The 144,179-nt window shown below is 36.3% G+C and overlaps 1 protein-coding gene and 1 pseudogene across 1 annotated transcript; both read right to left on the bottom strand.

Moving 5' to 3' along the window:
- Nucleotides 1-60,864: 60,864 nt before the first annotated feature.
- On the bottom strand, nucleotides 60,865-124,130 carry GPRIN3 (GPRIN family member 3). Its single transcript, XM_036764282.1, is given in 7 exon segments — nucleotides 60,865-62,076; nucleotides 62,079-62,359; nucleotides 62,361-62,646; nucleotides 62,649-62,762; nucleotides 62,765-63,773; nucleotides 63,776-64,180; nucleotides 123,641-124,130. Coding segments are annotated over 6 exon segments (2,058 nt in total). The 5' UTR covers nucleotides 64,073-64,180; nucleotides 123,641-124,130; the 3' UTR covers nucleotides 60,865-62,005.
- Nucleotides 81,173-81,908, bottom strand: LOC118854633 (annotated as a pseudogene).
- Nucleotides 124,131-144,179: the final 20,049 nt, after the last annotated feature.

Genomic DNA, 144,179 nt, shown 5'->3' with positions numbered 1-144,179 from the left:
AACTGGATCAAAATAGTGGAAAAAGGCTTAAGCCTTCAAAATATGAGAAGACTGAAAAAGTGGTATTTAGAAAATCAGTAAATCAGCTTTGATGATGGTGAATGAAGAAGCTTAGATCAAAATGTCTCTTTATTGAAATTGTTTTCATCTTCACTTTTGAGGGGGAGTGCTCTTAGATTATCCCAAGAATCTTCCTTTATTTTGTCTATTGATCATATAGAATTAGTTCCTGAAATGTGGAATTGGGGATAGCACATTATGGATATAGGACTGGTAGGAGAGGAAAAATTTGTGACAAATTCATTAATTATCAAGGAACATAAGCATAAATGCTTCATTCATAAGCAGATCAGGCCAGCACAAGTTCTCTTGCCATTTCCAGGCCTCTAACTCTTTAACGTGACAGGCAACTTCTAATCGATAAGGTAGGGTAACTTGGGTAGGAAAAACCTCTCAGGAGAAAATGGTTAACAGTTGACAAATCTTAAGAGGGCTTCTACTTAGACTGGTAAAGAAGCTTAGCATTTAGTGTAAAGAGCCCTAGATTGAAAAAAAATGACTTTGAGTCCTAACTGAAAATGATTTTGTTACTAACTTTCTTGCCAAGAAAATCAACGGGATTTTATTTGAAAATTTATTTCCTGTATTAGGAAAATTGAATTTTTTAGTGATATTCACAGTTCAATAAGCTGTCTAGTTTTTATTTTATTTAAGTTCATCCAGAGCCCTGGGAACATTGGTTAAAGTTAGTTTGAGTCAAGTGGAGTGACATCTTGTCGGGAAGGCAGTAGGACTAGAGCATTACGATATGGGGAAAGGACTATGTTATGGAAGAAAGGAGCAGAAAAGAGCTTGGAAGCTAGTGGGTATGATAACCAGGGCTGGCAAAGTGTACAACTCAAGAAGCCATTTCTTCATTTTGCAATTTGAGAGTGTCACTGAGCCCCGCTTGTACAAAAAATATCTCCCTCATTAACCTGCTCTTTGTGGCTAAAATTTCCACCATTAATTTTTTGCATATTTAATGCACCAATAGCACTTAAGTGTTGGAATGAAAAAAAAAATGGAACTGCTTTCTGTATGGCCACTGGTAAAATACATGTCTGAGCACAGACATTGGCACAGTTTAGTTTAACAGATTAGTTAGCTGTTAGAAGTCTGGAAGGAATGAAGCACAGGATAGCTAAAGTTTATGGAGAAAAAGATTTAGAAAAGCCTCAAAATGTAGATATTAATGTGAAAGACCTTGAAAAGCCCAAAGGGACTGGGTCTTTGTTGTAAGGGTTATCAAAAATAAGGCATGCTTATTTCATGATTTTTCCTCTGGTAGTAGTGGCAGTATCTGACACTCTGTTGACTTTCTAGGGTTGAGGGACTTTAATGGAAAATGTTGCTATTTTTAAAGAGTTTTCACTTTGCAATTTAGTTCATCTGATTTAGAAATAATAAATGGACATAGATATTTGTAAAACAAGGAAGGTGATCTCTATTGATGGGACTTGTTCACATTTTGGATTGGGATTACTAGAAGTTTATAAGGAGAATTTCCTAAACCTAGGTTTGTGGGACTAAGGAATGTGAGATGATTTCTATTATACCTGTACCCAACTTAAGTCATAAATATTTATCATATTAGTTGAAGACTAATAAGTTAGGAAAAAAAAAAAGATAAAAATCCCCAACAACCTAAACTGTATTTATGTTTGAAGTTGGCTCTGCAGGATCATAGAGCTGTCATATGTGACCTCAAAGACCATCTAGTCCAACCCTTCATATTATAGATGAAAAAACTAAGTTCCATGATTTAAGTGACTTACATAAGGTGACACAGAAATTTTAAGTAGGATTTGAACTCAAGCCCTCTTACTGCAATGCCTGTGTTTTTTCCTCTGTAACCTTGCTCTCTAAGGAGTAATATACAGGACATTTAGAAAAGGTTACTTTGGTGTAACTGTTAATAGAAGTAGCTAAGTGTCGGTGTAGTGAAAACTAGACTTGGAATCAGGAATCAGGAAGATCTGAGTTTTAGTCTTGGCTCTGACTAGCTGTGCGACCCTAGGCTAGTCACGTAACTTCTTGACCTCAGTTTCCCCATTTGTAAAATGGAAATAATATCTATATCATAGTGTTGTGAGCATCATCTAAGATAATCTATGTAGGTCATTTTGCCATCTTTAAAGCACTGGGTGTTACCTATTAGTATTATAGCCCTAAATCTGATCTGAATTCAGTATTTTGAAAATACCATTATTTGGCATAGTAGTTAAAAAATGTCACAATCACCTATAATTGGTATATGTTTTATTATTTTTTAAATGTGACAGTTTCAATTGGCGTTGCTTGAATAGTTTATAGGACAGCAGTGCTGGAACATGAATTTCTTTAGCTAAATTATAATAAATTATATAATTATAATAATAGCATTTATATAGTGGCTTTAAAGTTTGCTGTGCACTTTTTACATACATCGTCTCCTTTGATGCTCTCAACACCCCTGGAAGGTAAGCACTACTATTATCCATATTTTACAGATAAGGAACAGATTGGGAGAAGATAAATGACTTGCCCACCATCACACAGCTAATAAGTTTTAAGTAGGATCTAATTAAAGTCTTCCTAACTCCAAGTCCCAACTCCATCTCCTGTACCAACTACCTGCCTCAAACTGAAATGCGATTCTATTTAGCTAACCTATCACTGGACTTGTAATCAAGTGACCTTAAGACTCCTTTAAACAAAAATTTACTACATAACCCTTTTCCACATTTCACATCAGTGACATCTCAGACGTAAGGTGAGACAACCAAATGGTACAACGAATAAAAATTGGGCCTGGAATCAGGAAGAACTGAATTTAAATTTGACCTCAAATATTTAATTACGTCACTTAACAACCTCTGAGAACTTCAGTTTCTTCATCTGTAAAATGAGAGTGGCAATAGCACTTGCCTCCCAAACAGGGTTGTTCTGAGGGTAAAAAGAGAATAATTGTAAAGTGCTTTGCAAACTTAAAGTACTTTTGTGTTTGATTGAAAAAAAAAAAGGTAAGTTGGACAATAACATTGTAGCCATTGAACCTTTTGTTTTCTCAGCTAGCAATATTTGTGTCAGGATAAGCAACCAAACTTTGGATATTAATATAAATTGCTAATGATGAAAGATATTTGCCTGGTTTTTTAAAAAAATCCTTTTTGGCTTAACTAAATACATACATGTGTCTGTGGAAATTCAAAGATTGTATTCTATTGACATTTTAGTGTTCAAATGATCTAATTCAAACTGCAGCATGGTATAGTAGGGTCAGGAAGACCTGTCTCTGACATATGCTAGATGTATGTGATCATGGACAAATTATGTAATTTCTCGGTGCCTCAGGCTTCTCCAATACTATGTTGTGTATAAATTGATGATCATGCATCAGTGAAGAGGGATTTCCCCACACTGATAAAACCTCAGATCTGAACACCGCTGTCCCTCCCCAACCCCTTCCCCTACACCCCATTCAAACTGTATGTGTGTAGACTTACCTATAGTCCAGCAATACAGATATTATACAATGATTTTGGTCCATTTATGTTTATTTTAATTGTGGAATTGGAGTCAGCACGGTGTAGTGGGAAGAACATTGGTTCTGGAGCCACAGGAATTGTGTCCAAGTTTTCAAGATGCTACCCCTGTAATTTGGGGAAAATCGCTTAACCTCTGGGGGCCTCAGTTTCTTTACCTATAAAATGAGTGCATTGGATTAGATAGCCCTTGGGATCCAATTCTAGGTAGACCTTATAAAGGTGCCTGATCCAGTTTTACTTTGAGCCTGGTATTGAGATAACCCACCTATAGAATAGGACTGCTAAATTATTATGTTACATTATAGTAGGATATTCACCTTACTATGAAGTAGGATTCCCCCTCTCCCACCCCCACACATGCATTAAGCACATAAATACAAATTTCTACTACAATGGCTTAAGATAGTGTAACAGTATTTGTGTACCAGTAAAAGCAGCTAGGTGGTGCAGTGGATAGAGCACCAGGCTTGGAGTCAGGAAAACCTGAGTTCAAATGTGACCTCAGACACTTACTAGTTGTGTGACCCTGGTCACAGCCCTTTTTGTCTCAGTTTTCACTTATGTAAAGTGAGCTGGAGAAGGAAATGGCAAACCACTCCAGTATCTTTGCCAAGAAAACTCCAAATGGTACCATGAAGAGTTGGACACAACTGAAATGACTGAACAACAAAAAGATATCTACTACAAGTCATTTAGATATTTAGTTTATAATAAGATAACTTTGATACAAAAAAATGTCTTACTTCATTTGAAAATAAAAAGAAACCTTAACAGAATTTTCTTTCTGCATATTCAATATGACCTGACAAAATGATTGTAGTGCTGTGTCTCTTTTCAATTTCCAGAATTAATTTATTTGTATACACAAATGTGTATGATAGTAAAGTCTGGCTAAATTAGGCTGAAGAAATTAGGAGAAATAGAATAAAAATTAATGAAATTTTAAACTTTTTAAAAAGAAATACAATTTAATTGCTTTCAACTGTATTACATAAATTAAGAACTCACAAATTATGACAGGTAGAGATGTTGCATTGTTCTTCCCCTGACACTGCCCCCTTCTGTCCCCCCCCCCCATTCTTTGTTTCATTGTCCTTGAGTAAATATCATAGCTATTTGAGACACTTCTCTCTGCTAATTCCTCAGTCTGTCAGTATTACAGACAAGTTGAGGAGCACAAAATAGTGCACCACTTTTTTTATTTTAATTTTAATTTTTTGCAATAGATACTTGCTGGGGAGGACACTTGTGAAAATCAGTAGAGGCACATGGCCACTGAGACCCAACTAATGAACCACCCTTTGTTAACAATTTCATCCATGGAAACAGAAAACACCCTTTCTCATCAGAGAAGCTAACAAAGCTTCATCCAATGTTGAGGGAAGGACAGCTGTTTTAACTACAGAGGACTGAGCCTAAAGCAAGAGGGAAGGAGAAACTAATAATCTGGAGAAGAAAAGGAAAATGGGAAAAGTAGATAGAATGAGAAGGCTATGAAGAGAAAAAAACAAATGTTTTAATTTTGTCATGGAAAGTTGCAATTAATCCAGGGTTTAAGGATCTATAACTAAAAGAATGTACACAAAGAGCAAAGATGGTTGGGAAGAAAAGGGAAGGAGGGAAGGACCCAGAGTGAGAGGAAAAAATGGGAGAGGAACAAGTACAAAAGATGAATGTGTGAGGAGGAAAAAAGGGGATCAGAGGACATGTACTTGCGTTACTTTGGAAAACTTCAGGATGTCTTAGTAATCGCCAAGCCATCAGTCTTAACATTTCTCAGTATTCTGGCATATTACTGGAAGAGCAAAGTGGTGATAAGTAGCTAGATATTGAGGAACACCCCCTTATACTAGTTGCTTATTCATCACTTATGGAGTCAATCACACTCAAATTCTGACCCTAGTTCCGACTCCAGGTAGTGGAATCAGAAATTTTCATTTTAGTTACGATGGGCGAGTCAGAAGACAGATGGGGAGAGCAGTGGCAGTATGCAGCACAATGCAAATGGAAAAGGGGGTGTGTGTTCCCCAGAAGTTCTGTTTAATTTTTGATGTTTTGTTAATATCACAATTCCTTAACACCATCTTCCATTAAAAATTGGCAAAGCAAAATCAACTGACAAGTGTCATGGCTGATAGCGTATGCAGTGTTCTGTGCAGGTAGTTACTACTTTCATTTTGAGAGGAGACAGGTGTTTAATATGCCAACCTGTTCCATACAGCAGTTGAGTTTCCAGACCCTCTACTCTGCATTTCTACCTTAACTTCAATAGCTAAATATCCTTCCCTATTTGTAGGGTCATGACCCTTGCTATCAAGATTTCTGTGGTCTAGGTAGATGCTTGGTCTCAGAGTCTCCTAGCCTGGCCTATTTTGCTGTCCCTCAATTCAAGAAGTAGTTTAAAGGATGATGAAACCCCTGCTGAAGACGCTCAATACAACTTTTTAGAAACCTAGATACATATTTTTTTTAATGGCACATTCCCTGGAAGTGATATATGGTCTAGAGAACAATTTATTGCCATTTGGTTTGAATTTCAGACTAAGAGAAAGTTTGTTACTAGAAATCAAGATACTGAAATCCAGTGCAGGTATAGAAAGACACTGAGTCATTATCCAATGAAGAATTACAGTTCTTGATAGCTGCCAATAGTGAGAATCCTGTAAAAACAAGAAGGAACCAAAAATAACTGAGAAATATGAATATATGACTAGACATATGGTACATGCTTTGAGTTTACTATTTGAAAACCAATTCACATTTGATTTATGTAGTTCTGAATGGGAAGCATAGCTCAGTTTCAAACTAAGGAAATGAAATATAAAGGAAACACAAATAAGCTAGTTGTTTTTATGCCATACTCAAGGAATGTGCCAAATTTACTTTAGTAAATTTTCGTTCCAAAACAGGGGTGGGGAACCTGTGGCCTTCCAGGTCCTTGGGTGCAGCCTTTTGACTGAGTCCAAGTTTTACAGAACAAATCCTTTTATTAAGTGTGGCCCTTTAACTGAATCCAAAATTCACAGAACAAATCCCCTTGATAAAAGGATTTGTTCTGTAAAACTTGGAGTATGACATAAAAACAACTAGCTTATTTTTGTTTCCTTTATATTGCTCTAAGTCAATAGGAGAACCCTAATTTAATTTGAGGTGTTGAAAACTTCTAGTATTTGAGATACTGAAATTCTATGTGAATATACTAGAACAGTGATTGAGAAATGGATCATTTCAATTCATGTTAGATTGCTGCCAATAGCTGGAATCCTGAAAATATTTCAGGAGAAAACAAATATATAACATCTAGAAATCAAGTATGTAACTCAAAATATACTATGGTCCTTCAGTATGATACATGGTCTAGTTTCCTATTTCATTTATTGTGCTTTCAATCAGTATGATAATTATAGGATAATTATTTTAGATTAAGGCAATGAAAGCTTAATATAAGGAAGCAGGATACTGAATTTCAATCCAGTTAAGCAAGTACATCAATAATCTTTAATTTGACAATACCCAAAATAAGACCTCCCTGTACAATGATCAGAGTGGATATATTGTTGAGGTCTTTTGGTCTGTAAGCATTTCATAAGCATTAAGTGCCATGAATTATGCTGAACCCTGATGATATTAAGGTTCCACTCTTAAGGACTTCATATTCTAATGGTAGAGACACAAACCAACTATATACAAATTAGAAATACAAAGTAATTACAGGGTGAGGCAAGGCATTAAGTTTAAGGGGGACTAATAAAGGCTTCTTGCAGAAGGTCAGATTTTAACAGGCTCAAAGGAAGCTGCAGAAGCTGGGAGGTGGAGGCAAGGAAAATCCCAACTATGAGAAATAGTGAAAATGTGTGGAGTCAGGAGAGGAAACCTTATGTGAGAGAAAAGATGAGAAAGCCAGTGCCACTAAATCATAGAGTACGTGGAGGAGAATAAAGTGTGTAAAGACTGGAAATGTAGAAAGGATTTAGGTTATGAAGGGTTGTGAAAGCCAAACAGGATTTTATATCTGATCTTGGAGGTAATAGGGAGCCCCTGGAATTTATCAAACGTGGGTTTAGCATGGTTCCGCTTGTGCTTTAGGAAGATAACTTTGGTAGCTGAGTAGAGAGTGGACATGGAGTCAGAGAGGCATTCTAGAAGGCTATTTCAGTATTTCACATGAGATAATGAGGGCCTGCACCAAGATGGAGCAGTGTTAGGGGATAGTGGAGGGACATATGCAAGAGATGCTCCGAAGGTAGAATTGATAGAATTTGTCAACAAATTGGATGTGATAGAAGGGAGTGAGAGAATGAGGAATCAAGGATAACTGAGGTTGTGAGCCTAGGTGACTGGGGGGATGGTTGATACCCTCAACAGTAATAGAGAAATGAGGAAGAGGGGAAGGATTTTTTCAGTTTTGGACATATGGAGTCTGTATGTCTATAGGCTATATGTCTACAGAGTATATAGTTTAAGATATCTAATACACAGTTGGAGATTTGAGACTGGAGGTCAGGATATAGATTAGGGCTAGGTATATAGATCTAATAATCATTTGCATATAGAACTTAATTAAATCTGTGGAAGCTGATGAGTTCACTAAATGAAATAATATAGAATAACAATTCTCAGACTTTTTGGTCATGGGAGAGGAATGGCCACACCTCTCTGCAGATCATAGCACCTTGGAAGTAAAAACAAACAAACAAACAAAAAAACAGTCCTCCACAATTAGATGTGGAAACAGCAAGCAGCTTGAAAAAGCCTGAAGCTTAGGACAGTTTTCCTACCCGCCCCCCAACTTCTCCTTCCCACTGAGCCCAACTCAATTTTAACATAAAGGAACCTGATCATAAAAGCTACTGTGGTGATGGGGAAGAGCAAGACACAAACTCGGAAGAAAACAACAGTGTCAAAAGGGCTATAAGGAAAATCTCAAAGGGAAAAAGAAACCACTTTACATGAGCCCAACAAGAATTCCTGGAAGAGCAAAGAAAGAGCAAAAAGAAAAATGATTTAAAAATTCAAATATGAATGGTAGAGGAAAACTTGGGAAAAGGAATGAGAGTAATACAAGGCAATTAAAGTGAATTACTTGCTTGGTAAAAGAAGCACAAAAAATACTGAAGAATATATCATTTTGAAAAACAGAATTGGCTTAATTGCAAAAGAAGGACAAAAATTCAATGAGAAAAAGAACTCTTTAAAAAGTAGAATTGGGGGGCAGTGCAGTGGCACAGTGAGTAAAGCACCGGCCCTGGAGTCAAGAGAACCTGAGTTCAAATCTGACCTTAGACACTTGACACACTTACTAACTATGTGACCTTGGGCAAGTCACTTAACCCCAATTGCCTTGCTTTCCCCTTCCAAAAAAAAGTAGAATTGGAAAGTAGAAAATAGAAGTGGAAAAAAGAGGTACAAAATAGGAAAACAATGCCTTAAAAATTAGAATTGCCAAAGTGGGAGCTAATGATTCCATTATATATTGAGAAACAATAAAACAATATCAAAAGAATGTCAGGAAGAAAAGTGAAATATCTCATTGGAAGAACAACTGATCTGGAAAATGGACAGAGCATAAGTCATTAAGAATTATTGGATTACCTGAAAGCAACAATAAAAAAATAGCCTGGACATTATATTATAAGAAGTTATAAAGGAAAATTGTCCTGATAGCTTAGAACCATAGGGTAAATTAGAAATTAAAAGAATCCACTGATTACTTACTGAGATACCAAAATTAAAACTCCTAGGAATATTATGGTCAAATTTCAGTGCTCCCAAGTTCAGGAGAAAATATTTCAAGCAGCCAGAAAGAAACCATTCAAGTATCACAGAGGCACAGTGAGGATCACACAGGATTTAGTGGCTTTCACGTTAAAGGAGCAGAGGGCTTAGAAAAGGATATTCCAGAGGGGGAAGGAGCTAGATTTACAGCCCATAAACACCTACTCATCAAAACAGCATAAGCATTCAGGAGGAAATTATATTTAATGAAATAAAGGACTTTCAGGCATTGTTGAAAAGACCAAAGTCAAATAGAAAATTAGAAATTCACACACAAGACTCAAGAGAAACATAAAAAGGTAAACATGAAAGAACAATTATAAGGAACTTAATAAGGTTAAACGGTTTACATTCCTTTATGGGAAAGTGATACATGTAATTCCTAAGACCTTTTCATTATTAAGAAAGTTAGAAGCAAGCTACATAGAGGGCACAGGTGTGAGTTGATTATGTTGGGATAATCTCCAAAAAATGTAGGGGTGAAAAAGAGGAATACACTAGGATAAGGGGAAAGGGAGAGGAAGAATGGGGAAAATTTTCTCGTATAAATGAAGTGTGCAAAGAAGGGCTTTTACAGAGGAGGGGAAGATGGGGAGGGTTTGTGGGTAACACTTGAACCTCACTTTCATCAGAATTGGTTAAAAAATGGAAGAATACACATATACACACAGACACACTCAATTGGCCACAGAAATCTATCTTGCCCACTTGGGAAGCAGGAAGGGAGGGGTATAAGAGAAAGGGAGTGGGTGATAGGATAGACTAAAGAGACAGTGGCCAGGTGCAAAACAGACTTGAGGAGGAAAAGGGTAAAAAAGAGGGAGAAAGATAAATAGAAGAAATTAAATGAAAATACACAGTAATCATAGCTGTGAAAGTGAATGGGGTGAACTCTCAGAATAGAAGCAGATAGCAGAATGTATTAGAAACCAGAATCCAACAATATGTTGTTTGCAAGAAACACACTTGAAACAGAGAGACACAGAGGGAGTTAAAATAAGGTCCTGGAGAAGAATCTATTATGCTTCAGCTGAAGTAAAAAAGACAGGGGTAGCATTCATGATCAAAGAAAAAGCAAAAGTAAACACTGACCTAATTAAAAGAGATACACGGGGAAATAACATTTTGGTACCATAGATAATGAAGTAATACTGATAGTAAATATTGTACACACACACACACACACACACACACACACACACACACACACACACACACACCAAATGGCAGAGCATCCAAATTCTTAAAGGAAAAGTTAAATGAATTACAGGAGGAAATAGACAGTGTACTAAAGGGGGAATCTCCCTCTCAGAACTGGATAAATCTAAACATGAAATAAGAAAGACATTAAGGAGATGAATAGAATTATAGAAAAGTTAGATATGATAGATCTCTGGAGAAAACTGAATGGGACTAGAAAGAGTATGCCTTTTTCTCATTTGTACATTACCATCCAGAAAGATTGACTATGGGCAAAGAGACAAATGCAGAAAAGTAGAAATATTAAATGCACCTCTTCTGACCATAAAGCAATAAAAATTATATTCAGTAAAGGGCCTTTGAAGCAGAGATTAAAAACTAATTGGAAACTAAATAATCCTAAAGAATGAATAGGTCAAAGAAAAAAAGTCATAGAAACAATAATTTCATTAAGGAGAATGACAACAATGGGACAATATGCCAAAATTTGTAAAGATGCAGCCAAAGCAGTACTTAAGGCAAAATTTGTACCTCTAAACTTTTACATCAATAAGAGAGTGAAAGAGCAGATCAGTAAATTGGGCATGCAAGAAGTAGTATCTAAAACAAAGAGCAAGCATTATCTGTAATGGGGATAAACCAGAAGTCTTCCAAATAAGATAAAGGATGAAACAATGATGTTCATTATCACCACTATTATTCAATATTATACTAGAAATGCTAACTATATTTTCCAGGACCAAGGCAAGAAAGAGAAATTGAAAGAATAAGAATAGGCAATGAGGAAACTAAAATATCACTTTTTGCAGATGATATACTTAGAGAATCTAGTAAAAGGCTATCTGAAACAATTAACTTTAGCAGAGTTACATGATATAAAATAAACCCACATAAAATACTTGGGAGTTTGCCTGTCATAAGAAATCCAGAAACTATATGAACAGAATTTCAAACAAGTTTTACACAAATAAAGACAGATCTAAATATTTGGAGGGATATTAATTCTCCTGTGGAGGCTGAGCCAATACAATAAAAATGTCATTTCTACCTAAATTAATTATATAGTGCCATACTAGTCATACTACCAAAGAATTGTTTTATACATCTGGAAAAAATAATGCATCTGGAAGAACAAAAGATCCAGAATATCAAGGGAGTCAATGAAAACATGTGAAGGAAGGCAGCCAAGCAGTACCAGATTTCAAACTATTACAAAGTGGTAATCATCAAAACAATCTGCTACAGACTAAGAAATAATGATGGATCAGTGGAATAGGTTAGGTACACAGTACACAGCGGTAAATGACCATACTAATTCAATGTTAGCTCAGCCCAAAGATCCAAGCTTTGGGGGCAAGAACTGAACTAGACAAAAGTTTCTAGGAAAATTGGGAAGCAGTATGACAAAAGCCAGTTGTAGATCAACATCTCACACTATATACCAAGATATACTTAGACATAAAGGATGATATTGTAAGCAAATTAGAGGAGCATGGAGAATTTTACTTGTCAGATCTATGGATAAGGGAAGAATTTATGACCAAAGATGAAATAAACAAGGTTACAGGTAGCATAATGGATAATTTTGATTACTACATTAAAGTTTTTGCACAAACAAAATCAATGTAGCCAAAAGTAGAAGAAAAAAAAACAAACTGGGGGAAAATGTTTACAGCAAGTTTTTTCTGATAAAGTCCTCAATTCTTGAATATAAGGAGAACTGAGCCAAATTTATAAAAATAAGAGTGATTCCCTAATTGATCAGATTGGTCAGAGGATATGAACAGGCAGTTTGCAGAAAGAAAAGAAATCAAAGCTATCTGTATCCATATGAAAAATGCTATAAATAACTCATAATTAGAGAAATGCACATTAAAACAATTCTGATGTACTATCTCAAACTTATCAGATTGGCTAACATAACAGAAAAGGGAAATGATAAATGCTGGAAGTAATGTGGAAAAATAGGTACACTAATTTACTGTTGTACTGCATACTCTTTGACCCAGTAATTAGATCTGTGTCCCAAAGAGATCAAAGAAAAAGAAAAGGGACCCATATGTTCAAATATGTTTAGCAGCTCATTTCATGATGGTAAAGAATTGGGTATTGAGGGGATGTCCATCAATTGAAGAATGGCTGAACAAGTTGTGGCATATGATTATGATGGAATATGATTGTATTATAAGAAAATATAAGCATGATAGTTTCAGAAAAACCCAAGAAGACCTATCTGAATTGATGCACAGTGAAGTGAGGAGAACCAGGAAAACCATTGCGTATAGTAACAGCAATATTTTAATAATGATGAACTGGGAAAGACATAACTACTCTGATAAATACAATAAGCCAGGACAATTCCTAAGGACCCATGATATAAAATACTAACTACATTCAGAGAAATAACTGATGAACTCTTGAGTGCTAATTGAAGCATACATTTTTTCACTTTTTCTTTTTGTAATATGGAAATTTTTTGCATGATTTCACATGCATAGTTGATAGCATACGGTTTGACTTCTTATTGGGTGGATCATGGGCAGGAGGGAGGGAGGAAATTTGAAACTCAAATATTTAAAAATGAATGGTAAAAATAAATAATAAAACAATGAAAAAAATGAAAGTAATACTGAAAAGATCTGGGGACTGTTTATCATCTTGTGCTATACCCAAAAGAACTTCTAGTGTAAATAAAACAGAAATGATGTGGAGATGGGATGGTTTTCTCTGATATGGTTGTTTGGATAATGATTCTATTATCACAACCCCGTATGCCCTGCTGGGGGTTCAAGGAAGAAAGTTCTCAACTTGCTGGATGGTGAAGAAAATCCTTTGGAGGATATGAAGACCACTAATGTAAATATTATGGGTACTGGGATTTTGGAGAATCAATAATGAAATCCTCAAGGGAAAACAATGGTAAATATGACTTACTGTGTCCAAATGCCCCTGTAGAATAAATGAACACAAGATTATGAAATATTGCAAAAATTCAAGAGTGAAGCATATTTTGAATAAAATTGTGTTATAGTTGTAAAACTAAAGCCTCAATGCAGTGGCAAAGGCATTTCCTAAAACCAAAATTGGTTATTTGGTTTGAAATATCATTTATACAAAGGGAGAAGACCAAGATCAAAGCCTTGGGGAAAATCCATGGCTGATGGGCACAACCTGGATGGAAATACATCGAAAGAAAGTGAGGAGTGGTCAGAAATTTAGAAGGAGAATGAGAAAAGAGTAGGTGTCACAAAAATCTAGAAAGAAGAGGGCATCCAAGACAATAGGATTGTTGACAGTGTCAAAAGTTGCAGAGAAGTTGAGAAGGAGAAGGACTGAGAAAAGGTCATTAAACTTAGCAATTGATAATTGAAATAGATTTGACTCATTGGCAACTTTGGAGAAAGCAGTTTCAGTTGAATTACGAGTTCAGAAGCCAGACTGCAGAGAGTTAAGAAAAGAGTGAGAGAAAATGAATGATGATAGATAATTTTTCAAGCAGTTTAGCCACAAGAGGGAGAAGAGAGATAGAACAGCTGTTAAGGGAAAATAGTAACTAATGGGAAGGGGAAACAGGAATAGGACCACTTAAAAAAGAATAAACTAAAGTAACTGTTACTGTGTTTACTGAAAATAACTTCAGATACTGTAGTCTCTTCCCCTCTTTACAGGAGAAGAGGGAAAAACATGATTTGGAAAAGACAATATTAGAGAGAAATGGAGGAAAGTATAAACCTAACTCATAATTTTAAATGTAAATGGATTAAACGATCTAATAAAATGAAAAAAGTGACTGATTGGATGCAATCTGTAAACAAATATAAAACATTTTTTAAAAATATATTTAAAAAACACATATACAAAAAACTGAGTCAGTGGAAACAAGTTGAGAATGCATCAAGTGAATCCAAAAAAGCAGGAGTCATAATCATGTTTGACAAAAATGAACATTCAAAAAATAAAAGGTATAAAAAAGGAAACTACATTATGGGGAAAGTAACTGTAGACAATGTGCATGCTCCAAAATGTCTTCACATTTGGATTAATAAAGGAAACATTATCTGAGTTACAAGAAGCCATAGACAGTGATACAATAGTGACAGGAGATTTCAATACATCTCTCTCTCTCCATCTCTCAGTTTTGGCTAAGTCCGTCAAAATGATAAAAAGGAAAGTATAGAACTGAGCAAATTGCTGGAGAAAATATCATTAAAATCTTATGGTGTTGTCTGAATGGCATTGCAAAAGAATGTACATATTTCTCTGCATCACATGGAGCTTCTAGAAAGTTGACCTTATATCAGAGCACAGAGATATTGAAAATTAATGGAAAATGGAAAAATAGTTAATACACCCTTTACAGAACATAACAGTAAAAATAGGCACTAGTTTAGGGACCACAAACAAAAGACACAGACCCAAATGGAGATTGAATAATGAAACCCTAATACTAAGTAGGTCAAAGAACAACAACAACAATAAACATAGTAACATTAAATAATTAACAAAGTGAAATGATCATGATGAAACAATATATATATATATATATATATATATATATATATATATATATATATATATATATATATATAATATCAAAATTTCCAGGATGCAGTTAAAGCAGTCTTCCGAGGGAAATATCATGTGTTTACAAATATATTTTAATAAAATAGAAAAAAGAGAAGATTAATAAACTCAATGTGATTTTTAAAAATTAGAAAGCCAATAAATCAACAAAATGAGCATAAATAAGGAGATATTAAAATTAGAAAAGAAATAGATAAATTGGAAATAAAAAACCAGAAATTAGAAAACTGAAAGCTGGTTCTTTGAAAAGGCTAATAAAATTTATTAATCTTTAGCTAATTTGATTAGAAAGAACAGATCAGAAAATCAAATCAATTAAAATAAGCAAATGAGCAAGATAAAATTACAACAAAGCACAAGAAATTAAAAGGATAAACAGAGTATTATACATACTTGTATGCTCACTAAACTGAAAACAGAAAAGAAATAGAGGAATAATTTCAAAAATATAAAATACCCAAAATGTCAGAAGGCCAGGAAGAAATTTTAAATAACCTAGTCTCAGAAAAGGAAATAGATCTAGCTGTAAAAGAACCTCTGAAAGAGGGGTGGTGGCACAGAACCTCCTGGTGCTAATGAATTCACAGGAGAATTTTTTAAACTTTCCAAGAACAATTAGTGCCAGTACTTCACATATTCTCAAAAATTGGGAAAGAATGAAAACTGAAAATTCTTTAATGATTGAAATATAAAGCACAAAAGGAAAACTATTGGTAAATAAAATTTTGAACAAAATCTTGTCAAAGGGACTATTGTGATATATCCAAGAAATCACTCATTATGACCAAGTGGGATTTATACAAGGAATGGATAGGGAAACTATTGACGTAATTAATAATATTAAACACCAAAACATCCTAAACTATCTTATCTCAGTTGATGCAGAGAAGCCTTTGTCAAAGTACAGCATACTTTTATGCTAAAAACTCTACAATTATAGAACGACCTTCTTTTAATACCATGACAACCATTTCACTAAGACCAAAAGCATGCTTCATATACGACATGGAGACACTAGGATCTCTCCCAAGAAATATATGATTAGAGAGGATATCCACTCTCCCAACTGTTATTTGATAAAAGTTCTAAAATCCTAGCAACAGAAATAAGAAAAAGGAAGGAAAGATTTAGAATATCAAAAGAAATGATGAAAAGAAATAAGAGACGTAGGGGGACTAGCACTTCCTCTATGTTATAAAACAGCAGTTATCAAAAGCATCTGGTTTGGTTGAAAAAGTGAGAGTATACAATAAAAGGTAGAATCAGGAATAATTGAAATCAATGAATTAGTGTTTGTTGAATTACACAGGAAAAAATCTTATTTGACTAAAAATATTGCTGAGAAAACTTGAAATCAGTCTGGCAGAAATTAAGGTTAGACAAATGCTTTTATAACATATTCCACAATACCTTCAAAATGATTTTAATCTTAAAGATCACAGTATAAAAAATTAGAAGAAAAGCAGAGCACGTACCTCTCACAGCTACTGGTAGAATGTATATTCTTAAAGAAGAGATAAGGCAATTACAAAAAATAAAAAAGATAACTTTGACTACACGAAACTGGAAGGCTTCTGCACAAAGCAAATAATGCAACTAGGATAAGAAAGGAAATAGTTGAATGGAAAGAAAACTTTGCATGAAGTTTCTCTGGTAAGAGGTTGTTATCAAACATATAGGGAGAATGAATAATTATACATAATACTACTAGCCATTTCCCAGTAGATAAGTGGTCAAAAGATATGAACAGTTTTTAAAAGAAAAATTGCAATAGTATTTGTAACCATATGAGAGAATCCACTAAATCACTAATAATAAGAGAAATGCCAATTAAGACAACTTTGAGTTATAACCTCACATCCATAAGATTGTCTAAGATGACAAAAAATGCAAATGCTGGAGAGGATGTGGGACAGTAAGTACATTAATGCACTGTTGTTGGAGCAGTGAACTAGTCCAACCATTCTGGAAAGCAATTTGTCACTATGCCCTCAAAAGCTATTAAAATCTTTCACCATAACTTTTCACCCTCCCTATTTGATCTATATCTGAAAGAGATTTTAAAAAGAGAGAAAAAGGGCAATATGTACAAAAATATTTATAGCAGCTCTTTTTTGTGTTAGCAAAGTATTAGAAACTGAAGAGATGACCATCAATTGAGGAGTGGCTGAACAAGTTATGGTATATGAATGTTATGAAATTGTGCTATAAGAAATGGTGAATGGAATGCTTTCAGAAAATCTTGGGCAAACTTGCATGATTTGATATAAAGTGAAGTGAGTAAAACCAAGAAAACAATTTATACAGTAACAACAATATTGTAAAAATAGTCAACTCTGGAAGACTTAGTAACTCTGATCAATGACACAAAAACTACTATTCTGAAGAATTCATGCTGAAACATGTTATCCACCTCCAGAAAGTGAATTGATGGACTGAGAGTGGAAATTGAAGCATATTTTCTTCTATTTCTTTCTTTTTCTTGGAATATGGCAGAAATTTGTTTTGCATGTTTATGAATTTTAATGGATTTTATTTTTCTTTCCTACTGAGTGAAGGAGGAAGAGAGAAGAACTGAAAATAAAGTTTAATTAAAAAAAAGAAAATCACATCACTATTCTGACTGGGTCCACTACAAATTTCTGTTACACAGCCTCACTATCTTATTTTCTTCACTGACTCTTCAATACCTATTCATCCTTCCTCAAACTTCCTATTGCTCCCTAACCTTCCCAGTTGAGAACTCTGCCTCATATTTTACAGAAAAAAATCAGGCTATTTGTCTGAGTTCCCTCTTCTCCCCTTTTTCTCATTTCATATCACACAGTTGCCTTCTATCACTATCTTCTCCTTTATCCCTGCCTCACATGAAGAGGTGACTTTACTCCTTAGCAAAGTAAACCCCTCAATCCATTAATTAATTTCATTCTTGCAGAGGACCAAAATGACATCCCTATGTTGGAGTCAAGGTACAGTGTGTCCAACTGTAGCTGATCCAACCAATATGAGTTCAGAAGTCTCTACTATAGGTTAGACACAAATAGCCACATGAACATTTGGAGTGGAGATGTCTCTAAATTTGCACATCTCATGTTTCTTTTGAGCCACTGCAATTTTGTTTTGTTTATAGAGCACAATGCCTTCTTTGATTCAGGTACACCATGCTGGGTAGTCCTTTACCAGTGTCTCACATGTCACACAACCCATTCCAAAGTTCTTCAGAGAGACTTTGAGAATGTTCTTGTATCATTTCTTCTGACCTCCATGTGAATGCTTGCCTCATATGAGTTGTCTGTAAAATAATCTGCAAAATAGTAAATAGCAAAATAGGCATATAGGTTTGGCATTCAAACAATGTGGCCAGTCCATCATAATTGCTCCCTGTGGTAGAGTTGGAATGCTTGACAGTTTAGTTTGAGAAAGGAACTCAAGTATATGGTACCTTATCTTGCTAAGTTGTCTTCAGAATCTTCCTAAGACAATTCAAATGGAAGCTATAAAGTTTACTGGCATGTTGCTGTTGATTCGTAGGCATACAACAATAAGGTCAGCACAATACCTCTGTAGACCTTCAGTTTGTAGGCAGTATAATACCTCTTCCCTCCCACATTTTCCTTCAGAAACTCCCAAATGCTGAGTCTAAAGAGTCTTCCTGACTCTTTAGGCCCAGACATTACATCCATTCTGTCACCTAGTTGCCTGGGAAATCCTTAATTGCACCCCAAAGCACAAGTGCTGGCATAGTGCTGGTAAGGGAGGGATTCTGAGTAAATGCCTTATGTTTTGGAATTCTCCATTGTTAATACATAAAGGTATTATCTTATTGGGCTTTTTGCTTTCTTATCCTTTGGAAACAACTGTATCACTAATGCATGATTCCTCTTTGTGTTTGTTGATAGTTATTGGGGAATGGATAAAATATTTAGTTCTCTAGCTTGTTGATTTTGTGATACAGAAATCCTTTATTGGGTTTTTAAACCATGAACTTGTTTTAGGCTTAGCTACCAAAAAAGATGATGATTCCTGTAAGAGAATACTATTAATTTGTTCTTCTTTCATGCAACTAGAATTTCATCTGATTCACACCATTTCAAAGAAATTTTTATTTTGACTATATTTTGGTTTTATTTATTTTAGGAATGTAAATAGCATGAATATTTTGCAAAGATAAAACATCACCTTTCCTAGACATGCATTTCTTGTTTTGTATTATGATACTTAAAGAAATTGTAGTCTTCATAATCATGCCACACAAGGTGGCAGCACATGACAACTTTATGAGTTTTAATATCTAATTCAGCCTAGCACTATGGATTTTATGTGTAAGATCTAAACCGTCTCAGAGAGAAAACGTCTCTCTAAATATCCTCAGTAATACCACACCAGAGTGTTTATGCTTTCTGTGTGGGGGCTCAGGAACTGCTATTTGAGTGCTGATCAAATCAGCTATGCTCAGCTTCTTTGTAGCAGCTGGCCATGGTGCTGATAAAAACAGGGCCCCAAAACACAACACAGAATTTTGCATATGAAAAGACAATAAACATTGGTTGAATTGAATAATAGGGCCTCAGAAATAATTATGGTCACATAAAATTGTAAGTAGAGAGAATCATTTCTCTTTCCACCAATGTCACTGAGTTATCAATCAACCAGCATTGGGCTATCCAGCAGGAATTATATTATGCTGTACTAGCTGATAGGATGTTGATTGTCAGCTGACTCAATTGTTGATAGGGGATGTAAGATTCATTCTCTACTTTCCTTTCTCCATTTTGTGATTCATGACAAGAAGTTCTCAGAATTGTCTTAATGATATTTTCATTCTTCAAAAAGTGGAGGAATGAACAAGTGTATATTATATATTAGAATTGATTTACATTAGCAGAATTGATCACTGTGGTGAAAATGATGGAAACACTGGAGAAAAGTGACCACTACCCCTTAGAGTTTGTGGTAGAGAAGAAAGCTGGGTATAATTTCACATGAATGTAAGATTTTGGGGAAACAGAAAGGAAAGGGCACCCAGAAAGGAAGGGAAACTCTCCAGAAAATGAAATTCTGAAGATACAAAGGGAAATAATTCAGTTGAGGAAAAGAATAAGAATTATCTGAAGAGACTTATGTGGATATAAGAGCAAAAACTAATCAATATAGATTTTGAAAATCTAAGTAACAAAGATGAATGCAAGGGAAGGTAGCAGAGGATGATAACATAAATTGGTCTTTTAATATAATGTTAAAATTCAGGATGTATTGAGGCTGCTGAGAGAGAGAACCAAAGGAGAATCAAAAGGAATTGATTCATGCAAGGGTAGGGATTATTGAATTGATTGATCGCTTACCCCATCCTAGGTGACAAGATGTTATATCCTGTAGGTGAGAATGTCTCAATTAAGCAATCAATAAATCAAAGGCTTTAGATTAAGTTTAAAAGGTCGTTGAAAGCTTTTGGATGACATTGAATAATGCTGCATGTGAAATGTGTTTGGACTGAGTGAAGAGATTTGGTCTTTCCCTTTGGAGAAAAGGTAAAGTAGTAGAGCAATTTAAAAATGAGAGATTGGAGCTAGTATTGAGCCAGGGGAGAGTGTTACAGCTACATCCTTAAAAAAGAATTATTTAGATAGGAGGTATAGGGGAGCAGGGCAATGACTCAGTCTTGACCTAGGTTTCTTCTCTTTGGTTTGAGGACTTCAGCTTTTCATTGGCATTTTCATAGTATCACAGAGTTATCAGTGACCATCAGTAGTTAGTGTATGGAAAAATTAGGATTATACTGCATGTGATAAGAAAGACAGATTCAGTGCTGCACAAGGAGCCCATCAGAAAAACTACAAGACATCTAAGCTAACTTTCCCCTGGACTCTGTATGTACAGGTAGGAGAATGTGTTACAGACATTTTTTAGGGGGTAGGGGGGAAGTTTTGTATTTGTATACCATTGTAATGAATACCTTTTTCTAAAAGCTAATTAAATCTGGCTGACTAATTGATTTCACTGACAATCATGGCAGTGGGGACACAGTAGTGGAGGCTTATGAGCTATAGTATTAGAAAACTATCCTTACCCCTCAAGGATACCCCTAGAATCTGGAGCCAACTTCTGGGGACCTGACCTACCAGTCTACAAAGATGTTGGAGAATAGCTCCAGAGTGTGCATTTAGTTTTATTTGGGAAAAGAGGACAGACACTCAAAAGGGATAGAACTACTGGAATCAATGAGAGAATCTTAATAGTATGTAAGAACTGTTTCTTCATATCCTTTTGACCACTTCTCTACTGGACGGTGGCTTTTGGCCTTGTTAACTGAGAACAAAACCAAGAACTGAAATAATTTAGAAAAAAGCTTATCAAGTCATTCAGCAGAGGGGAGAGGCAAAAAAGTAGTGGACTGCTCCCCACAGTGCCTATAATTTGTACATTATATAGGACTCAAACAAAGGAACAAAGAAACAGTAATTGACTGGCCAGCAGGGAGACAGTTTTCAGATAAGACACTTGGCTTACTTGAGACGCATAATGGGAGAAAACTCCTCATGTTCCTTGCATTAATCTTTGAATCTTACTGTGTTTCTGGTCAGCATAACCTGAAGTCCTAAGTTAAGTATTAAATAAATCTGGTCTCTAAGCAACAGGTCTGGTTTCTAAGCTGTGCAGGGCTAGGTTGAAACAATACCATAAAGTTTCTTCAGTCTCATATTTCTATATATTTTGTATATCAGGACTTTATCAAGGAAATGCAATAGAGTGTTTCCCTTCTTATTGTAGTTATATTCATTTTGTTCATGCAAAAGTTTTCAATTTAATAGATCAAAATTATATATTTAATCTTTTGTGAACTTTTTATTCCATGTTTGGTTAATAATTCACCCTCCTCCCCCAGCATAACTCTGAAAAGTGCATAATCTGCTTCTTTTCTAATTTTTATATAATATCTTTAATATTCAGTTCACATATCCACTTTGAATTTGTGATTCAGGATGGTGGCCTAAAACTAATCTATGCTAGATTGTTTTCCTTGAAGTTATTTTTGAATAGCTAATTATTTCCTAGATGAGTTATGGTTTTTGGCTTATTAGACACTGGGTTGTTGAGTTCATTATTTCTAGCTCTTCCTTGTCTAGGCTGTTTCATTGATCCACTTTTCTATTTTTACACTAATAACAAATAGTTTGGTGATTACTGTTTTGCATATATTTTGAAGTCTAAATGCTGTTCCCTAGTGCCAAGTATGATAGGTTGAATGAGTACCTCAGGTTCAAGACGGTAATGAAGTGACCCACTCATATTCCATCTAACAGTTAACAAAAGGAGGCTCACTTAGTCATAGCAGGGAAAGGATGTTCATTAAAGCAGTCGTCTTAATTCAGCTGATTGCATCTTTCCTATGCTGTTATTAGTCAGGCTACTGGCCTGACTTTAGTCAAAGACCTTAGGGAGGAGCTCTAGCCCTTTATGCCTTACCATTTTAGCACTTAGAGAAACAGAAAGTTACATCAGTGTTGTCCCTTAGTCCCTTGAGCCAATTAAATCTTGAGGAGAATATCTTTTTTTTTGTTTTTTTGGTTAAACTTCTCGCATAGCTTTTGTTTTTACATTGATTAAATTCCCCCTGTATCCATTCCCTATAACAATGAGTATTTCTGTTGAGACAAAAAGAAAAATAAGAGAAAAAAAAATCAGAATAAAACCAATACATTAAAAAACTGGAAACAATATGCAAGAGGAGGATGTGTGTGGAGGGAATCTTCTCATACCTTTCCTTGAGGGCCATGCTTTTTCTTCATAATTTTGACATCTGCTTTATTTTGCTTTTTATATTTTGGTTGTTCTTTTTCATTTACATTGTTGTAGTCAATGTGTTAATTGTTTTCTTGACTGTGCTTACTTCTCTTAGCATCAGTTCATGTAGGAATTTCTATGTTTCTGTGTATTTATCATTTTTATATAGCACAGGAATATTCCATTACATTTATGTATCACATTTTGTTTCTAATTTTTTGCTAGCAGAGAAAGTGCTGCTATAAATATTTTTGTGTATATGAAGACTTTCTTCTTATCAATGACCTTCTTATGGACATTGATAACAGTAGAATCTGTGGTTCAGAGGGGATGGACATTTAAATCACTAAATTTGCATAATTCCAAATTACTTTCCAAAATGGCTACTCTACCAATCACAAAAGGTCCAAAATTGTAATGAAACAACATTCATAATCCATCTAACAGTTAACAAAAGGAGGCTTAGCTTCTCACAACCACTCCAAAATTGACTATTCCCATCTTTTATCATCTTAGCCAATTTGCTAGGAGTGAGGCAAAATCTCAGTGTTATTTTTTTGGTGAGGCAGTTGGGATTAAGTGACTTGCCTAGGATCACATAGCTAGAAAGTGTGATGTCTGAGGCTGAATTTGAATTCAGGTCCTCCTGACTCCAGGGCCTCATTGTTATTTTGATGGGCATTTCTCCTATTATGAGTAATTTTGAGCATTCTTTCAGATGGTTGTTAAGATTTTGTAATTGTTCTTTTAAGAAATATTTGTTCAGGGGAACAAAGTCAAGGTGGTGGAGAAAAGGCAGGGACTTGCCTGAGCTGTCCCAAATTCCCCTCCAAATAACCTTAAATAATAGCTTAAAACAAATTGTGAAGCAGCAGAAGCCACAAAAGGGTGAAGTGAAGCAATTTTCCAGCCCAAGACAACTTAAAAGGTCAGCAAAAAAGCTCTGTGACACTGGGGTGAGAATGGAGTGCAGTACAATGCAGATAGTGCCAGTACAGGCCAAGTCACAGGAAACCAGTAGCAGGCCTTGGAGGTGACTGAATCAGCAACAGCAGTGGCTTCTTCAGAAACTCTCAGCCCACAGATGGTAAGGGAATTGGACAACTGATCAGAAGGAGATTAAAGAGGCCTCTTTTCTGGCACTGAGTACAGGTTTCTGATGCATTCAGGTTGGGGTTGCAGTCCTGGATCATAGTCCCAGAGTGAAAAAGAGCACTAGCAGACCAGAACTTGTGACTACAGGGGAGTAGGGACCCTGATCACAGTTCCAGGACAGAAAATAGTGCTTGTGGTTGCTCACAGAGCAGAGCATAGGCCACCTCTCCTTAGATCACACTACCTTGGAAAAACTGAAACCTTGCAGAACCTGAGAACTAGCTACACAAAAAAACCCTGAAGCTTGGGACAGTGTTCTATCTATATCAGGAGCAGAGCCCAACTTTAATATAAAGCTAAGCATTAAGAAATGACCTGGGAAAATGGCCAAAAAACAAAAACAAAAAAGAGATCTTGACCATAGAAAGTTGCTGTGGTGCCAGGGAAGATGAAAACACAAACTCAGAAGAAAACAACAGAGTCAAAAATGACTACACTCAAAGTCTCAAACAGAAATGTGAATTGATCTCAGGATCAAAAAGAATTCCTGGAAGAGCTCAAAAAAGACTTTAAAAATTAAATTAGTGAGGTAGAGGAAAAATTGGGAAAATAAATGACAGTGATGGAAGAAAATAACAAAAAGAGCCAACAGTTTGATAAAGGAGGCACAAAAAATACTGACAAAAATAACAGCTAAAAATAGGATAGGTCTAATGGTAAGAGAGGCTCAAAAATCCAGTGAAAAGAATAATGCCTTAAAAAACAGAGTTGGCCACATGGAAAAAATTCCCTGAAGAAAAGAACTCCTTAAAAATAGAATTGGCCAAAGGAAAAGGAAGTACAAAAGCTCAATAAAGAAGTAACCCCTTAAAAACTAGAATTTGGCAAGTCAAAGCTAATTACTCCATGAGACATGAAGAAGCAATAAAACAAAATAAAAAGAATGAAGAAAATGTGAAATATTTCATTGGAAAAACAACTGACCTGGAAAATAGATTGAGGATAGATAATTCAATAATTATTGAACTACATGAAAGCCATGATTAAAAAAAAAGAGCCTCAATATTGTCTTTCAAGAAATTATCAAGGAAAACTGCTCTGATATTCTAGAACTGGAAGGTAAGATAGAAATAGGAAGAATCCACTAATCACCTCCTTAAAGATATTCCAAAATGAAAACTCCCAGGAAATACTATGACTAAGTTCCAGAGCTTCTAGGTCAAGAAGAAAATATCCTAAGCAGCCAAAAAGAAACAATTCAAATACTGTGGAGCCACAATCAGGATAACACAAGTTTTCATAGCTTCTTCATTAAAAGATCAGTGTATTTGGAATATGGTATTTCAGAGGTCAAAGGAGTTAGGATTACAACCAAGAATCACCTATCCAGTAAAACTGAGCATAATCCTTCAGGGGAAAAAATGGGCACTAAATGATACAGAGGATTGTCAAACATTCCTGATGTAAAGACCAGAGCTGAATCTGACATTCAAATACAAGAATCAAGAGAAGTATAGGGCAAGAAAAATCATAAAGGATTCAATAAGGTTAGAATGTGTAGCTTTCTACATGGGTAGATGATGTAACTACTAAGAACTTTCTTTTAGGACAGTTAGAAGTAGTATACAAATATAGTGGGTACAGGTATGAATTGACTATGATGAAATGTTCTCTAAAAATAAAGTTAAGGGGTGAGAAAGAAGAATGCACTAGAATAAGGGAGAAGGAAGAGGTAGAATGAAGTAAATTACCTCACATAAAAGAGGCATGAAAGAGATTTTATAGTAGAGAGAAAGATGGGGGACTTAGGTGGGAGTGCTTAAACCTTACTTCTGTTGGAATTGACTCAAAAATGGAATAAATACACACTCAGTTGGGTATTAAAATTTATATTACCCTACAGGAAAGCAGGAAAGGAAGAGGATAAGAGAAAGGAAAGGGAGGATAGAAAGGGTGGATTGGAGAAGGCAGTAGTCAGAAGCAAAACACTTTTGAGGATGGACAAGGTGAAAGGAGAGAGTAGGATAAATGGGAAAATAAGATGGAGGGAAATGTAGTTAGTAATCATAACTGTTAAAAAATTTTACAAGAAGTTTCTCTGATAAAGGCCTCATTTCTCAAATATATAGAGAACTGAGTTAAATTCATAGAAATAAGAGCCATCCCCCTGTTGATAAATGGTCAAAAGATATGCTCAGACAGTTTTTAGACAAAGAAATCAAAACTATCTATACTCATATGGGAAAAATGCTCTAAATTACAATTTATTAGACTAAGAAATGCAAATTTAAACAACTCTGAAGTACCACCCCATACCTATCAGATTGGTTAATATGACAGAAAAGGAAAATGACAAATTTGGAGGGGATGTGGGGAAATTGAAACACTAATGCACTATTGATGGAATTGTGAACTGGTTTAACCATTCTGTAGAGCAATTTAGAACTATGCCCAAAGGGCTAGAAAACCATGCATACTCTTTGATCCAGCTATAACACTACTTGGTCTATATCCTAAAGAAATAGAAAGCAAAAGCAAAAAGGATCTATATGTACAACAATATTTATAGCAGCTCTTTTAGTGATGGAAAAGAATTGGAAATTGTGGGGATGCCCATCAATTGGGGAATGGCTGACCAAGTTGTGGCACATGATTTGGTGGAATACTATTATGCTATTATAAAAAATGATGATCAGGATGATTTCAGAAAAAATGGGAAATATTTACATGAACTGATGCAAAGTGAAGTGGGAACCAGGAGAACATTGTATATAGTAACAGCAATATTGTATAATGATCAACTAAGAATGACAGCTATTCTTAGCAATGCCATGATCCAAGACAATTGTGAAGGTCTTATGATGAAAAGTGCTATCCACCTCCAGAGAAAGAACTAATGGAGTACGAATGCAGATCAAAGCATACTTTTGACTTTCTTTATTTTTCTTGGGTTTTTTTTTGGGGGGGTCTGTGTTTTCTTTTACAATATGACTAATATGGAAATATATTTTTCATGACTGCACACATATGACCTATATCAAGTTGCTTGCCTTCCAAATGAGGAGGTAGAAGAGGTAGGGGAGGGAGGTAGAAAATTTGTAACTCAAAATTTTAAAAAATGAATTTTAAAAATTGTTTTTACATGTAATGGGGGAAAATAAAATATTAAATAATTTTTAAAATAAAAACAAGAAAATTTTTGCTTACAAGATTGGCCATTTATCTACTGGGGAAGGGCTTGTGGTCATATATAATATATAGTATATATGTATAATATCTATATATGTATGTGTGTGGTTGTTGTTCAGTTGCTCAGTTGTATCTGACTGGAGTGAATTGACATTTTCTTCTTCATTTTACAGATGAGGAACTGAGGCAAATGAAGATTGAATGACTTGCCCACAGTCATACCAATAGCAACTGTCTAAAGCTAGATTTGAAATCAGATCTTTCTGACTCCAAGCCTGGTGCTCTATCCACTGCAACACTTAGCTGCCCCTAATATGTGTATCATATTATTAGTTGTATACACACACACACACACACACACACATATATGTGTATGTAAAACATCATATCAAATTTCTCAGATAGATATTTGGTATTCTGTATGTATATATGTATGTATGTATATATACATATATATATCAAGCATATCAAATTTTTTAGTTGTTTGTTATTTAGTTCACATACATATCTACAACATATATATATATATATAAATATATACAACATAATTACATATAAAATGTAATATAATCATATGATTTATAATATCTTATACAATTATACTATAACATGTGCGAATATATTTTGTAATATATTTATCACATATTATAATTATATATCCCATATAGCTATTATATGGGTGCATGTTATATTTTATGTAGAGAGATATATATCATGTATCTAAAATATATATTGCATACAAAAGTCTTTTCTGAATTTCTTTCCCTCTTCCCCTATTTCTTTTGTTAAATAAACTTCATAGGTATCTTTTCTAACTCCATGTCCAGCTCTTTATCTCAACAGGTTTTTAAAGCATTTTATATGCATTAACTCAGTTGATCCTCACAACAATTGTATTAAGCAGGTATTACAAGTATCAAAATCTTCATTTTACAGATTAGGTCATTTAAGCTCAAAGATTTTAAGTGATTTGCCCATAGTTCCACAGTTATTACCAATGGTGGTATTCACATGTGGGTCTTCCTAACACCACAACTAATGCTAGTGCTACCTCTCCTATTGTTTCCTGTCCAATTGGTTTTTTTTTGGTAGGGTCCTATGATTTCATCAGTGTAGAGAACTCCTGATGGCAAAGTTCATTCATTAAAACAGATTAATAAGATGACTCTAACTTACAGCCTTAGAGATTTGCTGGTGGAGGATGGGATGATGGGGAGAGAGGGAGGAGTACAGTGAGGAATGTACTGGGGATCCTTGAAGAATTTGGCTTTTGTTTCCTTTGATTAATTCAGTGTATTTCATTTCATTTCTTACTAGGTGCTAAGCCCCAGGCCCAAACCCCTATTGAGTGCTAAACCTATGTGGGTGTGAATTGGTAACTAAAGTGGGGCCCCAGGTAGGGTTAACTAAGGGAGGCCTGATTAGATCTTTGCTCCTAAGTTTGCCCCAAACCCCTAATTACTGAGTGCTAAGACTATGTGAGTGTGAAGCTCCCAGGGTACTAAGGGGAGGTGCTAACTCCAGAGCCAATCTTAGGAGCCTAAGTTCTGGTCGCTCAGATGACATTTGATAATGTCTGAAACTGTATAAAAAAGGGAAGACAGAGCCATTTGCTTGGAGCTCTTACCCACAGCCATGGTGGCATGCAAGACTCTGGGCCAGCCCTTGTTATGAGCTCCCAGGCTGAACCTAGATGTTGGTAACTATGAATTGTATTTGGTCTCTCTGTTGATGTTTGTAATTTGTTTGTATTTGCTCCAAAGTTCAGGGTGCTGGCTTTTTCCCCTGAACTAAGTGAATGGTACTTGTATGCTGAATTAAAGTAAGCTTAATGTTGCTTTCCTTAGTAAATCAGATCAAAAGAACCTGGGCTTTTGCAGTGTGCTGGTAGCATGCTTGTTGTTGGACTTGTGTTGGTTTTTCACCCCCACAGCAGCTGCTAGCTGGATTGTTGAAACAAGGAGTCAAATGCCTTGTCCCTGGTCAAAGGACTTCCATGTGTCAGAAACAGGATTCAAACTGAGGTCTTCATGACCAAAAGGCTGTCCCTCTTTCCATTATGCTACACACTTTCTCTTCTTTTCTCATATATTTTCCCCCAAACTTTCTAAGCTTCCCTATCTTGCATGTCCATCTTGCACTTGTCCCTCTTTGACTCTAATCTGTTGCCAAGGTTGTTGATTTTGCCTTCATAAAGTTTCTCCCATATGCCACCTTCTTTCCTCTGACACTGCCACCATCCTACTGCAAGCCCTCATGAATTCATGCTTGAACTACTGCAACTGTAGCCTTCTGGTTGGTCTGCCTGCCACAAATTTCTCCTGCCTGCAGGCCTGACTCCACTCAGCTGCCAAACTGATCTTCCTAAAGTGTAGGTCTGATTCTTATTCAATAAACCCTAGTAGTTCCCTATCATCTCCAAGATCAAATGTAAAATCCTTTCTTTTGATACTCAGATTCCTTCATTACCTGTCCCCTCTCACCTTTTGCTGTCTCCTTACACCCTGTGTTGTCATTCAGTAGTTCCATTGTGTCCAACTCTTCATGACCCTGTGGACCATACTGTCCGTGGGGTTTTCTTGGCAAAGACGCTGAGTGAACTAAGACAAACAGAGGTTAAGCGTCAAGCCCCAGAGTCACACAGCTAGTAAGTGTATGAGGACTTAAACTCAGGTCTTCCTGATTTCAGCATTCTATTCATGGAGCCATTTAGCTGCCCTTCTTGTACCTTACATCCCTCTAGGTACTTTTCAAAACAGTGACACTGGCCCCTTTGCTGTTCCTCAAACAACATAATCCATCTTCCCACTTCAGGCACTATCATTGACTGTTCCCTATGTTCCCTGATGCTCTCCCTCCTCATCAATGCCTTCCGGCCTCCCTGGCTTTCTTCCAATCCCAGCTAAAATACCATCTTCTACAGGAAGTCATTTTTGATCCCACTTCATTGTAGTGTCTTCCCTCTGTTGATTATTTCCAATTTATCCTAAATATAGCCTTTGCATACATAGTAGTTTGAATGTTTTCTCTCCCATTAGATTATGAGTTTTTTGAAACCATGGATAATCTTTTATCTTCTTGTGCCCCACAGGGCCTGGCACATAGTAGGAGCTTCATAAATGTTGTTGATTTACTGACAATGCTTTGTAAAATCTTGTCAATTCATGCTGATTTTTTCCTCCCTCAGAATACTCCTATTTCAAATGCTCTTTAGATTTTAGAAACTGAATTGCTTCTCCTGAGTGAATATCAAATCCAACTATTTTCAGGAGCATTAGAAACATCATATGTTTCTTGTAGTCTGCTCCTAGTTTTCACTTTCCCAGACATCTAGGTCCTCTTACTAAACTTTCCATTTTCTAAGGCAGAATAAATATAGGATTGCAGATTTACAATTGTAAGGTTCATAAAAAGTCATCTAACTCAACCACCTGATTTTACATGGGAAAAACCTGATGCCCAGAGGAGTTGAGATTTTCTCAAGATCAGTTCAGTAATAAATGGTAGAGCTGGGATTTAAATCCAGTCCCTTGATGTCAAGCCCAGTGATCTTTCCATCACACCAATACTGTCTTTGAGTGAAAAGTTTGTTAAGGACTGAAACATATTTACTTTCAGTTGGAGTTGAGAAGATTATTTTAAAGTTAAGAATATAGTGGAAAAAATGAACTTTCTTAGAGTTCTTCGAACATCCAGTACTATTGAAGATTGGAAATCACTCAGTTGTACATATCCTTGAAGGTTCCAGACAGAATTTACAAGATAGAGTATTTGAGCTAAAGGATCAGCAATCCTTTGGTTCAGTATGCATATGAGGGAACTGAGGTTCTGAGAAGTAAAGTGATTCATCCAAGGTCACATAGTGTTTCTAGGACAAGTTTAACCTTCAGAAAGAAATCAGTGAATAGGTAAAAGTTATATGTGAATATTTGGGGTAAATTGGTTTACTCACGTTTCTGAAATTGTTGAGAAAAAGAACAGGAGGTCTTCATTAATGTGCTTAGGAAAATCACTGCTTGCAAATGTTATTAACATTTTCAAAATTTGAAATTCCTTAGAAACATGAAAGATGTGGGAGAGAAGCAACCTGAAATTATAAAAGAAGATATTCTCAAAAGATCTGTCATATGTGAGAAAATTCCCCTGTAGGTTATTTAAGTTCACATATACTAAATGGGGACATCTTTGGGGAAGGTACATGACACTCATTTTGATAGGTATTTTGCTGGTAAATTGTGACATTGACAGATGTGAATTGATGTATCACCATATGACCTATTTTGAACTCAGAGGTAAATAGAAGACATGAAGAACATTATCAGGATCTCAAATTCTTCATATAACCTTCCAAGGGGATCAAAACTTATTATATACTAGTATTTAGAAGACACCGAAGTTTAAAGAGTTCAACATTAAAATCAGTTTTGTTTTCTTATTTCCCCTATCCCATGAGTACTGAATATAAATCACAAATCTATTATTTATGAACTCATTTAGTATTTACAAATAGTGCAACCAACTGGGTCTTGTTGTTTATTTTGAAGATTTTCTACAAATTCTACTAAAGCAGTAAATCTAAATATGTTAAAGTCTATTTGCAGAATTTCTATTGCTGTGAACTGGAAAGAAGTCAGAGAACATAAGAATGAATGAGAAAGGATTACTCCTTTTCACTGACTAAACTACATTTGAAGGGGTTAGCAAGTGAGGATGACTGTAGCATTAAGCCTGTAGAATAGCCTCATTCACTGACAAGTTTCCACCTAGTTAAGTGTATATTTCTGAATTGTCTTATAATGACTAGATTTGGTTCTCAAATTTGTGATCTTTCCTTTTTGCCGATGAACAAACCTCTTTTCCAGGATCCTGTGTCTTACCTGGTTTTTTTAGTCACTGGATTTGTGATACTAACAGCAATAGTATTCACCATGTATACTTTTGTAGTATGCCAGGGTGAGGACATATGATACATCTGCAGAGCACCTTTGATGCTACTCAAATGTGCAAGAGGGAAGGAAATCCTCCAGGACAGTAAAGAGGAAGTGTCATGGAGGTACCTGGTAGTTACATTGAAGTACGTGTAGATATTCTGTAACTGGTTCTAGTTTGCTATCCACAAAATTAAAAGAAGCCTTTCATTTGGTTCTATAGCTAGAAATAGGGGTGTCTCCAAAAAAATCTTGCCAACAAGAGCTTCAGCCATTCTCTTTGACTACTCTCTCTTAGTTTAATTCCTTCAATGATTGCATCTGGTGAGAGACATTACCGTAGAGAGAAAGGTCTTGGGATTTCTCCCTTCTGAAGCTGCTATGTGATCCTGTGAAAAGAGGTCTAGGTCATTTTGCCTCACTGCTTGTTGTTTTCTTTTTTAGGTAAAGGAGATTAATCTGGAAACTCTGACCTTGTAAGTTTTGAAAGGTCAGGAAAGAAAACTCTGGGAGCCTGGGATTCTGTGTACAGGTGAGTTTTTAAGCCACAAAGCAAGGAGTGACTTTCAGAAATGACATTTAGGACTCTGCACAATGGTAGATGAGACAAAGACTTATCTGGAAGTCATAACATCTGGATTGAACTTGGTGATACAAATGGTATGTAGAAAATGTAAGTGTGAGACCATTCTCCCCAGAGATTAAAATGAAATCGAGGAGAGGGCAGCCTCAGGATTGGGAGGAAATGTCCTTGTTATCGCTATGTCTTAAAAGTAAATATACTTTTATTTATTGGTATTAATGGATTCAATTCAACAAATATTAAGCATCAACTATGTGCAAGGCACTGTACTAAGCCCTGGAAATACAAAAAGAGGCAAAAGACAGTTTTTACCCTCAAGGATGTTACAGTGTAAAGGAAGAGACAACATGTAAATAAATATATATGCAGGATAATAGGAAATAATTAACAAAGAGAAAACACTGTAATTGATCAGGGTTAGGAAAAACTTTCTGTAGAAAGTGGAATTTCAGTTAGGACTTATAGGAAGTCAAGCAATCCAGGAGTGAGAGCAGAGGAAGGAGAGCTTTCTAGGAAGGAGGAACAGTGAAAGAAAATGCTCAGAGCTGAGAGATGAAATATCTTGTTCACAGAACAGCCAAGAGGCCAGTGTCACTGGATTGAAGTATGAGTGTTGGGGATTAAGGTGTAAGAAGAGTGGAAAAGTAAGAGTGGTTTAGTTTATTAAGAGCATTGCAGGGTAGAGCCAAGATGGCAGAGAAAAGGCAGAGACTCACCTAAGCCATCTCAAATTCCCTTCCAAACAACTTTCAGTAACACCTCAAAAAAATTCTGCAGTGGCAGAACCCATGAAAGGACAGGGTGAAACAATTTTCCAGCTCAAGACAACTTAGAAGGTCAGTAGGAAAGGTCTGTTGCAACTGGATGAGAGTGGAGCTAGTCCAGCACAAGCTGCACCAATGTTTCCCCAGAAAACCAGCAGCTGGCCTTGGGGGCAACAGAATCAGCAGTATTAGCTGTGGCTTCTGGAGCCCTCAAGATGGTAATAAAGTTGGACAACTGACCAGAAGATTACAAGGATCATTTTGTTTGCACTGGATGCAGGACTCTATGGCATTGTCTATATCTGGATTCTGCTAAAAGTCTTGTGTTGCATTCTCTGGGAGAGGAGGAGCACCAGGACACTAGAGAGTGTAGCTGAAGTGGAGCAGGTACTCTGGTCACAGTTCCAAGGCAGAAAAGAGTGGTTGTAGTTTATCAAAGCCCAGAGCACAGTCCAGGAGAACAATGAGAACAACTCTCTTTAGATCATACCATCTTAGAAGAACTGGAAATTTATAGTTTCCAAGAACTAGCTTTGAAAATACCTGCAAAAGGTGGCGGAGCCAAGATGGCAGCTGGAAAGCAAGGACTTGCATGAGCTCCCCACCAGGTCCCTCCAAAAAACTATAAAAATGGTTCTGAACTAATTCTAGAACTGCAGAACCCACAAAATAGCAAAGGGAAGCAGGTTCCAGCTCAGGACAGCCTGGATGGTCTCTTGGTAAGGTCTATTGCCCATGGAGCTGGGAGCAGAGCAGAGCAGAGGGGAGCTGAGCCCAGTGTGGGTGTCAGCAGAACCAACCAGACCAGGAGCTGGTGGAACAGGGCTAGCACCCTGAATCAATGAGCTGTGGCAGTTACCAGACTTCTCAACCCACAAACACCAAAGACAACAGCGAAGGTTAGTGGGAAAAGCTGCAGGGACAGAGTGAAGGAGTTCGCGGTTCAGCCACCACCCTGGGGACAGCAGAAGTGGTGCAGCTACAGAACTACAGCTGCAGTTGCTTATGGCCCCAGGCCCACCTCGTGGGAGGAATTAAGTGGCTGATCAGAGCAGGAGTGCAGAGCCTGCTTAAGATTTGAGTCAGTTCCAGGTTGGCAGTTCTTGGGGAAGGAGGAGTGCTGGTGTGGCAGAGCTGGCTGTATAGAAATAACTCTGAAAACAGCAGCGCATCCCCTCAAGCTTGGAACAAAGCACTTGGAACAAGCAGTCATACCCCCACGAAAAATTCAAGGGTCAAGTAAGTTGGCTGGGAACATGGCCAGGCAGTGAAAACGCACTCAGATTCAGTCTCGGACTTTGGAATCTTTCTTTGGTGACAAAGAGGACCAAAACATACAGCCAGAAGAAGTCAACAAAGTCAAAGAGCCTACATCAAAAGCCTCCAAGAAAAACATGAACTGGTCTCAGGCCATAGAAGAGCTCAAAAAGGATTTGGGAAAGCAAGTTAGAGAAGTAGAGGAAAAATTGGGAAGAGAAATGAGAATGATGCAAGAAAAACATGAAAAACAAGTCAATGACTTGCTAAAGGAGACCCAAAAAATACTGAAGAAAACAACACCTTAAAAAATAGACTAAGTCAAATGGCAAAAGAGCTCCAAAAAGCCAATGAAGAGAAGAATGCCTTGAAAGGCAGAATTAGCCAAATGGAAAAGGAGGTCCAAAAGACCGCTGAAGAAAATACTACCTTAAAATTATATTGGAACAAGTGGAAGCTAGTGACTTTATGAGAAATCAAGATATCATCAAACAGAACCAAAGCAATGAAAAAGTGGAAGACAATGTGAAACATCTCATTGGAAAAACCACTGACCTGGAAAATAGATCCAGGAGAAATAATTTAAGAATTATTGGACTACCTGAAAGCCATGATCAAAAAAAGAGCCTAGATAACATCTTTCAAGAAATTATCAAGGAGAACTGCCCTGATATTCTAGAGCCAGAGGGTAAAATAGAAATTGAAAGAATCCACAGATCACCTCCTCAAAAATATCCCAAAAAGAAAACTCCTACGAATATTGTTGCCAAATTCCAGAGCTCCCAGATCAAGGAGAAAATACTGAAAGCAGCCAGAAAGAAACAATTTGAGTATTGTGGAAACAAAATCAGAATAACCCAAGATCTAGCAGCTTCTACATTAAGGGATCAAAGGGTTTGGAATACGATATTCCAGAGGTCAATGGAGCTAGGATTAAAACCAAGAATCACCTACCCAGCAAAACTGAGTATCATGCTCCAAGGCAAAATATGGGCTTTCAATAAAATTGAGGACTTTCAAGCTTTCTCAGTGAAAAGACCAGAGCTGAATAGAAAATTTGACTTTCAAACACAAGAATCAAGAGAAGCATGAAAAGGTAAACAAGAAAAAGAAATCACAAGGGACTTACTAAAGTTGAACTGTTTTGTTTACATTTCTACATGGAAAGATGATGTGTATGATTCAGGAGACCCCAGTATTAGGGTAGCTGAAGGGAATATGCATATATATGTATATGTGTATATATATATATATATACACACACACACACACACATATATATATATACATATATATATGTATATACACACACATATATATATACACATATATATGTATATATACATATATATATATATATGTAGAGAGAGAGAGAGAGAGAGAGGTATGTATATATGTATGTGTATATATATAGAGGGCACAGGGTGAGTTGAATATGAAGGGATGATATCTAAAAACAAATCAAATTAAGGGATGAGACAGGAATATATTGAGAGAGGAAGAAAGGGAGAGACAGAATGGGGTAAATTATTTGATATAAAAGTGGCAAGAAAAAGCAGTTCTGCAGGAAGGGAAGAGGGGGCAGGTGAGGGGGAATGAGTGAATCTTGCTCTCATCGGATTTGACCTGAGGAGGAAACACCATACACACTCAATTGGGTATCTTACCCCACAAGAAAGAAGGAGGAAGAAGATAAAAAATGGAGGATGATAGAAGGGAGGGCAGATATGGGGAGGAGGTAGTTAAAAACAAACACTTTTGAAAAGGGACAGGGTCAAGGGAGAAAATTCAATAAAGGGGGATATGTTAGGAAGGAGCTAAATATAGTTAGTTTTTCACAACATGAGTATTGTGGAAGGGTTTTGCATAATGATATGCATGTGGCCTATGTTGAATTGCTTGCCTTCTTAGGGAGGGTGGGTGGGGAGGGAAGAGGGGAGAGAATTTGCAACTCAATGTTTTAAAAACAGGCGCTCAAAAACAAAAAAAAAAAAGTTTTTGCATGCAACTAGGAAATAAGATACACAGGCAATGGGGCATAGAAATTTATCTTGCCCTACAAGAAAGGAAGGGAAAAGGGGATGGGAGGGGAGTGGGGTGACAGAAGGGAGGGCTGACTGGGGAACGGGGCAACCAGAATATACGCCATCTTGGAGTGGGTGGGAGGGTAGAAATGGGGAGAAAATTCGTAATTCAAACTCTTGTGAAAATCAATGCTGAAAACTAAATATATTAAATAAATTTAATTAAAAAATTAAAAATAAAATTAACAGTGAAAAAAAAAGAAAATACTTGCAAAAAACCCCTAAAACTTGGGACAGTTTCCAATCCACCCTGTGAGCAGAGCCAACTTTAACATCATGTTATAAGTCAAGGAATAAGTTGGAAAAGTGAACAAACAACAACAGGTTCTTTACCTGACCATAGAAAGTCACTATGGTGATAGGGAAGATCAAAACACAAACTCAGTAAAAGACAACAAAGGCAAAACTACTATATCCAAAGTTTTGAAGAAAAGTGTGAATTGGTCTCAGGCCCAAAAATAATTCCCAGAAGAGCTCCAAAAGGATTTAAAAAATGAAATAAGAGAGGTGAGGAAAAATTGGGAAAAGAAATTACATTGATGCAAGAGTCAACAGCTTGAAAGGAAGCACAAAAGATTAAAAAATACCTTTAAGAACAGAAAAGGCCAAATGGATGGAAAAAATGACACAAAAATCCAATAAAAAGAGGAATGCTTACAAAGCAGCACTGGCCACACGGAAGAAAGATGTACAAAAGCTAAATGAGGAAAAAAACTCCTTAAAAATTAGAAATGGGCAAGTGAAAACTAATGACTCCATGAGACACCAAGAAACAATAAAATCAAAAGAATGAAAAAAGAGAAGAAAATGTGAAATATCTCATTGGAAAAACAAATGACCTGAAAAATAGATACAGGAGAAATAACTTAACAATTATTGGACTACCTGAAAACCATGATAAAAAAGAGCCTCAACATTATCTTTCAAGGAATTATCTGGAAAAATTGCCCTGATATCCTAGAACCAGAGGATAAAATAGAAATGGAAAGAATCCACTGATCACCTCCTAAAAGAGATCCCAAAATAAAAACTATTGGAGCTTCCAGGTCAAGAAGAAAACATTGTAAGCAGCCAGAAAGAAACAATTCAAATATCATGGAGCCACGATCAGGATAACACAAAATTTAGCAGCATCTACATTAAAGGATCAGAAGGTTTGGAATACAATATTCCAGAGAACAAAAGAGCTAGATTACATCCAAGAATCACCTATCCAGCAAAATGGAGTATAATCTTTCAGGGGTAAAATGAATATTCAATGAAATAGAGAACTTTCAAGCATTCCTGATGAAAAGACAAAAGGTGAATAGAAACTTTGACTTTCAAATACAAGACTTGGAGAAACATAAAAAGTAAACATAAGGCATTCAACAAAGTTAAACTGTTTACATTCCTACATGGGAAGATAATACTTGAACTTTCTCTTCCTTAGGGCAGTTAAAAGGGGTACACAGAGACAGAGGGTACAGGTATCAGTTGAATATGATGGAGTGATCTCTTAAAAAAATAATATTAAGATACAAGAAAAAAATGTTCTGAGAGAATGGGGAAGGAAGAGGTAGAATAGGGTAAATGATTTCACATAAAAATGACACAAAGGAGCTTCAACAGTGGAGGTGATGATGGGGGGTGGTTTGGAAGGCAGCACTTGAATCTTATTTTCATCAGAATTGGCTCAAAGAGGAAATAACATACAGGCTCACTTAGGTATAGAAATCTATCTTACCCTACAGGAATGTAGGAGGGGAAGGGGAAGGAGTGATAGAAGAGAGGGTAGGTTGAGGGAGGCAGTAGTCAGAAGCAAAACACTTTTGAGGATGGACAGGGTGAAAGTAGAGAGAGAGTAGGATAAATGGGGAAAATAGGATGGAGAGAAATACACAGTTAAGTAATCATAACTGAAAAATTTTTACGAGAAGTTTCTTTGATAAAGGCCTCATTTCTCAAATGTATAGAGAACTGAGTCAAATTTATAGAAATGAGGCATTTCCCACTTGATAAATGGTCAAAAGATATGATCAGGCAGTTTCCAGAAAAGTAGTCAAAGCTATCTATAGTCATATAAAAATGTTCTCAATTACAATTGATTAGAGAAATGCAAATTAAAACAACCCTGAGGTACCACCATATTGGTTAACATGACAGAAGAGGAAAATTACAAATTTGGAGGGGCATGGGGAAACTGAAATACTAGTGCATTGTTGGTGGAGTTGTGAACGGATTTATCCATTCTATAGAGCAATTTGGAACTATGCCAAAAGGGCTATAAAACTATGCACACTCTTTGGCCCAGCTATACTACTATTAGGTCATTATTCCAAAAAGACTTTTTAAAAAGACAAAGGACTTATATGTACAAAAATATTTATAGCAGCTCTTTGGATGGTGTCAAAGAATTGGAAATTGAGGGGATGCCCATCAGTTGGGGAATGGCTGGTCTATGGTACATGATTTGTTGGAATAATATTGTCCTATTATAGAAATGATGAGCAGGATGATTTCAGAAAAACCTGGAAAGACTTACTGATGCAAAGTGAAATAATCAGGACCAGGAGACTTGGACACATTAGCAACAATATAGTATGATGATCAACTCTGAATGACTTAGCTATTTTCAGCAATACAATGATCTGAGATAATTCTGAAGGACTCCTGCTGAAAAATGCATTCTATCTACAGAGAAAGAATTGATGGTGATCAAAACATACTTTAAAAACTTTCCCTCCTTTTTTTTTGTCTGTGTTTTCTTTCACAACTTGACTAATATGGAAATGTGTTTTACATGACTGCCCATATATTATCATATCAAATTGCTTGCCTTCTGAATGAGGATGTGGGGGGGAGGGAGAGAATTTTGAAACCAAGTATTAAATTGGGGAAAAATAAAATATAAAACAAAATTTTAAAATAAATGAAACAAATTAACAGCATTGCATGCCAATCAGATCATTTTTTATTTGCTCCTCAAGGCAATGGGAAAGCCATTGGAGTTTATTGAGTGTGGAAGAGGAGATGACATGATCTGGCCTGTGTTTTAGGAATATCACTTTAGTGGCAGAATGGAGAATGGGTTGACATAGGGAGAGATGAGGTAGGTAGACCCACCAGCAGGGTATTAGTCAAGGTATGAGGGCCTGTTTTAGAGTAGTGGCATGGTCAGAGGAAAGAAGGGGACATATTTTATAGATATTGCAAAGGTAAATTGGACAGATTTTAGCAGCAGCTTAGATATGGGATGTGGGGTGGAAAGATAGTGAGGAGTTCAGGATGACTCTTAGGTTGTAAGTTTGAGGAATGCGATGATGCCCTCTATAGTAATATGGAAGGTGGGGTGGGGTGAGAGAGTTTAGGAGGAAAGATAATGAACTCTGTTTTGAACATATTGAGCTTAAGGTGTCTATTTGATATCTAGTTTGAGATGTCTGAAAGGCAGTGGAGATGCAAGATTTGAAGTCAGCAGAGAGATTGGGGCAAGAAAAGTATTTTTGAGATTCATCATTATAGAGATGGTATTTAAATCCATGGGACCTGATGAGATCACCAAGTGAAGTACTATACAGGAAGAAGAGAAGAGGACCCAGGATAGGACCTTGAAGGATACCCTCAGTTATAGGACATGATTTAGAGGAAGATCCAGCAAAGGAGCAGAGAAGGTGTGTGTGGATAGGTAGAAGGAAAACCAAGAGAGAGTGGCGTCCTAAAAACCTAGAGAGAAGAAAGTGTCAAGGAAGAGAGTAATCAACAATGTCAAAGGCTTCAGACTGGTCAAGAATAATGAGGAACAAGAAAAGGCCTCTGTTTTTGGCAACTAAGAGATCATTAGTAACTTTGGAGAGAACAGTTTCAGCCATCATATAGTCTTCTGCTCTTTTATGCCCTTATTAGATTTTTTTCTTGCCCTGTCTCAGTTCTTGCTCAAGGAATATGTATGTGTATCTGGATAGTGCAGTGTGTTACAAGGTAGTACTTCTGGTGCCTGAACATCTCCACCATAGCCAGAATGAGTTCTCTTACAGCAGCATTACACTCAAAGAGAAAATATCCCTGCAGGTCTCACACTGATTTAAGAAACCACAAGTTAACATCTATGTTGCATTGTATTTTTATTTATTTTGCTAAATATTGCTCAATTACATTTTGAGGCTTGTAGCCTCTGAGCTATGAGTTTGACACTATCTTACAGGAACTATGCAGCCATGGCCCTAACTGGTGACATTTCATAGAATAAAATTCTTCAAAATTTTGAAATCTTCATGACTTTAGCATGTAAATTGGCCAGTGAGGTAGAAAATCGGTTGAGAACCAATAGTAGTGAGCAGAGAAGTAGTGTCATGACAAAGTTTCTTTTTCAAAGTTCTTGTATAAGGTTTTCCTCATCATCTTCACAGATTAGAGCTGTACTGCTCATCCACTTCTAAATACAGAGCTGTCAAGTAGAGAGAACTCCTGAGCTACGTACTCATTAGGCATCTTTACATTGATGGCAGTTGAAACAACCACAGTGATAGTGAGTGATGTCAGCAAGCAAATGGCAGTGCGTAATCAATCACATATGTAACAGGAAATGGTGATAGCGAGCAACATATTACTCATCAATCACAATGAACGAAGCATATCTCTGCTTCAGATTATGCTTGAATGATATACAGGGCTAAATAAGATACTTACGTAAAAACACCAGGGGGAAAAAGACCAACATTCTTCATTTTCAATTAGCAACAAGGTCAGAGAGAGGACAAGAACAGCAGCTCTTTTGTTTCAATACCTGGTCAATTATTATTAAACAATCTCTTTTCAGAATACAAACCCAACTGCATAATATATGAAGGAAACATTTAGTGACACAACTATATTTGATCCAATTCAATAAGAAAGAAGACAATTCCATAAGCTATGGATTTACTGAAAAAAACTGTCAAACTTTAGAATTGTTTTCTTTCACCTACATTTCCTTAAAGTCTCAAGTCAGCATTTCTATTGTGTTTGTGTGTGTGTTTTAAAATTGAGGTGCATGTTCACTTGTGAGAAAGAGAGCTGCCTGGTGGGAGGCAGGCTTCCCAAATCATCCACACCCACTCCAAAAAAATCTGAAATTCATACCATTCTAAATAATGATTGAGAAATCCAGCGAAAAACTAGAAAAAGTAAGTTCTTCCACCCCAGAACTGAACAGAAAAATATCATCTAGCAGTCTTAAGGAAATAGAAAAGGGAGCAGCCAGAAAAAAATCAGTCTCAGAGTAGGCAAACAACTTACAGTCCCCCAATGCAGCCAGAGAAGGATCAGAGACAGGTATACTCTGAAGGGCTCTCTGTCCAGAGGCAGCAAGAGCAGAGGGCCTCTCATGAAAGCTGTAGAGTGCTTGTAAAACTACATCAGAATCCCTGGGGAGCATTAGCAACTTGTGCAGCTATAGCAGTGATCTGAGCAGACCTGAAGCATTTGGTTTGGGATAGCCCAAGCGGCTGAAGCTTTGCCATCCCTGGCATTGTGTCCTCCATAGAGGATCCTGACTCCTAGAAGAACACCCTAGTGCTATGAACCTCAAAGACTAAGGGGGCAGGGCTAATCCTGGAGGTCAGAACAAAATCCAAGGAATCCAAGGTGAGATCAACCAAGGCTAATCATAACACCCAAAAGTGCAGCAAGAGGCAGAGACTGGTCCTGTCACAAACCCCAAATTCAATAACTAAAGAATAAATCATAGAAAAGAATAATGTAAAAAAATTACCGTGAAGCTAGAGATTCTCCCCACTCCGCCAAGAAGGAGTAACTCTAACAACTGCAAGCAGAGAGACTGAAAGGGGAAAAAAAAGATTTTCCATAAGGACTAAATGATTAGTAAAAAAAATAGCAACAAATAAAAATTAAAATAAAAGGCTTAAAGGAAAGAATTGAAAGGAGAATAAAGAGCTAAATCAACTTTCTCTTCTTAGTAATGAATTATCTGGTTTAGTCATCTCTGTCTTAGTTAATGGACTCCATGAAAACTAGACTAGGCCAAACAGATATCAGTTATTCAATTCCTCATTTTCTTAATCTTTTTTCCAGAGAGGATTTTTCTCCATAATTCTGTCTTTCTGTCTATTCTAGACCTCTGGTTCATGCTCACTATACTTATCTAGTCCTTCTTTATGCTCTGCATTTCTCATGGAATCAAGACTTCCAATGTACCCATCTGAGGCTCTTCTAAGTCATTTCTGCCACTGTCTTATACAGCTTACTTCCACCTCCTCTTTTCCAAATTACCTCACTGCCAGAAAAATACCAATTCCTGCAGGTGATAGAGAGGATACTACCCCTTGGAAGAATATCTTGCCTCCATATCCTCAATTATTTAGCCCATCAAAGATGCTTTCCCTTCCCCAGTCACCTTCTTTCCCTGTTTGCCTCAAAATCTCTTCTTTGGGTCCAGACCCTTCTACTCCCCTCAGTTACCAGTTGCTCCCAGAAGCTCTAACTGGCCTCCTGCCAATTCTGAGAAAGCATAAGTGGTCTATCTAAGCAACACCTGGCACAACATTCCCAGCTCCCTTCAAAGAACATCTCTCTTCATCCATAGAAGCAATCATCAGTGGCACCTACTCGCATCACTGAAACAAGATCTTTCCGTCCTCCCTCCCTTCTTTTCACTCCTTCCTCTTGCTTCCTCACTCACTCTTTTGAAGGTTCTTCTCTTTTTGAGAGATCACAGGAATCACTTTCCCCTCATTTCTAGCCTTTGACTAGACCAGAGAACATCAGACACTCACCTCTATCCTCCTCCCTTCTCCTTTTGTGCATCCTTCCATTGTGTAATTTGGTCACACCCCTAAAAAAACCCATGATTCATCTGTAGGTGGGGTGACATGAAGTTTTTTCCATAATGCCCCAGGCTTGCCTCTCCACCATCACCTCTACCTGATTTCTGCCTTCAGCCCTTTTTCCTTGTATGTACTTACAAAGATCTTATTGATCTCTCTGCTGCCACTCTGTTGCTGTCCTTGATTAATGCATTTCTTCACCCCTCCTGCGTTTTTTGTTGTCTGGGATATCTGAAAAGCAAATAATCTCTTCAGGTCTGATTTTGAACACCTTTTTACCACCGAATGTCCATCTTTTTTCATTTATGATTAAGCTCAGATTTTTAGGGTAGATCACCTTGGGTAGATCATTTTGAACTCTAGTGTTCTTCAGAGGACATTATTCCGTTCCCTCCTACATTTTCTAATAAGAGCAGAAAAGTCTTGTGTTATTTAAATTTTGTGTCCTTTCCTGGTCACTTACAGAATTTCTTGTTCCTTAAGAACTTGTTAAATTTAACCATTATGGAAGAGCCAGGATGGTAGAGTAAAGGCGGAGACTCACATGAACTCTCTCAAATTCCCTTCCAAACAACTTTAATATAATACCTCAAATCAAATTCTGAAGCAGCAAAATCAACAAAAGGTTGGGACAAAACAATTTTTCAGCCCAGAACAACTTAGAAGTTTGTTGGCAAAGATCTATCTCAGTGGGGTGGAGGTCAGATCTGGAGCCCATCACAGAGAGTTTAGCATAGGCTACACCAGGTGCCACCAGCACATCTTTGAGGTAGTTTATTAGTTGTAGTAGGAGCTTCTGGAGCTCTCAACTCACAAAATGTAAGAGAATCAGAAAACTGGTCAGAAGGAGACTCTGCTGGTACTGGGTGCAGGACCCTAGTGCATTATCCATATATAATTCTGAATTGTACTCCCAGAGGTAAGAGGAGCACTAGCTCACTAATCCTAAATGTTTGTGGCCACAGGGGTGCAAGAGCCCTGGTCACAGTTCCAGGACAGAGTAGATTGCTTGGGGTCTCTCACAGCCCAGAGTATAGGCCAGAAGAGCAATAACCACACCTCTCCTTAGATCATATTACCTTGGAAGAAGTGAAAACCTACAGATCCCCAGAGCTAGCTTTGAAAACAGCATCAAGAAAGGCCTGGGGAAGCCCAGCAGCACTCAGTCTGGGATGGCCCAAGTGGCTGAAGTTCTGAGATCCCTGTCCTGCATAGAGAACCCTGACTCTTAGAAAACTCTAGTGTTTTGATCCTCTTACCTACTTCTGGGAAAAAGAGCTACCTGGCAGGCCCCCCTCCACCCAGGTAGAGCTCAACTTTAACGTAAAGTTATGTCAAGAAAAAGATTGAGAAAATGAGCAAACAATAACAACAAAAAGAACCTCACCATAGAAAGTTACTATGGTGACAGGGAAGCTCAAGATACAAATTCAGAAAAATACAACAAAATCAAATGCTACTACATGCAAAGCTTCAAATAAAAGTGTGAATTTGTTACAGGCCCGAAAAGACTTCCTGGAAAAGCTCAAAAAGTATTTTAAAAATCAGAGAGGAAGAGGAAAAATTGGGAAAAGAAATGAAATTGATGCAAGAAAATTATGAAAAAAAGAATCAACAGCCTACTAAAGGAGACATGAAAAAATACTGAAGAAAAGGACACCTTAAAAAACAGAATGGGCCAAATGGTAAAAAAAGGCCAAAAATCTAGTTAAAAGAAGTCCTTAGAAAGCAGAACTGGCAAAATATGAAAGAAGAACAAAAATTCATTGAAGAAAAGAACTCCTTAACCCCATTAGAATTGGGAAAATGTAAGCTAATGACTCCATGAAACACCAAGAAACAATAAAACAAAATAAAAAGAAGGGAAAAATAGAAATGTGAAATAGTTCATTGGAAAAACAACTGACCTGGAAAACAGATTGAGAAGAGATAATTTAAGAATTATTGGACTATCTGAAAGTCAGGATCAAAAAAGAGGCTAGATATCATATTTCAAGAAATTATCAAGGAAAAATGCCCTGATATCCTAGAACCAGAGGGTAAAACAAAAATGGAAAGAATTCACTACTCACCTCCTGAAAGAAATACCAAAATGCAAACTCTCAGGAATATTATAGCCAAATCCCAGAACTCTCAAGTCAAGGAGAAAATACTACTAGCAGCCAGAAAGAAACAATTCTGTACTTTTAATAACTTCACAAATCCCAAGAGCAGAACTTAAAATGCAGCCTGGTCTCTTATTCCTTTTTAATTCTGGATATGTAAATGAGCCTAAACTTCTACTATCATTCATTTTAATTGCAAATGTGGCTTACCCAGAGGGTAGGTGAGGAGTCTATGGGTGTCTTCTCTTCCGCCCTGAGCTAAAAAAAGGATGAAGGAATGAAGGGCAGGGAGGTCAAGAAGATATTAGAGAAGACAGTTCTTCCTCTGATCCAATTCAGTAGGTAGAGACAGGAATGATTTGTGAGGATTTTTAACCCATTCATTCATTTTCTATCTGGGAGGGGCAGGTGAAGAGAGTACAGACACCTGGCCACTACAGTGACACCTAGAAGCTATAATCTTATGTAGTATGTTTCTTGTTTTGAGATAGTGGGAATAGGAAATAGGTTGAGATGTAACCTCTTGCTCTGATGCTTTTCTATACTTTGTAAGGCCTTAATTAGTTTTAACTAGTGGTTCCATGATTAATGATCATTAATTAGTATTATTGCCTAGAGCACTGAGAGATTAAATGACTGGAACAGAGTCACATACTGTGTGTCTGAAGTGGGATTTGAAGGCCAGCTCTCAAAACCATTATGCCACACTGTCTTACTAGAAAATAAGCACAAGGTAAACTAGTTGACATGAGATTTACTCAGATTCTATGAGTAGATATTTATTGTTTTCATTTTTAATTTCTCCTACTGCCCCCATACCAACCAGTGCATAGTAATATGTTTTAATGAGGCACATCAGATGACATAGGAACTAGAATTCTTTTTGCATTCTCCCTCTGTCTTTGAAAGAGGTTTTGCTCCCATAATACATTATCAAAATGCAGATTGTGCCATGGCTTCATAAAGAAGCCCAATAAAGAAACTCAGAAGAACATCTCCTAACAACTCCTTTGCCACAAGAGATTTCTAAACTTCAGTTCATTTTTCTCTGAATTCTTTAGTTACGGGAGTTTATGTCACAGACTTTTGGGGAGATGATTTATAGGAACCATTTCTACTACCTTAATGAATATCTCTTTCTAAAAGCTACTTACAACTGCCTTACTAAATGATTCACAACTGATAATCTTGTGGGGAGAGGGAAGGAAGCACAACAGTGGAATTAGGAGCCAATGAATTAAAGAAAGTCACAACATGAAACCTCCTAGACACTAGGGGCCAATGCAGTCAGAATTGTTCTGGAAGAGTAAGGTCATACTTCCAGAGAGTCACTTAGGCATTAGCTATGAAGTCATTGAACATTGCACTAAATGGTACCTTACTGGCTTTTCTACTGGCATTTCTAAAGTACCAACTGTATTAATTTGGGTACTAGAAGAATCAGGTTCATTATCTAATCTGTATAGCTCCTACTTTAACTGATGAGGGTGAGGTCAGGTAACATTTATTTAATACATTGAGAAATAAAGGCACTTTATTTAGTGACTATTATTAATGTTTTTTTGAGAACTGAGGAAAACCAGGGCAAAATTCAGATATCCTGGCTTGCAGCCCAAGTAATTTTTATCTTCAATTTTTCTTGATAGGCAGCATTGAACAATAGGCAGAATTCTGGATTGAAGTTGGGAGGAATAAGGCTTAAATAGTGATATTCATCTGGTACATAACTACAGTCAGTCACTTAACCTCATGGAGCATTAAGGCAACTCTCCAAAGCCCTAAGTTATAAACTAGTTATGATCTGCTGCAGGATTTTCCATACTCAATTAAATCACATGTCCTTAATATACTGATGTTATTTTCTCTCTACTCACTCAGTAACTAGCATTTATTAAGTACCTACTAAGTGCAAGGCATTGTGGTGAGCACTAAAAGTGGAGCTTTCTTATCTGGGAAGTGGCTGTACTCACTTACATAAACAGTTCCTTATCTGCTAAATTAAACATTTGACATAGCCACCCTATGATGGTCTATAGTAATTTCACTGTGATAGAGGAAATCATAGATACAGCTCTATTCAAATGTATAGTCTAATAAATAGCAGTGGCACCATTTGGCATCATCTTTGGCCAATGGACAACTACCTAAATTGTGGACATACTTCTACTGTAACCCTGGGTCCCATATCATTTCTGCAGTATGGCATAGAGGATAGAGAAACAGCCTTGGCTTCAGGAAGACCTGAGTTAAGTCCTGCCTCAGACAAACACTAGCTTTCTGCCCATTGGCAGAGAGATACAGACCAATATCTAATTTTCTGATAATTATTCTGTTTTCTCCCATGTATCTTTAGATGATAGTGCTGGGTTAGGGATAGAAATTAAAAATTGAAAACACATTGACAAAAGCACACAGACTTAGGCGTGTGGATTTTTTCTTATTAACAAAATAAAAATATAACACAGAGGGTAGAAACATTTTATTTTCAACAAGAGGCAATAGCATGGGGCCATTGGTCATCTTATCTCAGGCCTCATGAATACTTGCAAAATATCCACATGAAAATAAATACATAGGATGATTAGGTGGAGAAATTCAATGGAGAGTCATAAATGCCTCCAAAGTAACTAAGCATATCCTTTGATATTTGGTAACTTCAACACAAAGATCAATCAGGTGAGGATGGTATGGTGGAAACTAGGATTCAGGAGGATGAAATCAGATAGATGCCAAAGCTGGTCAACTATGTGAATACTTTCTTTAAGAAAGGACTCAGGAAGCTCTGGGCTTCAGGAATAACACTTCATGTCCAAAAATTTAAATAGATTCTCTTTCATTAGACAGGAAATGACTCATTATTGATGAGAGTCATTCCCAAACTAGCTGTGAACAGTCAGACCATAGAATTATTAGAGCAAAGGTAAAAATTAATACAAGAAAGTATACAAATGGAAAAAAGAGATATGGCATGCAAGTTAAACAACTTCAACATGACCTATTTAAACAGTCTGCTGATGAAGAAAGATAGGAAATATGTGTATGTATCTACGTGTGACACTGCAACACACATTGTAAGCATTTACTAAGGAAGTTAAAAATTTTTAATCAATTGACATGAGGAGAGCAAAAGAGCCTGCAAACCACCTCAGCTAGTTAACACTGTTATTATCCATCATAAAGACCTGGAATGCCAGTTTAGGATGAAAACTTTATTTCACAATCTTTTGGACACACCACTGAAGAGCAGATAGGGAGCTGGACTTGGAGCCAGGAAGATCTGGGTTCAAATATTGCCTCTGCCACATGTTGGCTGTATAACCGTGGGCCAGTCACCTAACCTCTCAGCGCTCGACAACTCTAATATTGTAAGTTGCAGAGAAGGTATCAACTAATATTGGTAGAAATAGTTTATTTATCTGGGAGTTTGCTGTACCAATGAAATTTTAGATCTAGTGACTAGTCTATCCCTATTCTCTGGAGGAAGACAGTGGAAGATTATAAGTCACATCTGATAAAAATGAGAAGCAATGGAGGGAAAATTAAATTTGCAGAAAGCTTGGTGAGAGACTCATCCTAAATAAAGTCATCCTGAGAGCATATAAAGATGAAACTGGAAGGACATCTAATATGAACTAACAGAGTAGGAGGAGTTTGTAAAGTTTTTTTAAAAAAAAAACACTTCACAGTGCTTGGAGTTACTGCAGACAGTAGTTGTGTGATCTTGGCTAACCGATCTGTGCATCAGATTCTTTCCTCATCTGTAAAATGAAGAAGTTGGATTTGACGGACTCTACGGTTTCTTCTAGATCTAAATCTATGATTCTAGTAGATGGGTGGGGTTGAAACCACCCCACTATTGGAGAACACTTTTTGATTGAACTGAAAAATCATGGCCAAGTATGAACAGTGACTAGGATTCCCATAAGCAATTTGGATTTTTTTTTGTTTGTTTTGTTTTACAACAATTTATTTTATTGCTTCATTGTATTTATTTTATTTTTGTTTCATTCTGTGTTCCTAGCCATTTCCATTCCTCCCTCCCAATCCTGAACTAGAGAAGGCCAACATTTGACACAGATATATATGTGGAACCATACAATTAGAATTCCATATATCAGTTCTTTCTCTGGAAGTGTATAGCATCTTTCTTCATAGGTTCTTTGTATTTGATTTGAATATTCATACTACTCAGAATAGCTAAATTATTCCCAGTTATTCTTTGAACAATATTGCTCATATTGTATACAACATTCTCTTGGTTCTGCTTGTTTCACTCTTCTTTTTTTCATGCAAGTCTTTCCATGTTTTTCTAAAAACCAAGCTGCTTATTATTTCTTATAGCAGGGTAGCATTTTATCACAATTATATACCACAAGTTATTCAGCCATTCTTCAATTGGTGGGAATTCCTTCACGTAGCACCCTATTCATATCCCATGGGCAGTTAGCTACAAATCCTCAGGTCATTCTCCCTTCTTTCTTAAGGAGTTCAACACCTGACTCATTGTCTTCTTCATACCAAGTGTCCCATGAATGATTTCTTGGTTTGTGAAGTCTTTATTTCTCTCTCTTTCTAGAGAATCTTTGAGTCATCTTTCCACTTATATGAAACTTTTTTATGGCTTTAATTAAGGTGGGACTTTTTGCTGTTCTTTTCTTAAGTGCCTTTAATGATTCTGGCCTTTGAATGGGGCAGATAAAGTGGGATCTTTTTGTCTCTGAGTATTTCTCAGCACTGAGACAATTGGGAGTCATTGATTTGTATATGATGTGATACTGGGGATGGGGAACTTTCCCACACCTAGCCTGGGTGAGGTCAGAACCTTGGGGCTCTGACCAGGATATAATTGAGAACAGCTTGGTGTTTGGCTTTTGGGTCACACTCATGGAAGGAGCGTTGAGACTCTGGACAAGCTGCGAACTGCCCCCCAGCTTTGCAATCCAGATGTTGGTGTTTCTCTGGTAACTGTGAATTGTGATTTGAAATCAGACAAGGGTCTGTCTATTGATGTATGTAGTTTCTGTTTGTATTTGCCTTGAAGTTCAGGGGGCTGATCTTTTCCCCCAAACTGTGAATGATATTTGTATGTTTGATTAAACTGAGATTGTTAACCCCTAAAAGTTGCTTTCCTTAGAAAAAGCAGAGCAAAAACCTATGGTGGCAGCTTTCTGTGTGCTAGATTGTTGGTGGTCTTACACCCCTACAGCAGCAGCTAGCGGATTGTTGCTACATCATGTTAATTATATTAATATAAAATTATATCAACATGCCAAAGTATTATGTCAATACTTTGGTTCCTTCAGTAATGTGGTCAATTAAATAAGATTTTTTTTATCAAGAATTAATGTTTATAGATAACAAAAACCTGTGATTCTTATCACTTCCAGCCACTATCACTGTGGAAATAGAAGAGGGGTTTATAAAACTGAGGGCAGTCTTGTAATTTTGTGTTTCATGGATTTTTATGGCCAAATTTCTAGAAACACATTCTTCTATACTTTGCTAGTCTCATTGTCAAATGGCAGACACAATCTGTCTCTAAAGTTTTATGAAGCTATCATCTAGAACAAGAATAGTGACCATTTACCATTGTCAATTAGGTTTGGTGGATTGTTGCATTTAGGTCATAACCATGGACAGATATTTTTAGAGTGTGAATTGAGTCTTCGGAAATCTAACTGAGCTTATTTAGAATATCCAAGCTTATTAGCCACTACGCTTCAAAGCTTAGAATTTCTATGGAGACCAGGTCTCAGTGGGTTCAAACAATGAACCACTGAGTAGTTGCATTATGTGAATTTGCACCGTATAGTTCCATTGAGCTAAAACCAATTGCCATATTTTACAGACACAGTGTATATTCAAAATACATGCAACCTCCCCTGGCTGGGGAAGCAGAAGACCCGAGTTCTAGTTGCAGTTCTGCCGTTACCTTATGCAGGTAATTTCACCTCTCTAGGAGGGCTCATTTTCTTCACCTGTAAAATGAGCTCCTTCCATCTCTAAAATTCTAAAGATTCTAATTCTTCCTTGATTGCAATAAACATTTTAGACCATCAGGCTTTCATTTTCACATTCCAAAAACAAATTATTCATTCATTATTGGTCTTTGGAACTTTAGCAAAAATGATAATGTCATCTGTGATTCATACCTTTTAAATGAGCATTTTCTTATGGAAATGCAACTTTATGCAACTTTAACTCAAATTAAAATTGGGATTTTATTGTTGTTGTTAATATTACATCAGTGGAAGTAGCCTTCAGTAAAATTCCAATGCTTGATGATTTTTTTAAGACAATAAAGGCAATCCCTTGGAAATAAAATAAAACCATATTATAGTAATATGAACTAACTTGGAAGACCAGTCCTAAAATTACATATTCAAGGAAATAATTTTGATTGTATAAATACAGAAAGTACATCCAGATAACTTAAATTGTTCTTTTATTGCTTACTCTTATGTCCTGTTTTAATGAATAATAAACTTATAACTGGTATTTTTGCATAAAAAAGAACTATGGACATCTACTTTTGTAGATGAGTGAAGGGATAAAAAAATAATCATAATATAAATTTTAATATGGAACTGCATAGGACAGGGCCAAAGAGTCTGGTATAAGAAATTAAGAAAAGAGATACCATATATATAGAATGAATGAGGAAAGACGTCATGGAAGAGGTATGCCTGAGTTGGATCTTGAAGGGGAAGGGAAGGATTTCAACATGTGGCAATGAATGAACACACAGTGTACTAGCTGCTAGTGATACAAATCTAAAAGTGAGATGGTTCTTGCTCTCAAGGAGCTTTGATGTTGTGAAGGACCTACAGAGGACTAGGGTCAAGGGAAAGAGGTTTTTGATTTGAAATCATAGGGGAGTGGATAGTTATACTGTTCCATAGCAATGGTAGCATACATTGATGTGATTACTATTCCAGAGCAAGAGAAAAGGTGTCCTGGCATCTTGCCAGATTGTTGAATAGGGTGTGAAACATGGTCTGGGCCCAGTTGGATATGGTGGGTTAGGAGATTTTTTGCTCATTCAACTATCACCCAAAGTGGAGTGCCAAAGCTGAGTGATGCTAATGTGGTACAACCCCTTTCCATGAATAGGGGAACTGTGCACAAAGGTGAAGAGGAGGAAGGAATGGATAGGAAGATATTAAGGAACAATTAATAGTCTGCTTTCCCTAAAATGTAGGAAGTAAGTACTTTACAAAAATGTTGGAAGGATAGTAAAATGTATGATTTCAATTATATTAAATTGAAACATTTGTACAAATAAAACAAAGTGGAAAATGGGGGGGGATTTTATAGACACTTTCTCAGATAAAGGTCTAATATCTCAAATATATAAAGAATTTTGTCATGTCTATAAGAATATAAGTCATGTCACAATTGACAAATGGTCAAAGGATGTGAACAGGAGGTCTTGCTACGAAGAAATGAAAACAATTTATAGTCATAGGACAGTTTTCACATTGTAGAAAGTTTTGAGTGCCAGGGTAATAACGTACTTGCATTTTGTTTAGTTAGCAATTGGCAAATACTAGAAATTTTTAAGCATGAGTGTGTGCCCTTCAGATCTATGCAGGGGAGAGATTATTCTGATAGTATTTTGAAGGATAGATTAGAGAACAGGTGAGACAATAGGCAAGGAAACCGGTTAAGGGTTACTATTTAAGTGGAAACTGATATCCTAAGCCCAGGTCTCCTCACTACTAGTCCAGCATCCTTTCCAGTAAGTCATGCAAAATGTTTTCTTACACCAACCCACTGACCTAAGGAAAGCAAGTATCATTTATACCTATTTTGTAGATGAGGAGTGTAGGCTGTTAAATCTGTTAAATTTAATAATCTGGTAAGTGTAATAATCTGTTAAATTTAATAATTCTCAAGGGAAAATGTAATAAATGCCACATAAGCATATAGAAAAAGTGGCTACTTCTGATCAGCAGGGGACATTTTTAAACGCAGAAATTCTATCTTTTTAGGTTTCACTTTTCTCTGTGGATCCCAAACAGGTGTCAGTGGTTTGGAAGTTAGCTCATTTATAAAATATATGGCTCAAGCAAATAAACTAAGATTAATCTGCATTTGTGTAATAATGTTTATTCTATTGTATTCATCGTGTAAATCAAATACAAAACAACATTAAATTTCTTAGAGGTTTGACTGTTAGCAATTGAATTTTAAGCATTATATAGCTTTTTAGACAGTTTTGATAAAATCACAGGTTTGAACCAAAAATCAATCAACCTCTTTACATGTATGTCAGAACAAATTTTCAGAAGGAAGGGGACAATATATTCTGAAACCTAAAATCTAACTTTGCACAGTGTGTCACACTCTATTGTTTTATATTAAGTAAAGCTTCAGGATTATTGTTAGCAGTATGAGGTTCATGAATTCACTCATCAAGCATTTATCAAATGCTAACGACTCTTGTACCTGATTTACCACTAGAGAGTGACTTAGACACTGGAGAGACATTGCACTTTATATTTATAAACAGCACAGTATGGAGAAGATATATCTTTCATCTTCTAAGTTATAAATAATGAGTTTGTCTTTGTGGAAGTTGTCAGTGCCTGAGTCAAGACATCACCCTCCTGATACTATTGATCCTCTTTGAGAGTGAAGGATAAACAACAATAAAAGACCAAGTTCGGTCCCTTCGTGTGCATGGATGCATCTGTTGACTTCCTTCACAGTAATATGCATATGCGTACCTGTAGACAAAATTTGGTCTTAACATGTGATACGGTATTTTTTTTTCTTACACATAAAAAAGGTAGTGCAATCACTCTCAGGCTGATACATTCATTAACAAAAAATATATTAGCATACTTTCCCCAACTATAATAGTACAGATAACATATTGCTTCTACATCAGTACTACTGGAAATATATTTGAAATGTTTTAAAAAAATTTTCAGTTCTTCCAAGCTTCTCTCAAAACTTAGTAAGGAATTTCTGGAAGACCTCACAAGTTTTCCTTTGGTAGGGGATGGGAAGGACAGCAACAATAAGTGCATTTCTTGAGTTATGAGTATGTTCCTGATGCTGGAGTGTGAATAAAAAGAAACTGGGTAATTGTCCAACTGAAAGACCTTGGCTTGGGGCAGCTAGGTGGTGCAGTGAGTGAGTAGAGCACCGGCCCGGGAGCCAAGAGGACCTGAGTTCAAGTCCAGCCTCAGACATTTGACATACTTACTAGCTGTGTGACCTTGCCCTGCTTTTCCCCTCTCCAAAAAAAAAAAAAAGAAAGATATTGGCTTAAACTTGCTTTCATAGCATATTTAAAAATGTTAGTAAATTTTCTTAGTTTAAAAAGAAGCCTTTTAGAAGCCTTGTACTCATTCAATATCTATACACACCAACATGGTTGCATTTTGTTAGAAGCAATTATACGAATCAGAAGAATCAGCGACTGCTGAGGACTTTTGCAAACAAGTAGATTGTTTAATTCCAAAATTAACAATAGTAATAATAGCAACAGTGATGAAAAGTAAACATAGAATCCTTAGCCCAGAAATAGATAGATGCAATCTTCCCTCCCCCCCTCCCCACACTTAAATCCCCATTACACATTAAAGATGCAAAGACAAGTAATCATGCCTTTCCCATTAAACCCTCTTGAAAAAATCCCCCTTCATGCTCAGCTCACTAGAGCATCTTATCATAGGCATCACTATGGTGGTTGTTTGCTAATAAACCGCTCTAGAAGGTCAAAATATGGGCAGTCTTTCCTAAAGTATCTAGCTTCAGCCCAATCATCCTACAACCAAAGGACCAAGTCTGCCCTTGAGTCCACAAACATATGATGTTTAGGATAACTCTACTGCAGTACTTTTCCTTTACAGAGATAGATCTCTTGAGACCTTTTTAGATATATGAATGAACACATTTCCCCAATATTCTGAGTTTGTTTATATCATTTTTTAAAAAATTTGGAAACAGTTCTCACTACTCTTGCCTGGTAATCATTTGCACTGAGTCAAATCAAATGCTTCTGAATGGTGCTATACGGGAGAGAAAATTAAGTGTGTATATTAATGTTTTCATTTTCTTATCCTGTTATGCATATCTTTGATTTTCAGTTGGGAGAACAATGGTAATGTTATATTTATTTTGGCCAGCATAAGGATATTTTGATGCAGAGAGCCAACATACATGGCCACATCCTTACCAATTCTTTCTAGCGTCATAATCCTTATAGAACCTGCAAAGATAGTTTTCCAACTGTGAAGGAGAAAGCATCGCTTCAGGTAATTTATAACATGGGTCCTAGGATTCTTAAAGTTAAAAAATGTAATGTTGTGTATGTAATACACACACTTGCTGGTACCTTTTTTTGGAAATATTATTGCTTGGCTTTGACCACAGCAGTTATTCTGATGACATATCTTTTACTCATATTTCTTATTTTTTAACATAATTGAGTTGCACCATTCTGAATGCTCTGATCCTTTACCAGGATCTATACCAACACTTGAAAATGATCATCAGAAAGTATTTGCCTGACAGTCAATCTCTTGTATTCTGTAATTTTTGTTGTTTCTCTTTATACCTATGTAAATACATATTGGATTTTTTGCTACTTATTTACTGAGTTGTGGTTACTGAGTTGTGGTAACTAGTGGGTAGTTGAGCTGGTGAGTGGTTCATAGTTAAAATGATTGCTGACAGATGTTTCTAATTACTTGAAGAAGTAATAAACTTCAGATGAACTTTACAATTCACTCCATCTTGATGGTTCCTAGTTACTGAAAACCAAACACATTTGTGTCTATGTCCACGAAAATTGATCAAGTTCATGGCTATTGACTTTCTCTTCCATGAGAAATTTGGAGATAGTTCTTGACCCCATATCAATGCAAAAATGACATTTGCAACTAAGAAGTGCCTCAAATTCCCCTCCCTCAAACAGTCATTTAGATTAATAATTTCATTGAAAGGAATAATGAAATGAGAAATGGTGAGCAATTCTATATATGTCAATGTCATTTATCAGGTGGTGGTAACACCTACATTAGAACCAACCAGTGAGGACACCAGTATCGATAGCTAAATAAGAAGCTAATCTTCTAATGCAAAATCACAAACACCAAAACAGACAGGGAGTCCACCTTAATGGGGTGGAGAGCAGAGATGTGGGGGTGAACAGTGTTAAGTAAGGGCAAGTTATTGAACTTATTTAACAAAGATACTGATTATTTAATTTTATAACTATCACAAATACCAATTCTCATGTCATCATTTAAATAGAACTATAATATAAACCAAATAGCCTCATCAGTATGGCAACATTTGTAGAAAATTACTATCTGGTAGTTATAACCCTACTAAACAAAACCAAGTTTGCCCTATTTTCTTAAATACATAATACACACATAAAAATACATAGGTGTGATAGATTTTCTTAAAAATATCAAGAATAGTGTGAAATCTTTGCTAGATTGCATTGTTGTTAAAGTGGGACAGATGCCTACCTCACATTATATAATCTACGTAAGAGATGCCTAACTAAAACAATGTTGAAACAACTTAAGTTCACATCACAATCTTTGATATCTTCTATAAAGCAACTGAAATTTAATGTAATACACTTTTGATATGATTATAGATTATTCAAAGAGAAGAGAAATAGTTTTAAAAGAGAATGAGTAGAAAGGAAATGAAAAATAGAAAATAAAAGTTTAAAAATCATAACCTATTTCAACTTTAAGCTTTTTGGAGAAGTTTTAAAAGACAAGTACTATACCTGTATTTAAATTATGTTCAGTGTGCCAGAATGACCAAGTTAAATAAAATGTACTAAATACACTTTTACAAATTTCTCATTTTGGGTTAAAACTGAAAGACTTTCTAGAAAATGTCCCATTTCCTTAATGCTCAAGTTAAAAAAATTAACCATATTAATATAAATAATTTGAGCTTGTGGTAACAAAATGATACATATAAGAACAAATAATTAGAACACTTTTAAGAGAAAAAACAAGAGATGAATGAATCTTGATAGAAGAGACAAATCTATAAGATAGTTATACTTTTTCTGCATTGCAAATATTACTGTGAGCATGAAAACAGACAACTAAGAATTTAGCTTTTTAAAATCTCTATTCACGTGCCAAAGAAAATACCATCTCAACAGTTTCAGGTTTTTTTTTCCATTTTCTTCTATGTACTGAATTCCAGTTCATTGCTCTCCCTTCTAATTTAGACAACATAAGCATCTCTATTAATGAAAATAATTTCTGTAGGAAAAGTTGTTCATAAGAAATGAAATTAATCTTAAACTTACACATTCAAATCTCTAGTAAAATAAGCTCAAAGGAAAAAAATCCTAAGTTTCAACAATAATTTTGAAACAATAAGTATCTAAAATGGTCAGTCAAATATGAAATGAAATATAGTTGTGGTTTGAATTGTTGGTATTCTCATAATCAACCATGATACTACATTAGTCTTCACCAATTTTTGTATTGTATATCTATATTTATATTGTTTATTGAAGGTAACAAAGTCTAAATAAAGACTTTTAATGGAAAAAATAATAATTTAAGAATATTATGAGGTAAGACACTACTATCTCAAACTAATCTCACATTACAAATAATTGTTATTAGTTTATCATCATAATTCTGTTAGTTTTTTAAAAATTATTTCTTTTTTTAGGAATGACCAATAATTTAGTATCCAGAAATGACTTTTACAAAGTAGGTACTCAACAAATATTTTTAAAATAAATAATTATTGCTATATTCTGGAACACTTTATAAATATCATGTAGTTATAAAAATAAAATTTATAGAAGAATGACCAGAAAGACTGTAGCATATGAATGTAAAGTAAAATTATTATGTAGTAATAAAAGAGAAATCATAGGAATCAGGGAAACTTGGGAAGATGCATATGAACAGATGAACAAGATGAAAAAGCAGAACCAAGAGACAAGATACATAGTACTTACTACATATAAATGAAAGACTCTCCAAACAAAATAAACAAGTGAAGTTCATGAAACATATTTCTCTCCTCTCTGTAATAGAGTGGGGGCCTACTAGGACAAAATTTATAAACTGTCAGACATGATCATAAATCTGGTGTTTTTTCTTAACTATTTTCTTTGTTACAAAGAAAGGTTCAAATGAAAGGTGGGGAAGGAAAGTATTTCCAGTAATATATGTGATGTGAAAAAAAAGATATAAGGAACAAGGTGGCTCATCCCTATATCCCATTTTTCTTTTACTCCTTTAACTCTATATTAACTGTGTAAAATCCAAGGTTCTGGGTCCTCATGCAGACTGAGAGCCTTGGACCCATTTTGCTTCTGCAACCTCATGCATTACTCAATAATTGTTGTCTGGGGAAGCTTATTTTGAAAAGAAGAAAACAAAAATCTCATAAAAGTAAAGTTTCGTGTTAGTACCAGACACTAATCAGAACTGCTTCCTACAAAATACTTTTAATTAAAAAATGTTTTAGAAGTCAAAAATACAACTCCAGGCCCCAATAGACCAAACTATATAATTTAGTTTCTGTGGGACACATATCCACAAAACATTTGGGGCTCTGATTCATTTGAATATATGTGAATGATATTTTTCATCTCAACTCATAAATAGTATTTTTGACTTGTGGCTTCCTTCTAGTGCTAATAGTGATGACTGTTATGTGTACTCTCTCTTCTCTCTCTCAGCCTCTCTCTCTCTCTCTCTCTCTCTCTGTGTGTGTGTGTGTGTGTCTGTATATGTGAGTGTCTGTGTAAAGGGGAGAGACCAAAGTGAGAGACAGATGAGGTAGAATAGTGCAAAATGCCCATGGAACCACAGAGTTACACCTGAACATTATCACAGTTAGATATTTCAGGAAAGGGCCAAATCAGTTTTGACGGTTGTAGTTGTTTGGGTGTAGGAGTATTTCTATTCAGAAAACATGTTTAATATAGTTCAAATGGCCCGGAACTAAAACTTTTTTTAATGGTACTATGATATAGTTTCAGAGCTCCTTCTCCCAAAGCAATTAAATAATTGCCTATAATTGGTTTATATGTGTTTGAAGGAAAGTCCCTTGAATGGAGAATCCTATTTCAAACTTGTGGCAGGACATGGACATGATTTGCATAGAGCCATCAGGTATAGATGAATTATAATCTGCACCAATGGAAGAAATAGCCATATAAGTAAGATCACAGATCTGTGTGAATATTAGATTGTTTGAGGATAACTCTTATCACTATCAATGATACTGGGATTTGCACATAGAGGAATAATAAAAACAAAAAAGCTCATGGAACAACCTTTAATTATGTACATCTTGTGCAATTCATGGCATCAAACTTAGGTATTGTTCACAAGTTCAGAACTTGAAAACCAAATTTTAAAAAATGATTAAAAATCTACTGGAGGGGTTACTGGACACAGAGTATTGTATCAGGTGCAGAAAAAAAATGATTTATGCTCAGAGACCTGCTCTTTAAAGAGAAATTAATGTTTTACATCAATTAAAATAATGGCCCTTTCAACGACTGCACCCAGTCAGGGCCCTACACCTAGGGACGGCCAACATTCACCTCAACAAGAAATATGACAAATATGGCAATATGTGCCTCCTTAGTCCCTTCAGTTTTTACTTTTACCAAACTGCATGAGATGACCATAGAGGTGGGTTTTTAGTGCTTAGGCCACTTAAAAACTTCTATATACTAGCTATAGTCTATCTTACTGAGGCATGTGGTAGATGGCAGGTGTATGAGAGAGAACCCAAAACATAAATGTATCCAAAATAGGACATTACTGATCAGAAAAGGAATAATCTTTTCTTTTGTATTTTTCTGATTAAGTGAATTGGTAGTGCTTCTCAAACTAAATTAGGCCACTTCTTTTCTAGGCAACAAACTTTAATCATAAACCCAAATTATGGGTAGCTATGGAAAGGGATGACACTAAATATTTTACAGAGTACCTATTACATGCCAGGTACTGTGCTAAGAGCAAGGATCTCATTTGAGCCTCATAACAACCTTGCAAAGTAAGGTGCTATTACTATTCCATTTTTACAGTTGAGGAATTGGAGGAAAATAGGGGGTTTTGTTTTATTTTATTTTGCTCAAGGTCATAGAGCTAGGAAGTCTGTGAGGCCAGTTTGAACTCAGGTCTTCTGACACCAGTCCCCAGCACTCTATCCATTGTGCCACTAGCTACCTCTGAGAACATTGTCCCAAGGAAGCTTATATTCCACAAATATTCCACCATGTTTTCTTGTATTGGGCCTGGGACAGATTCAATGGAAAAGTAACATGTCTTTTTCATTTGCATAATTATTAGAACTGGAATCAGCAACTGAATATAGTATTCTTATTATTTTCCAACAAAACTATGTGATATCTGGGCATTTACATTTACTGAGAAGTTTCTTAGAATTTTTTTTTATTTTTTAGTAGGATGTCACAGAAAACTCCTTCCATGAGTTCAGACCAATAGACTTCTCATAGTCTAAGAATGTGAAATTGTACAAGGGATCAGTGAAATCTGACTATAGTATTTCCATATTATCTTTCCTACATACAAGAAAAGGCTTGAAGGTGTCTAATAAAACTTGTTTATGTTTGCCAACTATTATAGCAAGGCTGATGTGATTGAATATCCACATATACATATAAATATTCATTAATGTTGGATGCTTCTATGCATCTTAAGGATTCTTTAATTTATAGAATCTGTCTTATCAATAAATGAAAATTCAATTTCATGTTTTACATTAGTTATCTTCTACTTAAAGCTTTTGTGTGTTGATACCACCCTTATTGAATTAAGATCACAGAATTTAAGAGCTACTAGGGACCTTGAAGATGGTCTTATACAGCCCCTTCATTTTCTGGATTAGGGTTTTGGACAGGAAACTTATAACAGTGTTTATGCTAAGTCCCTACTTTTTAATACAGAATAAAGATTTGAATACAAATAACTCCAGTTTGCTAAAGTGAGGAAACAATATAAAAATGAAATAGCTACAATGTTTTTTCCATAAATATTTCTGTATCTGCCTATTATTTCCACTTAGTATGTAAACCTACACTGAAATGTATTCCTATTACCTATATTTTTCTTTACATATAACATTCAAATGGACAAAGTCCTCCTAAAATATTGAAGCAATTTCCTGAAATTAACACTTTCTTGTGATTCATAGATTTCCTCATCAAATATACATAACCTTCATCATAGATCAAGATTCATGTTGGTACTTAATGTCCACACACTCTTCTATACAGTTCCTCTTTTAATCTAACACAGATGAGGGAGCAGGGTGGACACAACAGTTGGGACGTCTAAAGTTCTGCATCATGGCCTGAACACATTGTGTTGCCTCCCCTTGAGCTTTTTACTTGAAGATGTATCAGAAGAAATGGATTTTCTGTTCTGATTGCTTTGAACTTTAATCAGTTTCTCATGTTCCCTGATTTGTCTCTGTAAGTGGTTCTGAATAGCGATGCCAAGTGACTCAGGGTCTAGGGAAGCACCATACACTTCCCATGTCATGCCTTGCTCATCCCATATGACATCCCTGACTTGCTTGGACTGTTTGAACTGGAGCTTGGCATCAGATCCAAGCTGCTTTTTCTTTCTCCAGGGGTAAACCAACCTGAGCAGCAGCTGCTGTCACATTTAGTTTTTGTTCTTTCAAGAACTCACTGACACGGCTGGCACGTCGTGGACTTGCTTTGACTAAGCGAGAAGGTGTACGTTTACCAGAATTTGGACTGGATTCTCCCATCGACTCTCCTGGTAGTTCCAAGCTTGTAACTGCTTTTGTCTGCTTACTTTCTTCAGAGGCTTTGTCCTGGTTCTTTCTGCCTGTGGTAGGAGTAAGTGTAGTTATTCCTTCTGCATTAGGACAAAGCAATTCTGATTTTGTCTCTGCTTTGGTTTTATGTCTACCTTGGCATCAACAGTCTCCCATTCTTTTACTACCTGAGTAGGCAAAGGCTTCTCATTTGCACTATCTTTGTCAGTGACATTCAAGTTATCCAATTTTTCAGCTCATTGTCAGGGCTGAGTAGCTTACAAGATGGATCACTGGGAACACTTTCAGCTTGGTGGGCACTAATGGTTTTCATTGACAACTCAGATGATTTAGTTTCAGCTTTCGTTAAGCCATGACCTACATCAGCTTGATTGCATGCATGGGTAGAAATCTGATCAAGTGGTTTTGCATTGGGTGGGGTGAAAGTAGTAGGTGCTGGCTGTGTAATGATATGACTTTCTCCTTCAGTGACTGTTATTGCTGCTAGCTGTTCCTCCTTGCATGTAGTTTTGGTATCACTTGATGCCTGTAGGCCAGATGTTCTGTTGTCTGATGCTATCTGATAGACTGTGGCTGCTGAATCTGTTGACTTATTTTCCACTTGGAAAGTTGGTATGTTTGAAGAATCACCAGTAGCTGCCTGGATGTGCACTTCTGTCTTGCTACCAGAATGGCAAAGTGCTTCTCTTGGACCTACCAACTTGTTAGAGAGCTCTGATGGATTGCTCATGTTACTGTTGTTCTGGTAAATAACACATAAGTGCTCTTGTTCCTCCAGAGTCTCAGGAGGAGGAATTTTCCTTAAGAATGCAGCAAGGATACTTGGGCTGGTAGAGACAGATCTACTCTCCATACTGGTCACTGCCTGAACCTCAGCATCTTGCCAAGTTCTGTTTGCCCTCTCCTTTGCCAAAAATCCACTCTCATCTAGGCTTGTCATAGTGCCTGTTTCTTTGAATCTGGAGGACAGATACCCTGCCTTTAGCATCTTTTCTTGCTCTGTAAGGCATACTGAATGCTTGCTAGTGTGGCTAGACTGCTGAGATGTTCTGGGGGATTGATCTGCTGTAGTCAAAGATACAACATCTGTCAACATCTTTGGCTCATCACAAGGTGTGGGATGGCTAGCATCCTGGTTGACTGGTACTCTAACCACTGAGTGTGTAAGGGTCAAGTCTACTACTGGACCTGGGATTTCTGCTACATGTTCACTGCTACCTTGATGTTGAGAGCTATCAGAAGGGTGTTGTATGTGGGAGGTAATTTTTCATCCTCACTGGAGATACCAGAAGACATGACTGTCTGGGTGAGATCATGCTCTGAGTCCTTCATTATAGTCTCTACTGGTCCAGGGCAGCTGAGGTCCAATGAGCCAACTCTAACAGATTCTGAAGGAAAACATGGAAGACTATTAGCATTGGTATAGGCAATGATTGATGTCTGCTGTGAATTAGAAGGCTGCTGGCCTTGAAGCTCTTCTTTCTCTTCTGAAGCTACAGTCAGGGAAGCTTTGGTCAACCTTAGTGGGTCCACAGTCCCCATGGAAGATCTCTTTAGGACAATCTCTGGGAACTTCCTCTGACAGTGTCCCTGCTGAGTGATAGCTGATCTTCACAGTGAAGGCAATGAGACACAACTCCACAAACAAATCTTTGAAAAAAGGAAAACATAATGTTAATAATAACATATTATAGGAATAACTAAAAACACCTAAGTTTCTTAAATAAGGATTCATTTTCTTCTATTTCAATTTTCTCCAGATATGCTAAATTCTAAACTTTTTCTTCCTTTGACTTTCCCAAAAAGCCTTGAAGCAAACGAATATAAATGATAGAACTCTGACACTAAATTTATTTATGTTTACTTAGATATTAGGAAACAACTTCCAAAAGAATTGTTTTTCCATCAAGATATAATTCACATATAGAAGGAATTATGTATCTGAAGTGAGGTGATTTTGAATCTCTTTTACGTTTAAAGTTTACAATAAAATGTTAAGCATCCACACCAAGTAAAATATTAATTTCTTGGAGAAGGCACGACTTTAACATTCTGCTTCTAAAGGAGAAAATGGCAAACAAAAATGGAAACTACTGTAGAGTAATTAAACATACTTGATGAAAACAACTGAATGGCAATATGATGTAGGCCAATTAATACAAAAAAATTCACAGCAAGTTTCACTTTGCACCAGAATTAAAGTAAATATTTATCTTCATAACTGGCATGAAACAAGCCAATGTTCTTTCTCATTAATAAAGAGGCAGAACATTATAGGGATTGGGCCAGTCTCCAAGTCAGGCTGAACTGTAGTCATTAATCTAAAGTTTCAGTCACTAGCCTTCTTGTTTGTGTTTGATATTCTTCTTTAAAGCCATATTTTGAATTAAAAATGCAAGCTACAAAACATATAAATATAATGAGCTTTTCCTTACTTAAAAATTAAATAAATTTAGTTATCTGTTACAGTAGCCTAAGTGTACTCCTGTATTTAGCCCCTGCACCTTCCCAGAAAGTTAAAACATATATTACTGTTTAAAAGAAAAAACAGGTAAAAGAGAAAAACAGCAGAAAAGACATTGAAAAAAAACCTGACAATATGTACAATATCATTCACATGGACTCCCACTTCAGTGAAGCAGTGGGTAAAAGTATTTTCTCATATTTCTTAGTTGGGGCCAAGCTTATTCTTTGTAATTTTGCAACATTCCTTTTCAGTTGTTTTGTGGTAGTTGTTCTTCCTATTACATGTCAACATATGTATTGTTTTCTTGGCTCTTTCATTTTATGTCAGCTCTTGTTAAGTCCTGTTACATCACTACTCATCATATTCACCATTTTTCACAATACAAAAATATTCCATTATATTCATATATATCACAATTTATCTAGCCATTCTACAATCAATAGACATAAACTTTTTCCTACTTCTTGCCACTATCACTACCACAAAGAGCATCAGTATAAAATTTTGTTGTATATAAGGACTTATTTTATCAATGACCTTCTTGTAGTATATGAATAGCAGTGGAATCTCTGGGTCAAGTGGTATGATATTTTAGTCAACTTATTAGCATAATTCCTTTAGTGGGCCTTTCTTTCCACAACCCCTGCAACATTAATTATTCCTGTCTTTTGTCAACTTTGCAATTTGACAAGGACATTTTGATTTGGATGTCTCTATTAGTGATTCGGAGTATTTTTCATATAGTAGTAAATGGTTTACAATTCATTTTTTGAAAGCCATTTGTTCATACTCTATGCCTAATTAATTATCTGCTGGGAAATGGCTTTTGGACTTACATATTTCGTTTGTATTCTATAAATCTTGGATTCTAAACCCTTATTTTAAAAATACTGTGCAACATTTCTCCCATTTGACTCTTTCTATTCTTATCCTAGATGCATAAAATTTGTTCGTGCAGAAGCTTTTCAATTTCATTTAACCAACATAATCTATTTAGTCTTTTAAAACTGGTTTGGTAAAGAGTCTGTCTTCTGCCCCAGTTTTGAAAAGTGTCTAATCTACTTTTCTCCTAAGTTTTAATGATATGATCGCATATTATTCAATATTGTATTAGAAATCCTAGCAATAGCAGTAAGAGAATAAGAGAAGAAAACAAATTAGAAGGGATCAGAATAGGGAATGAGGTGAGACAATAATCTCTTTTTGCAGATAGTTGATTAAAATTCCAAAAACTCAAGTAAAAAGTTAGTTGAAATGATCAATAATTTTAGTAAAGTAGTAGAATATAAAGTAAATTCACTAAATCATCAGTATGCCTATAGATCAAACAAACCCTTCAAAAAGTGACAGTAAAGGATACCCCATTTAAATAACTATAGACATTATACCTGGGAATATACTTGCCAAAACAAACCCAAGAATATACAAACAAAATTAAAAAAACTTTTTATACAAATAAAATTAGATTTAAACAATTGGAGAAATATTGATTGTTCATGGCTAGGCAGGACCAATATGATAAAAAAAATGACAGTTTTACCTAAACTAATTCATATATTCAATGCAATCCCAATTAAATTACCAAAAATTATTTTACCAAATTAGAAACAAATAACACAATTCATTTGGAAAACAAAAAGGCAAGAATATCAAAAGGACCAATGGAAAAAAATATAAAAGGAAGAGGTTTGGTAGTACCAGATTGTAATGGTAAGAAGGATAGGACTTTTTTTTAACTGTTTTCTCATTTGGAATGCTAAGGTAATCAAGTGCCTTTAATGAGTCTTGGTTTGTTTGAATCAGATAGGTAAAGTGGGACCTTTTGTTTTCTTTTGTTTTGGAGTGCTTCTCAGCACTGAGGTAATCAAGTATCTTTGATGAGTCTTGCCTTTCAAATGTAATGGCAGCAAGTGGGACTTTTTGTTGTCTTTTGTTTAAGTGCTTCCCAGCACTAAGACAATCAAGTGCCTTTGATTGAGTCTTGTCTTTGTTTCAATCAAGAGTCTTTGATTGAATCAAGAGTCTTTGATGACCTGCTTAAGTAACAAGAAAGCCTAAGTTGCATGAGTTTGAGTCACATGTTTTCAATGCCCTCTGACCCTGAAAAAGTATATATACTCTGAGGTTAGCATTTTGCTTTGGGGCTCTCACTCACCGGAAGAGTGTTGTGTGATTCGACCAGATGAGACCCTGGGTAGCTGTTGTTAAGAAGCCCCCTGCTTTTAAAACCCAGATGTTGGGTATGGTCATGTTATGATCAGACAGAAACCTGTCTGTTGATCTGTTTATATTGTCTCTGGTTGTAATTTCTGTTTGTATTTCCTCTGAAGTTCAGGGTGCTGACTTTCCCCTGAACTAAGTGCATGATATATGTATTTTAATTAAAGTATGATTGTTAACCCCTTAAAGTTGTCTTCCTTAGAAAAGCAGATCAAATAACACGTGCTAGCACCCCTCCTGTGTGCTCTTGTTGTTGGTCTTATTGTTGATCTTTTACCTCCACAGCAGCTGCTATCAACATTGTTGTTACACAGATCTTAAATTGTAAGTCAGTAATTATTAAAAGTATCTGGTACTGGCTAAGAAATAGAAAGGTAGACCAATGGAACAAAGTAGACACAATTTACAGCATCAGATAAATGTAATAACTGTTTATTTAACAAGACAAGATTTTGGAATGAGAATTTATTATTTGGTAAAAAAAATGTTAGGAAAACTGCAAAGCAGTTGGGCAGAAATTAGGCAGAGACCATTTATATGGTCTTATACCATTTACAATGATAAGGTCAAAATGGATACAAGACCTAGATAGAAGAGAGATTACAAGAAAATGAGAAGAACATGGGACATATTACTTATCAAACTTATCGATAGGTGAACAGTTGATGAATAAACAAGAGATAGAGAGCAAAGTTAGGTGTAAAATTGATAATTTCAATTACATTAAATTAAAATGTTTTTATATACATAAAATAACTGTAGCTAAGATCAGAAGGAAATCAGAAAATTAGGGGGAAATTTTATAGACAGTTTCTCAGATAAAAGTCTCATATCTCAAATATATAAAACTTTGTCAAATTTATAAGAATATGAGTCATTACTCAATTGAAATGGTTACAGAACATGAAAATGCAGTTTTCCAGTGAAGAAATCAAAACAATTTGTAGTCACATGAACAAATGCTCTAAATCATTATTGATTAGAAAGTACAAACTAAATCAACTTGAGATATTATTTTACACCTACCAGATTAACTGAAATGATTGAAGGAAAAAGCAACAAATGTTGTAGGGGATGTGGAAAAACTGGGGCACTAATTCATTATTGGTAGAATTGTGAACTGATCCAACCACACTGGGGAGCAATCTGGAATTACGCCCAGAGAGTAATTAAACTGCCCTTTTACTACTATTTCCAAAATGATTAGGGAAAAAGGAAAAGAGCCTATATGTTCTAAAATGTTTATAAAATGTTTATAGAAGTTCTCTTTGTGGTGGCAAAGAACTAGAAATTGTAGATGCCCATCATTGGGGAATGGCTGAACAAGGTGTGGTATGTGATCGTGATGGGGTACTACTGTGCTGTAAGAAGTAATGAGCTCAATGATCTTAGAAAAACATGGAAACACTTGCACAAAATAAGGAAAAGTAAAACAAGAGAAAATTGTATACAATAAAAGCAATATTATTTTAGAAAGATTTTGAGTGAATAAGTCATTTTGACTATTATACACATCCAAATTAACCATAACAAATATATCAAGAAAGATGCCATCCACATCCAGAGAAGAACAGATAAATACAAGTATGCATAGAATAATTAGAATTTAGAATAACTTTTTTATTAGATTTTATTGGTAACATAAAGAAATGCTGATCATTTACGTGGGTTTATTTTATATCCTGAAAATTTGCTAAAGCTATCAATTGTTTCAATTAGCTTTTCAGCAGATCCTCTATAGTTTTTCAAGTCAGCTATCATATCATCCAACAAAATGTAGTAATTTTTTTATTTGCCTATATTTAATTCTTACTTAAGTTAATATTTTTATCATATTTTTCCTAGTACTTCTAGAATTATGTTGAATGGTAATCATGATAATGTACATCTTTGCTTTACCTCTGATATTATTGGGAAGGCCTCCAGCTTATCCTCCTTACAGGTAACACTGGCTATTGGTTTTAGATAGATATACTTAGCATGTTAAGGAAAGCTCCACTTATTCCTATGTTCTCTCTTCTCTTTCTCTTTCTGGAATGGGTGTTGTATTTTGCCAAAAGTTTTTTTGTATCTATTGATCTAATTGCATTATTTTTGATGTTTTTGTTATTAATGTGATCAATGATATTTATAGTTTTCCTTATATTGAACCAGCCCTGCACTTCCAGTATAAATACAACCTGGTTATAGGGTAAGATCTTTGTCATATGTTGCTAGTCTCCTGGTCAATTTTTATTTAACATTTTGCATGAATTCACTAGGAATATTGATACTTCATTTTCTTTTTATGTTTTGAATCTCTCTGGCTTAAGTATCAAGACCATATTTGTATCATAGGAGGATTTTGGTAGGATCATTTCTTTTCCTACTTCCCAAATGCTTTATGCAGTATTAGAATTAATTGCTCATTAAATGCTTGATAGAATTAGCTTATAAATCTGGTCCCAGGATTCTTTCTTGTTGTTTTTTTAAGATAATGTTACTTAAGTCTTCTCTTTCCTGATCTGGGCAATTTACATTTGTAAATATTCATTCCTTTCATTTCAATTGTCAGCTTATTTGCATATAGTTAGACAAAAGAATTGGCCCAAGTATTTCTTTCATTTTTTCTTCCTTAGTTATGAACTCATCTTTTTTATTTTTGATACTGGTTGTCTGGATTTCTTTGTTTTTAAAAACACTGAATACTTTATTTAACCTATTTTTTTAAAAAATGAGCTCCACATTAATGCAGTGGTGGTAGAGTTATAAACTGATCCAACCACTGGAAATTGAAGGAATGGCCATCAACTGAGGAATAGCTAAACAAGTTGTGGTATGTGATTGTGATGGAATATTATTTTGCTATAAGAAATGATGAGCAGAATGATTTCAGAAAAAACCTGAAAGACAATAAACTGATGCAATAAACCACAATAACAGCAATATTGTAAAATGATTAATTGTCAATGACTTAGCTCTTCAGCAATACAAATATCCAATACAATTCTGAAGGACTTATGATAAAAAAATGCTATCTACCTCTAGAGAAAGAACTGATAGAGTCTGAATGCAGATCAATCTATACTATTTTTCACTTTATATTTTCATTTTTGTTTCTGTTTTCTTTCACAATATGACTAACATGGAAATATATTTTGCGTGACTTCACATGTATAACCTATATCAAATTGCCTGCCTTCTCAATGAATCATTGGGAAAGTAGGGAGAGGGAGAATTTGAATCAATTTTTTTAAAAAAAAAGATTGTTAAAAATTCTTTTTATATGTAACTTAAAAATGAAATATTAATTAAAAATCAATAAAAGAAAAAATAAACTCCCAGTTTTATTTATTAATTTAATTTTTTGCATTCAGATTTGTTGGTGACTCCATTGATTATCAAATTTTGTATTTTGTTATCTGATGCTTTAAATCTTTTTCCTTTTCTAGTTTTTTAGTTGCATGCCCAATTCCTTGATCTTCTTTTCTTTTATTAATGACAATGTTTAGATACAAAAATTTCCATTAGGTACTACATAAACTGCATCCTCCAATTTGGCATGTTGTCTAATTGTTGTCATTATCTTTAATTAAACTATTGATTGTTTCTATAACTTCTTCTTTGACCTACCCACTCTTTAGGATGAAATAACTCAGTTTTCATTCATTTTAATCTCTATTTCAAAGCTCTTTTATCATATAATTTTATTTTGCTTTGGTAATTAAAAACACATTTAAAATTTCTGCTTTTTTGCACTTTTTGGTGCTATAGTTTGCATGCTAACAAATGATCATTTTGTGGAGGTGCCATGCACAGTGAGAAATAGGCACAATCCTTTCAATTCCAATTTAGTATTTCCAGAGATCAATCATATCAAACTCTTCTAAAATTCTATTCAAGTACTTAATTTCTTTCTTTCTTTCTTCTTGTTTATATTTAGCAAGGTCTGAAAGAAGTAAATTCAAGTCCACCAACATTCTAGTTTTGCTGTGTATTTCTCTCTATAACTCTGATAATTTTCCCTTTAAGAATGTAGATGCTATACCATTTTGCCTAATTATTGTTGAGTCATTTAAGTTATGTCCAACTCTTTGTGATCTCATTTTGGAGTTCTGTTTGGCTCATTCTAATTTTCAAAGAGTTTTTTCCTCGGGTACCAGGGCAAAATATGCTAGGGAAAGAAGGCTTTGTACCTTTTAAATTCACTTTTAATTTCTTCCACAGATCACATTTCTTTTCCAAAAATTTCTTCAAATATTCTAATTTAGTTTTAAGAATCATTTCAGTTTTTTAAAAAATGAAAAATTCTTGTTTTATCTACTCCAGGAATTTTGATTGGGCTTGTGCTTCAGCCACATTTTCCTTGAGGGATTGCTTATATGCTTTGGAGTAATTTTTTTCCTTATGGGTTTGTGTCTTGAACTTTGCTGGTACTGATTTTGTTGTTCTTGTTTGCTTTTTCTTTGAGCCTACTTTTGATATTCTGTTAGTTTGAGTATTTTATATTTTTGAGAGAGATCTTGCATTTCTTTGGAGTGTTGGGTTTTATTGGCTTTTAACTGCGCATGGCAGCAGTTTTTCTGGTTTTGTTGTGATATTGCCCTGGTCAGTGCCCATGTTTTAATTTAATTTTCTGTACCCTTTAAGAAAACAGCTTGGCTAAAGACTTCAATTTTATTAGTCTTTTCAAAGAACTAGCTTTTAGTTTTGTTCATCATTTCTATAGTTTTTTAGTTTCCAATTTATCAGTTTAGCTCCACTTTTTATATTTTTTTTTGGAAGGGGTAGGCAGGGCAATTGGGGTTAAGTGACTTGACCAAGGTCACACAGCTAGTAAATGTGTCAAGTGTTTAAGGCTGGATTTGAAATCAAGTCCTCCTGACTCCAGAGCTGGTGCTCTACTCACTGCAGTACCTAGCTGCCAGCTCTATTTTTTATATCTCCCATGTTCTATTTAGCTTTGGTTTGGGAATTTCATGGGTTTCTACTTTTTTTTTAGAAACGAATATTCAGTTCATTAATTCTCTTCTCTATTTCTTAACGTATTTTTAGGGTTATAGTTTTACTCCTCAGGATGCTTTAGCTGTATCTCAGAAATTTTGATATGTAGTTTCATCATTATTATTATCTTTCACAAAATTATTCATTGTTTTATTTTTTTGTTCTTGACCCACCCTCACATTTCTACTTAAGTATGTTTCTTTTGTTTTGTACTACCTGAACTAATTAGTAGTTTTTATATTGTTAAGCTCTGATAATGTTGTGCTTATACATTCTATTTTTTACATTTATTTAAAATATCTCTATGCTCTAATATACATAGTCATTTTTGCACAAGTTCCATGTGGTATTGAGAAGCACACGAACACATATATGTGTTTGGTATATATATATATATATATAAAATACGTAAGCATGTGGTATATATGTATGTATGTATGTGGTATATATGTGTACATATATATGTGTATATTATGTGTATTATATGTGTGTGTGTGTGTGTGTATATCTCTCTTAGTATCCCATTCTCCCATTCAGATGATACTAGGATGCCATAAGTCTCTTACCTCTGATTTTTCCAGCAATTTGTTCATTTCTATATTCCATTTTGTCATGCTTCTGTTAGATCAGTCTAAATCTTAGAGAAGGACATTAAAGATTCACATTTTTCTTGTGTTTCTAGCTGTGTCCTTGTGAGTCATTTAATTTTTCTTTTATTAAATACTAGTGTCAAGTATTAGCATCCTAGTATGTTTAGATACTAAAGTATGACTTAGATATTAGTATCCGGAGCATGTAAATTTTTATATTGCTATGCAATATTGATATTGGTTTGTGGTATATAGTTATTTTTGGCATAATGCAATTTCCTTATTTATCTCTGTCGTGAATTTTTGTTTGTGCTTTGTCTGATGGCATGATTATAGCCCTTGTTTTTTTAAATTCATCTGATACATAGTAAATCTTGTTCTAGCCTCTCATTTTTATCTGTGTATATCCTTGTTTTATAAATGTGATTGTTTTCTTCTCCAATCTTTCACTTTAGTTTTACTGCATTGTTTAATCTATTCACATTTTTTCCCAATCTTTAAACACTTTTATTTAAAGCTATGAGCTCCAAATTCTATCCCTGTCTACCTCCCTCCCCTCTCTTTCTCTGAGATGGCAAGCAATCAGATATAGATTATATATGTGCAATTATGTAAAATATTTCCATATTACTTATTTTATAAAAGAAGAAACTCAAAAGAAAAAATGAAAGAAGGAAAGTGAAAAATAGCATGTTTCAGTCTGTATTCAATCAATACCAGTTCCCTCTCTGGAGACAGATTGTATGCTTCATCATTAGTCCTTGGGATTGTCTTGGATTATTGTATTGCTGAGAATAGCTAAGTCATTCACAGTTCTTCATTGAACAAATTGCCTTTACTGTGTACAATGTTCTCCTGGTTCTGTTCATTTCACTATGCACCAGTTCGTGTAAGTCTTTCCAGGTTTTCTGAAATCATTCTACTTGTCATTTCTTTACAATAATATTCTACTACAATCATATACCACAGCTTGTTTAGCCATTCCCCAGTTGATGTGCATCCCTTTGATTTTCAATTCTTAACCATCACAAAAAGATTTGTACATATATCCTCTCCCCATTTTTTGGATGTCTTTGGGATATAAACCTAGTAGTGGTATTGCTGGATCAAAGGGTAAGCACAGTTTTATAACCCTCTGGGTATAGTTCCAAATTCCTCTCCAGAACCATTGGATCAATTTCCAACTCCACGAACAATGCATTAGTGTCTCAGTTTTCCTACATCCCCTCCAACATTGATATTTCCTTTTTTGTCCTATTAGCCAATCTGATAAGTATATGCTACTTCAGAGTTGTTGTAATTTGCATTTCCTTAATCAATAGTGATTTAGAGCATTTTAAAATATAACTATAGATAGTTTTGGTTTCTTTGTCTGAAAACTGCCTGTTCATATCCTTTGACCACTAATAAATTGGGGAATGACTTGTATTTTTATAAATTTGACTCATTTCTCTATATATTTGAGAAATGAGGCCTTTATCAGAGTACTTGTCGCAAAATTCCCCTGTCCAGTTTTCTTTTTTCTTATAATTTTGGTTGCATTGGTTTGTTTGTGCAAAAACTTTTCAATTTTGTATAATCAAAATTATCTGTTTTACATTTTATAATGCTCTCTATATCTTCTTTGGTCCTAAATTCTTCCTTTACCATAGATTGGACAGATAAACTATTCCATGCTCTCTTAATTTGCTTATAGTATCACCCTTTAGGTGTAAATCATGTATTTAACTTGGCATGGTCTACATAGTTTATGCCATACTGTTTTCCAGGTTTTTTTTCAGCAAATTTTGTCAAATAACATTTTTGTTCCAAAAGCTTGGATCTTTGGCTTTATCATATACCAGATTACTAGGTCATTTACTATAATGTAATTTGTATCTAATTTATTCCACTGATCCACCACTCTACTTCTTAGCCAGAACCAAATTGTTTGATACTACTGCTTTATAGTACAGTTTGAGATTTGGTATGGCTGCTAGACCACCTTCTTTCACAATTTTTTTTCATTTATTCCCTTGATATTCTTGAGTTTTTGTTCTTTCAAATGAATTTTGTATTTTTTTCTCTAGCTCTGTAAAATATTTTTGCTAATTTGTATGGCAATGAATAAATAGATTAATGTAGGTAGAATTGTCATTTTTATTATATTGTCTTGGCTGACCCATGAGCAATTAGTATTTTTCCAATTGTCTAGATCTGATTTTATTTATTTATTTGTGTAAAGTGTTTTATAGTTGTGTTCATATAGTTCTTGAGTTTGTCTTGGCAGGTAGACTCCCAAATATTTTATATTGTCTACAGTTATTTCCCTCTCTTTGAACCAATTTGGTTGAAGCTGAGGTTCAAGCATTTTCTGCCCCAACCCCACCATTTTCTTCTCCATTACAAAAGCTCTTCATTGTGCTCCTCTCCCTTATCTCTTCTCTCAGGCCATCCCCTTTCTTACTTATACTTTTTACATCATCCTTACATAATTGTAGAATCCTTCTAACTTTCCTAATAATTAAAAAGTTCTTAGAGTTATATGTTTCATTTTCACATATAGGAATGCAAACTGTTTAACCTTATTGAGTCTGTTATGAGTTCTCGTTCATGTTGGCCTTTTTATGCTTCTCTTGAATCTTGTGTTTGAATGTCAGATTTTCTAGTTAGCTCTGGTCTTTTCATCGAGAATGCTTGAAGGTTTTCTATTTCATTAAATATCCATTTTCTTCTGAGGGATTATGCTTAATTTTGCTGGGTAGGCTACTCTTGGCTGTAATCCTATCTCCTTTGCCTGCTGGAATATCATATTCTAAGCCTTCTGCTCTTTTAATATGGAAGCTGCTAAATCCTGTGTGATCCTGACTGCAGGTTCACAATATTTGAATGTTTTCTTTCTGGCTGCCTGAAGTATTTTATCATTGACCTAGGAACTCTGTTATTTGACTGTATCTTGGGATCCCTTTCAGGAAGCTATTGGTACATTCTTTCCATTTCTATTTACCCTTTGATTCTAGCATATCAGGGCAATCTTCTTTTATAATTTCTTGAAATATGATGTATAGACTTTTTTGACCATGGCTTTCAAATAGTCCAATAATTCCTAAATTTCCTGCTTGATCTATTTTCCAGGTTGGTTGTTCTTCTGATGAGATATTTCACATTTTTTTTATTTTTAAAAATTCTTTTTACTTTGTTTTTATTATTTCTTGATGTCTTATGGAGTTATTAGCTTCCACTTGGGCAATTTTAATGAACTATTTTCTTCAATGAGCTTTTGTACTTTTTCCATTTGGCTAATTCTACTTTTCAAGGAGTTCTTTGCATCAGTGAAGGTTTTTTTTTTTTACCTCACCCTCCCATTTTGCCAATTCTGTTGTTTTCTTCAGTATTTTCTTGTGCCTTGTTTATCAAGTTCTTAATTGTCTTTTGATAATTTTCTTCCCTCTTTCTCATTTCTTTTCTCAGTTTTTCCTCTATCATTCTTATGTGATTTTGAATATAATTTTAGCCCTTCCAGAAATATTTATTGGGCTTGTATCCAATTTACATTTTTCCTTTGAGGCTTTGCTTATAACTATTTTGACATTGTCTCTTCAGAGTTTGTATCTTGATCTATCCTATCACCATAGTAGCTATTTATGGTCAGATTCTTTTTGTTGTTCTTGTTTGCTCATTTTTCCAGCCTATTTTTTTTTTGATTGTACTTTATGTTAAGGTTGGGCTCTGTTCCCAACATGGGGCTGGGGAAGGCACCGACCTAAACTTCAGGATTTTCACACTGCTGTTTTCAGAACCACTTCTGGGATTTGAAGTTTTTGGTGCTTCCAAGGTAGTGCCATCAGGGGAGAGGTGTGGTCACTGGTCTTTTGGTCTGTACTTTTATCAAAAAGGGTCCCTGATTCCTTTGGATTGCAATTGATTTTACTACTCATGGGTAGGCAGGATGCCCATGGAAAACCTGGAAAGTCTTAGATGAACCTATACAAAGTGAAATGAGAAGAACCAGGAGAACATCATATATGGTAAAAGCAATATTGTATGATCATCAAATGTGAATGATTTTGCTATTCTCTGTAATGTAATGATCCAAGAATTCTGAAGGACTTATGATGAAAAATGCTATCCCTCCAGAGAAAGAACTGTCGGAGTTTGAATGCTGATTGAAGCATACTTTTTCTTTATTTCTTTTCCCTTTTGTCTGTGTTTTCTTTCACAACATGACTGACAGGAAAATATGTTTTGCATAACTGCACATGTATAACCTGTATCAACTTGCTTGCCTCTTCATGAGGGTAGGAGGGAGGAGAGGGAAGAAGAAAATTTGGAACTTAAAAATAACAAATGCTAAAATGTTTTTATATGGAATTGGGAAAAAATAAAATATTCATTTTTTAAAAAGTACATTAAAGTACTGTATTTCCATTGCCCCTCCAGCATTTCTCATTTTCATTTTTGGTCAACTTAACCAGTCTTACGGGTTTGAGGTGGTACCCAGCATTATTTCCATTTGCATTTTTCTAATTACTATGATTTACAGTATCTTTTCTTATGGCTATTGATTGTTTGTGTTTCTTCCTCTGAAAACTATCTATTCACATCCTTTGATGATAGATCAATTGGGAGAATGGTTTTTATTCTTATACATTTAACTCACTTTCCTACACATCTTAGTAATGAGACCTTTATCAGAGAAAACGCTGCAAAGATTTTCCCCAATTAAGTGCTTCTCTTCTAATGTTACCTACATTTGCCTTGTTGGTGCAAAACTTTTTAATTTTATGTAATAAAAATTGTCCTTTTTACCTTTGTGAATATCTCCATGTTCTGCTTGCTCATGAAATCTTTCCCTGAAAAGTTACTTTCTTCCATGCTCCTCTAATTTATTTATGATAAGATGCTTTATGTGTAAGTCATGTATCCATTTGGACCTTGTCTTAGGATAGAGTATGAGATGTTGGTCTATATCTAGTTTCTGCCAGAGTGCTTTCCATTTTTTTTCAACATTTTTGTTGAATATTGAGTTTTCTTCTCAACAGGTAGGATTGTTGGGTTTACCAAACACAACACTACCATGCTCTTTTACTTGAGTTTTTTGTGTACCTAGTCTGTTCCACTGATCAGCTTCTCTGTTTCTTATCCACTACCAAATAGTTTGATGATTACAGCTTTGTAGTATTGTATGAGATCCACCCCTTCCCACTTTTTCCCCTGATTCTCTTGATATTTGATTTTTTATTCCTGCAGATCAATTTTGTTATTACTGTTTCTAGCTCTATAAAGTAATCCTTTGGTAGTATGATTGGTATGGAATAGAATAAGTAAATCAATTTAAGTAGTATGGTCACTTTTATTCTATTGATTCATTGTACCCATAAGTAATTGTTGTTTGTCCTTTGCTTTTGAAGAAGACCAGTGACATCAGTAGTGATGTCTTGACTCATGTGAATTGGATCTAAGTGAGATAGCTGCACAAAGTTGTCAGCCTTACTTTCTCTTCCAGCGTCATCAAAGTCTAGTGGCAAGACCAAAGTCAAGATGACTGAAGATGGCCTGGAATGCAGTGGATGATCTTGGCACCTTTAATGTCGACCAAGCTCTAAGTTCTCCACAGTGCCTGCTTCACCTCCTTCATTACCATTAGAACAGTTCTCTATCCATTATTTGTGTAACAAATGTTTTGTAACTATGTTCATATAGTTCTTGTGTGTTACTTGGCAAGGAACAAAGTATTGCATATATACTGTTAATTTTAAATGGAATTTCCCATTCTATTTCTTTCTGTTTGACTTTGTTGGTAATGAATGGTATCAAATCTTGATAGCTTGTGTGGGTTTATTTTATATCCTGCAACTATGCTGGTTAACTGTTTAAATTAGTTTTTTTTTAGTAGAATCTCTATGGATTCTCTAAACAAAGATCATATCACCTGCAAAAAGTTATCATTTTGTTTCCTCTGTTTATTTCTTTGATTTTTTTTTATTGTCTTACCATATAAATAGCAATTCTAGTACAATACTGCATAGTAATGGTCATAATAAACACCCTTCCTTTGCTCCTGATTTTATCAGAAAAATTTATCCCCATGACAGATAATCCTGGCTCTTGGTATATATATGTACATACATACATACTTGTATACATGCATGTATACATATATGTACATATGTATGTATGTGTATATGTGTGTGTGTGTGTGTGTGTGTATATATATATATGCCTTACAATTTTAAGCAAAATTCTACTTATTTCCATGTCCCTTAGAATTTAACCCTAGAAAGGAAGAATAGGTGTTGTATTTTGATAAAAGCTTTTTCCAGCTATTAAAGTAATCATATATAATTTTTTTTACTAATATGGTCAATTACATTTCTATTTTTCCTAATATTAAACAGTCCTGAATTTCTGATATAATCAGGGAAATTCATCTGTAGTTTAATTTCTCTGTTTTCTTTCCTTTATTTAGATATAAAGACTATATTGCATCACAGAAGGAATTTGATAGTATTCTTTTCCTATTTTTTCAAATACTTTATGTAGTATTGGAAGTAATTGTTCTTTCGACTTTTGATGGAATTCACTTGTAAATCCACGTAGTTCTGGGATATCCTCACCTGCTTCCCCCTCTCCATGTTAATTTATGGATTTTTCAATTTCTTTTTTTTTCAAACAAAATAGACTTTTATTCAGGTAGTCACACACAGTATACATACTCTCCTGCCTAAAGAGAAAGCATATACTTTAATACAGGAATAGATGAATATCCATTAAACATGGAATGCATTCTCTCAGAGAATATAAAATTCTGCTTTAAACATGTATCTTGAGCTGTTACAGTAAAAAGTAGATGATTTTCTTAACAGTTTATTATTAAACTTGCCTAATAAGGTTTACTTTCTGGGTGGTTCACAACAGCACCATTCTGTGAAACAATAAACATCTAAGCTGAGAATGAGACTTAAGATGGTCCAGATTCTTCCAGTTGAACTACAAATTCTTAGGTAGGACTTATACCCTTTGGCAGATCCTTTAAACCAAGATCTTCACAGATAAGCAACACCCTACTCCATCCAAAAGCTTCCAAAGTGTAAAAGCCTAAGAGGCACATTATATTTTAAAATGTTAATAAGACCATTTAGATCTGCCCTTTGGGGGAAGCAATATAAAACAACTCCTCCTAACTAAAACAAAAAAAGTTTTCCTTTTTAAAAGAGGTAACAAAAAGTCACTTGCTTAATAAATCTCTTACTCAATGCTATAGTAATCATTTTCTGCTTTAAATGTACCATGTAGACATGCAAAAAACCCCATAAAATTTTAAGACTGTATTTTTAAAAATTTACTTTTGCATTTCACTGTAAAACTATCCAGTCTTTTCTGCATGGATCCTAAGTTTATTCTTTTTTAGAGTCCCCTCCCCTGCCATATAGAAACTTGAAAATTTTAATATAAAAACAAGGTTTTATTTTTTAATTTTTGACAAGGTTTTATTTTAAAAACATTTTCTCCTCACCTCATTTTCTTACCCCCATGCCAACCCCCAATATTTTATTTAAAAAATCTATCTTCAGGACTTAATATATAGCACATTTCTTCTTGATATCAATCCAATAGATCGATATATTCCTAAAACTTCTCAATATTGATACTGTCAGCATATTTATTCACATTAAGGTGTCACGTATGGTAGAAGTAAAAAACATCAGTAGAACAGAACCAAAAATAAGGCATTGGCCTTTAGAAGATGCCAGCCACTGGCAGTATACTGCTAGTGAGGGACCACAGCTGAGAGCTTAATCACTGTTTCATTGGATGGCCTAGCTTGAAATTCTGGAAATAAATTGGGTTTTTAGGGGGTTCTAAGTAGAAACATTTTGCCTTAAAATCTCATTTAACATAATGGCTTTTCAAATATAATTACTCTGTGAATATTAAATGTGAGATTTAATTTTAAACTCCTTTTATCAGTATTTTTCTGCAACACTAAAATTGAAAAGCTATCAAAATGTGCAGTCTTTCATTTTCTAGGACTCCTATGAAAGTTATAAAGTAACTACTAGATTTTGTTCATTTAATTACTCTCTTCATGAAAAACAATATTTGTGCTAGTAATTACATGCCCACTGCCTCTGATCGCTCTTTAGGACATATAAATATCTATTGCTGAGATCCATTCTATAACAGCACATAACCTTAGTTGAATTCTGTCTCCCATTAATTTTAGATAGGGATGGACATGTGGTACCAGCAGCAGGTTGGGTAGAGCCTGCCTACATCAAGTTTTCATTTTCTTTCCTTTAAGGCTATAGAAAAGGAAAAACAGCTCATCCTCTGTTAGACAACACTCCCTGACCTCCTAAAAAAAGTAGTCTTCTCCAGTGAGACTTCATGTATGACATTTTATTTAGATTCCATACATCTATTTTTCTGTGTAGCCACAATTCATTCCTTCTGGAAACTCCAGTTTCTCACACACGGCCTCCTTTACAGGCAGTTTTGTGGTATTTCATTAGACTCTGTAAAGAGGCTGGTGGAACATGCATTAAATTTGCTATTTTGCTCTCTCTTAAGGGTATTCTCTTAATATATACGTCTTGTCGGCCTAATGGTAGAGCGTTATGTCATTCATCCTGATAAACATACCATTAATTCTTAAGAAAAATCTCAACGTCAGCACATTTAGCGGGGAAAAGGTAGAAGGCATAGCTCTAATTTTCACATTTAAGCTTGAAACTCGAAATCAAGAAATTTATCTTCAAACAACAGAACTTCAAAAAAATGTAATCTGTTCCCTGGCTTTCAGTTCTTTGTGTCTATGGATTTGTTGTAGACACAAGTTTAGCGCTTCGCCAAAGGTCCTAGCATATAGTCTAGTCATCTCTTTGGAGTGTTCTCTCTCTGGCCATTCGTCAGCAACATAGCCACTTCAAGCACTCCCTGCGAATTATTTACACAGTTTTAAAATATCATTGGCAGAGAACTCAATTCCAAAGCCAGAAGCATGTTGGATTCTTGAAACGTTGTCTCCCAACATCATTTCAGGGACATCGGCTCATTTCTCCACATCTGCCGACTTCATGATATGCTCTTGGCGGCCGGAAGAACTTCTGGCAGCTGCTCTGGAACCGCGGATCATCATGACAGTGAGGACTGCGAGGAACCAGCGAGAGCCTGGGTGGCGATGGTGGCAGCCTCCTTCCTCCCCCTCCCCTTCCTTGGCCTCCTCCCCCAAGCGGGTACCATCCTCAGTCCCGATTTCCAGGCCCCGCCCAGCCGGCACCTGAGCTACCTAGATCTCCTGCCCCTGCATCTTTCAATTTATTTTTCTAAGGTAAGACTTATTAGTATACTATTTCCTATTCTGTTAATCTGGACAATTTGTACTTTTGTAAATTTCATCCACGTAGTTTAGATTGTCATATGGTTGGGCAAAATGGCTCTTAATAATTTCCTGTATTTCTTTTTCATGGTTTCTGAATTTACTTTTTTCATTTTTAATAACTGGTAATTTGGTTTCTTCTTTCTTTTTTTTTGTTTAAAAACTAGTTAATGGCTTATCTATGTTATTGGTTTTTTTAAACCAGGCCTTAATTTTATTTATTAGTTTAATTTACTTTCAGTTTTGTTAATCTCTCCTTTAATTTCCAGGATTTTTATTTTGCTGTTAAATTGTTTTTTAAATTTGTTTTTAAAATTTTTGTTATTATTTGTTTATTATTTTATTGTTATTATTATTGTTGTTGTTTTTAATTAATTTTATTTAGTTGCATGCCCAATTCATCAATCTGCTTTTTCTTTTTTATTAGTGAAAGAATATTATACATTTTCCCTTAAGTGCTGCTTTGGCTGCATCCCACAAATTTTTCTATGTCATGTCATTACTGTCAATATCTTTAAAGAAACTGATTGTGTCTATGGTATATTCTATATTGCTATGATACAGTTTCTACTTAATTTTAAATCTTTGTTTCAAAGGCCCTTTATTGAATACAATTTTTTCAATTATGTTTGGTAAAGATACATTTAATATTTCTGCTTTTCTACATTTTTGGTATGTTTTTAATGCTTTAACACATGGTCATTTTTGTGAAGGCATCACATACAGTTTAGAAAGAGGTGTTTTCTTTTTATTCTCATCAATATTATCCAGTGGTCTGTCATATTCAATTTTCTCTAAAATTCTTTCCAGGTACTTAACTTCTTTCTTGTTTATTTTGGGGGGGGGTATAGATTTATTTTAGTGTAAGAAGGGGTGCTCCAACTATTATAGTTTTACAATCTGTTTCTTCCTGTAACTCATTTAACTTTTCCTTTAAGAATTTAGATGCTATGCCCTTTGTTGTATACATGTTTAGTATTAATATTTATTCATTGTCTATGATACCTTTTTAGCAAAATGTAGTTTCTCTGTTGATCTTTTTAATAAGGTCTATTTTGCCTTTGCTTGGTCTGATATTGTGATTACTACCTTAGTCTTTTTTTTACTTCATCTGAAGCATAAAAGATCATGGGTTTTTTGTTTGTTTTTTGCAAACAACATATTGTTGGTTTCTGATCTCTAAGTCATTGTGCTATCCTCTTCTGTTTTATTGATGAGTTCATCACTTTCACATTCACTATTTTGATTGCTAGCTGTATTTTCTACCGTTTCCCTCCATTGTAGTCATTTTTTTTCTTTTTTTTCAGTTACCATTTTGAGGAATTTGTTTTCTTCTGACTATTGCCCCCTTTACTTTCATTCTTATTCTCCACCCCCTTTCCTTTATTCCTTTCCCCTTATTTTCCTCTGGGAAAAGACATATTTCTTAATTTTTGAGGTTCAAGTATGGCCTGCTCCACCCCCCCCCAACCAAAGCTGAGTAGAAAATCTGACATACAAACAGTAGTCGATGGAAGCATTAAAAAGGTGAATATGAGTGAGGAATCATAAAGAATGATATGAGGTCAAAGTGTTTACATTCTTATATAAAGAGGTTGATACATGTAGACCCTCAGAAGTTATCATCACCAGAACTCATAGAGGGAGTCTAATTAAACAGAGGGTCTAGGTGTGATTCTGGTATGTTTGGAAAGGGTGGGCAAGAGGAATGCACTAGTAGAAGAGGAAAGGAGAAAAAATAGGAAAATTATCTCACATAAATGGAGTGTTTGAGGAGACATTTATACAGCAACTTATAACTTGCAGAGTCCTTGGGTTGGGCATTAAAGCTATCTCAGGAATAAGGAAATTCACCAGCCTATCAACTTCTAGAGTGACAAAATTAGTCCACTTTGACAGCAATCCTCTTACCTTCAGGCCTGGTGCATCCTGTATACCAGTGCCTTGTGCCAGTTCCATCTACTTTTTTTTTTTTTACCTTTGCAAAAAATGCGTAATTTATTTAATCAGTTTCATATTCTAGATTCTGAGGGATAGAGCATCACTCGGATCCTGTGTCCAATGGCCTTGGCAGGAAGATTGCTTCTGAATTTGGCCCGAACCATTCCACTATTTCCATGAGCCCGGGTAACTTTCCCCAGATAACTCTTGTTCTGTTTGGTTTCCCACCAGGAGTCACTGTGTTGTTTTTGGCTTTGTATACATAAGCACATCTCTTGCCAAATAGAATTCAGTTCATCCCGAGCATAGACTCCTTCAATTTCAGAAGAGCTGTATGTTCCCTCTGGTTTCGTAGGCCTCGTTTGTAGCCGGCAAAAATGGCCTTGGACCACAGTCTTCCAGACATTTTGCTGCTGTAGAAGTCCTGTTTCCACCAAGCCTCTCAGACTCCAAGATGGAGGAAAAAGCCCATCTACTTTTAATTCTCTGGCTGAGTGCACTCCTCATCTCTAGAAAAATGTGGCCACTTATATCTTTCTCTCCTCATCTAAATGGCTGGGTGAGCTGAGGTCTGCTGTTTGTTGCATTAGAGTTGTGGCATGAAGGCAGAGCACATAGGCAGAGACTGCTGCAGTAGCAGCAGAGAAGTTGCACAAATAAGGGGTCAAGTCATGCCTTGATGATTTATAGAGGCTGGTGGGGGCAGTGCAAGGGATTAGAGTTCTCTCCTACCAAATATATAGACTCTAACCCATGTCAAGTTCTTGGTTTCTTGTGGAGACAATGGGGACTGGAGAAAATGTCCAGTCTTCCATCTTATTGGTCACAGAACATTATCTTTTATTCCTATATTACCTCTCACTCCATAGCTTAACTATCCAAACATGACCATACAGTCAATTTCAACATTATGAGCAAGTTCACTGGCTGAAAAGCAATATAGTAAAAATGACTCCATCATATAGATGGTTTGCCCTGAAACCTAAAGACATACAAATTTTAGAAACAGACACTTCTGATGAAAATATAGTAGTGTGTCGCATGACCAACACAATGGATAACCACACATTTTCTCTGATCCTCACTATGTCCAAAAACTTTCTAAAATAATTATTATGGTCAAGATGTAAAGTAATTGCAGCTATCTCTACATTAAAATACCAAGAACACTCAGTGTTATAACTGATAAATATAACCTGAAGGCTGTTTATCCCCAACTTCCATACTCTGGCAGTACTCCACAGCCTGGCCCATTCAGCAATGTCTTTGCTGATGCTGTCATCTCTACCAGTACAACCTTCTCCACCCCCACTCTAACCCCACCATTTGGTGACAACAAGAGACAGAACTCAACTCCTTCCCTCTTTCCTGACAATCTGTGCAGTGGAGGTGAAAATATATTTAAGCAGGTTTGTTCTGCTTGAAGTGGCAGTTACTGTACAGTTACAGCAATCAATGTTCAGCCAGTGAAGTAAGGAACAGAGGGAACTGGGGACAAGGAACTGGTGTGTGCAGGGAGGCTTCACCAGGGACCAGAATATTAATACCACAGTATAAAATGGTACTGTGATACCACTAATAACAACAACAATAGTAATAATTAATATTTATACAGCACTTTAAGGTATGAAATTCACCTTATGTAATATACTATTTAATTTGATCCTCACAAAATCCCTGAGTTATAATAATGTGTGCTATACATCATAATTCATATTTAGAATTAGTTCAGTAATATCAGGGCAAAAGTGCTAAGGTTCAGAATGAACTGATGCTGGTGAGGGCATCTAAGAAATAATATCAGGGATAAAGAGAGGCTCAAAGAAGCAATAGAAATACCATGTGGAGTAGATGGGATGAGAAAGACAACAGAGAGAAGCCAAGGGCTGCTCAATTCTGATTTCACTCATTTTTTCTGCCCACAGGAATGACTTCTGGACAGAACAAAATGGATACTAGGGAGTTGGCGATCAAGATAAGTAAGGAAATAGTAAGAGAGGACTTAACTACCCTAAGTAAATTCAAGTTACCTGGCACAGATGAACTACATCATAGGACGTTGAAAGTGGCAGGTGTGATTGCTGAGTCACTGAGTGAAAGAATGCAGAAAATTAAGATGTATCAAAGGATTAGATATCAGTATGTTTTGGTTTTTGAACATGGAAGAGAATAGATTCTGAAAGTACACCAAGGAGCTTGACTTTGATTCCTGGAAAAATTTAGCATGTATAGGTACTTAAGGAATGTTTACTGAACATCTATAGAAGGGGCTGGTATGACTATCAAGAATAGATGATGTCAGACCAACTATTTCCTTTTGGGATGTGGCTCCTATTCTGGTGGACAAAGAGAATACCATAGGCTAGATGACATCTTGATTGAAAATGTTGTATGAGGATTCATTTCCAAGCATTAGTTGAACTAGATGGCAGCTGAGGTATTCTAATTCAGAAATTCTGTGATCCTGTGGTATCATTCCCCTGATCAAGAAGATTCAGTCATGCCCCATTGCCTCTATGTTTAAATAATAACTCCTCTGTTTGGCATTTCACCATTTGACTGATTTCATATTACTACCCTTCAAACAATTTACATTTTAGTCAATCCTACTTGATATTCACCACACAGACCTTGCACATGGTGCATATTCAATAAATATTCATTGAATTTAATTGAATTATGTCCCTTGGTCACTTGGTAATTTGGTCATTTGGTAATAACAGGTGCCTTGATTTTTTATGAGAATTTAGAATCTACTTCTTTTACAGATATGTTTAAAATGATCCTTCAACACTTGCAAATTGTGTCTCTCCATCATATTCTTCTGAGCATATTTGGTTCTACTGGGAAACTGTTCTCATTATCTCTGTGACATTTCTGCTTTTCATACAGAGCATCATGGGATGTGATGTTAAACTATGTACACTGTGTTTCCACTGTAATTGACTGGGGAAAGAGTTTGTTATAGAAAACTTTACAGATTTTTTCCTACTTTGTTTTTCATATTTGTCATCCTTCTAATTTCATCCTGAAAAACTCTTGGGATGATTTGGCTTAGGTATACCTCTTGCCAAGTCTTCTGTAGATTTGTCATCTCCTTTGCTTCTTGCTAGTTCATGACAAGATACTGCTCAAATATCCTACTATCTTTGATATTTTAAAAAATAATTTATATTCTATACTACCAGCATCTTTGACCACCATATCTCTTGGCTTTCCAGAATATTAAGTATTTCCTGGCTGAGCTGGATTCTTTCGGTCTCCTTGAAGGGCCTGATTTACACCAGTTAAATTTCCTTACCACTGATTTGTAACACGTAAATCCAAAGCTGGGGGTTTTGAGTCATGAATTGTATTGGAGGGCGGGGTGGTTTCATCGTCGGTTTGAATCATTGATTTAGTTTATGCATCTAGGAAAGACAAGAATTTGGCATATTTTGCCCTACTCCACCATGACTCTTCGCCTCCCATTGCATCAGAATATATCATATGCTAGGTCTCTACAGAAAAGTCAAAAAGGAGGCCCCATATTCCTATGCAAGCATTTATGATAAAAGTATATTGAATAAGATACTGACCCAAAGTATATATGTTTTGGCAGAGGGAGAGTCGTATGAATGAAACATATTTTGTATCTACAACTGAAGATCAGGAAAAGTGCTGTGGATGTACATTACTGTCTTTCTGTGACTAATTCTAGACCATTCCTCTTTAAAAGGAAGAAAAACATGGGTAAGCTATAAGTCCTGCTTTTGGGGGGTTCATGTAGTTCTCTTTCTCATCTCATTGTTTTCCCCTCTGATTTCCTTTATCTATAATGTTAACTCATTAAGAGATAATGAAGGAAGGAAATCTACTTGAGCACAGTAATCTGAGATTTATTTTCACACTTAATCACTATCAATGAAACATAAGAAAGATGAAATTCAGGTTGCAAAGAGTCATACAGTTTATGAAATAGTGCTATCACACTTGTCGTTCCTGGCATTGACAGGAGAACCATTCCTACATGAGAAAAATAATTTATTTTAGTTAAATTAGGTGAACTTTTCATTTTCATGGCCAAATTGGATGCCTAAATTATTAATATTTTAGGACTACCATGATAAGTGCTAAGATTGATTCAATCAGTCTCATGTGCTAATGCTTTTGTTCATCAGCTTGTTCCATTAAAGTATAAACATCTTTTCCTTTACTTTGATTCTTTGAAGTGGGCGATGATGGTTTTTCTAATAAAGTCAATAAAAAGGATCAGCAAATCAAATAAAAACTACTGGGAAGCCAAAGTTAGGGGGATGAAAGTAAGAGCCATAAACGAAAGGAGAAGAGGAAAAAAGGAAAGAAGATGAAGTTGAGAGAAATTGGAAATCAGAGGGAAAATAATGTTGAGAAGAGAGGGGTTACAGGAATTGTTTTTTTCTTTTGGAGTGCTTCTCAGCACTAAGGCAACCAAGTGCCTTTGCTTGAGCCTTGCCTTTGATTGAATCAAGAGTCTTTGATTACCTGCTTAAGTCACAAGAAAGCCTAAGTCACATGAGTTTGAGTCACATAGTTGTGACACCCTCTGGCCCTGAAAAGCGTGTATATACATATACATGTACATATACATATACATATACACACACACACACACACACACACACACACACACACACACATATATATATATATATATATATATATATATATATATATATATATATATATATATACTCTGAGGTTAGCATTTTGCTTTGGGGCTTACTCATTGGAAGAGTGTTTGTGTGATTTGGCCAGACTAGATTCTGGGTAGCTGTTAAGGAGCCCCCAGGCTTTGAAAACCCAGATGTTGGTGCTTCTCTCTCTGGTAACTATATATGTATTGCTATGGATAGACAGTTAGAAGCCCTGTCTGCTGATTTGTGTTATTTGCTCTGTTTATATAATTTCTGTTTGTGTTTTCTCTGAAGTTCAGGGTGCTGACTTTTCTCCCTGAACTAAGTGAATGATATATGTATGTTTAATTAAAGCGAGATTGTAAACCCCTTAAAGTTGCTTTCCTTAGAAAAGCAGATCAAAGAGCCTGTGCTGGCAGCCCTCCTGTGTGCTGGTGTTATTGGCCTTAGGCCTCCACAGCAGCTGCAAGCAGCATTGTTGTTACAGGAATGAAGGAGGGAAAAAATAGAAAGTAATATGGAAAAGAGAAAAGAGAAAAGAGAGATAAGGAGAAAGAATGGGAGAGGGAGGGAAGGAGGGAGAGAAGAGAGGGAGAGAAAGAGAAGGACAGGAGCACACTGTATTACAAAGTTCATAGTCAAGAGATCATTAAATTTTAATGGAAATTTCATAGTATATATTGAAAATATAACTACAACAGTCATTTATTAATAGTTCATATGGGAGAAAATTGGTTGAGTTAGTTTTCTAAGCTATGTATTTTATTTTGATACTCTAGAAGTTATAGGGCTATCAAGGGGAAGAAGCAAAAAGAAAAAAAGTGTTAATTAAATATAATATTATTAGCTTCTAAAGGATTAGTAAAAGAGTCCATAATAAGACAGAAGGCAATCAGGCACATGACTTCGCCAACACCTAAAATTTATAAAGCTTTTATTTATGATTATCTAAGTCCACGAATACCATTCACTAAAGACCTACCCTGATGTCTATATTATGTGGGGGAATTGTACTTCTCAAGCACTAAAACAGCAGAATATAAGCTCTAGCAGGTCTTATCAAGATGGAAAGAGGTTCAGGTATGGGGTTGGTAACAGGCACATGTCTGTTATTCAGCGGCCATTCTTGCTGAGTTTAAAGATTGGCTGCTGAGCGAGGATTTTTTTTAGCCAATTCTTGAAGACCATTATCTAAGTGATAGAAGATTTTTAATTTGCTTCACTAGAGGAAGTACCCCCCACCCCCCCCCCCACACACAGACATTTGAGGTCACTGGAGTCCTGAAGTCAGGTATCAATCTAGCCTCATAATGCCTCTGAGATAGGCACAAACAATCATCATTTTCTTCATTTTATAGATTGGAGGATGAGGCACAATGCTTTCCCATGCATTGTGTTAAGTTTATACAAGAGAAAAAAAATCATAGGGAACATTTTTCTACTTAAGTTTTTCAGTGTGAAAAGAAATTCTTTCTCTTATCAAACAAAATATGGGGAAGAGTGCAAATGGTTGCAAATAAAGTAACAGATGATATGCTGTACTTTCCCACCACCTTTAGGTCATGAGGTACAAGGAGAGGAAGTTTGCCATTTATATGTTCATGATGAACTAAGTCTAGATCATGCAATACAGCATTATGGGGAAAAATACTCTGGATTTAGAGTCAGAAAACATGGATTCAAATCCTAATTAACATTTATTAGCTTTGTGACAATGGGCTAGTTAATCTCTTTGAGTCTCAGTTACCTCATAAAATGGGAATAATAATCTGCAAATCTATACTTTTCTCACAGGATTATTGTAAGGAAGGTGTTCTGAAAATATTAAAGCATATGAATTATTATGAATGATATGAGAGATGAATGATGCTGAATATGGTGTCAACTATTATGCTTGGATTTGATTTGGTTTTGGTTTATTTGATTTCTTTTAAAACAGAAGTAAAGAAAAGAAATATGAAATGCACCTTTGGTAATCAGGGCAGAGATCAATAGAAGTAAAAATTTAGAGCTAAAAAGATTCTAAAAGGCCACTTAGTACAACATGCTCATGTTATAGATGAGGAAAACCACTATACCAGTATGGAAAATGATTTCCTCAAAACCACTGAAATATCACAGACAGAATTTGAACCCAAATCATCATACTACAGAGTTAACAATCATTTCACTTCACCACTCTGCCTTTCTGTTTGGTATCTTCTTTACTTTCACCTTTTAAACTATGATTGATGTGGATTGGTCATATTTCAAGTCTTTCATAAAATGGAAACATCACAGAATTGTATTCTAGAAGGATCCTTGAGGACAGATATATTATAACCTCTGCTTCCAGGCAAGTTAATACCTAAAAGCAGTGAAAATAAGAGCAATACATTTACCTATCTAAGAGGATATTGGAAAGTTTTCTATAAATTCTCAAAACAAAATAAATATAACTACATTTTATTTAAGAAATAAAGGTGTATAGTGTGGTGCTTAGAAAAAAATTGTAGTTGAATAATTCTCGAATAGTTGGAACTTGCTGGATAAGCATTTGGATGAGCCCTCCAAATGATCCTTCCTACCTCAAAATGAGGCTGGCATGCTCTTCTCTACAACCAAGTCCAAGTCCTTGAAGAAGCTGGTGAAGGAGAGTTGGGAGAAAAACCAGTCCAAGGGGAACATGTGTGTACAGGGCATGTGCAGCATGCTAGATGTCGGTGGCTGGTTTACTTTATTCTACAGTACCCACTGGTTCTCATGCACAACAAGCTAACAACTATGCCACCAAAAAGCAGAACTGAAGGATCTGGAATTCGTGGTCTTTTTCAATAACCAGATTGAAAAGCTGCTGACACAGATGAGCAGCCTCCAGATATTTAAACAACCTTGGCAAGAACAGGCTAAATAATTTTCTTCAAGGATTTGGCTCTTTCCCAGGTGTGTTGGTCCTTGGGTCACAAAGAGTCAGACATGACTTAAACAACTCCACAACAACAAAAAGTCCTTGACTTGATTTAAAAAGACTTGAATGAAAATTCTTTTCTTGGAAACTTCCACCTCACCACTCTGCATCCATGACATGAGTCTCATTCTCTGCAACATTTAGGCAGATCTCATGACTTTCAGTCCTCTTTGTTATGTTAAACATTTTTAATTCCTTGAAATGTTTTTAAGATACCTAAGGTCACTATGCTCTGGGTAAACATATATTCTCAATATCTCCATAAGATACAGTGTCTAGAATTGAATATAATACACTTCAGGCATCACCTGACCAATATAGAAAACAGACTGTGTTAATATTAGGGCAGCTAGGTGGTGCAGCAGATGGAGTGCCAGGTCTGGAGTCAGGAAAACTCATCTTCCTGAGTTCAAACATGATTACGAACACTGGCTGTGTGACTCTGGGCAAGTCACTTAACCCTGTTTGCCTCAGTTCCTCATCTACAAAGTGAGCCAGAGAAAGAAATGGCAAACCCCTCCAGTATCTTTGCCAAGAAAACACAAAAAGGGGTTACAAAGAGTCAGACACTACTGGAACACCTGAACAACAACAAAAAATGTTAGTGTTGGCTCATTAATGACAGCAAAAGGGAGCTTGGTGGAGAGTAGCAGGGCATGGATGAAAGCTGCTTATAGACAGGATATCACAAAGGAGGTAGAGGGAGGGCAGTTAAGTTGTTATTTGGTTATACTTTGTACTTGACCTACTCCTAGAAAGATATGGAGATGGTATGATCCCTTACACAGCTGGAATATGCAAATGCAAAGGTTAAAATTGTGTCAGAGCCCAAGATGGTAAGTCAAACTGAAGGTGTAGATTAAATTAAGTGAGCCAGGATTACTGTCTCAGGATCCATACTAGACAAGAGAAAACTGGTGAAACCAAAGCTCATTTATAAAGGGAAGAGGTGGGATATCTAACCCAGAACAAGATTATTAGTGAGAGCAAACACTGACTCACAATCCAGGATAAGCTGGGGAAGGAACACAATTAAAAAATGCAGTGGAAATGTGATTGCCCATCCTGGGATAGGAGCTGCCAGTGCTCTGTTTGATATTAAGCACCCTCATAGGGATGAGAAACCACTTTTATTCAGCTAAGATTCTCTTTTCTTTCTCATGAACCGTCTCTCCCATATTTTACTTGTGCAATTAATTTTTAAAATCTAATTGCAAGGCTTTATAATTCTCTCTTAAATTTTATCTTATTTTGATTTGAGTTAAAATTACTTTAGCCTTGATTCATATTAATTTGCTCTTCATGTCATCTTCAAATCTGGTAAATGTTTCTTTAATGAGAGGCATAGAATGAAGGAAAGAGGACTGGGTTTGGAGTTAGAAGACTTGGGCTCAAATCCCAACCCTGCCACTTATTTTGTCATCCTGGGGAAATCATTTAATGTTTCTGAGCTTCAGTTTTTTTTGGAGTGGGGAAGTCAGGGCACTTGGGGTTAAGTGACTTGCCCAAGTTCACACTGCTAGTAATCGTGTCAGGTGTCTGAGGCTGGATTTGAATTCAGGTCCCCCTGACTCCAGGGCCAGTGCTCTACTCACTGCACCACCTATCTGCCCCATGGGCCTCGGTTTATCTGTAAAATGAGGGGGTTGAACCAGATGACTTCTGAACTACCTTCTAGCTCTACACGTATGATCATACATCTTTATCAGAGCCATTGACAGAAATGTTAATCAGGACAATGGGTGGACACCTCTGACACTCTATTAAAGATCTACTTTTGAAGGTCTTTTAGAGAAAACTATCAACCCCAGGTATAGTTGCTTATTCTTTTATGACTCCATTCACTAGTACTATCATCTAGAATCTAGCTCATATTTTCATATTATTCACAAAGATATTGTTTGACTTTATTAAGGGTTTTAAGCAAACCAAAAATCTATTGTGTCTAGAGTATGGTCCTGATCTACTAGGAAGTGAGGCTAATTTGTTATGATTTTTTCTTTTGTTTTAATATGGTCTTGTCTCGCTGAGTTGTTTTATGTTTGCTAAATTCTAATTTTCATACCATTCAGTTCTAGGATAAGTTTTCTACTCTCTATTCTAAGGCATCAGTTCTTCTTGCTATTCTTTTTTCCCTAGAGCTATTCATTTTTTGTGTCTCTTGTTTCATTTCTTCCAGGCATTCTTGTAGTCCTTGTGGCCTCTGTGTGTGTCATACACACACACACACACACACACACATACACCTATAATTTTTTTCTTTTCTCTGAGGCTCTATGTAGATTTGTTGGGGAACTTCTTATTCTGTGAATAATACCTCATAAAACAGGGATAAGAGATAGAAAGAAAACTAAGTTTACTGAAAGTATAGCAAGATCTCCAACTAAGTAAAGTCATCTCAAGGATATATAAGGATTAAGCTGGGAGAACACACACAGACAAAGATGGACAAGATTATACAAGACTTTGGTAGCAATCAGTTCACTTTGGTTGTCAAAGGGTATCTTGAGCAAAATTTTCAGGAATTCTGTTCCCTTGGGATGGATCAGGGACAGAAAACAGTTCCTTTAATAAAATTTGGATATCTTCCTGACCTGGGCTAATGATAGGTATTTGTTGCCATGGAACTGAGAGTTTCCTATAAAACTTACTCAATAGTTATGACTGGATAAATTGGCCAAGTTTTTCTTTTTCTCTTTTATTTCTTCATAAAATGTAAATATTAACTTGCCAGATTGAGATCCCAGATTACATTCCAGTGACAGAGTTCTCATAGGTGAATGAGAAGGCAAACAAAGACCTATTTCATGAAGGAAAGAGAAAAAATCTAGCTTAGGACAAAGTGCTACACAATTATATTTTAGGATTTCTTTCTGTGGATGGTAGGCAATGGGTAAGAAGAAAAGGGGAGGAATGGATTTTACTTCTCCTCCAAGAAATGATACACAACTTGGCCAATAAATTTTACCACACTTCTGAAGAAGCAAAACTTTTGTCTCTTAACTCTGTTGTGGTCCCCTCTATATCTTGCATTGAGTAGGGAATTATTGTTTGTGGTTTTGGGTTGGTTAATTGGTCATTTTGAATACTCATCATGACATCAAATAAAAGATTTTGGTCCCATAACTATAAAGCACCAGAAGTGAATGTTTGGTCATGAAGATGATTATCTGGAAAGTCACCAGCAGGATAGTTCATCTCTTTCTAAGAACATAAGTTTTAACTCCATCAACAGTAAAATGCAAGCAAATCTTAGAGAGATGCCAGATTCTTGGCTCAGTAAAAAGGCAGATGAGACTCAGTTTTATGCTGATAGTAACAATCCAAGGCACTTATATGATACCATGAAGCCTGTTCATGGGCCAAACATCTTTGGTACATCTTAGCTACTCAGCAACTGATGGAGCCACATTGATGAGAATGTGATCCTGGAGAGACAGGCTGAACACCTTCATAGTATTCTAAACAGATCATCATCAATCAATGCTAAAGCCATGACTATACACCTCAGGTTGAAATCAATTCCTTTCTAATCAAACTTCTAAATGGGGAAGAGGTTTAAATGCTCCTCTCCTATGGTCAAGTGCCTGCTGCTGATTCTGTTCAGCAGAGATCTATAAGATCGTACAAGGTCCACTGCTTATACAAAAGCTGACTGAAATCTTCCAGGTTATATGGCAAGAGGAGGCTATCCAGGGTGCCTCCATTGTGTGTCTCTATAAAGAAAAAGGAAATAGGTTGTCCTGGGACAACAACAGGGATGTCTCTCTGTTAGTCATTGACAGCAAGATTCTTGCCATAGACCTCTTTAATCCTTCACCTGGAAAATGGTTATCTACCTGGATGCCAGTGTGGCTCCAGAATAGGCTGAGGAAGGGTGAACAAGGTGTTTGCTGCCCAAAAATTCCATGGTAAATTCCACAAATAGAACAGAGGTCTGTACACAACATTCAACAACATCAAGGTCTTTGATGCTGTCAGTTGTGAAGGCTTGTGGGAGATCATCGCAAAATTTGGTTGCCTGGAGAATATTATCACCATTGTATGCCAGTTTTATGATGACATCCTTACATAGGTTCTGAATGAAGCATGATACTCTCATGTGTTCCCAGTCACCAGTGGAGTGTGGCAGGGCTGTGTGCTTGCTCCCATACTTTTTAGCATGATGTTTTCCGTGATTTTGTCAGATGCCTTCAATGAGCACAAAAACGGAATCAGGGTTGTTAATTCCTTTGAGATTCTTAACCTTTTGATCTTACAAATGAATTTTATTTTTTTCCAGCTCAAAATATTTTTAGTAATTTATTTAGGATAACATCAAATAAATAGATCAGTCTAGGTAGAACTGTCATTTTTATTATATTGACTGCCTATCCATGAAAAATTAATAGTCCATCAATTGTGTAAATCTTTATTTATATAAAAAGTATTTTATAATTATGTTCATGTAGTGCCTGGATTTGTCTTGGTGGGAATACTCCCAGGTATTTTATGGTGTCTTTATGGTTATTTTAAATGGAGCATCTCTTACTATCTCTTCTTCCAGGGTTTTGTTGGTGACATATAGAAATACTGGTGATTTATGTGGATTTATTTTATATCCTGGTTCTGTGCAAAAGTTATTCATTGTTTCAAGTAGCTTTTTAGTTGAATCTCTAGGATTTTCCAAATGTCATCATATCTTCTGTAAAAACAGATAGTTTTACTACCTCATTGCCTATTCTGATTCCGTCTATTTCTTTTTCCTCTCTTATTGCTATTGCTAGCATTTCCAATACAATATGGACTAATATTGGTGATAACAGGCATCCTTGTTTCACTCCTGATCTTATTGGGAAAGCTTCTAGCTTATCCCAATTACAAATAATGCTTGCTGGTGGTTTTAGGTAAGCACTTCTTATTTTAAGGAAAAATCCATTTATACCTATGCTTTCAAATGTTTTAAGTAGGAATGAGTATTATATTTTGTCAAAAAACTTTTTCTGCATCTACTAATGTAAATGATATGATTTTTAATTACCTTCATTATTGATATAATCAATTATGTTAATAGTTTTCCTTATATTAAACTGTCTCTGTTACTGGTAGAAATCCCACCTGGTAATAATGTATGTGATATATTGTGATATATTGCTGTAATCTTCTTGCTAGTATTTTATTTAAAATATTGCATCAATATTCATTAGAGAAATTGGTTTATAGTTTTATTTCTCTGTTTTAGCTCTTCCTGGTTTAAGTAACAGCACCATATTTGTGTCATAAAAGGAATTTGGTAGGACTCCTTCTTCACCCATTTTCCCAAATAGGATATATAGTATTGATATTAATTGTTCTTTAATTGTTTGGTAGAATTTGCTTGTGAATCCATCCGGTCCCAGGGATTCTTTTTGTAGGGAGTTCATTGATAGCTTGTTTAATGTCTTTTTCTAAGATAACATTATTTAAGTATTCTATTTCCTCTTCTTTTTATCTGGGCAATTTATATTTTAGTAATTATTCATCTACTTCATTTAGATTGGAAGATTTATTGGCATGTTATTGGGCAAAATAACACCTAATAATTGTTTTAATTTCCTGATCACTGGTAGTGAATTTATCCCTTTCCTTTCTGATACTGGTTATTTCGGTTTTCTTCTTTCTTGTTTTAATCAAATAAATCAATGATTTATCCATTTTATTGGGGTTTTCCTAAAACCATTTTCTAGTTTTATTTATTAGTTCAATGGTTTCTTATTTTCAATTTTGTTTTCCTTTGGCTTATAGGATTTCCAATTTGGTGTTTAATTGTGGACTCTTAACTTATTCTTTTTCTAGCTTTTTTATATGTACCCCAAATTCATTGATCTGTTCTTTCTCTATTTTATTGATGTAAGAATTCATTGATATAAATTTTCACCTATGTACTGCTTTGGCTGCCTCCCATAAATTTTGGTGTGTTGTCTCATTGTTGTCATCTCTTTAATAAAATCATTAATTGTTTCTATGATTTGTTCTTTGACTTATTTCATCTTTATGGTTTAGATTATTTAGTTCCCTATTAATTTTTTTGGAGAGGCAATCAGGGTTAAGTGACTTTCCCAAGGTCACACAACTAATAAGTATCATGTGTCAGAGGCTGGATTTGAGCTCAGGTCCTCCTGATTGCAGTGCCAGTGCTCTATCCACTGTGCCACCTACCTGCCCCATTTCCCATTAATTTTTAATCCACCTTTCCACTGCCTTTTATGGAATGTTATTTTATTGCATTATGATCTGAAAAGGATGCATTTAATATTTCTGCCTCTCTGCATTTGGTTGTGAGGTTTTTATGCCCTAATACATGGTCAATCTTTGTGTAGGTGCCATATACTGCTGAGAAAAAGTTATATTTCTTTTTATTCCCACTTGGTTTTCTCCCAGTGTCAATAATATCTAACTTTTCTTAAATTCTATTCACCTGCTTAACTTCTTTCTTGATTTTTTGATTAGATTTATCTAGTTCTGAGAGAGAAAAGTTGAGGTCCCCCACTAACATAGTTTTATTATTTCTTCCTGTAACTTATTTAACTTCTCTTTTAAAAAATTAGATGTTATACTGTTTAGTACATGTATGTTTAGCATTGATATCAATTCTTTGTCTGTAGTACCTTTTATCCCCTTTATTTCTTAATCTGCATGCCTTTTGAAGAGTCCTTTCTTTATCCTATCCCCTCACTCTCCTATTTCTCAGTAAGTTTTATAGTCTTCTCTCTCTCTCTCTCTCTCTCTCTCATACACACACACACACACACACACACACACACACACACACACACACACACACATCATCCCATCATACTCAACTCAATCCCAAGCCCTCTATTTATGCTCTTTCAAACTACTCCAGTAATGATAACATACTTAAGAGTTACAGATAATGTTATCCCACATATGAAGTAAACAAATTTGACCTTGTTAAATCCTTTATGATTGATCTTTCATGTTTACCTTCTTATGTTTCTCCTGAATCTTGTACGTCAAATTTTCTGTTCAGTTCTGATCTTTTCCTCACAAAGACCTAAAGGTCATTTAATTCATTAATATCCATTTTTTTCATGCAGGATTACACTCAGTTTTGCTAGATAAGTTATTCTTGGTTACAAATCCTATCCCTTTTTTCTTCAGAATATCATATCCCATGTCCTTTGATCTATTAATGTAGAAGCTGCTAAATATTGTGTTTTCCTGACTTTAGCTCCACTGTATTTATATTGTTTCTTTCTAGTTGCTTGTAGTATTTTCTCCTTGATCTGGGAGCTTCAAAACTTAGCAATAATATTCCTAATCTTGGGATCTTTTTCAGGTGGTGATTGGTGGATTTTTTCAGTTGCTATTTTACCTTCTAGTTCCAAAACTTCAGGACAATTTTCCTTAATCATTTCTGGAAGTATAGTGACTAGACTTTTTTGCTGATCATAGCTTTCAGTTAGTCCAGCAATTCTTATATTGTTTCTCCTTGCTCTGTTTTCCAGGTCAGTTATTTTCCTAATGTGATGTTTCATATTCTCTTCTTTCATTTTTAAAATTTTGTTTTTTATTTCTTTGTGTCTTAACTTCCCTTTGTCCAATTCTGATTTTTAAGAAGTTATTTTCTTCCATAAGTTTTTGGATCTCTTTTTCCAATTGGTTGACCTTCTTTTCACAATTTTCTTGATTTTTTTCTTTACTTTTTTTCTTCTTCCCTTCTCTTCTTCTCTCCCTGCATCAAACTATGCCTTACAAAGTATCAAGATTGATATTTTTAAAGCACACATATGATTTTGTCATTCCTATGCTGAAGAAACTCCAATGGTTTCTCATTGCCTTTAAGATAGAACATAAATCCTATTTGGTATTTGAAGCTCTTCACTATTTTTTCCAGGCTAACTTTTTAGCCTGATTTAACATTACTGCCTTGACACCCTACTTGTTGTTCCATTATTACATTACATTTCTCTCCTCTAAGCCTTATTTAAAGGTTATCCCCCAGACTTAAGATAAATAGTTTTCCTCTTTGCCCATTCCTCTTGGAACTTCCTACCCCCCCTTTAAGGTTCAGCTCATGCATCACTTCCTCCAGAATCCTTCTTGGTTTCCTTGAATGTAAGTACATGCTTCCCAGTCCCCAGCCACTTTTCAGTGTGTATTCATTTTGCATATATTCTATATTTACTCCTATGCAACATATAACCCTTTAGTCAAAGAAAAACTCTGTGATGGAAGGGATTATTTCATTTTTGCATTTTTACATGCGATACCTGTTAAATGGTAGGTTCTTAATAAATGCATATTGATTGATTGATCTAGTATAAACTCCTAATTTTTCAGATAATAAAACCAGTTCTCCCTGTGATTTTTTTCCCCTCAATTTTCACAAATTTGCATAATGGCTAACTAGAATGTAAGTTATGATCATCAAATAGAAATATTTCTCCCTGCACAATTGCTGGACATTTTTCAGGGGACCCAATTAGAAACACTGGCCTAATTAATACCATGTTTAAAGACTAGTAAGATCCATGGAGATTTTATATTTTTTTCCTCCAGTCCCAATTGTCCAAATGTTAGGTGAAAGTGATAATGATTAAATTACTTCAGCCATGCAAATATACAGTGATTTTCTCCTTTAGAGATTATTTTGGATCTATTTTGTTTTTATATTGAATATCCAGTTATCAACCCTAAAGACCAAAATTATGCACCATATCTTGCACTCATGACTTCATATTCATCTTGCACATACTTACATAACCTTGACTTTGTTTGGATGCCTTTTTTTAACAAGAGGGGCATTCACATAATTTTTATAAAATAATGGACAATAATGAAAAGTGCTCAGAATATAACAGGGGTACATTCTTACAAAACCTATGTCAAATTGTACATTCTCTTCAAGAGGGCAAGGGATTTTATCATATGGCAAATTCTTCAATGCATACCTTAAGAAGGAAAGGATTCTACATAATGGAGAGGCAGCAGTGCTGGATCAGGATGACCAAGCTCAAATTTTGCAAACAACATTTACTTTCACGATCATGCACAAATAACCCCGCCTTTCTGAGCTTGGTTTTCTTATCTTTAAAAAGAGGACAATAACCTCCACAGTATCTATCTCACATCTGTCACAGCATTTATCTGTTGTGAGGCTCAAGTAAGATGATGTGGTGCTTTGCAAGCTTTTAAGTGTTACTTAAATATCAGCTGCTTTTATTACATCCCTAGCACTTTCTAGATATTTATGGAACTAAATCTGCCACCCAAGGCACACTGAACCCTGGCAAGAACATTGCCTTTTGAGAACCAATGACCTCTAAGTTTATGTGAACATTGATTTTTAAGAAAGAGCTGTTTAAAAATATTTCAGATAGCCAAACTTAAATACAGATACAATTGATGGATTCTCATGAATTCATTTCTCTTGCATTCACCTGGCACCGGATTGCACACATGAGTTAGGAGAATTAGAACTTCTTGTTGAAAATTTGTCCCTTAAAAACTCAAGAAATTGCTTCTAACAGGTCTAATTGTCTTCCACTCCTTGTGGTCAGAATGGAGCCAAGAAACAATGGAGAGAAAAAAACATTTTCTCCATCCTTCTCCTAGACTATTCTCTTAAGTCATTCATTGTATGGGAAGACTCATTTCTCAAACTGACGAATGAAGGATTTTTAGATTACTTTAAAGTGGCATGGACTTAGGCAACAGAATAACAAAGATAGACTCCAGTTTCACTATTGATCATATTTTTGTCAGTCATTACCCTGGGTAGGGTGGTATAGCACTGGTCTTTGAAACAGACTGCTGACTCAAATCCCAACTCTGCCACTTTTTACCCATGTGGGCTTAGGCTACTCACTTAATCTTTTTTATCTTTTGTAGCCTCAGCTCTTAGATGGGACACTTTGATAATGCCTGCCTCACCATGAGTGTGTGTGTGTGTGTGTGTGTGTGTGTGTGTGTGTGTGTGTGTGTGTGTAAGACTTTGAAACACTTAAAATATGTAAGCTATGAAGATAGGCATGGATTTTAAGCCATGCCTGAGTACAAATATATTCTGGCTAGGGTCAGTGAGTCATTCAATGAAATTCTGTAACAATGTGCAAGTATGTGTTAGACACTGTGCCATACACTGGGGATAAAAAAATAGGCAAAAATGAGTCTCTTGGACTTCATGGTAGCCTGGAGGGACTTGCGTGATCTGGTGATGAGTGAGGGGAGCAGAACCAGGAGAACATTGTGCACAATTGCAGACACATGGTATCTGTGATGACTAACTTTGGTGGATTTGGCTCTTCTCAGCAATACAGGGTTCAAGGACAGCTCTAGGGGACTCATGATGGAGGGGGCTATCCACATCCAGAGAAAGAGCTGTGGAGTCTTGGTTTGGATTGAGGCAAGCTATTTGCTCTCCCTTTTCTTCTTCTTTTTTGGTTTTGTTTCTCCTTTCTCATGATTGATTCCATTGGTTATAATTCTTCTTTGCAACTTAACTATTGTGTAAATGGGTTTGGTGTCGTGGCGGGCGGCGGGGGGAGGGTGTATATAGAACCTATATCAGATTGCATGCCGTCTTGGGGAGAGGGAGAAAGAGAAGGAGGGGGAGAAAATTTGGAACTCCAAAACATGTGGAACTGAGTGTTGTAAACCAAAAATAAATTAAAAAATAAGTCTCTGCTGTCAAAGAGCTCACCATTCTAATGGGAGAGAGAACATGAAAATGTTTATATATACAAAATATATACAATGTAAATTATTGTGTATATATATATATATATATATAAAATATATACAATGTAAATGAAGGTAACAGGGAGTCACCAGAATTTATTGACTTTGGGGATGATATGATAAGACTTGGGTTCAAGTCCTTCCCCTGACACAAATTGCTTGAGGGATCACTTTGTGCCCTCCATACCACTCTCTAGTACTATAAAATTGCAGAGAATTTGATAGTCTACATGAGCCGAGAGCATTTCCTCAACGTGGGGCTCACTGTATGATTGAAATCACAGGGCTTTTGCAAATATTTTGTTGTCCTGCTTATAGATCAAACCTACTTTATTATTTCATTTTATCTTCTTCAATTCCCCCCTTTCTTATTTCACTAGTCTTCCTATCCATTCTGTACCTCATGGACAACTATTTTGATGATACGTTTCATGGGCAACAAAGTGTCTCAATCCCTTTGGTGCTTCACTGTAACCATCTTAGCTAATATTCATTCCTAAGTAACTGTCATGGTTTGTTTTCTTGATTCCTGCCCACAGGTTTGCTAAATGTTTCTGAAAAAAAGTTTTTAAAAATGAGTAATAACAAACATTTTAGATATCCAACCTTAGTTGACTTACCAGGGAGCCCTGTGGCAGCTGCAGATAGAAACCATCTGCCTCCCAGTTCGTTTCCCCTCAGGGCCTTGTCCAGGGCTCTGGAGGCTGTTATTAAACAAGCCCCACCTGTCAGCTCCTGCCTTTTGTTCCCCAGGACACACTTTCATTTGATCCTGCTTGCTGTGTATGAGGCGGCCCCACACACAAGAGGTTGGAAATCAGGGTATATTCCATCAACAATTGGTCTTTGATCACTGCTTTCCTAGTGGCCGCAAAGGCAGCTGGTGGTGCAGTGGATAGAGTTTTGTACTTGGAGTCAGGAAAACCTAAGTACAAATCTGGCCTCGGACACTTAATAGCCTTATAACACTCGGGAAGTCACTTAACCTCAGCCTCAGTTCTCTCTTCTGTAGAATGGCACCTGTCTCTATACTTTCCTATCTTGCCCATATTCTGCCATAAATCCTTCAGAGAGGAGTTCACTCTAAATGCTAAGTGTGTCCTGGTAGTTCCCACAACATTGTGTGAGTGCCAATGGCCATCAAAGCTGTTCGTTGGTTACTCCTCATTCTCACCACATAACCATCCAGTACTACTTTCCTTTCAGGTCATATGTGGGGGGCCCTATGCCCCTTGGCTAGGAGAACAAAAAAGGGCTATATTTGTAAAAATACTTTCTGAACCTTAAAGAAACGCTACTTATTATCATCTAGGTAGTCTTACAGTAAATAAAAGGAAAGTAAGGCTAAAAGAAGGATAGCTTACGGATTCTCCTTGGAGACGTAAAAAGAGTTGGTGTAAATGGCTTTATCATAAGTCAGAGAACAATAACATAATTTCATAGGATACTTGGTCAATTTGCATTGAGATGCTCATGGTAAGGTTTTACAGGAAGACCAACTTGAAAATAATTACAGCTTATGAACCAATGTCTTCTTGATTTTATAAAGAGGTACAGAAACTCTAGGAAAAAACTTAGCAAGACTCTCTAAAATTAAATCAACCTAGATTTTAATACTCAGTGACTCCATTGAGAGGGAATTAAAAAGCAAATGGTAGTTGGGAATTGAGTGAATCACACTGACTCCATCTTGTAACTCAATTCTGGAGTTAGCTCAGTTCCCTTTCTATTCAATTATGAGAATGATGAGAAAAAATTATTGCATTGTTTGAATTTAGCCCTGTGTGGTTGGGAAGCTGAAACACCTTTACCTGTTGCTTAAGATCCTTAACTGGGGACCTAGCTCATGCCAACCAGAAACCCAGTCAAATCCCAAGATTGATGCGAGGAGTTTTCTCACAATTATACATCTCAAGAAACTCATATATAGTATCTGACAGCTGGCCCCTGTGCTGGTCAATCAGTTATTCTTCTCATGTTCCTTTGTTTGAATACAGATACTTGGAGAGAGCAGGACATCTCTTTTTCTGATTTTAGGGAATTGCACCTGTTCACTCTCCTCTTCCCAACTTGGAAAGTCCCTGCTCTTTCCTCCAATAAGAAATCAGATCACCTAACTTTGTATCCAGTTATTTGTTTTCTTTTAATTATTTGGTATTATTAGATCAATTTTTAATACATAAAAATCTGTCTCCCCCTGTTTTATGGCTCTTCAATCTGATTGTGGATAATGCATCAAATGAATGCAAATCACAATGCAGGTCACAAAGCGTGGTATGTACTTTCCCATCTTTTCTTGAACAACCTATGAACTTTCTAGATGTGGAAAATGAGGCACAGAAAAGAGAAGTGCTCAAGGTCAATTGTTCTGCTTTCCTCTTTAAAGGATAAACTTTTTGAGCCAAGGGGCCATGTTACTTTAAAATATTTTAAATTTTAATTCTCAATTAACACACACCCCCAAAAGAGCATTTGCATAGACAAAGTAGAACATAAAAAGTATTATACATGAACTATGAATACCTATTCCATATTTCTTGCTTTAAAAAAGATATAATACATTCAATATGTTCTTTTCAAAGCTGTCATCCTTATCTGTGCCTACTTCTGAAATTCTTTCTATTATCTTTTGTGAATTTTTAATGACACTGGATTCTTATGTTCTTTTTTATTGACCTTTCTGTTGTTAAGACCACAAATTGTTACGCACATTGTTACACCCAAATTCCCCCAACCTCAAATTTAAAATAAAAAAAAACTTGAAACAAACAAGAATAATCAAGTAAAACAAATCCACATCCTTGAGAGTTGGGCAGCATATTTTATCAGACATCCTGTGGGGTTGTGGGTTAGTCATTGTTTGGATCAGAGTTCTTAAGTTCTTTAAAGTTGTTTTTCTTCACAGTGTTTCTGGCATTATATAAATTGCTCTCTTGGCTTCTGCTTATTTCCCTCTGAATTTTTTCATACAAGTGAAACAGGTGAACTGGCCAGTGGGAACCCAAAGAACATGAGCAGAGGGCTACTCTTTCTGCTGCTGACAGTCGAATAGAAAAGTTTAGGAAAAAATGCTATTCACATCCAGAGACAGAAATCTGGAGTCTGAATGCAGATAGAAGCATACTACTTTCACTTTGGGGGTTATTATTTTGTTTTTCTCTTTCTATTCATTTCCCCTTTTTGTTCTGATTCTTCTTTCACAACATGACTAATGGGGAAATATGGTTAACATGATTATACATGGATAACCCATATCAGATTGCTTACTTGCCTTACTCCCTTGGAGATTGAAGGGGAGGGAGGGTGGAAGGGAGAAAAGTTTGGAACTCAAAATCTTACAAAAATGAATGTTAAAAACTATCTTTATGTGTAATTGGAAAAAATGAAATACTATTAAGTGAAAAAAGAAAAGGTTAGGAAACTTGCTTCCATGAAGGCATAATGACCTGTAATGGAGGGTTCCAATATTCATTTCCCATGTGTGTCTCACTTAAAGCTGATAAGGAGCTATGAGCTGTTGCTTCTCTTGCTATTTTGTCTGTTCTTTCCTGTCTTAGGTGAAGGACTTTTGGAGATGGAATGGACTCAGCTGCAACTCTATAAGCTTCAAAATGTCAGGACAATAACTGGAGAGCCAAGAATAGGACTCCAGATCAGAATTTAATAGACAGCAAAACCCTGAGGAGTGACTGGGACTCAGCCCAGCTGTGAGATGATCTCACAATCAAGAAATTGCATCCTATGAGAGGGAAAGATATATCCATCAACTATGCCAAATTCAGAAGTGTGATAATATAAACTTGATGGGACAAATACCTTTAAGTATGAGTCCACTTTACCAAGGAACTAAGGTGGTATAGGGGAAAGTGTGCCCCTGAAAACTGGAGAAATAGTTTGTAACTTCTATTTTTACTATATCTCAGTAAATATATCTTAGAAAAGTGAATTGCTGTTAATTGGCTGAGTGATACTGGAGTGCTAATGATTGGAGGCTACCAATGATATAATAGAGATAGTAGTTAAAAATGACAAGAGATATTGAGGAAGCCACCAGAATGGTTGCTCAAGCTGAAAGTATTATAGAAAATTCCACTCACCTAGAATCCTGAAAAGAAACAGTAGTCAGCCTTGACTTTGGATCTAGGAATAGCCAAATCCCTTTTGGCACCTGCAAGAGGGACTTTCCAAGAGGGCCAGAGATTACTGGACCTCTCTCTCTCTCTAAGAGTAGGTGAGGAGGCAATTTCAGAAGGCAATTAGTAGATTCTTCTATAATGCTTCATCATTATTTGAAGGTGATTTGGGTTCTTAAAGACTATACAAGAAAAATGCAAGCCCCTGTAGATATTCCCAATATAGAAAGACTTCAAGGCAATGCCTGAGAATAAGGAATATATTTTTCATCCAAGGACAAGTGCAGGTACATGCACAGATCACCACCAGAAAGCTGGTCATCAGGTAATGCCTTCCTCAGCCATTGCACCTCACTACAAAAGATATCCTACAACTGGCCATCAACACAACCCTTTAAGCTGTTTTTTATAGCAAGGAGTAGATTTGCTGCATCCCACGTGTATTAGCTTATTTCTCCTTGAAGGAAACATTATACAGTTTTTAAATGGTGACATGTTTACCAGATCCACCTGCGACAATAGAACAAAAGAAGCTATAGAGTACATGTGAGAACCAGACCTATGATTGCCTTCATTAATACAGTCTTTGACCCAATGATGTGGTCACCCATTAGTTCAAAGCCATTTTGAGTGAAAGTTATCTAAAAATGAAAGTTATATCCTTCATGACTACTTTTAATGTTCACATATTCTGTGGGTTTGTTCATTTTTCATTTTAACAACCTAACTTATAGCAATGTTTATATGGATCAGAAATAAATGAAAACTGCCGCAACAGTCCCTCAGCTTCAGTATTTGCATCCATATATTCTTAATTGTCTTATCCTAACATGCTAGAAAGTTTTTGAATATTGTCTGGAAACAATCTGCACTTCCTGTGGATCAGCCTTACTAAGCAGAGAGACAAATGAATGAATAAATATATGAATGAATGAATGAAAAAAAGCATTAATAAACCCATTCTATGGGCCAAACACTGTGCTAAAGTAAGCACTGAGAATACAAACAGAAAGCTTGAGACAGTGCCTTCTGTGACCAGAATGGCCTTTGTTTTCTTTGGGTGGTTCAGTTTACCTCATTGGGCCTTGCTGGGTCTGCTGCTCCTCTTCCGGGACAGGAAGCCCAGAAACTATGCCAGGAAGCAGAGAACTTCCTGTGTGATGAGTCATGGGGCTGGCTGAGGGGAGGTGGTAACTCCAGAGCCATGCCCTATTGGGTGTTAACCTAGGGGAAGGGGCCAACTCAAGAACCAATCGGTCCCGGTCATTCAGGCGGTGCTTGATGATGTCAAAAACTCTATAAGAGGGGAGAAGATGGCTTGAAGAGCTCTCTTTCCTTTTTCGGTTGGTGTGGGAGCAGCGGCAAGCGTGACTCTGGGCCAGCCCTTGCTCGCGGGCTGAGCCCAGATGTTGGTAACTATGAATTGTATTGGGTCTTTCTGTTGATATTTGTAATTTGTTTGTATTTTTGTTCTGAAGTTCGGGATGATGGTTTTGTTTTCCCCCGCCATATGTTTTAATAATCCGGCTAGCAGCTCCTGTGGGGGCGTAAGATCCCCCCACAGCTGGCACCCAGGAGGCTGCTGGCACACCGGGAAAGCACAGGTTCTTTTTATCTGCTTAAACAAGGAAAGCATGGTGAAGGTGTTGACCAGCTTACTTTAATCCAGCATTCAATTAGCATACAGACAACATTCATTTGGTTCAGGGGAAAACGCCAGCATTCAGTTAGCATTCAGTTAGTTCAGGGGAGCAAAGAGACAAGCATCAAGAGACAGACCAAATACAGATTCATTCACTTACTTCAGGGGAAAAAAGCCAGCACTCTGAGGTTCAGAACATTCATTTAGTTCAGGGGAAACGAACCAGCACCCTGAACCTCAAAACCAAAATACAAATAAATTACAAATATCAACAGAAAGACCCAATACAATTCATAGTTACCAACATCTGGGCTTGGCCCGAGAGCGAGGGCTGGCCCAGAGTCATGCTTGCCGCTGCTCCCACACCAACCATAAAAGGAAAGAGAGCTCTTCAAGCCATCTTCTCCCCTCTTATAGAGTTTTTGACATCATCAAGCACTGCCTGAATGACTGGGGCCGATTGGTTCTTGAGTTGGCCCCTTCCCCTAGGTTAACACCCAGTAGGGCATGGCTCTGGAGTTACCACCTCCCCTCAGCCAGCCCCATGACTCATCACACAGGAATTTCTCTGCTTCCTGGGCTTCCTGTCCCGGAAGAGCAGCAGACCCAGCAAGGCCCAATGAGGTAAACTGAACCACCCAAAGAAAACAAAGGCCATTCTGGTCACACCTTCTTTCTAAAAAAATGAGATCTGTAATCATTCAGAAGAATTTGTCTTGTCCACACAGGGAAAAACAGTCATAGAAAGTCAATTGGCCCAGGCAAGGATTATAATCTAAGTTCCAAAGCCCATTGGTATGGGACTCTGTCTTCATTGGGAGAAATCAAAACCCTGTACCTATATATGATGGGCAGGTGGAGTTGATGTGAGCCAGACAGAGGAGAGCTCCAGTCCCTTAAGTTTCTTCAGGATATTCAGTTACTTCAGGTGCTCCTGGCTTCCAACTTAAAGAGAGAAGTGAGGTGATGCTTACCCTACTTCAGGGCAGCAAGGTGGTACAGTAAATAGGGCATTGAGCCTGGAGACAGGAAAATCTGAGTTCAAATTTGACCATAGACACTTACTAGCTGTGTGACTTATGACAAGTCACTTAACCTCTATTTACCTTAGTTCCTCATCTGTAAAATGAGGAAACACTAGAGAAGGAAATAGCAAACCATTCCAGTATCTTTGCCAAGAAAACCCCATGGACCAAGTCCAGGAGGTCATGTAGAATCAGACATAATTGAACAACTCAGCAATAGCAATCCTACTTTCAGGTTGCTGCTGAGGGGAGAGTAAGACTTTGGGAAGAAGCTGAAATGAGAGGAAGAGCTGGTAGTCTCCATCATATCCCTACTCCAGCTTGCTACACTAGACTCTTCAGGGGAATTGCCCCTTTGGGTGAGATCTAGGACTCTCTCTGTCTCTATCTCTCTGTGTCTCTGCCTCTCTGTCTCTATCTCTCTCTCTCTCTCAAATAGAGATATCTCTCTTCCAATGGGATAGCTTCTTTACTCTGTATAGTTTGGTATATGTTCTCCTATGTATATTTTCTCTGATTCCTGCTTTTTATGCTTTGACTTAGATAAATAGGCTCCTTAGCTACTTAAATTAAAAAATTGCCTATTGACTAGGCTGTGATATGCTGTTCAATAGATAGACTATAGAGCTCAACCACCAGTACATATACCTTGGATACACATTGAATAGGGATGATAAATCAGGTCCAGAGCTGAATGAGAGATAACATCAGAGGTATGCATTCCTTTCTAGCCTGCATTGCTGAATGTCTCAGCTTTCTCTGCAGTGCCCTCATGCCAAATCCCTTCATCTCTTCAATACCCCAGAAACCTTTCACCCTATAAGCTGACTCCATTCCTGGACTTTACATATTGGATTACCCTCTGGCCTGAAGCCTCACCCATTTATTGGCTGGTTCCTCCTAGAACCTTCATGTTAAGTACAACACCAAGGCCAGACATCTCTTCATTCCTTTCCAGGCTGTACAGACTCCTGACTTTCTTGGACTTTCTCTGAAATGCTTCCGTGCCAAATACCTTCATCTCCTCTCTCCTCCCATTTCACAGCAGAACCCTCCTATTCCTTACCAGTGTTGTTAGGAGGGACCATCCTACCTCGTCTAAATCCTAATGGGTATCTCTTGACAAAGGGCAATTGTATGACCCTTAGCATCTATTCGATATCAACTAAGGCCCTAATCTTAGCAAGGTTTAACGTATTCTCCAGCAAAAACTGTAGGTTTTGCTCATTAACATTTTTTAAAATTACTAATGCCTGAAATTATTACTCAAATTGCAAAAGCAGCATTTTAAAAATAAAGTTTTTGAAAAGCAATTTATTTTGAATTTCTTTACTTTGATAATCAAGCTTTTTAAAAACTCTTGAAAAGAGCCAGGGTATATTTTATTTTAAATATATTTTATTTTCTTTAATGCTCCTTAATCATCCATCATGATTAGCCCTACAAAATCAGTGATAGCTCATTGCCTGTCCCACTGAGAGATCTCTACATATATCTCTAACAATGAAGTACACCTCAATTGCCCCACTTCCACAATGAATTTAACCAAAATATTTTTTTCAATCCAACCCTACTGACCGTTTCCAAATATTATGGATCTGGCCTAACTTGTTCAGCTCAGTGATTCTGATTTGGGATTATAATGCCATGAGATGGGTGGTGGAATAGAGGAAGTTTTACAGGTGACCTTTCCCAACATTCCCCTCTAACCAACTTTAAAATAGCACCTCAAATTGAATTTTGGAGCAGTGTAGCCAACAAGAGGTCCAGGTGAGACATTTTTCCAGCCCAAGACTCTTTGGAAAGTTGGAAGAAGAGGTCAGTGACACTGAGTGGGGCTGGCCTGGAGTACAGCAACACTTGTAGGTAGAAGCAGTAACAGCAGCAATTTCAGGAACTCTCAGCCCAGAAACAGTAAGAGGATTGAACGACTGGTCAGAAAGAGATTAAAGTGGAGCCCTGTGCTATGCTAGCACTGGGACAAGACCAGGTGCTGTTTGGTAAACTCATTGCCTACATCCACTTCTGGGTTGCAGTTCCAGTGGGAGAGGAACACTTGCAGTCTCAAGGAGCCTGTGAAGCAACAGTGCCTGTCACTAGAAGGGATTAGGGGTCTTTCCAGAATGCAGACCAAGAAAACAGTTCAAGATCTCAAAGTGCTTAGATTCATAGCAGAGAGAAAGAATAAATTTAAAATCCTTAATTAAACACTAAATTGGAAATCCTGAAAATCAAAGGAGAGATCAATAAAATTGAAAGTTTAAAAAAAAGCACTGAACTAATAAATAAAACTAGGAGTTGGTTTTGTGGGGGAAAAAACAATTAAATAAGATATATCGGTTAATTTGATTAAAACAAGAAAGGAGAAAACCAAGTTATTGATATCAAAAATAAAATCAAAGCACTTATTAGTGGCTATTTTGCCCAATGATAAGTCAGTAAAACTGACAATCTAAATAAAATAGATGAATATTTACAAAAATATAAACTGCTGAGATTAACAGAAGAGGAGACAGAATACTTAAATAACCCTATCTTAGAAAAATAAATTGAAGAAGCCCTCAATGAGCTCCCTAAGGAAAAAAATCCCTAGAATCAGATGGATTTACAAATGAATTCTACTAAACATTTAGGGAACAGTTAAGCCCAATACTGTATAAACTATACAAAAGTAGGTAAAGGAGTCCTACCAAATTCCTTTTACAACACAAACATGATTTTGATATCGAAACTAGGGAGAGCAGAGAGAGAAAACTATAGGCCAATTTCTCTATTGAATATAGATGGAAAATTTTTAAATAAAATACTAGCAAGGAAATTACAGCAACACAGCCAAGATCATATGCTATGACCAGGTGGGATTTATACCAGGAATATAGAAAAACTCTGAGGATAACTGATTAAATTAATAACAACCCCTCCAAATGTATAATTGTATTAATAGATACAGAAAGAGCTTTTGACAAAATACAACACCCATTTCTACTATAAACACTAGAAAACAGGCATAAATGGGTATTTTCTTAAACTATCTAAAACCAAGAGCAACCGTACTCTGTAATGAGGATCCGCCTTTCCATTAAGATTGGAGGTAAAGCAAAGATGTCCATTATCACCACTATTGTTCTATATTGTACTAGAAATGCTAGCTATAGCAATAAGACAAGAAAAAGAAATTGAAGGAATGTGAGTAGGCAGCAAGGAAACAAAACTATCACTCTTTGCATATGATATGGTAGTATTCTTAGAGAATCAACTAAAAAGCCAATTGAAACAATAAATAACTTTAGGAAAGTTGCAGAATATAAAATAAACCCACATAAATCATTAGCATTTCTATATATTACCAACAAAACCCAGTAGGAAGAGATAGGAAGAGAAATTCCACTTAAAATAACTGCAGATATATTTCACATGTATAACTGATATACTGCTTGCCTTCTCAAAGGATGGGGCAGGAACTAGAGGGAAGGAGAGAATTTGGACCTAAAATTTTTAAAAAAGGCAAAGCTCAAATGCTAGCTTCTGCAGAAATAATTTTGTGATTCCCTCCAGGTGCAGGTACCTTTCCTCCCTCCCAAAACTACTTTGAATTATTTTCTTTTGTGGACAATCACAGTAGAAATTTGTGCTGTTTATTTCTAGCAATTATGTGATGATAAAGATTTAAAAAATTAATAGTGGCATTATTTATAATAGCACAAATTTGAAAAATAATCTGTATATCTAGTAATTAGAAAAAACCATCAGAGTAAATTTTGGTATGTTAACAAAACTTAATATCAAAACTGTAAAAATAAAAACTAGCACCATACACATGAATAACTCCTGGAAGCTTCCTTACCTGAGCTTTCTTCAAGGCTCATTACAGGAGTCCCTTCCTACAAAAAGTCTCTCTGATCCCCATAGCTATTCATGCTGTTTCCCCACTTCAAAATAAATTGCATTGACTTGTGTGTGTTCAAGCCAAAAGAATATGTTTCTTAATAAACTCCAGAAGAACAGATCTTATTATGTCACTCCTGTACTCGATAAACTACAGTGGCTCCCTGTTAACTCCAGGAGCAAATATATGCTCCTCAGTTTGGCATTAAAATCCTTTCATGAGCTGGCTCCAATCTTCCTTTACTCCACATTACTCCCCTTTGTTCACTCTACAATCATGTCAAATTTGTCTATTTACTGATTCTTACACAAAAGACTACATTTTCCATTTCTGTGCCACACAGGCAGGTGCTCATCGCTGGACTACACTTCCTCCTTATCTATGACTCTTAGAATCCTCACTTTATAAGCTTTTATATGTTTTATACATGCATGCATGCATACATACATACATACATAATATAAGTTCCTTGAGGTCAGAGGCTGTTGGATTCTGTTTTTTAAAAAGTGCACCATATAGGGCAGCTAGGTGTGCAGTGAGTAGAGCACTGGCTCTGGAGTCAGGAGGACCTAAGTTCAAATCCGGACTAAGACACTTGACACACTTACTAGCTGTGTGACCTTGAGCAAGTCACTTAACCCCAATTGCCTTGACTTCCTCCCTCCAAAATATTGAACCATATAAGGTGATGATTTTGTGTTTTGGTTTTTTTTGTCTTTTACTTATTTGTATTTTGTATTTTTTCCTTTATTTTTTATTATTTATTTTTAGTTTTCAACATTTAATTTATAAGATTTTGTGTTCCAAATTTTTCCCCTCCCTCCTTTTTCCCCTCCCCAAGATGGCATGAAATCTGATATAGGGTATACATCTACAATCATACTAAACATATTTCCACATTAATCATGTGATTTGTGATTTTCTTAGCTTGTATGTATATTTTTGTTGATACTTATGAATTTATTGTATCACTTTTAATATAAGTAAAATGATCTCCAAAAGGTAATAGCTACTTTTCTTTCCCTGGCAGTAAACATATGTACATATACACACAAATATGTGTATATGTATTACGTATGTATACATAAAATGAGGGAATATGCCTAAATCTTTAACACTGAGACATAACACACTGAAAAGAAGATGGCACTGGTTGTGTAAATAGACACCATATCTAATATTCTAACTGATACTGTTCTCAGGCCTCCATGTCATCTCAGAGCCATGGCGAAGTATCAAAGATGTTCTGGAATTAATAATTAGATGAGAGGATGTTTTTAGAATATAAGTAGGAGGCACAGAGTGGGGGAAGCAAAGCAATTAAATGTGTGTCTGAGGAGGATTGAGGGAGCAGGCAAGTAGGGAAATAATGGGAGATTTAATAGAACTATTCCTAGGAGTTTGGTGCCAATAGAGTCACATTTGAAATGTCCAGCTTGTTAAATTGAAAGGCCTCCTAACTTCTCACCTGAACTATTATAATAACTTCTTAACTGGTATCCTTGCCTCCAGTCTTTCTCTCCTCCACCCAGACTACACAGAACTGCCAAGGTGATATTCCTAAAACATGAATCTGACTACATCACTAAACAAACTTTTGCCTACCTGTCATATCTAGGATCAAATACAAACTGCTGCCTGGCCTGTAAAGTCCAGGCTCATTATACATGATTCTCTGGCATGCATTCTTCCACCAAACTAGTCTTGTCTCAGTTCTTTACACATGACACCCTAATTCCCATCTCTGAACTTTTATACAGGTAAATGTCTGGAATGATGTCCCTCCTCACCTCCTCAGTTCCCTTCCTGATTTAGCTCATGTAACACCTCGTAGCTGTGGTCCTTGTACGTAGTTTGCATATATACATATATTTGCACATACATAGAAAACATATATGTGCATATATGTGTGTATACTTGTCTTCCCTGAAGGAATGTAAGCTTCTTCAGGGAAAGAGTTGCTTTCTTTTTGTCTTTGTGTTCCCATTGCTTAACAGTGCATGACAGTAAGTAGAAGCTTAATAAATTCACATTGATCATTATTTTGCCTATTTTTTCAAGTTCTGTATTTACAGGGCATGAGTCTGAAAGACAGTGAAACAGTTGCATTGTCGGTCCTTGTTCTATTCATGAATTAAAGAAATTTTGATATTCAGAATCTCAAAAACTCAGAGTTAAAAGAGAACTTGGATAGGGAGCTGGGCCTAGAGTCAGAAAGATCTGAGTTCAAATTCAGCCTCAGAAGCGTACTAGCTGTGCGACCCTATGTGAGTCACTTAACTCTGACTGCCTCTTAAAGAAAAGATAGAGAACTCAATGGTCATTTAGTGCAACCTATTACTGAACAAGAATTCTTTGTATTTAGCAATGGAAGGATCTAAGACAACTCGAAAAAGACTCATGATTGAAAATGTTATCCATATCCAGGAAAGAACTATGGAATCCGAATGCAAAGCAAAGCATACTATTTGCTTGTGCTCTTTCTCTTTTTTTCTGTTTCTTCTTTCTCATGGTTCCTCCCATTGGTTCTAATTCTTCTTTACTGCATGACTAATGTGTAAATAAGTTTAATATGAACGTATATGTAGAGCCTATATCACATTGCATGCTATCTTGAGGTGGGGGGAGGGGAGAGAGGGGGAGAAAATTTGGAACTCAAAATCTTATGGAAGTGAATGTCGAAAATGAAAAATAAATAAATAATTTGGTATTCAGCAATTTTTTCCAGAATATTGGAGACATGCTTGAATAGACAAGTAGTTGAAGGATATGAGATAAGAAATAAAAATCAAAACAACTTTGAAGTTTCATTTCAGACTGTGCAAATTGGAAAAAACAAAAATCCAAATTTTGGAAAGGCTTTGAGAAGATAGATACACTTATACATTGTTGGTGGAATTGTGAAGTAGCCCAACAATTATAGCTATCTATGGAAATTTTGGAGGAAAAATACTCTCTGCCTTTACCCAGTAATCATAATATGAATCATACATCCTAATAAAATAAAAGATGGTAACAAAGGTTTATGATATATCACATATGTTTGTTGATTAGTTGACTGATATCAAAGCAGCACAACATTTGGTAACAAAGAACTAGAAACAAAGTAGGGACATACTGATTAGAGAATGGCTGAAAAAAACACCAACATGCAAATATAATGGAGTTTTATTGTACAGTAAGACATGATTAATAAGAAGAATCCAGAAAAACACAAGAACTGTGTTCTATGAACTGATATAGAGTGGAATGAGTAGAATCAAGAGAATAATATAGACAATGACAATAACCATGTGGATGAAAAAACTGATAAAAGGAAATTGAACTCTAAGTAATGGAAAAGCCTGAGAGATCCCAGAGAACAGAGAATGAAACATATTTCCTTTTTCATGTCAGAGGACTACTTATGAATCTGTCCTTTGCTGATGGAAAATCTCTTTCTGAATCCCCCCAAATTCAATCCCTATAGGCTTCTTTGAAGGTAATTGAGTTCTGAAGAGATCGAAAAGAACTTAGGCCTTGAATTACCAGGCTGGAAGATGCAACAAAGCTGGAGGACCTAAAATACAATTTACCCCAAGGCATATCAATTGATGCAAAACTGACTCTGAAATAAAACTTTTTACCTATTAGCTCTATTTTCTTTGGCACATAGATAAAAAATATGCTCTATAAATTGTTGCAGCTTGGTTCGTGAAGACATTTTTAAGTTCTGGTCTATTGTTAGAATTGTAAATTCTATTGTTAAAATATATTAATATAATATAAATATTGTCAAAATATAATATAGTATATTAAAATATATGACATTAAAATTATTAGCATATAAAATATATTATGAACACAATGCATATATGCAGCCATGATCAAGTCATTTAATTTCACTGTGTGTTACTTCCCTTATTTGTAAACAGGTATATTGTTGACCTCACACAGCTGTTGTGAGGATGAAATTCTATATATAATATGTATATATGCACATATATATACACACATACATATATGTATATATAAAGTTCAGTTAAGTACACTGTAAACTTTTAAGCATTATTTAAAGGTCAATTATTAAATTATATACTAATAGATTAAAGATTGAAAATAAAATATAGGTAAGCTGTATCTACCACATTCCCTAGTATACAACTCTGTCAAAAAAAGATGAGCTCTCAAGCATGTTCCCTGTGATTACTATTTCATTTTCTACCTATTTACTAATAATCTCTTTAAACATTCTAGAATTTTAATTTTAGAATTAAATTTAGAATTTAATCAAAGTTAATGTTGCAGGTATATATTTTTCAATCTCTATTCTCTTCCTTTTTATGAAACTAGGATCAACATTTGTTCTAGTCCTACCATATCTCTGTTCTCCACTATGTTTCTAAGATTACCAACAATGGCAAACATATATCAGTTCTTTCTGTACTGCCAGACATATTTCATTTTGATCAGGTGACTTGAACTTAATCAGGGCAACTAAGTACTCTCTCACTATTTCCTTATTTATCTTGGGTATCAACTCCCTATTGGTCTTTTTTTTTCTTTCTGTTATTCCAGTCCAGAGATCACTTTCTTTGGCAGAGAAAATAGGAGTGAAACAAGAATTGCATAGCTCCATCTTTTTGCCAGTATCAGTTATCATCCCAACCACCCTAAGCAGTAAGTTTTTGGGGGATTCCCTCTTTTTTCCAATATAATTAATTTTTTGAGTAACAAAACTTTTTCACTATCCTCAGCTTCTTGTCACTCTTCCTGTAGGATCAAGCCATTCTTTTTATTCGTCCTCTTTTACAATTTCTTGTTTCCACCTTCTGTACATTCATTTTAAAACTCTAAGTGGATGGGGAAATTCCTTGAGCAGCCACATGGGTCTCATTAGACTACTGTTTCCTTTCTTCTTATTGCAATAGTTTCTCTTACTGTCTTCTGATTTCATTCTTGAGAGCTTCCTATCACTCCATATTACACTTCCTCTTGTTTTCTCTAGAATTTCAGGCCACAGGATCACGCCTATCTTTTCTCTGATCACTTTGAAAAGTGTTTTTCTTTTTCAAATTTAGGTTCCATGTCTTAATATTCCCAGCTTTCCTTTACTTATCACAAGTTCTAAAATGTGGTGGTCATTTCCTCTCAAAGGTTGCCATCATTTTCAGTCAGTCAATAAACAATTATTAAGTGCTTGCATTGTTCCAGGCACTATACTAAACACTAGGGATATGAAAAAAGGCAAAAGAAAGTTCCTACTTCAAAGAGCTCACAGTCTAACGAGGGAAACAACATGCATGTAAACATATATATATATATATGTAAACATATATAAGCAATGAACAACAATCAAGAGGGATTAGAAAAGACTTCCTGTAGGAGGTAGTATTTTAGCTGGGACCTGAGTGAGGTAAGGGAAGCCAGGAGAAGGAAATGAGGATGGAGAACATTCCATACATAGGGGGCAGCCATAAAAATGCCTTGAGTTGAGAGACGAAGTGTCCTGTTTGTGGAACAGCAAGGAGGCCTGTGTCACTGGAACAGAGAGTAGATGAGGGAATGTAAGACATAAGAAGACTGCAAAAGGGTGTGGGGGTTAAGTTTTGAAAAGGCTTTGAATGCCAAACAGACAACTTTATGTTTGATCCTGGAGATAATAATCTGCCACTAAAGTTTAATGAGTAGGGGAGTGACATAGTCCGACCTTTGATTTAGAAAAAAAAAAATCTCTTTGGCAGAAGAATGGAGGATGGCCTGGAATGGGGAAGAGACTTGTAGCAGGCAGATCATCCAGTAGGCCATTGCAATAGTACAGGCATGAGGAGATGAGAGACTGCACCAGGGTGGAGGCAGTATCAGAAGAGAGAAGGGAGCATATGGTGTCCCTCAACAGTAACAGTAACATTTGGAGGAGGAGAAAGTTTCTCAGGAAAGATAGTGAGTTCAATTTTGGATACATTGATTTTGAAATGTCTAGTAGACATAGACATGGATCTTGGAACAATTAGAGGCATCATACATTGCGATCCAATCAGGGAACTAAAGCAAAACATTCACAACATAACAAAACATATCATTCAGTGTCATTCCCCAAAATACTTGTTTACAGTACAAACACCATCCACCCCTAAGTCACAGCAAGTTACAATTTTCTTTAAAGCTGATAAAGAGCTGTGAGTTGTTGCTTCTCTTGCTGTTTTGCCTGTTCTTTCCTGCCTTAGCAAAGGACTTTTGGAGATGGAATGGACTCAGCTGCATAGTTTTCAACATCCAGAAGCACAGCAGCTGAATGAAAACAAATGAAAACTGAAGCTAACTAACTGAATAGTGTAGCCCAGCTGAGATTACGTAACTTAAATTTATAGTGGACCCAGTCAGTATTGGTTTTATGTTTTTTTTTTCTATCTTTGTTCCTATACATGTGCTGTTCTCAGCAGCACATTGAAGAAGCAAAAGCTGAGGTTTGACAGGGTACCATTGATAATAAAATAAAGGGGTAACAAAAGAGGAAGAGTGTGGGATTGAACTGATTCACTAAGGGGCCAAAAATGAAAGGACAAGAGAGTGGCTAGTACAGGGATGGTGGTGTAGGGTAGAACTAAGTGGTCAAAGAGAGTGGAAGTCACAGCATGGTGAAAGAGTAGGATTTGAAATGGGAAGGCAGAGGGAGAGGTGGAGAAGTAGACTGTTTAGATAAGGGATTTTTAGAGTTCTAAACATGGAGGTGGTGCATTTGCGGGTGATGTCAGGATCAGAGGTACGACCATCTTTGTATATATATGGTTATGGGGGGGTAGAGGAGTAGGTCATAGGAAATGATTAGGTTGAGAAACTGATGTTAGGGTGTTTAAGGGAGTATGTTGAAATTCCCTACTATGAAGGCAGGAATTAGGAAGGAGAGAAAAATCATGAGCCATATACTGAAATCATTGAGGAAGGAAGGGAATTGTCCTGGTCTGTGTACAATAGCTACTAGGATTTTCTTTGGGTAGTAAATGTGGATTGTATGGATCTCAAAGGACATATTACTGAATGATAGTGGCAGGGAGAGAACCTGTAAGTTGCAATGGGGAGACATAGAGTATCCCAGCTCTTCCACCTTGACCAGTAAGCTGAGGAGAATAAGTGCAAGTACAGTTAGTGATGGAAAGGGTGGCTGGAAAGGCAGTGCCAGCAGGGGGAAGTGAGGTCTCAATGACAGCCAGAAGATGAAAAGAGTGAGAAGAGATGAGGGATGAAAGCAAGTTTTTTGTTGCCTAATGAGGAAGTAATCCAGAGGACACAGTGGAAGGGATGGGTAGCATTTGTTTGGAACTTTGGGGTGGGTGGGGTGAAGGGGATAGGAATAAGGAATTGGGGAGCAGGGGATGGAGAATAGAGTTTGGAATATGACTGATGGATTTCAGAATCAATATGTAGGAAGTTTGTTAATCATTAAGTGAAAGGTGCCTCTCTTCTTTTCAGCAGAGGATGGAGACAGAACATGAAATGGAGCGTGAGTGGCCAGAAGAACCCAATTTCTCCTTCCTAATGTACCTATGTCCTTCCTCTGAACCCTTTGGAATCTGCTCTCAAGATCTAGGATCTTGATCTAGGATCTAGGATGACTGTCATACTATTTCTAGCTTTCTTTCTTTCTTTATCATAAATCCTAAGATGGAGTGGTCAGCATAGTGTTCAATAAACATGCAATGATCAATGATCAACATTATCATTCATGTTGGATTGTCCTAAATGCTTTCCCTCAGTATTAGTTTTCAATTTCCTTTTGAAATTTGTATGTGGCTACACTATTCCTGAGTTACCTTCAGTTTTCATTTGTTTTCATTCAGTTGCTGTGTTTCTGGACATTTAAAACCATGCACGATTACTAAATGCTAGAAATGTACTTTTTTTGGCACATCTTCTTTGTAAACTCATGAGGACTAATCATGACAGCCGAGAGCTATATATTTATTTAAAGCTGAAATTTCACATTCTCACATTTATTCTCACAACATTCCTTATGGTAGGAGACATTATACAGATGAAGGAACAAAAGTATATAGAAATTAAATGACTTGCCCAAGGTGATAGAGTTATCTCTCCACCTAGGTACCAACATTCGTCAGTGTTAGTTTCATGGACTTCTATGATCTAGTGGCCAACCACCAAGTGGGTGATGAGTCTTATTGTAGTAAACAAAATAAATGAAAGGACAATTATATATTCAAAAAATTATCCAGGTTAGCTTACTGTTCAACTTAGTTGGAGAATTTGCTTTGCTTGACTTTATATGGAGAGATATAACTTAAGTGTAAACTAGGGCTGAAATCTGCCATCCTGACCTGGACTTTATTGGTTTATCCACTAGGCTGTAATTTTTCTGATAGAAAGCTCTAATAGATAGAGAGGAATACGAATACCAAAACATACCTACCATAGAATTTAGAGCTATGAAGCTTCTTTAAGTTATCTTTGAGACAGAGGTGACGTTAGAGCTAGTGGCAGAAGGCATGTCTGAAATGAGGCAGAGGGGAGAAGAGGGACCTTAATAAATGGCCTCCTTTTTTTCAATAAAACGAAGCAAGTTTCTCAGTTTAGAGAGTGGAGGAAGGAGAACCCTCAAACTTTCAGGAGGAATGAAAAAGTCAGGAAGAGCTGTGGTGGAGTGGAATAAGCTGATAAGTAAAATCTATAAAGATTGTCTAGTGAGAGTAAAAGCCCAGTTGAAGTTATGTAAGAAATTTCTAGTGGACCCAGTCAACATGGTTCTATTTTTTCCCCTACCTTTGCTCAGATATATGTGCTGTTTTTCACCAGGACATCATGGGAGGCTGAGGTGTGACAGCCACTGAAGGGCCACCAGCCTCTTTGTTTGGTCCAGACACAGAAAAGTTAAGTGACCTGTCAGAGGTCACACAGCTAATGGCAGAAACTAGAATTTTTCTCTCTCAAATTATATTAACACTTTCAAACCTAAAATGTGGGTCAAAAATCTCAGAAGTATTATGAAAAAGTCTTTTAAAAAGCCAACATATTATGAGTTTCTTAGAAACCCTTTTTATTAAATCCAAACCCTGACATATACCTAAGAGTAGTTTGCTTAGCCTGATTTTTTATTAAAAAAATACCTCCTTTCTTTACTTCAGCTGCACAGAGCCCACATGTGTATATTAGTTTAGTTTTCATACAATCTCTACATTCAGAATTTTAATAATAATAATAAGGGTAAGGTTTAGGCAATGTCAAGCCAAAATCCACTTCCTTCTTAATAAGTATTTTCCTCCTCCCAAATATTCCGCTTAAATGATAAAACACAAGAAAATTAACCAAACACATGTTGTCTATAGATTCTACCTGTTACATATATCCTAAAGCCTTTCAATACTCTGTAGTATTTGGAGTCACACTTGCTTTTATTTTGACCCTCATTGTTCGACAGTAAACCAATCAAACCCCCAAACCATCTAAACTGTTTTGTACAGTCAACCTGAAAGGAATATTTTCAGATACAAACTTCTGTCTTTTACAGATTTAAATTTTTTTAAAGTAATTCTTTTTTAAAAGCAGTTCTTTACTTTGCATTGACTCATATCTGTACCTCCATTCCCAAAATAGTAAAAGACACAAAATAGGTAGAAGTGGCCACAAAAGCTCATGGAAGCTATGTGTAAGTATTTCCTAAGGTTAACAGTTAATCAACTCTATCTGCAAGTCTTTCAAAACCTTTCTATTGGATGTAAACACTTCAGTTTCAAGTCCCACCATGACTCAAATTTCTAGCATTGAAACAAAAACAAGAATAAGGGCCAACATGCTTATAAAAATATTTTGAAAAATATGCAGTTCTGGAAAGGGACTTTGCAGGGGGGAAATGGAGAATGTGATGTCTCTGGAGTCAATAACCACTCCAGGGCTCTATTTCTTTCTCTCATTGCACTTGTATTTTTTCCCTTCCACACTACACATTATGAATTCTTGAAATTCATATCCCTAACCTTGAACAGCAAAAAGCTTACACTTCTTCAGATACCTCCCCGGAAGTCCTTTTAAACCTTTTGCAACCATTTCAGAATAATGACAAAATTAACAGCAACAACAATAATAACAAATTGCCAGGGTCTAGTCTTGTTTGTTAGGTGTCCATTGATGAGGCCTCAATTTTCCCAGGATTTTCTTCTTAGGCCTAGAGAGCACAAAAAAAATCAGCCTCTGGCATTGTACTTTTTGGTTTACAGTTCTCTTAGGAGCTTTATGAAAATCCACCTCCAAAGGACACTTTACAGCATGTATTTAGCACTCTGACTTAATGGGGTTCCAAAGTTTACCTACAGAACAATTTCACAATCTTCTCCTGACAATCCGAGACTCCGGGAAAAACAGAACCGCAATTTGCTTTAAAGGCAGGAAAAGACCCTATTAGTCACATGCGCTTTTCCACCACTGCAATAACACACCTCTCCTTACAGGCACGCGGACACACACACACACACACACACTGCGTGCCCATTATGTATGTATACATTTCCTCCAAGCACAAAGGGGAGGGAACGTTCCCTCTTTCTTACCTGCAAAGCTGGTAGTAAGGCAGGAGACTGAAAGCAATGACCTTGCAGAGAAATTCATCACCTGGTAGCAGCAGTCACTGCTCCTTGTCCTTGGGTGTCGCGCAGGATACGGAACAAGAGCGATCTCCGAGATATCACGGGGTAAAAAGCGAGTCGAGTGTGAGTCCCATTAATAATGGGGGGGGGGGGGGGGAAGGGGGGAGCAGCCCGCACAGCCACAGGTCACCTGCTTCCCAGGAGCTGGGGAAGCTGCCCTCTTGTGTCCTGCACGGGGCCCTTGCTCCAATGGTAGGAAGGCTCACCGCTTGCTCTTCTAGGTTTTGGTGTGTTTGTGTGCCGAGGGGCTCCCATCGGCTGTCAAAGCTTGGCACGCAGAGACTGAAGTGACCGAGGTTGAGCCTGCGGCTGCTTCTAGCTCCCTTTTCTTCCCTCCTCCTTTCCCTCAAAGAATTAGCGCAGAGGTGGATTTTCCACGTGCCCGCCTACAGATCAACCTGGCAGGAACCTCGTCACCCTATCCCTATCAGATCCCCCTGCCTCCCTCTGTCCTACAGTTGAACTCGCCTAGTCAACCAGCATTTGGAACATTTGCCGGCCACGGAGGTAGAGGCAGGCGGGGTGGCAGGCTCCGCCTCCCAACCAACCCTTCTCCAGACTCTTCTGCTTTCTTCCTCTCCAGGAATCATTCCTGATTTTCCAACGCTGGGGAAACAGCAGCCCGCAGCCGGTCTGCTCTGTGGTCAAGGACCTGTGACAACACCCACCAAAAGTGTAGAGAGGTTTGGTAAGGGAACAAAGGGGCAGAGACGGCCTCAGCAGGGATTCCGTCCTTTTCTACCTTTCTGTTTCCAGACTCCATGTCTGGGATACTTCTCATAACACCCTGTGCACCGAAACTCTAGAGAAGCAGCAGGTTGGGGGAACAGTGTTGGACCTGGAGTCAGGAAAATTGGGTCGGAGTCCCATAGACAGGCAAGTCGCTGCTAACCTTTGGTTTCCTCGTCTGTAAAGTAAGGATTAAGATAGCACAGGGTTGTAAAGAATGCGCTTTAGGAATTGTATAAATGTAAATTATTACTCAACCTACACTGTAATGCGGAGTTTAGATGACTTTGATAACAATATCATAATCACTCCTCTACGAAAGGATTGCTGGAAGATAGAGATAACCTACAGATTTGATTCTCCTGGAAGATGTGTGGTGTGTTTTCTGATTATAGCTATAACCTGTTAGGTTTGTTACATAAATAATACTCTGAAGTTAAGATTTCTGGCAGATTTCCTGGGAGCATATAACTACCTAGCTGACTTTTAAGAAAAAAACACACAACTATCTCTTATTTCTTTCAGTATTTAATAGATAAGTGGGTTTTATTAGGGTAGTAATTTGATGAATGCCCCCAATTAACTTGATGAGATCATAGGGTACAAATGTCTCTTTTGAGGCATATGAAGAGCACCTTTCCATTAAGAATGAGGAAATGCCTTACTAAATAATGATAGTGATGATGGTGGTGAAGATGATGATAACCATAATTTACACAGGCTTGAAGGCTTTTAAAGGGGTATCTTACTTTATCTTAACAATCCTGGGTTATGCTATTATTATCTCCATTTTACAGAGGAAGAAACCGAGGCAGTTTATGTTACTGGCCTCTTACCCAGCTCATGTAGGCCTGGACATTAATAGAGTACCTGGAGAATACCAGACTCTTTTTTTTTTGGCTTGTGTGGACCAAGAGAGACTCACTTAGACAATGTTCCTAAAAACCAACTTCCTGCCTAGAAGCTGGTGGTGATGGTATTTCCTGAGTGGTATGGTCCCAGGCTATAACCTAACCAGAGAATGGATTTTCAGTGTATCTTGGGGAATTGCCTCCTGAGTTTGCCCCAAGTTAAAGACATCAGACTTTACAAAGAAATAAGAGGATTATCCTAGCATCTTATGACTGTCTTGGTGAATGTAAGTCCCTGTCCCAAACAAAAAAAATTTTGAAAAAAAGCAATAAATATAAAATAAACAACAAGAGTGAAAACAGAGATAAAAAGAAGTTTATTTCCTCAAAGGAAAAAAGCTTTCAGGTAAAATCCAAAGATGTACTCATGTGACACAACATTTTCCCTTTCCTCTCTGTTTATATGTTTTTATTCTGAATTTTACAATTAATAGAGGCATTACTATATAATAGTAGAAAAGAAAAACAAGATCACATGAAACTGCAGATCTCTCATGTATGAATGACTTTTCTTTTTAAAATATATGATAATTTGAACATTTAACTTTCAAGGCAATCTCTGTTTGTTTGTTTTTCCAGACCTTCCTTTCCCTTCTTCTGTGATGTTTCTTCTTTTTTAAAAAAAAAATCCCCTCATATTTATGTTATTTTCAGTTACAAATTCTTTCCCTCCCCTGTTGCCCTTACCCACTGTTAAGGAAAAAAAAAACAAAATCTATTACAAAAATGTATAATCAGGCAAAATAAATTTCCATATTAGCCATATTCTACCTTCCCTGCCCCTCTAAAAAGAAAGAAAAATATTCTTCTCTCTGTGGTCAAGGTTCATTGGTTCTCTTTTTGGAGACAAATGGCATAAATCATCTTGAGTATTTTGGAATTAGACTTACTATTACTATAAGAATTACTATTAGAATAGAATGTGGTTGGTCATCGTGTTGATCAGAGTATAAATCTTTACAAGTTGATCGCCTTTACAATATTGCTATTACTATATGGATTGTTCTCTTGGTTTTGCTCACTTCACTTTGCACCAGATCATACAATTCTTCCTAGGTTTTTCTAAAAATACTCCCTTAATAATTTTTTTTTTATTTTTATTTTTAATGCAATTTATTTATTTAACATATTTGGTTTTCAGCATTGATTTTCACAACAGTTTGAATTACAAATTTTCTCCCCATTTCTGCCCTCCCCCCCCACTCCAAGATGGCTGTATCAGGAGGGCAGAGTTTATAATCTCAAAGAGGATCATAAACATGTCTGAAAGGTTCGGAATCGCCGGATATAAGAAACTCTCAAAGTAGAAGGCAGAAGAATCAAAACATTTATTTAGGCTCCACAGTAACCAACCCATGAACCAGAAGCCCCATTTTGATATGTTGATCCAAATCTTCCAGGCCCAATAAGTACGCCTTGCAAGAGTAACCAGGAGGCTACAGAGAAGCATGATTGCGTAAAGCAAAATCATGCTTCCCCCTCGATGGTAATAAGATTACCCACTGGCCTGAAGTCTTTGTTCAGCTTCCTCCCGTAGATCAGCTCTGCTACTGGCAGCTCCTGCCTCAGCTGTGTCTGTGTCTGTAACTGACGTAACTGTCGTAACTGCCTCTGTAACTGCCTCTGGCTCCAACTGTCGCTGTAACTGTCGCTGTAATGGCCTGAAGTCTTTGTTCAGCTTTCTCCCGTAGGTTAGCTCTGCTACTGGCAGCTCCTGCTTCAGCTATGGCTGTGGCTGTAACTGACGTAACTGTCGTAACTGCCTCTGTAACTGTCGTTGGCTCCAACCGGAAAAGGAAAAGAGAGGAGCTTCAAGCTGTCCTCTCCCCTCTTATAGAGTTTTTTGACATCATCAAGCTCCGCCTGAATGACCAGAGCTGATTGGTTCTTGAGTTGGCCCCTCCCCCTAGCATAGACATTAACACCTCCCCTCAGCCAGCCCCATGACTCATCACACAGGAAGTTCTGGTCCTGCCCCAGAAGAGCAAGCCCCAGCGTCCAGGGAAGCTCAATGAGGTAAGCTGAGTCATTCAAAGAAAACAAAGGCCATTCTGGTTACACTCCACCCCTTGTTATAGGATACATAATCTAATCAGCCATGTATCCTAGAACATACATTGTGATCCAATTACAAAGGAAACTAAAACATATCATTCATTATAAAGCAAAACATATCATTTGGTGACATTCCTAAATATTGGTTTACGATTCAAATGTGATCCACCCCTAGGTCCCAGCAAGATAATCTCTTCAATCAATCATCCCCAAAATAATTATTAATAATTCAAATGTCCACCCCTAAATCCTTGTATCCATTACATAGGATCAATAATATCATAACAATAAAACAACACAGCAAGGATAACACAAAATAAGTAAACAGAACACTATCATCATTTCCACCCCCCTTGAACGATTGGGGCTCAAAATCTTGGGGTGAGGGGTGAAGGTCTCATTTTCCATAGCTTCTTCATGCTGAAATTGGATGTAGAGATGGCCCTGCCCCCAAAAAGTCCCATTCCAGAGGTCATTTCTTTAACGAGCTGGCAGGAATTCCAAGAATGCTACATGCTTAGGCAGTCACCGGAAAGTGCAGGGTGCTTAAGCCTGAAGGAAACAAAACTAGCAACAAGGTTAGCCAAAACAAAGGACAAAAAGAATAGACAAGTATGGACTATAATTCTTCAAATAAAATCATCTCAAGTTTGGTTGAGATTTCAATTATGCAAAGATCCAACATCAGAGCCAAACTCAGGTGGGAAATTTTTCTTTTCAAAAGGAACATAATGAGGAAGCCAAGAGGATCCCACCCTAGATATAGACTAAGATTGTCCTCCCAGCCTTTCCCCAAATGTACAAGTTTTCATCCGTTAATCACACAAGGTCACCTTCAGTCTGAGTGGCTTGTAGGCTTGCAGGAGCAGTTCTTATTTCCCTATTTCTCGTGTTATCAAGTCCTCTATACATTCTGTATAATTCATTGGTTGGAATTCCATCTATCATTTCAAAACCTACTCCTGCTCTCAATAAAGCAGTAAACATTTCTTTCCTTGTTACTCTCCTTTGGCGCCAAGTTTGCTGGTTATTCACCCTTCTCTCTTGAGGAGATCTATCCCCTCCCCAGTCACCTAAGTCATGTAACTGTAAAATCTTATTTATCACTGTTGTAAGACGGCTCCCTACTTCTCCAAGTAATAAATTCAAAATTAGTTGTTTATAAGCAGGGGGAGCTGTCCTAATTATTAAATTCCTATGAGGCAGTTCCATTGAATCATTGTAATATTTGTCTGCAGTTCCTGTCATAATGGCAGTCTTCATTACCTCCTCCTTTAGTCTCATGATACAATCTCTAAGTGAATACCAGGGTCTGTGCTCAGTGGGCCACATAGAATCAGTAGCATATCTCTTATTGCATCCCACAGCGGCTAATGCCAACAGAGTAGTCCCGCTATCACCATCTCCTTGCTGATGATGTTCCCTAAAAGCTTGTTGAACTAGAGGATCATGGCTGATACCTATGAATCTCATGCAGTCTGTCCCATCTACTGATATTCCACCGGCCCCTTGATCACTGAGTCTTACCATCCAAGATATCAATGGTTCTCCTATTCTTTGGCTGAATCTACTCAAAATATCTGTGACCTCTTGCGGTGAGAAATCTTCCTGAATTTCCCTTGTAACTGAATCTTCACCTCGGGTTTCTGTCTTCCTCCTTTGTATGGGTCGAGCCCTTGTCTGATCATTTAACCATCTCCTATTCTCTGTGTGAGGCACATCCTGAACCCCAGTAGTGTTTTGTGCCTCAGCCCCTAACATTGTCTCATTCTCTCCCCACTCACTTCCTCTGCCACCATGGCTAGGACGAAGCAGGCAGTCAGGCTCTTTCTGGGCTGGGTTGAAATGCACTCTGGGCTTTTTTGGTCTCCTGTTGCTCTTAGCCACATTAATAGAAAAGTTCTCATTTGAGTCAGTTTGGTCTCCTGCTATCTGAGATTCCTCTTCTTCCTGTGGGGTAGGAGTGCCCCCATGTCTTTCACTTAATCTCAATCTTTCGTATACTAGCCGGTAGGCTGATAACACTATCCAGCTTTGCCTAGATAGTGATGCCCCTGACTGAATCCCAACTTCTCGTAAACACTTTTCCAAATCCCTAGGATCTCCTCTCCGTAGCCTTGGTTCCCAGTTTTCACAGGGTCCAGCTTTTTTAGCCAATTCTTTTGCTAGGGAGGAATAAAATGGATCCTCCCATCCTGGGATATTCATCTCTTCCTCTGGAATTGTTCTGCTTCTAAATAGAGATCTTATACCTAGCGATCCTGTTCGTGACGCCAAATGTATCAGGAGGGCAGAGTTTATAATCTCAAAGAGGATCATAAACATGTCTGAAAGGTTCGGAATCGCCGGATATAAGAAACTCTCAAAGTAGAAGGCAGAAGAATCAAAACATTTATTTAGGCTCCACAGTAACCAACCCATGAACCAGAAGCCCCATTTTGATATGTTGATCCAAATCTTCCAGGCCCAATAAGTACGCCTTGCAAGAGTAACCAGGAGGCTACAGAGAAGCATGATTGCGTAAAGCAAAATCATGCTTCCCCCTCGATGGTAATAAGATTACCCACTGGCCTGAAGTCTTTGTTCAGCTTCCTCCCGTAGATCAGCTCTGCTACTGGCAGCTCCTGCCTCAGCTGTGTCTGTGTCTGTAACTGACGTAACTGTCGTAACTGCCTCTGTAACTGCCTCTGGCTCCAACTGTCGCTGTAACTGTCGCTGTAATGGCCTGAAGTCTTTGTTCAGCTTTCTCCCGTAGGTTAGCTCTGCTACTGGCAGCTCCTGCTTCAGCTATGGCTGTGGCTGTAACTGACGTAACTGTCGTAACTGCCTCTGTAACTGTCGTTGGCTCCAACCGGAAAAGGAAAAGAGAGGAGCTTCAAGCTGTCCTCTCCCCTCTTATAGAGTTTTTTGACATCATCAAGCTCCGCCTGAATGACCAGAGCTGATTGGTTCTTGAGTTGGCCCCTCCCCCTAGCATAGACATTAACACCTCCCCTCAGCCAGCCCCATGACTCATCACACAGGAAGTTCTGGTCCTGCCCCAGAAGAGCAAGCCCCAGCGTCCAGGGAAGCTCAATGAGGTAAGCTGAGTCATTCAAAGAAAACAAAGGCCATTCTGGTTACAATGGCGTATATTCTGGTTGCCCTGTTCCCCAGTCAGCCCTCCCCTCTATCACCCCCCTCCCCTCTCATCCCCTTTTCCCTTCCTTTCTTGTAGGTCAAGATAAATTTCTACGCCCCATTGCCTGTGTATCTTATTTTTTAGTTGCATACAAAAAGTTTTTTTGTTTTTGAACATCTGATTTTAAAACTTTGAGTTCCAAATTCCCTTCCCTCTTCCCTTCCCACCCACCCTCCCTAAGAAGTTGAGCAATTCAACCTAGGCCACACATGTATTATTATGTATAACCCTTCCACAATATTCATGTTGTGAAAGGCTAACTACATTTTGCTCCTTCCCAACCCATCCCGCTTTATTGAATTTTCTTCCTTGACCCTGTCCCCTTTCCAAAGTGTTTGTTTGATTACCTCCACCCCCATCTGCCCTCCACTCCATCATCCCCCTGCCTTTTATTTTTTTTTTTTTATCTTCCTCCCTCTTCTTTCCTGTGGGGTAAGATACCCAACTGAGTATGTATGGTAATCCCCCTCAGGCCAAATCTGATGAGAGCAAGGTTCACTCATTCCCCCCTCACCTGCCCACTCCCCTCCTCTCCTAGAACTGCTTCCTCTTGCCACCTTTATGGGAGATAATCCACCCCATTCTATCTCTCCCTATCTCCCTCTCTCAGTAAGTTACTCTCTCATCCCTTAATTTCATTTTATTTCTTTTAGCTATCTTCCCTTCATCCTCAACTCACCCTGTGTCTGCTCTCTTTCTTTTACATATATATATATATACACATACATACACATACATACATATACACATAGATACATGCATACGTACACATTCACTTATATATATACATAAACATATATATATGCATATATATATATGCATATTCCCTTCAACTACCCTAATACTGAGGTCTCATGAATCATACTCATCATCTTTCCATGTAGGAATGTAAACAAAACAGTTCAACTTTAGTAAGTCCCTTGCAATTTCCGTTTCTTGATTACCTTTTCATGCTTCTCTTGATTCTTGTGTTTGAAAGTCAAATTTTCTATTCAGTTCTGGTCTTTTCACTGAGAAAGCTTGAAAGTCCTCCATTTTATTGAAACTCCATATTTTGCCTTGGAACATGATACTCAGTTTTGCTGGGTAGGTGATTCTAGGTTTTAATCCTAGCTCCATTGACCTCCGGAATATCGCATTCCACGCCCTTCGATCTCTTAATGTAGAAGCTGCCAGGTCTTGGGTTATTCTGATTGGGTTTCCACAATATTCAAATTGTTTCTTTCTGGCTGCTTGCAGTATTTTCTCCTTGATCTGGGAGCTCTGGAATTTGGCAACAATATTCCTAGGAGATTTCTTTTTGGGATCTATTTGCGGAGGCGATCGATGGATTCTTTCAATTTCTATTTTGCCCTGTGGCTCTAGAATATCAGGGCAGTTCTCCTTGATAATTTCCTGAAAGATGGTATCTAGGCTCTTTTTTGATCATGGCTTTCAGGTAGTCCAATAATTTTTAAATTATCTCTCCTGGATCTATTTTCCAGGTCAGTGGTTTTTCCAATGAGATATTTCACATTGTCTTCCATTTTTTCATTCCTCTGGTTCTGTTTTATAATATCCTGATTTCTCATAAAGTCACTAGCTTCCACTTGCTCCAATCTAATTTTTAAAGTAGTATTTTCTTCAGTGGTCTTTTGGACCTCCTTTTCCATTTGGCTAATTCTGCCTTTCAAGGAATTCTTCTCCTCATTGGCTTTTTGGAGCTCTTTTGCCATTTGAGTTAGTCTATTTTGTAAGGTGTTGTTTTCTTCAGTGTATTTTTCAGTATTTTTTTGGGTCTCCTTTAGCAAGTCATTGACTTGTTTTTCATGGTTTTCTCGCATCCTTCTTATTTCTCTTCCCAATTTTTCCTCTACTTCTCTAACTTGCTTTTCCAAATCCTTTTTGAGTTCTTCTATGGTCTGGGGCCAGTTCATGTTTTTCTTGGAGGCTTTGGTTGTAGGCTCTATGACTTTGCTGTCTTCTTTAGGCTGTATGTTTTGGTCTTCTTTGTCACCAAAGAAAGAATCCAAAGTCTGAGACTGAATCTGGGCGCGTTTTCGCGTCCTGGCCATATTCCCAACCAACTAACTTGACCCTTGAGCTTTTCAGTGGGGTATGACTGCTTGTAGATTACAGAGTTCTATGTTCTACGTTTGGGGGGGAGGTGCCAGCTCTGTCAGAGCCGCACTCCTCCTTCCCCAAAGACCCCCAGTCCAGACTGGGCTCAGATCTTCGGCAGGCTGTGCACCCCTGCTGTGATCCGCCACTCAATTCCCCCCACCAGGTGGGCCTGGAGCCGGAAGTAACAACAGCTGTAGCTGCCCCACCTCCGCTGCCCCCGGGGCTGGAAGCCGAACCGCGAACTCCTTCCACTCCCGCAGCTTTTCCCACTAACCTTCTCCGCAGTCTTTGGTGTTTGTGGGTCGAGGGGTCTGGTAACTGCTCACGTATTCAGGGCGCTAGGGCCCCCTCCGCCCGGCTTCCGGTCTGGATCGTCCACGCCGCTCAGGCTGGGCTCTGCTCCACTCCGTTCCCAGCTCCGTGTGGAATAGAGCTCACCCAGAGACCATCCGGGCTGTCCTGGGCTGGAGCCCTGCTTCCCTCTGCTGTTCTGTGGGTTCTGCCGTTCTAGAATTGGTTCAGAGCCATTTTTATAGGTTTTTGGAGGGACTCGGGTACGGAGCTCACTCTAGTCCGTGCTTACCAGCTGCCATCTTGGCTCCGCCCCCCCCCTTAATAATTTTTAAACAGCAAAATAGTATTCCTTCACATTCGTATACTGTAACTTGGCTTAGGCATCCCTCAATTGATGAACATCCACTGAATTTCCAATTCTTTGCTGTCACAAAAAGAACTTTTACAAATATTATTGTAATATAGTTTTTCCCACTTCACCTCCCCCTTTTTTATTTCTTTGGGATGGAGATCTAGTAGTAGTATTGCTGGCTCAAAGGGAATGTAGACTTTGGTATCTTTGGGGGGCATAATTCCAAATTGCTTTCCAAAATGATTGAACTAGTTCACATTTCTGTCAACAGTGCATTAGCGTACCTATTTTTCCACATTGCCTCCAGCATTTGTCATTTTCCTTTCTTGTCACCTTAGCCAGTCTGATAGGTGTGAAATAGTACCTTTAGAATTGTTCTAGTTTGATTTTCTCTTATTATTAGTGATTTAAACCATTTTCTCATGTGCATTTCCTCATATGTACAGTTTCTCATAGCTTGATATTTTTTCCGCTGAAAGTTGCTTATTCATATCCTTTGACAATTTATCAATTGGGCACTGACTCTTATCCTTATAAATATGACTCATTTCCCTATATAGTTTAGAAATGAAACTTTTATCAGAGAAACTAGCTATACAACTTTTCTCCCAGTTTCCTGCTTTCCTTCTAATTTTTGGTGCTTTTGTTCTATATGTGAAAAATCTCTTTAATTTTATGTAATCAGAATTGTCCATTCTACCTCCTGTTAATCGATCTCTCATTTGGTCTTGATCTTTTCCCCTCTCAATAAATCTCACAGGTAATTTCTTCTGTGCTCTATTAATTTGCTTATGATATCACCCTCTGTGTCTAAATCGTGTATCCATTTTGAGATTATCTTGGCACACTGTACAAGATATTGGTCCATATATAGTTCCTGCCAGACTACTTTCTACTTTCCTAATAGTTTTTATCAGATATTGAGTTCTTGCCCCAATAGCTGGGATCTTTGCATTTATCAAACACTAGGTAACTGTGCTTAATTGTGTACCTACTTTGTTCCATTGATTAAATTTTCCGTTTCTTACCCATTACCAAGTTATTCTTATGATTATAACTTTATAGTGTAGTTTGAAATCTGGTATTGCTAGGTTCCCTTCCTTCATTTTTTCTTTCATTACTTCCCTTGATATTCTTGAGTTTTTGTTTCTTCAAGTGAATTTTGTTATTAATTTTTCTAAGTCGGAAAAGTAATTCTTTGGTTGTTTGGCATCCACTGAATAAGTAAATTAATTTAGGTAGTATTGTCATTTTCATTGTAATGGCTTGGCCTACCCATGGGCAATTAGTGTTTTTCCAATTATTTAGTTCAATACTTATTTATGTGAAATGTTTTAAAATGTGTTCATATAGTTCTTGTGTGTGTCTTGCTTGGCAGATGGATTCCCAAACATTGTATACAGTCCATAGATATTTTAAATGGAATTTCTTCTTCTATGTCTTCCTGCTTGGTTTTATTGATAGCATATAGAAGTGCTTTATTTTATATTTTATGCATATGCTGAAGTTAATTGTTTTAATTAGATTTTTTTAGTTGACTCTCTAAGTAACCCATCATTTTATGAGCAAAAAAATGATAATTTTGTTTCCTCAGTGCCTATGCTTATTCCTTCAATTTCTCCCCCCTCCCATTTATTGCTATAGTACAAGATGGAAGAGTAATGATGGTAATGAACATCCCTGCTTTACTCCTGATCTTATGGAAACAGTTTCTAGCTTATCTCCATTACAGGTAGTACTTGCTCTTAGTTTTAGATTGATAATATTTATCATTTTAAGGAAAGTGCTTTATTTTTGTGATTTCTGGTATTTCAAACAGGAATGGGTTTTATAGTTTGTCAAAAGTTTATTATACATTTACTGAAAGTATCATATTTTTTGTTTTTGTTATTGATATGGTCAATTATGCTCATGTTTTTCCTAATATTGAACCAACCCCTCCATTCTTGGTTTAGATCCAGTCTAGTCATAGTGTAGGATCTTTGTTATATATTGCTGTAATCTCCTTGATAGTACTTTATTTAAGACTTTTTGTGATGATATTCATTGGGGAAATTGCTCTATAGTTTTCTGTTTCTGTGGTAACTTGTCTTGGTTTAGATATCAAAATCATATTTGTGTCATAGAAAGAGTTTGGTAGAATTCCTTCTTTGCCTCTTTTTAAAGACCATTTATGTAACATTAGAATTAATTGTAGTTTAAATGTTCAGTAGAATTTGTTTGTAAATTCATCTAGTCCTGGTTTTTTATTTAGTAGTTCATTTATTGTTTGTTCAATTTCTTTTTCTAAAATAAAGTTATTTACAATGACATATCAATCAGACTATGAAATATTATTTTATAGAGCTAAAAAGAAAAACAAATTTCATCTGTAAGAACAAAAAGTCAAGAATATTAAGAGAATCAATGAAAAAATGTTGAGGAAGTAGCCTAGATCTCAAAGTATGCTGCAGGTCTCAAACTACACTACAGAGCAATAATCTTCAAATCAGTCTAGCACTGGATAAGAAATAGAGTGGTTGATCAATAGATTAGGTACATGATATATAGTAATTAACTAGCCACAGTAACTTAGTATTTGATGAACCCAAATATCCTAGCTATTGGAACAAGAATTTACTATTTAACAAAAACTGCTAGAAAAACTGGAAAGCAGTCTAGCAGAAAATAGGTATAGATGAGCATCTCACACCGTATAGCAGTATAAGGTCAAAATTGGTACATAATTTGAACATAAAGGGTAATATCAAAAGCAAATTACAGGAGCATTGAAAAAGTTACCTGTCAGATCTATGGGTAAGGAAAATGGTTATGACCAAAAGAGAGATAGAGAGGATCACAGGAAGTAGGATTTCATTAAATAGAAAAAGTTTTTCACAAATAAAACCATTGTGGCCAAAATCAAAAAGAAAGCAGGGAACTGGGGGGCAAGGGGATTTTCCAGCAACTTTCTCCAATTAAGGTCTCATTTCTCAAATGTATGGGGAAATGAGGCAAATTTATGAAAAATAAGAGTAATGCTCCAATTGATAAATTATAAAATAATATGATCAGACAGTTTTCACAAGAATTTCAAAGCTATCAATAGTCATATTAAAATATTCCAAATCACTAATAATTGGAGAAATGAAAATTAAAACTACTTGAGATACTGGGCAGCCAGGTGGTGCAGTGAGTAGAGCGCTGGCCCTGGAGTCAGGAGGAACTGATTCAAATTTGGCCTCAGACACTTAACACTTACTAGCTGTGTGACCTTGGGCAAGTCAATTAATCCCAATTGCCTTCCCTTCTCCCCTCCAAAAAACAAAACAAAACAAAACTTCTTTAGATATCACCTCACAGTCATCAGATTAGCTAACATGACAGAAAAGGAAAATGAGAAATACTGGAGATGATATGAAAAAAATTGGCATCTTTATGTATATTAAACTACACTAGTATGTTACACTAATATGTATTGTTAAGTATAATGTGTACCTCATATTGGCAGAGCTGTGAACTGGTCCAATCATCCTGAAGAACAATTTAGAAATATGCCCAAAGCACAGACTGATACTAGGTCTATACCCCAAGAAATTAAAGGAAAAGAAAAAGGACCCATATGTACAAAAATATTTATAGCACTTCTTTTTGTGGTGGCTAGAAATTGGAAAATCAGGTTATATCTATCGATTGATAGTTGAGGCATTTGATTGTGATGGAATACTATTATGATTTAAAGAAATTAAGAAAGGGATGGTTTCAGAAAAATCTGTGAAGACTTACATGGCTTGGTATAAAATGAAGTGAGTGGAACTAGAAGAAAATTCTGCATAATAACAGCAATATTGTAATGATAATCAACATGAAAGACTTTGGTAGTGGTCAATACAGTGATCTATAACAATTCCAAATAACTCATGGTTAAAAATACTATCCATTTCCAGACAAAGAACTGAGCACTCTGCCTGCAGACTGTACTCTGAAGCATTTTTTTCTGCTTTATTTTCTTGATTTTTTTTCCCACAACATGTCCATATGTATAATGAGTATCATTTTTTTTAAATTTTCTCAATGGGTGGGGGAGAGAGGAGAGAAAAAGAGAGAATTTGGAACTGAAAAATAAAAATAAAACAAATATAGGAAAGAAATGGTTATTTAAGCACTATATTTCCTTTTCTGTTAAGTTGGGTGATTGACATTTTGTAAATATTTGTCCATTTCATTTAGTTTGTCAATTTTCTTGTCATATAGTTGTGTAAAATAGTTCTTAATAATTGCCTTTCCCCTTCTTCATTGTGAATTCACCTTTGTCATTTTTATATTGATTATTTGGTTTTTCTTCTTTTTAAAAAATCAGATTAATTATTGGTTTCTGTATTTTAATATTTTTAAACAGCTTCTAGTTTTATTTATTTGTTCAATATTTTTTTTCAATTTGGTTGATATCTTCTTTGATTTTTCAGAATTTCTATTTTGGTATTGGTAATTTTTAATTTGTTGTTTTTCTCATATTTTTTAGTTGCACGCTAAATTCATTGATCTGTTCTTTCTCTTTTTTTATTGATGTAAGCCTTTAGAGATATAAAGTTCCCCCTAACTATTGCTTTGGCTTCATTCCACAAATTTAAGTATATCGTCTCATTGTTGTTGTTGTTTTTAATAAAATTATTGACTGGTTCTATGATTTGTTCTTAAATTTGTTCTATTGGGTAATTATTGGTCATTATTATTTTTAGTTTCAATTAATTTTTATTCCCTATTTCAAAGGTACATTGTTGAATGTTATTTTTATCATGCTGTAGTCAAGAAAAAGAATACATTTAATATTTTTACTTTTCTCCATTTGTTTGTGAGGCTTTTATACTCCAACACATGTTCAGTTTTTCTGGAGGTGACATTCACAACTGAGAAATAAGTATACTCCTTTTTATTTTGATTAAATATTCTTCAGAGTTCTATCATATCTAAATTTCTAAAATTCTGTTCATCTCCTTAATTTGCGTCTTCTGTACTATATGGTTAGATTTAGCTAGGTCTGGGAAGAGTGAATTGAGGTCCCTCGTTGATATAGTTTTACTATCTATTTCTTACTTAAAATCAAGAATTTAGATGCTATGGTATTTGGTGCATATATGTTCAATATTGACATTAGTTCATTGTCTGTAGAACCTTTTATAAAATGTGGTTTCACTGTTTATCTCTTTTAACTAGATCTATTTTTGCTTTTGCTTTGCCTGAGATCAGGATTGCCTTTTCTTGCCCTGCCTTTTCTTCTTCAGTTGAAGTATAATAAATGCTGCCAAGCTTCTTATTTCAACTATATGTATGTTTTTCTATTTTAAGTTTGTTTCTTATAAACAACATGCTTTTTGATTTTGGTTTCAATTCCATTCTCCTATTCTCTTCCAATTAATGGGTGAATTCATCCCATTCACATTCACAGTTTTGGTTGCTAACTGTACAGGGTGTTCCTAAAGTATGGACACATAGGAAATCTCATTAGCATCTCATTAACCATTTCACCGAAGACTCTGTTTTGTTCAGCAACTTCTTTTTCTGGGGTGTGCTAAAGGAGAAGGTGTACTCAATGAAAATCACAGATGCAACACACTTGATTGAATGCACAAAGAGTGAATGTGCTAAAATTGACAGCAATGTGGAGTTACTACATCAAGTTCACATGAATCATGTGAATCTTGCAAAGCACATCAACCTTTGCATTGCAAATTATGCAAATTATATTGAAGATGTTATTTGTTAATATTCCAATTAAATAAAATGTTGAAAATTTCATTCATTTCTTGAAAATATGCATTTTTTGCCTATGTGTCCAGACTTTAGGAACACCCTGTATATTCCATTCCCACTCCCCGACAACTCCCTTATACTTATGCTTCTCTCTTTTTACTCTATGTCCTCCTTAAAAGTCTATTTTGCTTCTGACTACTAATGTACTATCCTTTTTCTCTCCCCTTTTCAACAACAACAACAGCAACAATAACAGCTAACATTTATATAACATTATTTGTCAAGCACTGTGCTAAGTGCTTTACAATTATAATCTCATTTGATCCTAACAATAACCTTGGGAAGTAGGTGCTATTATTACCCCCATCTAACCTATGAGGAAACTGAGGCAAACAGAGACTAAATGACTTGCTCAGGGTCACAAAGTAAGTAAGTATGTGAGGGCAGATTTGAACTCAGGTCTTCCTGACTCCAGGCAGCTAGGTGGCACAGTGGATAGAGTGGACAATTCATATAAGATTCTCCAGATTTCTCTGAAGCTATCCATTTTGTCATTTCTTATGGTTCAATAATATTCAATTACATTCACATACCATAATTTGTTTCACAGTTCCTCTACTGGTAGGGACCACTTTAGGTTCTAGCACTCTGTTATTTTTTAAGTTGCTATAAATAATTTTTGTATATATGTGTCCTTTTCTTCTCTCATTGATCTCTTTGGGGTATGGCCCTATTAGCAATCGTATCACTGGATGAAAGTTTAGTGATTTTTGAATGGATAGTTCCAGATTGCTTTCCAAAATGGTTGGGCCAATGTACAGTTCTATTTATAGCGAATTTGTCTACCTTAACCTATAGCCCCTCCAGTATTTTCATTTTCCTTTTTTTTTTCATTTCTGCCAATCTGAGTGGTATGAGATGGAACCTCAAAATTTGCCTTGATTTATATTTCTCTTATTATTTGGAGTACTTTCTCATGTGGTTGTTGACAGTTTGAGTTGGATTTCTTCCTTTGAAGAATGACTGTTCATATATTTTGACTTATTTATGGGGGAATGATTCTTGTTCTTATAAATTTGAATCAGTTTTTTTACATACCTTGGATATGAGACCTTTACCAGAGAAACCTATAGGAGTGATTCTCTCTCTAGCTACCTTTTTCCCTTCCAATTTGAGGTGCATTCACTTTTTTTGCACAAAAATTAAAAAAAAAATTTAACCAAAATGGTTTATTTTACCTTCTGTGATTCTCTCTATCCTTTATTTGGTTATAAACTATTTCCCTATATATAGATCTGAATGGTAATTTTTCCTTATACTTCTAATTTGTTTATGATACCACTTTTCATATCTAAGTAATGTATATGTTTGGAGCTTATTGGGCTTTATGGAATGTGGTCTACAGCCAATTTCCATCAGTTTGTCTTCCAGTTTTCCCCTAACTTTTTATCAAAATGGTGAGTCCTTACCCAGGTTACTGGGGTCTTTGGTTTTATCAAACAATAGGCTCTTAGGTTCCTTTGCTCCTACCTATTCTCTTTTACTGCTTGACCTCTATTACTTAGCCAGTACTAAATTGTTTTCTAATAATTATTGCTTTATGGTACAATTTGAGAGTTGGCATTGCTAGGCCCTCTTCTTTCCTATTTTTCCCATTATTTCCCTTGAAATGTTTGAGCTTTGATTTCTTCAGAAGAATTTCATTATGGGGTAGTTAGGTGGTGCAGTGAGTAGCACTAGCCCTGGAGTCAGGAGGACCTGAGTTCAAATTTGGACTCAGACACTTGACACACTTACCAGCTTTGTAACTTTAGGCAAGTCACTTAACCCCAATTTCCCTGCCGTCCCCCTCCAAAAAAGGAAAAATTTCATTATTATCTAGCTGTATAAAATAATTCTTTGTTAGTTTGGTAGCAGTATTAAGTAGTATCATCATTTTTATTTTATTGTCATTACATATATGCAAGCAATCAGTATTTCTCTAATTATTTAGGTCTATATTTCTGTAAAGAGTGTGTAATTGTGAGGTCAAAAGCACCCCTACCTCATTTTAGTCTGATTCCCTAGCTTGTAATCAATGAACCAAAAGACTTCAAGCTAAATATGAAAAGCCTTTGAAAGTCATTGATAAAGTGAAGTGATACCTAACAAGGAGGTCTGTTCTGACTGTGGAATTTCATTACATCTTCTGGGTCCTGTATAAAACCATCAAGTTAGTTGGGATGGGAGCTTTTCCAGATGTTCGAGTATGTGGCTGCTGTGACACAGTACTGAAGAAGAATGACTCTGGGGATGAGTGAAAGGTCTTTATTTTGACAATCCTTCATTCTCCTTCCCATTTTGATCAGAGAAGGACTTTATAGCTCCAAAGAGTCTGGAGGAAATTGGAATTCCCATTTTCCCCCATCACTGTTTTAAACATCAGTGTCTCAGATGAGCTGGCAACAGTGACTGCATCATCAGGAATCAAGGATATATCAACTCATGCTTGTGTTAGGAATCCAGCAAAGAAATGAATCACACTCAAGTGGAACTTTTTGAGCACTTCGTGAATGCGAGAAAAAGACTTCTCAAAACCAACAACTGAAAAATCAAAGAGAATCCTTTGCCATATGTGCTCCCAAGCTTGAGTCTGCCTTTTCCTGCCCTCTGTATGTACTTGTGGGAGGATATTTCACAAACTTTTGGGGAGATGTTTGTGCCAACTATTCTTAATATAAAGCATTAGTAAATATTCATTTTTAAAAGCTGTTTAAGTCTGCCTGAGATGACACTCAACTGATAAACTTGTGGTTAAGAACATCAGTGGGGGCTGTAGCCAATGGCAAAGGAGATTTTCTGAGAGGGAAACGTAACTAGGCTATTTCTTAGGTCTTAACACATCAGTGAGAATGGAAATTGGTAAAGAGATTACCCAGAGTTTACATGGGCTATAATAGTTTTATAGTTGTATTCATACAGTTCCTGTATGTGTCTTGTTAGATAACCTTTTCAAAATATTATTGCTTCTGTAGTTAATTTGATGAAATCTCTCCTATCTCTCCCAAAGTTTTTTAGTTGAATACAGAAATGCTGATGATTTATGTGGATTTGTTTTATATTCTACAACTTTGTTGAAGTTATTAATTCTGCAAATTAATTTTTGGTTGACTCTTTAGGATTTCTAGATAGAACAGCATGACATCTGTAAAACAAAAGAAAGCAAAAAACCAAAAGCAACAGTTTTGTTTCCTCTTTGCCTATGCTGGTTCCTTTGATTTCTTTTCCTTCCTTCCCTTCTTTCTTCCTTCCCTTCCTTCCTTCCCTTCCTTCCTTCCTTTTTTTCTTTCATTCTTTCTTTCTTTCTTCTTTCTTTGTTATTTAAGCTTCTTTTTATTCCTCAAGATAGGGCAGCTAGGTGGCACAATGGATAGGGTAAAAGCCCTGAAGTCAGGAATACTCATTTTCCTGAGTTCAAATCCAGCCTCAGACATTTATTAGCTGTGTGACCCTGGGCAAATCATTTAACCCATTGTCACCTACCTGTTTAATAAACTCTATTGGCTCCCTATTACTTCCAGGATCTAATATAAAAACTTTCTATTTGGTATTTAAAGCTCTTCACAAAATGACCCTTTTCTTCTTTTTCAGGTTTCTTGTTCATATGTGTATTAGGAGGGCAGAGTTTATAATCTCAAAGAGGATCATATATATGTCTGAAAGGTTCGGAACCGCTGGATATAAGAAACTCTCAAAGTAGGAGGCAGAAGAATCAAAGCATATATTTAGGCTCCACAGTAACCAACCCATGAACCAGCATCCCCATTTTGACATATTGATCAAAAGCTTCCAGGCCCAATAAGTACACCTTACAAGAGTACCAGGAGGCTACAGAGAAGCATGATAGTGTAAAACAAAATCATGCTTCCCCCTGTATGGTAAAAAGATTACCCACTGGCTTCAAGTCCTTGTTCAGCTTCCTCCCGTAGGTCAGCTCTGCTACTGGCAGCTCCTGCTTTAGCTTCGGCTGTGGCTGTAGCTATAGCAGCCTCTGGCTCCAACGGAAGCTGTTTTTAACCATCCTGCTTCTGCGGGGGTGTAAGGTACGCCGGGGAAAGCACAGGTTCTTTCAATCTGCTTAAGCAAGGTGAAGGGGTTGACCAGGAAAGCACAGGTTCTTTCGATCAGCTTAAGCAAGGTGAAGGGGTTGACCGGGAAAGCACAGGTTCTTTCCATCAGCTTAAGCAAGGGAAGCAAGGTGAAGGGGCTGACAAGCTTACTCCAATCCAACATACGAACAGCATTCAGTTCAGGGGAAAAAGCCAAACTAGTCAAGGGCACTTTTTGACTAAGTGCTAAGGAGCCCATTTTTGGTTGCCAACACAGTATGTAAAACGAATTGGAGAAGGAAATGACAAACTACTCTAGCATCTTTGCCAAGAAAACCCCAAATGAGGTCACAAAGAGTTATACATGACTGAAAATAATAAAACAATAGAAACAATAATTCCTCAAGGGATTAAAGCTTTTAATGTTAACAAGTTTCAGTTCTTCCTTCTAAACAATTTCTATTTTATTGCTTTTATAGTTATCGTCTCTTCACCTCTTATCTAGTGTGCCTCTCTTTTAGAAGTGTCAAGAAATAATCCATAAGGTGTTCACTTACCAGTCCTCCCCCAGCCAACTTCAGGTGAGCCCACATACCAACCAACTGGTTTAACTCCTGCCTCAAAGGCAATGTGGACTCTAAGACTGAAGAACAACAAAGAAGGAGGTGATCTATCATCCTATATCTCTCCTTCCCATTTCAGCCAAACTCCATGAAAAAGCCAAGTACGCTAAGTGCCTCCACTTCTTTTCTTACTCTTTTTAACCCTCTATTTCCTTCTTCTTCATTAATCTGAAAATGTCCTCTTCATTGTTACCAATGATCTCTCAATTAACAAACCCAATGACTTTTATTCAATTATCATCTTTATTGACCTCTTTGTAGCATTTGACACTAATGATAATAACCTTCACTTCTTAAACACTCTCTCCTTTCTAGAATTTCAAACTATTGCTCTCTCCTATTCCTCCTTCAACCTCTCTTACCAGTCCTAGATCTCC

This window comes from Trichosurus vulpecula, chromosome 6, assembly GCF_011100635.1.
Source record: "Trichosurus vulpecula isolate mTriVul1 chromosome 6, mTriVul1.pri, whole genome shotgun sequence".
Classification (NCBI taxonomy): Eukaryota; Metazoa; Chordata; class Mammalia; order Diprotodontia; family Phalangeridae; genus Trichosurus; species Trichosurus vulpecula.
The sequence above is the reverse complement of the archived record's forward strand: the minus strand, read 5'-3'. Positions and strand labels throughout refer to the sequence as shown.